This window comes from Salvelinus sp. IW2-2015, linkage group LG23, assembly GCF_002910315.2.
Source record: "Salvelinus sp. IW2-2015 linkage group LG23, ASM291031v2, whole genome shotgun sequence".
In the NCBI taxonomy this organism is placed as follows: Eukaryota; Metazoa; Chordata; class Actinopteri; order Salmoniformes; family Salmonidae; genus Salvelinus; species Salvelinus sp. IW2-2015.
The window spans coordinates 44,216,977-44,361,155 of NC_036863.1; the positions used below are offsets into that span (position 1 = coordinate 44,216,977).

At 42.5% G+C, this 144,179-nt stretch overlaps 3 protein-coding genes and 1 long non-coding RNA gene across 5 annotated transcripts in view; 2 read left to right on the forward strand and 2 right to left on the reverse strand.

Annotated features, from left to right (window-relative positions):
* Window positions 1-3,249, reverse strand: part of slc25a15b (solute carrier family 25 member 15b) — a 13,155-nt gene extending 9,906 nt beyond the window's left edge. For both annotated transcript variants that reach the window (XM_023968665.3, XM_023968666.3), the window contains exons 1-3: window positions 3,123-3,249; window positions 2,145-2,273; window positions 1-42 (exon numbers count right to left, since the gene is read on the reverse strand). The exon at window positions 1-42 is cut by the window's left edge and continues 70 nt beyond it. In XM_023968665.3, coding sequence (XP_023824433.1) covers window positions 1-42; window positions 2,145-2,199 — 97 coding nt within the window. In that variant the 5' untranslated portion in view covers window positions 2,200-2,273; window positions 3,123-3,249. The remainder of the gene's footprint in view (window positions 43-2,144; window positions 2,274-3,122) is intronic.
* A 5,224-nt stretch (window positions 3,250-8,473) lies between these two features.
* On the forward strand, window positions 8,474-15,278 carry mrps31 (mitochondrial ribosomal protein S31). The gene is made up of 6 exons (XM_023968143.2): window positions 8,474-8,665; window positions 11,716-12,651; window positions 12,788-12,940; window positions 13,193-13,342; window positions 13,957-14,171; window positions 14,508-15,278. Exons 1-6 carry the CDS (start codon window positions 8,547-8,549, stop codon window positions 14,741-14,743), a joined length of 1,809 nt encoding a protein of 602 aa, XP_023823911.1. The 5' UTR covers window positions 8,474-8,546; the 3' UTR covers window positions 14,744-15,278.
* Window positions 15,279-24,708: 9,430 nt separating this feature from the next.
* LOC111951028 (forkhead box protein O1-A) lies at window positions 24,709-100,704 on the forward strand. The gene is made up of 4 exons (XM_023968997.2): window positions 24,709-25,622; window positions 92,797-92,988; window positions 97,907-99,339; window positions 99,493-100,704. The coding sequence occupies exons 1-3, from the start codon at window positions 25,041-25,043 to the stop codon at window positions 99,317-99,319; spliced, it is 2,187 nt and encodes a 728-aa protein (XP_023824765.1). The 5' UTR covers window positions 24,709-25,040; the 3' UTR covers window positions 99,320-99,339; window positions 99,493-100,704.
* LOC111951029 (uncharacterized) lies at window positions 37,306-54,375 on the reverse strand. The gene is made up of 3 exons (XR_011473996.1): window positions 54,194-54,375; window positions 53,522-53,631; window positions 37,306-37,779 (listed from the first exon to the last, which is right to left on the reverse strand). It is a non-coding gene; the product is annotated as an uncharacterized lncRNA (long non-coding RNA).
* Window positions 100,705-144,179: the final 43,475 nt, after the last annotated feature.

Consider the following 144,179-nt stretch of genomic DNA (forward strand, 5'->3'; position numbering starts at 1 on the left):
CTGTGTCCAGGGGCTGACCGCTCAGCACACACGCTGTACCTCCTGGGTAGGGGATGGGTGTGGAGTGGGGACAGTTAAAAGGAGCCATCACACATTATGACCATGGGAGTTGACAAGACAGCACAATTAGATCTGGGACCAGGCTACTTAAGCCAGTGACACAAAACCTGAACCTTATGATTACAAAGAGAAGTGTGGGTCATCTTTCATCATGCAAAGTTACAAGGAAATCCTACTTCTTTAGTGGTGTATCTTACGAGTGTTGTAATTGCTGTAAAAAATACACCACTCATCCTGATTCAGCGCTTACCCTCCCCCACATTTTACACAGAGATAAGGATCTGTAGAGTGAGCTTTGTGATAGTGTCTGTGTGACAGTGATCACAGCCATTGGAAACACAAAGGACCAGGCTGGGGGAAGGCAATAGTCAGCACTCAGTGTCCTGCTAGATCAGGTGAGGACTGAACAATGGACACCTTTTAGCGTTGCTACTGCTATTACATTACAATAGTTAGTAGGTCAAAGCTCTGAAGAACATTTACTCAGATGTAGTTACACAAATAGTCAAAGGTCGAGATATTTAATCTCCATCTTGGCCATCCAGACCACTGGTGTGCAATAAGTGTAAGTAATAAGGGTTTGCAACAGTGTGTGATAAGTATTCAAAAACCATACACTTAGAAAGGATTGGATTTTTCCCGACAAAGCTGAGGGATGAGGCTGTATGTAACCACTATCAAATTCATAAACAGGGCTATGGATGCAAGGACGGACCATCCATGATATCAAAATTATATTTTTAATCCTGTTTTGAGGCTATATACGGTGTTTGTTTACATTTCAAAACTGTTTACAAATAGTGGAGTAAAACAAGTTTATTTCTGGGGTTCTGATGGGGTACAACAGTTGAACTAAGCTCGCGAGGCATTTATAAGTTACATTCTTCAAGAATCAATGGGTAAATATACATTTAAGGAAAAATGAATAGTAACTGCAGATTTTCCCTTTAAAAAGACAGGCGACAAATGTTGACTTTAGTTTATTTCTTATTTTGCATGTGTTTATCACTGCTGCACTGCAAAATAAAAACATTCATAAATAGAACAAAGGTCACGTCATCTGTCTTTTCTCATGTGTGGTTCTCTTACTTCCTTTTATAAACTAGGCTAGTTTTCCTACGAAAACTTTTTTATATCAAATAATGTTTGAATACTAGTTGTTTGTGCCAAACCAGCACCCCGAACTAGACACACTGCTGTGCACAGAGTTTTCCCTTTCTTTTTTTAAGTGTGTGATGCGTTTTATTCAAAGGGACCCCAACATTCTTCTTTATTGGCCATACAGCCCAAACAGACCTGGGACTAGGATATTCATATTGATGTTACAGTATAATGTTGTTACTTTACACTGGCGTAGCACACACCCCTGCAGCCCCCACAAGGCGGAGGCCCACGAGCTTTGAACATGTCATAAGCTATGACAAAAATGTTTTGGGATGATAGGAAATTAGCTCTAAACCTGCAACATTTTCTCTCAGCCTCATGTCAAAATGTTTACAATAGCAGGAAATTAGCTCAGCGATTCTTCAAACAGTCCTTCTCCAGCAGGGAAACTTTTATTTTTTAATAGTAGAATGTAATTTTTTTGCATTATTTGAGTTTAAAAAATGTATATTTAGGGGAATTTTATAAGAAATAAATTGTTTTTGGAATTTTCTATATACTTTCAATATTATGTTATTCCCATGTCAGCTCTATGCCTGGAAATGTCCTTGTCCATAGCAAAGGATCCCAATTTCAAAAACTCCAAAAAAGTGCTTAACATTCAAGAAAACGGGCAATAGTGGATATTAAGTTTGAATAATTTCATGTTAGAATTAAACAATCAAGGCCTTTAAACACTTGTTGGACAATAATTGTACAAATGAAATGCCTTTTATCGTGTCCGATGGCGTTCCAGCTAGTTGCAAGAATCCCAGAGCTCTAAAACAGCTACATTTTCTCTCAGCCTCATGGCAAAAATGTTAAAATAGCATGAGATTAGCTATGAAACTGCACGTTTTTCTCTCTGCCCCATTAGGGGCAAAAACACAAAATAATAATTTGGGCAGCCCCAAAACTGTGCTTTGCAACTGTTAATTTACCTATAGCTCCAGCTGAGAGGTCAATGATGGCCTGCACCACTGGGTGTGGGGCCATTGCGATGGAGATCTGGAACTACCTGTTGAAGGGTTCCTCCTTTATTATGGTACAGCTCCTACTGCAATGCCAATCTGTGAAACAACCATATACAGTAAATACTCGCTGTACAAAAAAAAACGACGAAGATACTATTACATGTTAAACCAGTTATCACTCACCATAAACATCAGGGAAATAAGATCAATGGGTACAGTAGAAAAACGATAAATAACTAGGCAAGTCAGTTTTAAGAACAAATTCTTATTTGAGCTACAGTATATATCACACCTTAATAAACATTGACAAAAATGTCACTCCATTTCACCTTGGTAGTTGTTTTTCCCACAAGTGAGGCAGTAAATCACAGTTCCTCTATTGTTCACATGTAACTCTAATACAGTGAATAAATTCTAAGTAGCTGTCCATTTACAATTCCAATGCAAGTCTCAATTTGCTAGTCTGTGATCACTTTTCATTCGAAGCAGAAACTGGTGCGAAAGTTCAAGGAGCCAGAGAAGGCGACTGTTACGCTCAGCACATACCACACCGCCCGGTGTGGAAACCATAGATTGTGTATATAAATGAATACGGTATTAACTGTGAAAACCGCTCTCGCGTGCGCCGAGTCTGACACCATAAGCCATATATTCACTCCTGTTGTACAGTGCATTATGGCTATCATGTTGGCATTTCAAAAGTTTGTTTGCGATCTGAACAAGAATGGTGAAAATGACTCGGGTGTCTGGCTAATCAAGCTACAACATTTAACAGCTGGCAATGCATCGAATGTAAGGACAAACGGTAGCTAGCTTAGCAGTAGCTACATATTTACGGCGATGATGTAAGCTAGCTAGCTAGCTATACTGCTAAAGGAAGGGTTCATTCAAGTTCTCTACATTTATTTAGCTTCATATAGAACACTACTCTCCATTCTGACTTACCTTTGATGCTACGTATAACAGGTTGCTAGAGACACAGCATCCAAGGCCATCTCATTCAAACGTGGGTTTCGCCAGAGAGGAAGAGGCGAAGCGAGATATAGCTTTACTCCGCCCAAAATCTGTCCACGAAAATAACGCCACGAAGTGAGTCATTTTTGTATGGAGGTCAATGTGTCAAGTTTGGTCAACAAAAATTGTAATTGATAATTTGCTACGTGAGGTTTATTTGATCGAATAGAAGTTTCGTAATGGTTGTTACCAATACACTGATATAAGTGGACGGATTTCGCATTTCGGCAACTTTGAAAAAAACTATTTATGGGAGTTGTGCCTGTAGTCATATAGATAGATATACATAGAGGACTCATGGCTATAACCCGTTTTAGCATGGCCATTGGGCTTGTTTGACATTGCAGCCACCGGAGAGCAACCTCTGTCAGGTAAAGTCCACAAAGCATATTGAATGTAACAAACAGTTACATGACCTACAGCATGGTCAATGTTTCTGACATTTTCTGACTACTAAATAACTATTGATTAGAACCAGGAGAGTTACCGCAAGTCACAAAGAAAACAGGAGCTGCATGCTCTATTCCAGCACTATTTCACCAGCCTAATACAATGACAACAAAAGATATCAAAAACAATTTAGTCCAAACAATGTAAGCTAAATATGATGTGGCTGTCCATGGTTCTGATTTCTGTGTGTGTGTGTGCGTGCAAGTAGAAAAAACATGTTGACTCACCCTATTGGGTAGAAACACCAATGCAATCCTCTTCTTTTTTATGTTGACGAAGCAGTCTATGACTCTGTCATACAGTACACACTTTAATTTTTTGTTGTTCTAGGCTACCTGGCTAAAATGCTTGCTCGCTAGCCTAACTTCCTGTCATGGGTAACATTAGCTAGTTAACATTAGCCTTCTACATCTAACTACATATTGAACGTTCCTCCTTTCAGGCCAGGGGCACAGTGTATGCATTTATGTTCGGATCAGAATCGCCATTATAACCATTAGCCAGTACAGAGAATTAAGTAAAACCATTAGTCCAAATCCCATCTCTTTCCATGGCTAATTTAGGAAAGGGACAATTTTGGCTAGGACAACAACACAACGAGATGCAACAATTCAAGTTGTTTCTATGCTCTCAATGTGATGTGATAGGAGTGAAGCCAAATCCAAACTGGCTTCCCTTGACACTTATTTTTGGTGCACCAGGACCATTCACAGTTGAGCTCACTCAGTTTAGCGCAACACTGATTGGCTATTATTTTAGACTTTTTTTTATCAAGGGAGGCCAAATGCTTGCTGACTTCCCCTGCATTCAAAGCTATGGGCGGCAACAATGTCATACTCTTTTTAACCAGACAGCATCAGATGGATAGACTACACTTACAGAGACAGAGGGGCGCTGTTTCGCTCGCTCTGAAACTTTCTCCGGTGAGATACATTCAGCCCCTTGAGAATTGAAGGAAAATGATGAAAACACGGAGAGATGAAAGATAAATATATATTTTTTTCTTCCTCAACTATTTGGGGAAGCCTGGCTTCCCTTGGCATTCGTGAATACACTCCACTGAAAAATAAGCAGGTTTCGACTCATACCCTGACCTTGAGAAGGGATTGCGTGATGCAGCATGCTGGGTGGGGCGTTGTACGTTCCTTCATTCATTGTCCAATGGAATTTCTTCTTATTATTATTGTGAATTTCCGCCAGACTAGACACTTTTTGGTGTATTACTGCCTTTCTCAGTTCGGAATGTGCATTCCACATTATGACAAAACCAAAAAATAAAGGGAAAAGGGAATGGGAAAAACTTAAATTACACTAACCCTGCACCTATACACTATCCCCAAAAACCCACCACCCCATCCCACTACTTGGCCCTAAATTATCCTACACCAGACCGTCGACCTGGAAGGATGGAACCCCTTCTCTCAAAACTTCCTGTAGATCTTCTAGACTAAAATCTCTCACACACAAATGTTTCTCTGCTGCAGCAACTACCACATCTATCTTCTGTGATTTCCACTCTATCAGTGCAGTGCAGTTGATTACCATGGCTGTAAACGCAATAAATCCAACCTTACAAAAACGCATCCTCTCTAGCTCTCTCTCTTCAGGCCTACTCGCTTGGGGGCTCCCAGTCGACTCACTCACCCATGGCTCTCCTCTACTCTCTTCACTGCCTCAAAATAGGAAACTTTCTGCCCCTCTCGAACTCTGGCAATCTCAACCTGTCTCTCTCACACAGGGCACTTTGGATACCCAGCTTGTATGGGCACCCCCATCGTTGACACACAGTGCTTTCTCTATCCCAACTGTACACTCCCTCTGACTATTCCCCCCTACACATTTCTCACATGGTGGGATCTCCCTTCTACACACTGCTGCAACATGTCCGAATCCTTGGCACCTAAAGCACTGAAGCGGGTTCAGAACATAGGCCCTCACAGAATAGCAATTATAACCCAAACTTACCTTATTAGGAAGAAACTCTGTGTCAAAGCTCAACAAGACAGACAGGGTATTCTGTCTCGCCATTGTCTCATCAAACGGCAGGCGTCACAAACACTAGGAATTTTCCTTTAATTTGATCCACCTCTACACTCAACGCTACCCCCCTGATCACCCCTTTTTGAGGCGCCCTGCTACAGAAAGTAAAGCACACCACAGGTTGAGCCCCAAGCTGCGTGATTCGAAGCGTCCGCTTCCTCTGGGAGGCGGATACACAAAAAAAAATCAAAACAATTCCACTCCTAGAAACTTTCACAGATGTAATCATTCCCAGTTTGTCCTTTACCCAGCCCAACACAATATATGGGTCGGCCACAATGCAGGAATCCACTCTTTCCATCTCTGGTAGGATTCTCAGGGCAAACGTTGGAAGTCTCCATTACACGGAACCCAAACCGGCTGTGCGCGTGCGCCATTGTGCATAAATGTATTTTGTCCCCCTACACCAAACGCGATCACGACACGCAGGTTAAAATATCAAAACAAACTCTGAACCAATGACATTCATTTGGGGACAGGTCGAAAAGCATTAAACATGTATGGCAATTTAGCTAGTTAACTTGCACTTGCTAGCTAATTTGTCCTATTTAGTTAGCTTGCTGTTGCTAGCTAATTTGTCCTGGGATATAAACATTGAGTTGTTATTTTACCTGAGCTGCACAAGAACCTCTACTCCGACAAATTAATCCACACATAAAACGGCCAACCGAATCGTTTCTAGTCATCTCTCCTCCTTCCAGGCCTTTTCATTGTTGAACTTATATGGTGATCGCATCTAAACTTTCATAGTATTACCCCGACTACTGGCAAAACAGTTCGTCTTTCAATCACCCACATGGGTATAACCAATGAGGAGATGGCACGTGGGTACCTGCTTCTATAAACCAATGAGGAGATGGGAGAGGCAGAACTTTCAGCGTGATCTGCGTCAGAAATAGGAATGACTTCTATTTTAGCCCTTGGTATCGCAGACGCTCATTGGCGGGCGCGAGCAGTGTGGGTGCAATAATTGAATAACATGGATTTCTAAATTTATTTTCGCACCTCCTCCATCCAAAAACTGCCAAGGTCAGAGTCATTGGGATTTTCTAAATTAGATTTTCTCAACTCCTGCATCATCTCTCCTCCACCCTCTCTTGCCTACTTTTGAAAAAGGGCAAAGGTAATGGAGAAGAGTTAACGTGGACGAAAATGGCTTGCATGAAATTAGAAGCTCCTCACGTGTCTTCCACTCACGCGGCATCAAGCAAATTACTTTTACAGGGGGTAGATCCCAAAATAAATGTATAAAGTGATCAAAACAAATTAAGTTAGTTGCGCAATACATTTTATAGATAAAATGATAAGTAAATGTGTGCATGCTTTTCTCCTCCGACATGGGGTGCGGCAGATATAAAAAATATTCAGGTAGGATACGCATGTGTTTCCTCGCCAAAGGGAGGCTATTGAGGATGACTACTAACAAATTTACACACTCCTCAACTGCAAAAGGCTATAAGGACACGCCTGACACCCAAACCGATATTTAATTTCAGCATTTATAAACAATGTAGTTTCCGTTAGGCTTTTGTCCGATAGTTTTTTTGTTGAAAAGCAGATAAATAAATTTGGCCGGGGGAAATTTGCCAGAAGAAAAAATCCCATTGCGAAATAATGCTTTTTAGCCTATTCATTGATGGAAATACATTTGACTGGTCATGCTTATCGGTTAAATTGCATAATTTAGTCGAATTAAATTGCTTTATGTGTACAGTATATTCATTATGCATCTTATTTATCATAAGCATACAGAGCCCGTGAGGGGGAAATCTGTCAGACAGAGAAAGTGTTGCTGCTACTACAGCTTCTTGTGGTGCTTTCAAGACAACTGGGAACGCGAAAATATATAGGTCAAATCATGACGTCAGTGATCTTCAGGTCGGAAAGTCGGAGCTCTAGAAAGAGGCTCGAGTTCCCGAGTTGTAATTCCGAGTTGGATGACCGTTCAAAACGGAGCCAGGCTGYTTCTTTCTCGACAAGTTGACCAATATAATAGGTAGCCTAAACTGTTATACTATAGGGTGCGGCAGGGTAGCCTAGTGGTTAGAGCGTTGGACAAATATGTTATACTATAGGGTGCGGCAGGGTAGCCTAGTGGTTAGAGCGTTGGACTAATAACCGAAAGGTTGCAAGTTCAAATCTGTTGTTCTTCCCCTGAACAGGCAGTTAACCCACTGTTCCTAGGCCGTCATTGAAAATAAGAATTTGTTCTTAATAACTGACTTGCCTAGTTAAATAAAGGTTACACACACTGACCAAAAAGTTATTGTGTTGGCATTTACGTATGTTCCCATTACCAGTAAAACATCTTCAAAACCTATTTCTTTCACTAACTTGCTGTGCTGTTTCGTTGTTCATTTGTTCAGTCATTTCATTCTCAACCAGGATGTCTATGGAACACCGTTTGGGTCTTTGCGTGTCAAATAAGCTTGTTGACCAATCAGGACCTGAATATGACTACATGTCACAATAATTTAACGCGTTCATACATTTTTTACATAATTATTACACATTGATTACACTATCACTCGTATTTCATATGTCACAACGATTCATCGATACGTATGCTATGATGCATAATAAATAGTAGATTAACATAGACTAGTGATTTTGCTGATTGTTACACGTCTTGTTGGCTGAGGAAAAGTAAAATTGCACATCAGAATTCGGTAAGAAAGACCGCACGTCTTTGCATTCTCTACTTCTTCATCACTGGAACCACTCATCAAAGAAGCTAACACAGCCCTTTGCAACCACTTCGAGCGGAAACATTATTTAAACATGTGTTTCACTACGGACAGTTTGATCGTCGCACAAGGAGGAAACGTGTATGGACGACATTGTAGACGTTTGTGAAGAGCAATCATGTATAGAATATTACTATTGTCAGTCTGTTCGGTTAGAAATCGTGCATTACATGTGTACGTCCGTGAAGCATGTTTAAGGTCGTCGAAATGTGATATAGTTTCACTCCCCATTTGCAGGTAAGTTCTCATATCAGCCTCTACAAGGTTGTCTGATGACAACTGCACAATCAAGTTACAGTAGCTAACGTTAGCTAACTAACCAACCTTAGAGAGCCATAAAGCTAACTAGGCTACAAACTAGTGATGGGAAACTGAGGCTTTCTGAAGGCTTTGGCGCTTTTTTCCCCGGCAAATTGTGCCGAAAAACTGTTATTCGGACCTTCATTATCTGTTGACAATGGACATTATTGACATCTGCTGGTCAACAAATAGTAAGGCGTGATGAGATGGAGTTCACCCCCCCACTGTTTTCGTCAAACGTTGATTTTGTTAACCTAACTATAATCCGTTGCAATACCAGGTTTGCATTTATTAACATCATGCTTCCCTTTTTTTGCCTTCAATTTGACTATTTTTCAAAAACGAAATCTATGGCATYATTTATGCTAAAGACAGAAGCTTATACTATACTAAATAAAACAAATTATTTGAAAAACAGTGCAGAAAGTGTGGTTTCACAAAATAATTATCAAAATGCTGCGTCTTAAACGGGATTTGACCTCGTAGCCTCACATCCCTAAATGTGCCTTAGACTACCTGCTAAGCGACAGGTCAGGTGGAACTTGATGTACAAAACCCGAAACTGTATGGGTGGTGTCCAGTAGAGGTCGGTGTTTGAAAGCAGCTTGGAATCGAAGAAAGCACCCAAACCATCGGTGCAATTTTACAAAATGCGAGATAAGTTTTGAAAAAGCTTGTGATCAAACAACGCTTCTGACATCATTGCTGACATTTCTGATAAAGTGAAACATGCTTCGTGCACACTGCTTTGAAGTTAGCTGCTTGGTGATGAATGAGCTCTGGTATCAAAGGTAACATCACTATAACAAACTATGCCTACTATGGCAATGACCAACACCGGCTGGTCCTGGTTGTTCTGCCGCCCTAGGCTAGACAAAAAATTGCCGTCCTACAAGATTAGGCCCAGTAAGCAAAATGATACCAAAAATATATATTTTCCACATGTTGAAGTTAGGTTCAATTTAGGTTCTGAATGAAAGTTAAAAGATGTAATTTATAGACGTCTATGTTTGGGCCAAATCAAGGCTGGTCCAGACCGGACAAAGTCTGAACCAAAAACCAACGTCCGTGGATGTAGAAATCAAGGCTGGTCTGTACTGAAACAAAGGCATCAGCGGCAGTCCGTGCTTACTGAGTTATACCCTACGGCAGGGATGAGCAAATTCAATTTCGGGCAACGCTGTAGGCCAGGGATGGGCAACTCCAGTCCTCAGGGACGGCGTGGTGTCACTTTCTCCCCATCCCTAGTCAACACAGCTGACGAAACTAATTGCATTCTAAACTGAAGTTTATGATTGGTTGATTATTGGAGTCAGATGTGTTAGCTGGGGGAAAAGTGTGACACCAATCAGGCCCCAGAGGACTGGAGTTGCCCATCCCTGGCCTACAGTGTCACCTGAAATGTAATTTTAGGAATGCCCATCTGTGGTACACCTACCGTTTTGTAACCCCCCCCCCCCTCCAAAAAAAAGACGGCTGATCCGGACAGGACCCAAAAAACGACGTCCTCAGTCTGTGTTTACTGGGATGTAGTCTGCCATGTCTGCTCGCAATGGAATTTTATGAATGACCATTGGCTTTATTAGTCCTGATTGCTGTGGCTATTTAAGCTCAGAATATCAGATACACAACTTTATCAGGAGGAGTTATCCTGAGCCTATTTGCTAAGTGTTTACACAGCGGGAAATGCAGAAGTGATCAGCATGTAAAAAATGTACTGATAGAAACTTGAAACCACTGATCATGACAATTTAGCCCACAGGATGGAACTCCTGGACATCAGTTGTGAGTAGCCTGATTGTCCATTCCATATTGTATATTTTACTTTGACCTGTCCTGTTTTTAGGATGTTTGTTAACATGTCAGCACATTTTGTATTTGATTGTGTGCCAATCAAATAAAAAATGCGCTAATCTGAGAAACCTGCATGATGTATAAAGTTTCTGTCTCGTTACAGTGTCATACATTTGATCTCCAGTCTGTAGGCTGCCGAAAAGGCTTTTCTATTTAAAAAATAAATAAAATAAAATAAATTTTCTCCCCTTTTCTCCCCAATTTTCGTGATATCCAATCGCTAGTAATTACTATCTTGTCTCATCGCTACAACTCCCGTAAGGGCTCGGGAGAGACGAAGGTCGAAAGCCACGTGTCCTCCGAAGCACAACCCAACCAAGCCGCACTGCTTCTTAACACAGCGCGCCTCCAACCCGGAAGCCAGCCTCACCAATGTGTCGGAGGAAACACTGTGCACCTGGCTCCCTTGGTTAGCGCGCACTGCGCTCGGCCCGCCACAGGAGTCGCTGGAGCGCGATGAGACAAGGATATCCCTACCGGCCAAACCCTCCCTAACCCGGACGACGCTAGCCCAATTATGCGTCGCCGCACGGACCTCCCGGTCGCGGCCGGCTGCGACAGAGCCTGGGCGCGAACCCAGAGACTCTGGTGGCGCAGCTAGCACTGCGATGCAATGCCCTAGACCACTGGCCATATACTTTTCTACCATTTGCTAGATCTGTTCCAGGACGTATGTAAAATGTTTTGACGGAATGTTGGAGCACAGCAGCGATGCGTCTTGCCAGCAGCACCCCGGAGAGGCGCTGGGAATGGACATGATCAATATTTTGCGTCCCTACCTTTGACAAAGTGGGCACTGCTATGGTTGCGAGAAATTGTAATTTGTTTTTGGGAAGAATTCTGTGAGATTTTATGGGTTGTTGGTGGCCTTGGCAAGTTTACCTCTGAAAATGACGCCGTAGCAAATCTGCCGCATAAGCCTGCCTAATGAGCCCTGGAACAACATCTCATCTTTATCTACAATAAAGATCTAATCTATTCTCACTTTGCAGCCATGTAGCAAACTATCGTAAGTCTACATGGTTTCAGTACTAGTGCAGCACAATGTCTTTGAGGGCCACTTTGTCTTGCAAGTTAGAGTATTTAGCTTTTAATGTTTCTTGTGCTGACCACGGTCTCTCTCCCTCACCCAGAGCTACGACTGGAGGGGTCTTCAATGCGTTTGGCACAAGCTCTGTCATCTACTGTGAAAAGAAAGAGGGGCCACTCCCTCCCAAGGAAGAAAATAGTGCATTGAAGGATGGTGAGCAGAAGGGAGCAGTAAAGATGGTTGGAGAGAAGGTCATAGAGCTACAGGATTATGTAAAAATGGTAGCAGAACAGAGTGAGCAGAGAGTAGGGGTGAAGATGGAGGGAGTAACAGAGCGGGTCAAAATTGAAGAAATTCTTACACAAACAGAAGAGGTTGAGAAAAAACTAGAATCAAAGGTGGAGGCAGCAAAGGCGAGTGAGAAAATGGACGAAATAATCCAGATTAAAACAGAGGTTGAGCCAATTCTCGAGGTAAGGATGGAGGCTGTAAAGGAGAGCAAAATAGAGGAAATTCCAGTTAAGATGGATAGCGAGAAAATGGAAGAAATCCAGACTAAAACCGAACTTTTTCCCATTCCAGAAGTAAAGATGGAGGATGTAAAGGAGAGTGAGGAAATGAAAGAAATCATGTTGGCCAGTAAAACAGAGGTTAAACAAAAGCTAGGAGTAACAATGGAGGTAGTGAAGGCGGGTGAAACAATTGTTGAGGTCCAGGTTAAAACAGAAGGGGTTGTAGACGTAAAGAAAGAGGGAGACAAAGTTGTAGAGGAGCAGATGTTAGAGGACAATAAGGAGGAACAACAGTCAGAAGCCCCCCCCAAGGAGGAAATTCAGCCTGTGAAGAGTGGGAAGGAGAGTCTGCTGGACCTCCTGGGGGCCATGAAGGTAGAGGTGACCAATAAAAGGAAGTTTAAGGCCTTAAAGGTGCAGAGGACCTCTCAGACTGCTGCCAGGCCCATGCCAGCATCTATGGAGAGCACCACCAGTATGTTCCAGGAGGCCACTGGCATGGCTGACGTACCAGCACCTGCCCCAAGGTGAGGAGACTTGTACTTTAGTTTTTTCTATCTTCTGCTGAGATCCAACTGCTTCTATTGATACGTCTGTTTTCACAATAGGTGGCCATATATCTAGTCTCACCCTTCTACCAAATTCACCCTTTTGTGCGTGCAGTAAGACACTGAGCCCTGAGCTGGTTGCTGCTGTCTCTGCTGCCGCAGCTACTTTACCTAACCAGAGCCAGGCTGAGTCAGAGCTGCTGAAGAAGCTGAGGCAACATGAAGCTATCGGAGAGGCACAGAAGAACGGGGACGTCAACAACATTGGGCAAGTGTCTTCTCATTTACTCTTACTAGCACTGATTTAGCACCTGGCAGCTATTTTTGAAGAAGGTTTTAACTTGCAGTGATTATGTGGTTGTTTTACTTGCTTTAGTTGAATGCACTGATTGCAGGTTGCTATAGAAGTAAAGTTTAAATGTAATTTGAGTCTTACTCCCTGGCTGTAGAGGTCAATAGTGTAATCTAACAGCCGTGAAACAAGTAGATATGCAATCTAATGAAGATGGCATTGTTTCAGGGTTATCATTGCTGACATGAAGGTGGGGAAGAAGCCCAACGGCAGACAGACCGCACGGCCGGCCAATCAGATCCGCTTTGATGAAGATGGGAGGGGCTACACCCATGATAGAGGCATCACTGCAGAGCTGGATGGTGGATTACGGAGGAGGTACGGATAATGCCCTGGACATAGCGAGGACTACAGTACTGAAGTAAAAATGTCCTGTCTTCATTCATAATTAAATGTCTCAAATTACGAACAAGGAGCACTCTGTTTCTGCATATAGATTACTATTTATTGATGAGACATTTTTTATTTTTTTTATTTCACCTTTATTTAACCAGGTAGGCTAGTTGAGAACAAGTTCTCATTTGCAACTGCGACCTGGCCAAGATAAAGCATAGCAGTGTGAACAGACAACACAGAGTTACACATGGAGTAAACAATAAACAAGTCAATAACATGGTAGAAAAAAAAGAGAATCTATATACAATGTGTGCAAAAGGCATGAGGTAGGCAATAAATCGAATTGATGAGGCAGGCTTACGTTTCGGCGTAATCGCCTTCATCAGAGCCTTGTGTAATGCTTGCATGTGTTGTCCTATGGCTTCTGCATTTTTAAAATTGTACAATAACCCCAAATAAATAAAAATCAGTCAAACTATTCCAATAATATTCTGGTACATCCAGGAAGTCTTTTAGTGTGGGTGGTCTTTGTCTAGACTTTATTTAATAGTGCTTGATTGAACTTGACCCTTGTCCTTTGACCCTGTGGTTGTCAGGAGAAGTCTATTTTCAGGGAAAAGGCTGAACATCTTCACCCCGAGCACTGAACCGGAGGCAGACACAGACATAGCTGCTCCGACCCTATGGGACATGGAGTTAGCCAATCAAGTGGCCCTGTCAACCAATCAAATGCCTCGTAATGGCTTTGAGGAGATGATCCAGTGGACCAAAGAGGGCAGGCTGTGGCAGTATCCAATTAACAATGAGGCTGGTGAGTTCCTGATGAGAGTTTTTCCTCGCCACTGTACTTTTGCTCGCTCTTTGTAGTCTAGGCCGGGTTACTGGCCGGTGAAGGTCGTCATTGTAAATAAGAATTTGTTCTTAAACTGACTTGCCTAGTTAAATAAAGGTTAAGTTTTTATAATATATATATATATTTTTTAAATACTGTAAAGCACAGATGACTGTTGATATAAAGAAAGGCTTTATGAATGTGATCGATTTGACTGAAGGAGAGACTGAGAAAAAGACAGTTGGGGCATGATTCGACAAGTGTTTTGTTTTTCTTCTCTGATCGCAAACCACTTTTCTCCCACCCGTGTCTCAGGTCTTGAGGCGGAGGCCCAGGTGCCCTTCCATGAGCACGTGTTCCTGGAGAAACACCTGGAGGAAGGCTTCCCACGCCAGGGACCTGTCAGACACTTCATGGAGCTGGTGGTCTCGGGCCTGGCTAAAAATCCCTACTACACAGTACAGCAGAAGAGAGAACACATAGCCTGGTTCAGGGACTACTTTCAGCAGAAAGAGGAGGTCCTCAAGGAGGCAGAGGTTTACCTCAACTGAACTGTGATGGCAAAATTTAAGAGAAACACAATCTTTTGTAAGTAATTTATGATCACACAAATGCTAACGTGGGATTTAAGGGTTGTAGACCTCTATGGCGTGACAGCCTCGTCTCAGGGCTAGGGTGATCAGTATACTAAAACAATAATGACAGACACACCCTCCACCTGAACTGTCACTCAGAGATTGGATGGTATTTTCCCATGAGAGAACCAATGGAGATGGTTAACAGAGAACCTAGTATAGCCCTTAATCGGATACACTATGTATTGCTTTGGTTGTTCAGAGACTCTTAACTATACACACCGTGCCGTTTCTCTACCTTGACAATTCCACTGTTGGTGTCTGATCAAGGAGAAGTGTATAGCAAACATGTTGTGTGCTTCATATGGACCTGTCCTCGTGCTGTGCACTTTGTGTGCAATTTACTATTACCTACATTTAATTGACACATTCAACTCGGCACTGCAAGATTTAGCTTCAAAATAGCTATCGTTATTGAGATGTTATTGAAATAAACACTGTTTTCAAAGTCTTGTTTGCTGCTAGGATTTCTTTAAGACAGGTGAGACTCATAAGTGTTTTTGTGATCCTGTGAAATTCTCAGAAAACATTATTGCCCGGTCAGTTCAATAAGAAATGATTAAAAAAGGGCTTGATCGGTTTTGGCCTTAGTAACCTCACTGTAAGCCAAACAGGATAGAGGGAGAGTGTTTTGTAGAATGTTTTTAATAGAAAGGTCTTAAGGTTAAGAGAATAAAAACATTCTCCTTACAATTGTTGTGAAATGTTCCTATAAACAATTTCACAGCGTTAGTTTCCTATCCTGGGATCATGATGGATGTTGTTTTTCCACAGGTCCCAGGTCAGCAGTGAAATCAGTGTTAGTGTGTCCCAAATGGCAACCTTTTCCCTATATAGTGCACTACATTTGACCAGGGCCTCTATGGGCTATGGTAAAAAATAGTACACTATATATGAAATATTTGAGACGCATCCTAAATTTACACAGGACTTCTAAGTTTCCCGATGCCAAATTGCTTTTAGTCGTATACATTTACTCAGTCATTGCGACATTACGTTCACCCGTGAAAAGTTTTTACAGGAAAGGGGGGTTAGGAGGGTGAAAAAACAATGAAAGCAAATACCTACTAATTACGGTCTTGTTCTGAAAACACTTAGCAGTTCCATTGTGTGACACGATTGGAAGAATGATAGCACTTGGCACATGATTCAATGAAAGGGAGTTGCTTTGCGTTCTAAAGTAAGTTGATCCCCCAATGGTATTCATACCACACTTGCTTGTTAAGGGTGAAACAACATATTATAATACCTTAGGAGGCTGAATAATTTGTAAGATGTCTATTTGACTTCTAAAAGACTGCAAACAAATGTTGCATCGCTTGTCTTAGGGAGTAATGTTATTTACCATGGTTGGGGTCAATTCCATGTCAATTCAGAATTTAAACTTACTTCAAATTGGGTAAATTCATTAGAATTGAATCACTTTTTGACAGCATCACTTTTGATTTAAATAAAACTTCACGTAGATGTTTTCCTATGGAAGAAGTGGTCAAAAAGTGGCTTTTTGGACCTGAATGCCAAAACATTCAGGACATAAAAGTGCTTGTCTTCATTACTGGAAAATATAAAAGGTTGAGTTTGATATAATTTATAAGCTTATCAAGTGTTGTCAAATGATTTTATTATTTATTGAAGACATTGTTTTATTTTTTATAAAATGTCTAAAATGTAAACTTTAATGTCAAATAACTAAAAATGCATACTCAAGATTTGTTTTCTTCTCATATTCGCATATGTTGTAGCTTAGAACCTATTTCACATCTGAAGTTTTTGCGTTGTGCCCACCATTGGTTGAGTCAACTTGTTCTTGAATACAGGGTGTCATTTAACTCATAGAAATATAATTAATAGAAGGGACCTATCCTTTCAGATCAGGTACACCAGCTAAATTCTTTGTGGTAGTAATTAGTAACTTCTAATTACTACCACAAAGATTATCACGCACTGTTGAATGTCAACTTAAATGGTCATGTTTATTCTGTTATCTATATTTCAATAGGTTTCCTAGGGAGGATTGTCAGTATAATTTTAAACAAATATTCCCATTCAAGTCAACAWTCTCTGTGTGAACCTACAACCAGCTTTGTGGTACCATTTGAAAGTTTACATTTGAATTGTATTCCCGTTTTAGTACATTCTATCAGCCAAAACATGACACCCACCCTGTATTCAAGAGCATGTTGTCTCAACACAATCTTAGATGTAAAATAGGGTCTAAGTAACAACCTACGTGAATATCATTTTWAAAAAAAGAAGTTCAATATGAATTGACTTGGCTCATCGCGCTCTAGTGACTCCTTGTGCCGTGCCGTGCCGGGCACCTGCAGGCTGACTTCAGTCGTTAGTTGAACGATGTTTCCTCCCACACACTGGTGCAGTTGGCTTCCGGGGTAAGCGAGCAGGTGTTAAGAAGCGTGGCTTGGCGGATCATGTTTTGGAGGACGCATATTTCAACCTTCGCCTCTCCCGAGCCTGTTGGGGAGTTGGGAGAAAAAGGGTTTAAAAATTACTCAGAGATAGAGGTAGAGACACCATATTTTATGACTAACAGCTTATATATGTCCTCTACCATTACCAACTGTAATTTCAGGGTTAAGGGAAATGAGTTGAAATTAAATAGACCAACAACATAACTACCGCAACATTACTTTTGTACCTGCCGGCAGGGTGGGAGTAACACAGCCTGGGGACAGAAGTAACAGCTGGTGAGAAGTGCACAATGTCTCATCTTAGTGTTTCCGGTTTGTATTGCTTGTTACTTTAAACAAATGCTGCACCATTAGCCATAATTTCATGTTTGTGTCCATTTGAATAATTCACGCTATAGGTTAAACATTTTAATAAAATGAGCTGTGTCAACATCACAATGTTGCGAAACCACAATATTTTGCCTACAATATTAACCGGACTAAAATGTATCACATAGCTATATTAAACCATTTTCTCCTCACTTTAATGGGAATGTAGTAGATGTTTTTCACTATTTTTAATTACTATTCATGCTTAGCCCTACCAATCAGGTGCGCTCTAGCGGTCCTTGTCATGTGCGCTCCTTGTGTCTTGATAGAATAAACGTCTTTATTCTCTTCACAAATGGCAAACCCATCATGCTTATCACATGTCCATGGCTTGACATAAGCTAACTGACCCTCAATCATGAAGATATTTTTTTTTAACCACTAACCTGTCGATTTAAAACGTATGTTGGAAGCTGATCCATTAAGTCAATTAAGGCATAATTCATGTCATTTTCAAACAGTCACTTGTTGATATTTTGCTAAGTAAAATTATAAAAGCCACATGAACTAGAGACACAATGGCCTCTGCTTAAACGTTTATTAAATTTCATTCCATTTTACATTGTTACTTTCGTACCACTCGTCTCTCCTGTAACTTCTCCCAGGCTAACACCCAATACTAGCTAGCATGATACTTGCAACCTGTGCTGTCATTTAGTCACTAGATGGGTTAAGAAAATAACATATGCTTGGAACCTTAAACTAAACACAACTCTACAACTGAAAAACACTTCTGGGGGTGTTTTTTTACGTACATTGATCAAAACCACTTTCTGTTTACTCGGTGAAACATGGTCAGACTTGGCAGTGTTTTTGCATTGAGGTCGTCTTCCACATTAGGAACGTGTTAACACAAGATAGAATGATGTAGTGAAGTTATGAGAAAATGGGCTTGTTTCTTTTGCCCCGTGTTACTTTTGTCCTGGCTCTGCGGAGAAACATTTCAAGTTTTGAAGTTAATTTCCTGTAATTCTACACATACTTCCATGAGGTGTATAATTTTTGTTTGCTGTTTTAAACAAATGTTTCTGTAATTCTACAAATTTTCCCATGGGGCGGAGAGAAAATGTTGCAATTTTAGAGCTAATTTCCTTAAATTCTCCACATTTTGCCATGATTTATGCCATGTTAATATAATATCTGAGTTAGTGACTAACAAATTCAATGGGGGCCACCTCGAGATCAGGGCACCTGGGCATGTGCCCTTCCTTTCCCGTCGGTAATTCGGCCATGATTACGACAAGTTTAAATAGCTGGCTAGACTAATTACCTATCTAAAACATGTTAGCTGATATGGGCTAAATGAGTGACTCTTAGTGACTGACATAAGTGAAAAACTTGCTGATGCACAACCAAATGTACTATTCTAACTCTCAAAAGTAACTGCAGGTTATGAGTCAACCATCACTACATAGTAGGTTCAAAAATGTAATCTGGGAATTTCCCACAAGGTGGCACTATTGTGACCTGAAGTGACTGGTCTGCCTTCTGTCACCTGCAGCGCAATCACTAGAGCACATGTTCCAGCTTATTCTTGTGCTTGATTTAAGATGACAAATACTGTGTGCACAAGTTTAAGAACCAGACACAAATACAGGTACAGATGTCAAGCACAGGGTTACTATTTTAGCCAATGGTGTAATTGCCTGTGTGAGGGCAGTAGAGGTGACGGGGATAGACAGGTACCACTTGAAGGTAGTCTGAGTCCCAAATGACTGATACGTGTACCCTACTTTTGACGAAAGCTCTATGGGCCCTGGTCAAAAGTAGTGCAGTAAATGGGGAATAGGGTGCCATTTGGGACGGACAAAGACTGAGTCTAGGCAGGGTTATGTGGTCAGACAGTGTGCTCAGGTAATTGCTCAGCAGTGGTAATGTCAGGCCCTAATGAAAGATTTTATACTTCTGAATTCTCTGAGTCAGTCACCTGCATTCTAGCCTGTGGCAGTCTGTTTATGCTATCATGCAAACTCATTGTTGTGCCAAACCATTGCGCTCTTGCCAACTCCATTGCTTAAAAACAGATCTGGGACCAGGCTACCTGTATTCCTATCATTTAGTGTTTTTACTCACCTGTCCTCCCTCTTGCTGTCTTGCAGAAGACACCTTGCCACCAGACTACTATGAAAGGAATAATCACTGACCTATGTTCTTTGGCGACAGGTGTGACTTACAGTAGGTGGGGGCTCATGCATGTGATGCGATGTGAATATGCAAAACCGCACCATTAACCTAAACACAACTATTTTAGAGATTTGCGTGCAGAGCAACTAACAAGGTGGTTTCGGTCATTAGTATAATAGTAATATCAGTGTCTAGTGCAATCATATCTAAGTGCAATATTTTGCAACAAACACAATCTCAACCAATGTTTTAACTGTTTATTACATCTAACATTTTAACATGTTTTTTTACATTTGTAAAGGATACACAATAAACAAAGTAACAATGAATAGTATTTAGGGTGGCTTGGGGTTACTTAAGTTTGAGGATCCCCATTACTTACTGCACATGCAGCAGCTACTTTTCCTGGGGTCCACATAAAATGTACAGAACAGTAATAGACAAGAACAACATAAGATATTACATTCAATTCAAAGGAAAGACACCAATAGACAATTAATATTTACACACTTCCTATATGTGACTAATTTCAGGAAACTAGGCGTATGTCGCGGTCAGGTCATCTGATGCAGCCCTCCATCACTCTTACACAGCCTGGAGGTGTGTTAGGTCATTGTCCTGTTGTAAAACAAATGATAGTCCCGCTAAGTGCAAACCAGATGGGATGGCGTATCGCTGCAGAATGCTGTGCTATGCTGGTTAAGTGTGCCTTGAAATCACAAGTGTCATCAGTAATGAACCCCCACATTATCACACCTCCTCCGTTCACCTACTCTGCGTCTCACAAAGACACGGCGGTTGGAACCAAAAATCTCAAATTCGGACTCATCAGACCAAAAGACAGATTTCTACCGGTCTAATGTCCATTGCTGGTGTTTCTTTGCCCAAGGAAGTCTCTTCTTATTGGTGTCCTTTAGTAGTGGTTTCTTTGCAGCAATTTGACCATGAAGGCCTGATTCATGCAGTCTCCTCTGAATAGTTGATATTGATGTGTCTGTCACTTTTATTTGGGCTGCAATTGCTGAGGCTGGTAGCTCTAAGGAACTTATCCTCTGCAGCAGAGGTAATTTTGTGACAGCACTTGAAGAAACTTTCAAAGTTCTTCATTTTCTGGATTGACTGCTGTTTCTCTTAACTTATTTGAGCTGTTCTTGCCAAAATATGGACTTGGTCTTTTACCAAATAGGGCTATCTTCTGAATACCACCACTACCTTGTAACAACGCAACTGATGGCTCAAATGCTTTAAGAAGGAAAGACATTCCACAAATGTACTTTAACAAGGCACACCTGTTAATTTAAACGCATTCCAGGTGACTACCTCATGAAGCTGGTTGAGAGAATGCCAAGAGTGTGCAAAGAGTGGCTACTTTGAAGAATCTCAAATATAAGATATTTTGATTTGTCTTACACTTTTGGTTACTACATGATTCCATATGTGTTATTTCATAGTTTTGTCATCTTCACTATTATTCTACAATGTAGAAAATACTAAAAATAAAGAAACCCTTGAATGAGTGGGTGAGTCCAAACTTTTGACTGGTACTGTATGTCTGTTTGAAGTGTATGCAATATATTATACAAGTGGTTAGGCATTTAAAAAGACGAGGAAAAATGTACTACTTCTCTTCTAAACCATGAAAGACTATCATGCATGCTGTTGATGTTAGTTCATTGTGTGCAGTTAAGAGCAAGGTGTGCTACTTTGTTTTGAGCCAGCTGCAGCTTTGCTAGGTATTTCTTTGCTGCACCTGACCATATTACCAGACAGTAATCAAGATGGGACAAGACCAGAGCCTGAACAACTAGTACAGTTGATCTTTGTGTCAAAAATGCACATTTTTTTATAACAGACATACCTCTCCCGATCTTCACTAACTTTTTCAATATGATTTGACTATGATAATTGACCATCTAGTATATAACTATGAGTTTAGCTTCCTCAACTTGTTCAATGGTCACACCTTATATGCACAACTCCAGTTGAGGTTTAAGGGAATGCTTTGAACCAAATACAGTGCTTTTGGTTTTAGATGTATTTAAGACCAGTTTATTTTTAATTACCCATTCTGACACTGACTTAATCATTTTTATGTCTTGGTGAGCTCACTGGCTGTAGGTGCTGATGTATAGAGTGTGCAATCATCAGCATACATCATCATTTGAGCTTCTTGTTAGACAAGTGGCAAATAATTTGTAAAGATAAAGAGTAATGTCCCAAGACAACTTCCCTGAGGGATACCGCACTGTACATATCTGTTATAAGCTTCCATTGAAGAATACGCTATTCTATTTGATAAGTAATTATCCAACCATGTGATGGCTAACAGTCACAGTAAAGCCATAACAAGTGAGTTTTTTCAAATAACAAATGATCAATAAAAGGTTGCACTGAAATCTAACAATACAGATCCAACTATCTTATCCATTTATTTGAGTCAATCATCAGTTATCTGTGTCTGTTTAGTACGAGTTAAGTGCCCTTCCCTATATGCATGCTGAAAGTCTAGTTAACTTGTTCCTTAAAAAACAGCATTGTATTTGTTCAAAGACAATTATCTCCTTCAGTTTACTAAGAACAGGCAGTAAACTGATTTGGTAGCTGTTAGAGCCAGCAAAGAGTGCTTTATTATTTTTAGGTAGTGGAATTGGTTTACCTTCAACACCTGTGGACACACATTCTTTTAGGTTTTGGTTAAAGACATTGCAAATAGGGGTGGCAATACAGTCTGCTACCATTCTCAATAGTTTCCCATATAGGTTGTCTATACCTGGTGGCTTACCATTATTGATGGATAACAACGTTTTCCACCCATTTCGCACAAACTTGACCAAATTCAAAATGGCGATCCTTCCTCTTTCATTATTAGATCTTCAATACACAAATATGATGGTTCACTGTTCAATGTTGTCATTTCACTTGTCAGTTTGTCCACTTTACCAGTGAAATGGTCATTGAAATGAAAAGCTATATCAAAAGGTTTTGTTATAAATGACCCATGAACTTCAATAAACAATGGAGATTAATAGTTTTTTTTGCCCATAATATAATTTACGGTGCTTAAGTCTTCTCCCATTGTTTTTTATGTAATTTATCTTGTTTTGGTAATAAAATACTTTTTTTGTTAGGTTATGTCACAACATTTCTCTATTAAAAGTATGTCAACCAATCAGCTGAGCAGCCTGACTTGTCTGACWTTTTTTTCTGTTGCATCATTTCTTTGAACAAAACACTTTTTTTATTCATCATCGATACAGGGGGCTCTAACAGTTTGCACAGTTAGTGAGGTGCATGTTTGTCAACAATGGGCAAGAATAATTTTACAAATACTCCCAAGTGTTGCATCTGTATTCTCCTCATACAAATCAGACCAACATACATTTTTTTACATCTTCAACAAAAGAGTCATGAGAGAACATTTTGTATGATCTCTTATAAATAGCTTTAGGCCCTGCCTTTGGGTTTCCTTGTTATGGTCACTACAGCCAATGGGAACTGATATTGCTATGGTGCAAAGTTCTGCAGTATTGGTGAATATATGATCCATACAAGTGGATGTCACCGGTCCAACACTATTGGTATACACTAGTTGGTTGAGTGATAACCTGGGTCATGTTACAGGCATTAGTCACAGTAAGAAGCTTCCTCTTGAGAGGACTAGATGATAACCAGTCATTGTTCAGGTCACCAAGAAAATGTCTCTGTTAGCATTAGAGACCTTATCTAACATCACACACACATTCTCCAGATACTGACAGTTTGCACTTGCTGGCCTATAGCAGCACCCTAAAAGAAGAGTGATTAAATGCCATCCTCCTGTAATTCTCACAAAGTTATTTCTGTCACTTTTTTAAAACTTTCCCTGGATACCAATAGTCTTGCTCAACTAAAAATGTCATCGGTCTCATCTCAACTTTATAAGTTACTCCAACAAACCATTTGAGGTACATTGATCTAATATTTTGTCATTTAGAAAAAGTTTTATAATCTAATGAAGTTAGATCCTTAAACTTGTTTTACATACCATCAGGGGAGCCTAAAGAGAAATAATCCACTTGGTTAGAGAGAGACATTTGAATCAGTTTTTAATGAAATAGTAACATTTTAAAGTGAGCATGTTTGGGGGAAAAATGTCTGGCCTTCAGTGGGGCAAAATACCCCCAAGGCAATCCAAAGCAAGTCAATGGTACCTATATTAGCATTTTCCAAAATCATATCTAAATCATCTATAAGTAACTTCATTGAATTACATAATCAATTTTGAGATACTTTGGGGTGATTTGGGTAGGGAGTGTGAAACTAAAAAGGGGATATTAATAGTGTGCAATAGTATATAGTGCAATACCATTTTGTTTTGATATTTTATTTATTTCATTAAAATAAGATACCTATACTTTAGGTTTTAAGAGTCAAGTACTCAAAATGTATCAAATGGTTTTTAACATGCTAATCTTCAGGGGGCACCCTTTATAAAGTTTCTGTTTTTATTGAATAACAACCAAAAAATATAAATTCTGCCCACTTATTTCCCTTCAAAAATGTGTTTGCTTAGCTTTTTTTCTGTCAGAAAATACTACACTTTCCCTTAGACTTTGTATATACTTTTATAAGTCCAAGACTTGTCCAACATTTTATAAAGTAGTCCAATACTTAATAACATTGACACCCCAGACAACGTTCCCTTAAGACATGGGCTAAAAAATAGACATAACTCAAAAACACATTGTTCTAACCACTTGCACTTCCTTCAATATTTTCCATGTTTAAACGTTTAAACTCACTGCCCTGGCCCCTGTTTTCAGGGTGGGAAATATTGTTCTCGATAGAATAAGATCAGAAACAAGCATTAGGCAATGTAAAAGCCATGTCCTGTTTACTTTATAGACACAGGCCTAAGGGTTATCATTGGTGGCCACTCACTGTCACTCAAGGACCTAGTGGGTGTTACCCAATGTCTGTTACCAGTTTACTTCGTAGGATTTACAAAGGTAATTTAGTATAACCGTGATTGACACTGACAGTAGACATCGACAAGCGTGATATACATGCTACGAACAGAACACGGATACACTTTAACTGTAACCGCGCAGTTTTAGATAAAGGAGCTAAAAAAAATTATAAATTGTATTACTTCATCGTAAACCACCGGCCGTTATCAACCAGTGCCTTCTATCAGGGAGTTCGTGAAGAAGTGACGACGGTTTCTACACTTTTACATTTGGTGCCTGGACTGGTCGAGTCATTGAGTGTCTTTATGTGACAGTTGCGCTATTTGCCCGTTTGCTTTCGAGATGGCAGAATTACCACCGCCGCAACAGTTGGTTGATATTGACCCGGATTTCGAGCCGCTCTCCCGCCCCCGGTCATGCACCTGGCCTCTGCCTCGACCGGAGTTCATCGAAGCCGCCAGCTCGAACACATCTTCACCGGCGCCTTCAGTCAAGCAGGAGCCTGTCGAATACATTAGTAACCTCAGTTTGTTAGAGGAGTCAGAGGACTACCAGGAGGATGAGAAACGGCTCGTTTTGTGCAATGATTTTCAATGCCAGGAGAAATGCATACACCAGCAACAACATCATCCACAGCAGTTACAGAAACACCCGGGTACTCTGCTGCCACACCAGCAACAGGTGCCCCCGCTCTCGTCCCCCGTCGGGTCGAATTCGGTGGCCGCTGCCGCTGCTGCGCAGAGGAAAAGCAGCTCGTCGCGTCGGAACGCGTGGGGGAATATGTCCTACGCGGACCTCATCACCAAGGCGATAGAGAGCTCACCCGAGAAGCGACTCACCTTGTCTCAGATCTATGACTGGATGGTGAAGAGCGTGCCATATTTTAAGGATAAAGGAGACAGTAATAGCTCTGCAGGTTGGAAGGTAAGCAAGCAATAAGCATCCATTCGCGCTTAATATCTAATATGACATTATGTAGGCCTAGTTTACAACCATCACGTTATGAATTATCCCCTGAATTATAGGCTACCCTGTGTCAAGTCAATTAAATTGTGGCCCACGTCATTAATTCACTATGTGCCACAATGTCCCGCAGTGCAGAATCACGGATAGATGGGGTTATTTGGAGATCACGGGGAAGTGATTTAAAAAATGTGTATCTTAGATCGATTGTCTGGGGCCAACTTTACTTTCCCCCATGTAACAAAGATGCTCGTTTTGTAGGCCTACTTGACCAATTCCAGTCCACTTGCTTAGTGGGTCCGTGGTCCTCCCTGTATTATCAGATTTGCTATTGGCAATAAGCATTATCATCTGTAGCCCAACTGATGCATTTACCCTATTGGACACAACATCCTGATTGTTATTACATCGTTATTTTTTATTATAAATGCATCATTATTAATTATTATTCACTCAAAATATATATGTTGGGTTTCTATTGCAAAGGACACTGAGTATACAAAACATAAAGAAAACCTTTTTCCAAGACATACACTGCCCAGGTGAAAGCTATGACCCCTTTTTGATGTCAATTGTTAAATCCACTTAAATCAGTGTAGATGGGGGGGGGGGAGACAGGTTAAGTATTTTTAAGCCTTGAGACAATTGAGACAGACATTGATTGTGTACGTGTCTCATTCAGGTGAATGGCCAAGACAAAAGATTTAAGTGCCTCTGAACGGGTTTGGCAGTAGGTGCCAGTGGCACCAGTTTGTGTCAAGAACTGCAACACTGCTGGGTTTTTCCACTCTCAACAGTTTCCCGTGTGTATCAAGAATGGTCCACCACCCAAAGGACATCCACCCAATTTGACACAACTGTGCGACGCATTGGAGTCAACATCCCTGTAGAATGCTATCGACACCATGTGAAGCCCATGCCCTAATGAAGTGAGGCTGTTCTGAGGGAAAAAGGGGGTCCCTGATTTGATTGACGCAAATCAGGGAGACAGATTATGCGATTTGGTTCCCGACGTTCACCAAAAAGTACACTATGCTTGAAACTCTGGTTTAAATGAAGTGGTAGCAATGGAAAACTTGGATCCCMCTCTTTTTTTTAACCAAAAGCCAAAACTGTTTTCAAAATACATTAGCCAAAACTGATTTGAAGCGTTTTCCCGGTGATTGCATTAAGAATTGCGCATTGACTGCTTGTCATAACACATGTTGCCCTACCTATGGCTCTCGCAACTTGAATGCACCTCGAGGAATGCTTCTCTCACATTGAACACACAACAAGCCGACTAGGTAAATAAGTAAACTACTCTACTATGGGGTTGTCTGATTTTGTTTTAATAACAACCTTACATGGCAAAAATATTAGCACTGGAAAGTTGCACCTGAGTGATATAGGCTTTGAATGACTTTGCCAGCAGCTACAGTAGGCTACACACCTCTGTCTGAGTTGAGCGCTGCTGTGGTGCGCATTATAGACTATTTCATTCCCTTTGTCTGAACATTGGAGTGTTAGCAACAATCATGCGAACTTGTTCTCAACTGGCCTACCTGGTAGATTTTAAATGCAGATCTACACTGACCTCAAAAACGACATCTCCATAATCCATATGATGGAAATCCGTTGCAGTGACGGAGGGCATTAATCCCTCTGACAACTTCAGAGAAGTTGACTTGTTTCTCAAAGCAGGAGTGTTAATTCTGTCTACACAGAGTGAAGACCTTTTCCAGTGAAGAGCACATCTCTCAATTAAAGGTGGACAATCTTGCTTATCATAAATGCTTTCTAGAGCATTCATAAACTATTCATAAGTACTACACAGATGCTTCACAAATCATCTAAAAAGACTTAGCTATGGTAATACAATTTAAAATAAGGCATTTATAAATGGTTTGTTTAATGTTGCATCTAAGGACACGAATAGGGGCCTTCTCACAGGCACAGATAACTGTGTAATTGTAACTGTGTCTTTATAACCGTGTAGCTTAGGGATGCACGATATATCGGTGAACATATTGGAATCGGACAATATTAGCTAAAAATGCCAACATCGGTATCGGACGATGTCTAGTTTAACGCCGATGTGCAAAACCAATGTCAAAGCTGACGTGCATACCTATATAACGTAGGTACATGACGTAATGACGGCACGTAAAATTTTGCCCTACACGTGCAACACAGCATTCCTAACCTAGCCCACAATGTCTGCTGTGTAGATTGAGCAGTCAACAAGTCCAGCAGTCATTTGAAAGAGTAAGAACATTTCAGCGAGACAACTCAAAGGTGAAAGCCATTAAAGCCAAGATAATGGAATTCATTGCCCTTGACAATCAACTGTTCTGTCTTGGGTGATGTTGGCTTTCGCCGACTGGTCGAGCACCGGTACACACTACCAAGTGCGCTATTTTTCAGATGTTGCCCTACCGAAGTTACACAGTGATACCGTCACTGCAATTAGCTTCACGACATACAGTGGGGCAAAAAAGTATTTAGTCAGCCACCAATTGTGCAAGTTCTCCCACTTAAAAAGAAGAGAGGCCTGTAATTTCCATCATAGGTACACTTCAACTATGACAGACAAAATGAGAAAACAAATCCAGAAAATCACATTGTAGGATTTTTATGAATCTATTGACAAATTATGGTGGAAAATAAGTATTTGGTCAATAACAAAGTTTATCTCAATACTTTGTTATATACCCTTGTTGGCAATGACAGAAGTCAAACGTTTCTGTAAGTCTCACAAGGTTTTCACACACTGTTGCTGGTATTTTGGCCATTCCTCCATGCAGATCTCCTCTAGAGCATGTGATGTTTTGGGCTGTTGCTGGGGCAACACGGACTTTCAACTCCCTCCAAAGATTTTTCTATGGGGTTGAGATCTGGAGACTGGCTAGGCCACTCCAGGACCTTGAAATGCTTCTACGAAGCCACGTCCTCGTGCGTCGTCTGCGACGTTGGCTCGGCGGTGTGTTTGGGATCATTGTCATGCTGAAAGACCCAGCCACGTTTCATCTTCAATGCCCTTGCTGATGGAAGGAGGTTTTCACTCAAAATCTCACAATACATGGCCCCATTCATTCTTTCCTTTACACGGATCAGTCGTCCTGGTCCCTTTGCAGAAAAACCAGCCCCAAAGCATGATGTTCCACCCCCATGCTTCACAGTAGGTATGGTGTTCTTTGGATGCAACTCACATTCTTTGTCCTCCAAACACGACGAGTTGAGTTTTTACCAAAAAGTTCTATTTTGGTTTCATCTGACCATATGACATTCTCCCAATCTTCTTCTGGATCATCCAAATCTCTCTAGCAAACATTCAGACGGGCCTGGACATGTACTGGCTTAAGCAGGGGGACACGTCTGGCACTGGCAGGATTTGAAGTCCCTGGCGGCGTAGTGTGTACTGATGGTAGGCTTTGTACTTTGGTCCCAGCTCTCTGCAGGTCATTCACTAGGTCCCCCCCGTGTGGTTCTGGGATTTTGCTCACCGTTCTTGTGATCATTTTGACCCCACGGGGTAAGATCTTGCGTGGAGCCCCAGATCGAGGGAGATTATCAGTGGTCATGTATGTCTTCCATTTCTCTAATAATTGCCCCCACAGTTGATTTCTTCAAACCAAGCTGCTACCTATTGCAGATTCAGTCTTCCCAGCCTGGTGCAGTTCTACAATTTTTTCTGGTGTCCTTTGACAGCTCTTTGGTCTTGGCCATAGTGGAGTTTGGAGTGTGACTTTTTGAGGTTGTGGACAGGTGTCTTTTATACTGATAACAAGTTCAAAACAGGTGCCATTATACAGGTAACGAGGAGACAGAGGAGCCTCTTAAAGAAGAAGTTACAGGTCTGTGAGAGCCAGAAATCTTGCTTGTTTGTAGGTGACCAAATACTTATTTCCACCATAATTTGCAAAATAATTCATAAAAAATCCTACAATGTGATATTCTGGATTTTTTCGCTCATTTTTGTCTGTCATAGTTGAAAGTGTACCTATGATGAAAATTACAGGCCTCTCTCATCTTTTTAAGTGGAGAACTTGCACAATTGGTGGCTGACTAAATACTTTTTTGCCACTGTAGATACTATGGAACACCATTTGGGTCTTTGCGTGTCAAAAAAAGATACCATGGCACTGTCAAAGCTGTACAAAAAAGTCTGCAAACAAAACACCGGCCACGAACGATGTTTTACAATACCCTGTGGTAAAAAGCAATTTGTTCGACTGGCAATTCTGGGGTGAGCTACTTTGCTTGGTACCTAGTACACCCAATACAACAACCTGAAAACATGACCAGTAGATAACTGCAGTCTTTTTCATATTCTGCAATTGATTTAGGAATCCTTGTAAGTATTAGCTAGGTTTTTTTTTGCACTTGTTGTTCGCTCTGAACTTCAGTTCATTGAAAAATAAATAACTAGCCAGCTACTTAACCCTGTGCCAATAGCTAACGCTTATAATCAGCCAGCTAGCTTCATCTTGGCTAGTGCAATGCTCGACGGAGCGGGTTTTTGTGTTGTGAAGCTAGCCACAATAAGGATTTAGGCACAATAGTGGAAATGCACTTTGGCGTTCAAATATAAAAGTTATGTTATTGAAGTGATGCATAAATGAATACAAATAGGTAGAGGGGGGTATTATCCGTACTTTTATTTTGAAGGCTAACCACAAAGTCCACTATTGTGGCTAATCCTTATTGTGGCTAGCGTCACATAGATGGGTCCGACCACCATTAATCAAATAAGAACTGTCTTATAAATTAGGGTTATTTTAGATGACACCTAGCTATATAGGTAGCTAGCTAACTATAGCTACTGAAACAGATTGGCGTTTTGCTATGTTTTTGGGGAACATTATTTGCATCCATGAGCTAGCTAGCTTTTTTTTATGACCAGAACTGTAGGTGAGCGAGACAACTTTACCAGCATCATAGCATACGTATCGATGAATCGTTGTGACATATGAAATACGAGTGATAGTGTAATCAATGTGTAATAACTACGTAAAAAATGTATGAACGCGTTAAATTATTACGTGACGTGTAGTCATATTCAGGACCTGATTGGTCAACAAGCTTATTTGACACGCAAAGACCCAAACGGTGTTCCATAGACATCCTGGTTGAGAATGAAATGACTGAACAAATGAACAACGAAACAGCACAGCAAGTTAGTGAAAGAAATAGGTTTTGATGATGTTTTACTGGTAATGGGAACATACGTAAATGCCAACACAATAACTTTTTGGTCAGTGTGTGTGTGTGTGTAACCTTTATTTAACTAGGCAAGTCAGTTAAGAACAAATTCTTATTTACAATGACGGCCTACCCCGGATGACGCCGGGTTTGTGCGCCGCCCTATGGGACTCCCAATCAGGGCCGGATGTGATACAGTCTGGATTCGAACCAGGGACTGTAGTGACGCCTCTTGCACTGAGATGCAGTGCCTTAGACCGCTGCGTCTGTGTGTGTGTTAACCTACTTAACTGTACTAGAATGCTTAAAAGGCCGCTAAATTGTTAAATATCGGTTATCGGTATCATTTTTTTTGGCAAGGAAAATATTGGGTATCCGCCAAAAATGTCATATCGGTGCATCACTAGTGTCGCTTATTCAACCCACTACATAGCTGAAGTTTTAGCATAGCAGTCTTGCGATTGTTATGTTACTCTAATGGACGTCAGGGGCCCCTCCATTCTTCAGGATAAAAATAGATGTGGAGAGTTACCTGTATTTAGGTACTCCAGAGGTGTGTTCCAAGACGTAACAGTCATGGTCTGCCTATGCGTGCCGCAACAAAACGTCTGCCCTCATTCCCCTTGAGACAGCGCCTTGTCAACATTCCATGAGGATGTTTCTGTGGATCCACTTTTAAGCTGTAGCTGTGGGCATATGTATCAGAGATCAAATTTGATTTGTCACATGCGCTCGAATACACTCTACTRCGAAATGCTTGCTCACGAGCCCTTCCCAATGAAGCAGCAAGACAAAGAGAGAAAGCGAGAGAGAGAAGGAATAAAGAGCAAGACAGACAGACAGACAGACAGAAAGAGAAGGAATAGAGAGAGACAGAGAGAGTAGAATTGTTATTGATTCAGGAAAGCTAACCTGCTGCTCACACAGTTCGTGCTACTGCTGTTGTGGTTCACTTTGAAGCTCCCCTCTAGTATAGGAAGACCATCGTATTATAGTCTTCTTTTCAGTCCAGCGTACAGTTATGATGGGCTCAGCCCAGCAAAGCTTTGGCGGTCTGTCTCCACTCCCGGGTGTAAATCATTGACTGTGAAACAGTTAAGTGTCTCTCAGCAGGCCTCTGGGAAAGAAAGAAAGGAGGAGAGAAAGGGAAAAAGGAGAGCAGCAGGTTCCAGAGATCAGGTACAAAAAACCACCTAGGGGCAGTGTGATTTAAATCTCTGTATCAAAGTCATGTCATCATTTATTTGATTTAACCTTTATTTAACTAGGCAAGTCAGTTAAGAACAAATTCTTATTTTACAATGACGGCCTACACCGGCCAAACCCTCCCCTAACCCGGACGACGCTGGGCTAATTGTGTGCCGTCCTATGGGACATTTGATCACGGCCGGTTGTGATACAGCCCGGGATTGAACCAGGGTCTGTAGTGACACCTCTATGACTGAGATGCAGTGCTTTAGACCACCGCGCCACTCAGGAGCCCCATGCTGTGCTGGTTCATTGGTTTTAGATTACGTTTTAGATTTATATATTGACAAATAACTGAATGTGTAACAACTTCCGTTCCACCTGAATTGTGTGTCTGTCTGTGTGTGTGTCTGTCACTGTAGTTTAAGGAATGCGACTGGCAAACCCCCTGTCCATATCATCTTATCCATTGTGATCTTAAAGGTAAACCTATCCTAAATCAGCACTCTGAGACGCTTGATAGGCTACATACAGCCCCTGACTAGGGTGAGTGACGGCTCTAAGTGCGAGGTTGGTAGAGGAGAGGGGGAGAGAGAGAGTCTGTCACTGGAGTGTAAGGAATGTGACTGGCAAACCCGCTCGGTGACTTTATAGGCACCGTGCCCATTTGGGGTGGCACCGCACTCCTATTGGCCGTACCCCACCCCATTAGAATTAATGCTGGTGGTGTTTAGTTTCTGTACAAGACGTGTTGGCAAAGAACGAAAGCTAGGAGTGGGCAGACAGGCCTGTAAGGAGAACAGTGAGGGAGCAATATATCTGTTATATCAGAGTATCTGTAGCTACACTATACCAGTATTAAAGGACTGAAGAATGGTTTGTCTTCATCATATAGACTTGCTAAAGAAATGTCCCAAAAATAATTTACACTGCCTATAATGATCATTTCAGCACATTGTATTTACTGTCCTTCTAAACCAGGTTAAATGCAATGTTTTCTTACAGATTCCTTTTTGACCCAGTTTAACTAGGCCTATAGGCAGTGTCCATGATGCTATGGTCTGTTTGTGTGTCAATCTTGAACATTTTGTTCCTTTGAAACTCTTAACACACACACCCTTGTTTATATAAGTAGCGGAGTACTCTGTGTCCTTGTCCATATTCTTCAACAGCACTGTGTATGTAGCAAAGGACCCTGCTGCTGGTGGCTGTGCAAATGTTTATCAGTCAGCCTTGATATGGCTGGTCGCTGGATGAACCTAGGTACCCCAGTAACCTTTGAAGTCCAGAGGAGTGAGGGGAGAGATTCTCCCCTCTCCAGTGATGCACCACGTGCTTTGTCCTCCCTTCTGTCACTCATTTGACTGACTTCTTCTCTCGAAAACAAACAAGTTATAGGACATCTGTTGGAATACTAGAGAGAGAGAGCCCCGTTGCAGGCTTATCTAAAACAAAACAAAAACACACTATCAGTCGGTGCGCATTATGATATTCTAGGACAAGAGCACAACAAACAGTGAGTGTGTTCAGAGTTGGTCATGGAAAGATTTGGCATACAGGTTATTGGCACCCAAACGCACTGTTGTCAATTCTACCAGGCTTTTGAGTTTGTTGTGGTGCCTTACAGACAGACAGTCAATCAGAGAAATCTTTACTCAGCTCTATTCCTCCACCGGCTGATTTGGTGAGCAGCAGACGCTGCACTAGACGAGACGGTTGTAGAAATACCTTAAGAAACATAAGCCTCTGTGGAGGTGGTCTGGCACTAGGCCAGTTCAATAAGAGCTATCATAACGCTGGCACGGGAAGTTCTCTCGTTTACTACAGCACTGTGAGCTTCGAGCAGGCTGGGGTGTATCACAAGCATTTCAGGGTAGGACTTGGAGTGCTGATCTATAATCCTTAACAGCTTGTTTGTGCTTGTTAAATAAAAAGGCCCACATACTGTATTTTGTCACTCAAAACATTCCTCAGTGCGAAAGGAATGAAACAAAAATATATACATATACGGTTTCTGTCGAAACACTTATTCCCCCCCCCGACGCTATCTTTTGCAGCACCGACCGAGGCACCACCGTGGGTAGGCTAAGTGTGAGTTCAGATGGGGTGACTCGTCTTATAAGAGACATTACGCAAACAAAAACATTTACTGGAATTGGAATGCCCCGGGCCAAAGTCTGCTGCCGTGCGTAGGTAGTTAGTCAGCTCAGTGGTGATGATAGGATAGGGAGAGCCGGGGAGAACCGTCTGGTGAGGTGAAGAGGATCACGTGAGAGTGAGCCACACTACTACTTAGACCAGATACAGATGGAATTACAAACAGAAGAGGAGATGCAGACACATTTAGACAGACAGAATGACAGTTTGCTCCAGACAGACACACACAACTAGACAGACAGCCTTAATTTCTGAGTCCATGTTTTATGTCTAACTCATCTCCCACAGCATTTTGTGCTTTACTATTCTGTGTTCAATCTACTTTTTGCAGTATATGCCTAGCAGCCTAAGTGTTTAGGAGTTTAATAGTGAGTCAGGAAATGCCTGCAGAGCTATGTGTGACTGACGGGGCTGAACAAAATCAGTTTCCATTGTGTGAAACAAAACAACTTGGTCACTGCATGGCCGCTTTATGAATTACTGCCCTAACTACAAGACAGCCTTTTCCTCCTTTTCATTCTAAACCTGTCTGAAATTATTCATCTATAGCCTTTCTTCTTTTTGAACATGGGGGTGAGTCGTGGGTTAGGGGCGCGCTTGGCGCTGCTAGTAGCAACAGAGCTTATTTTTACTCAATTAAATGTTCTTCTTTTTCTTAGTCCTCAGTCTTAACAATAACAGGAGGCAACACAAACACCTCAATCAATGTAGGGGGGAGGGGGCATCAAACATCCTTGAATTCCAGAGTTGTGTGCTCATATCCCTGCGTCGTCCATGTCCTCTAGTTTCCTGTGCGGACTCAACAGCTTGGCCTTTCAGGTCTGTGTCCCAAATGGCTAGTGCTGAGCGATTTAACTGACATCGGTTCAATTATTTGAATTCCATTTGGTTCAGGGGGTTTTCTGTGAGGGCAATGCGCAGTTTCTCTAAAGATAAATCAGATCAAGCCCGAGCTGTGCGATTTGTAGTAGGGAGTTGTATTTTCCAACAGGCCAATATTCTATATAGTTTAGCGCAGAAAACGTGTTCATTAACTATAATGTCCATAATCCATTGCGCGCCTACTTGTCTGGTCTGAGACGGAGAGAATAGAAGAGACAGAAGAACGTGCGATCGAGAGGTATAGAGAGCGGTTGCTTCGTGAGGTATCGATACTCGATCTAAGATTGATAGTTGGTTTCCAGCAGTCATAAAAGTATGCCTTATTTACTTTGAAGAACTACTAAAATTGTGATTTTTGTCAGGCAGCAGCTCTATATAGATGATATGTTGACTTGGAATGAATTAATAAAGTCATCAAATAGGCCTAAAACAAATGTAATATGCTGTGCCTTCAGAAAGTATTCACACCCCTTGGCTAATGTGAAAGTGGAATGATGTTTACAAATGAATTAAAATTGAAAAGCTGAAATGAGTAAGTATTCAACCCCTTTTGTTATGGCAAGCCTAAATATATTCAGGAGTAAAAATGTGCTTAACAAGTCACATAAGTGGCATGGACTCACTCTGTGTGCAATAATAGTGTTTAGCGTGATTTTTTAATGACTACCTCATCTCTGTACCCCACACATACAATTATCTGTAAGGTCCCTCAGTCGAGCAGTGAATTTCAAACAGAGATTCAACCACAAAGACCAGGGAGGTTTTCCAAATGACTCGCAAAGAAGGGTTTCTATTGGCAGAAGGGATGAAGGACAAAAAAAATGAAGAAAAAAAAGACACTGAATATCCCTTTCAGCATGTTGAAGTTATTCATTACACTTTGTAGTGATTGTATGGTGTATCAATACACCCAAAGATACGGGCGTCCTTCTTCACTCAGTTGAGGAGAGGAAGGAAATCACAGGGGTTTCACCATGAGGGCAATGGCGGATTTAAAACAGTTACCGAGTTCAATGCCTTTGATAGGGGAAAGCTAAGGATGGATAAACAACATTGTAGTTACTCCACAATTCTAACCTAATTGAGAGAGTGAAAAGAAGGAAGCCTGTACAGAATGAAAATATTACAAAACATGCATCCTGTTTGCAACAAGGCACTACAGTAATACTGCAAAAAATGTGGCGAAGCAATTAACCTTTTTCCCCCGAATACAAAGTGTTCTGTTTGGGGCAAATCCAATACACACATTACTGAGTACCACTATCAATATTTTCAAGCATAGTGGTGACTGCATCATGTTATGGGTAAAAACAAAACATAAAGTGAATGAAGCTAAGCACATGGTTGTCTGATTTCCAACAGACACTGGGAGATAAATTCACTTTTCAGCAGGACAATAACCTAAAACACAAGGCCAAATCTACACTGGAGTTGCTTACCAAGGAGACAGTGAATGTTCCTGAGTGGCCGAGTTACAGTTTTGACTTAAATCTACTTGAAAATCTATGGCAAGGCATGAAAATGGTTGTCTAGCCATGATCAACAACCAATTTGACAGAGCTCGAAGAATAAAAACGAATAAGTTGCACAATCCAGGTGTGCAAAGATGTTAGTGACTTACCAGAAAAGATTCTAACATATTGACTCGGTTGTGAATACTGTATTTCGGTTTWAAAAAAACGTGCTATAATTTCTAAAAACCTGTTTTCACTTTGTCATTATGGGTTATTGTGTGTAGATGGTTAAGATTTATTTTATTTTAACATTTAATCTATTTTGAATTCAGGCTGTAACACAATAAGTAAAGGGTCGGAATACATTCTGAAGGCACTGTATATAAGCACATCATGCCTGTATGTCTATGAATGCGTCCACCTGTCTGTGTAGTGTGTAAGCTGCTATTGACCAAAAGTCAGTACAAGCCATTGCATCATGTGACTCAGTTTAGCCGTGGAACATTCGTGGGTGGCGGGGTGAGGTAGTGTTTGTGCGTGCGTGTTGTTGGCCATGGCGTGACGGAGTTGGAGTGTGAAGGGTCGGGTTGTGCGACATTGCATGTAGTCACCATGAACTCTAAGGATTGGAATCAAGCGCCTTAATAACCATTCATGACCACAGTCTCCTGTTTGAGCCCTGTCCTGCAGTAAAGGCCCACTCATTGGAGACACAGGGAGAGCTGCAGCCTGGACGTTTGTGTGGGTAAGGCAGTCTGCTGAGAAGTCCTTGGCATGAACTGAGGTCATGTCTTTGGTACTACAATGTTGTCAACCAACAATAAAACACAAGAATACTGTTATGACAAATACCGCATAGGCATGGCATAGTGGTTGAAAATTATATTTCAGGTGATTATAACCTGTTAATAACAAAATAACTACAGTACTTTGACAAAAGATCCGGGAACACAACCTCAAAGAGCATCCTTGCTTGTTGTGTGCAAATTGCTGTTTTCCTTTTATCTAAAAACAAACAAACATAACAGGAGTTTTTCATGTCATGTTATGCCGGCCCAACCCCCGGCCCCAGCCCCGGCCCTAGGTCCCGGATGGTGGAACCTTTGTCGATTGGTTATTTTTACCCCTTCCTGTAAAAACAGCAGCAGCTTGGTCGGTGCCTTGGTTCGTCCCCCACAATGAACTATGATGCACATCCTGCTGACTGGCTGGAAAATAGCACCGGCCTGCCGTGTGTTCGTATCTCCTCCGCCCTGAAAAACATAAGGGCCAGGCAGGGTGGGAGGGAAGAGGGAAGGGTAGGGAGGTAGGGGTAGCAAGAGGAGGGAGGGAGATAGTGAGAAGGTAGGGAGGCAGAAGGGAAGGAAGAGTTAAGGAGAGAGGGTTAAGTCACTAACAGACAGTGTGGGGTGGCCCATTTATTTTCAATGAAGCCTAGGTGAAGGGGCAAAATTCTATCCAGGCGGCGCTGTCAGCGGTGCTCATGCCTGTGATATAGAAATCTATTATATTTCTGAAGCGGTGCTGCCGTTGTTGACCAATAACAGAAAACGTACATCCAACAGAAGGACCAGCTAACATGCCCGCTCTAGCTAGCTGGCTAAAACCTTTCAGTTTACAGAGTCATGTTTAGAAATAAAAATCATTGTTTTCTAATCATTTTTTGGGGGGTTAATAATTTCTGTTGCATGTAAATACATTTTTATGCATGCTTATGGTGTTATAGAAATTCACTTTTGGCATGTCAATAATGTGTGCTTATTTCGTGCTATGGTCGCCCAGTGTGTGAAGGCACTAGCCGCTATTTTTCAGTGAGAATCGCTATTGGCTCCTTGATTTGTTCTAGAAGTTGCTAGATAACATCTTGCCATTGCCACGACGACGTCACAGCACCAATTTGCCTTGCTGCGGCACAGCTGCGGTCCCCAATGTAGCATTTTCGCCCCCTCTCCCACCACAGCTTTCGCCCCCTCTCCCGGAGCACCAGACAGGATAGTTCTTGGCTCAGGGTAATTGTGTGTGTGTGTGTGTGTGTGTGTGTGTAAAGTGAGGTGTTTTCTCTATTCTCCACAACTGTCCCTCCCTGTGCTCTCCCTATGCTGTCTGTCACCTTATCAAGTTTTTCTCACTGCACTAGGAGTGATCATATAAAAAGGTCATAGATCAGATCTATATATCTGGTATGTACAGTATTCACACTACCATAATACGGAAACAATATAGGGTGGGGTAAATGATTCCCAAATGCCACCCCCAGTGATGCTGATAGTAATAATAATGATGATAATGGTGATAGTAGATCACCAGGGAGGAGGGTGTTATTTTACTCTTTGTGATAACACCACTCCCCACCACTCTAATGGGTAGGGGGTATTTTCTGAACTCCACCCTATCGGAGGTGGAAGGTGTTAGAGGTGGATGCTGCTCTCCACTCTGTGTGTGTGTGTGTGTGTGTGTGTGTGTGTGTGGTTGGGGGGAGGGCGGAGGTTACTAGAGGTGGGTGGAGCTTCCTGTGTTCCCCACGCTATGCTTATTTATTGCACATCAGTGTTTGTGTGTCTGTGTGTGCCAGCTGGGCGTTCCAGCCGTTTGCCCTGCCAGAGCAGCCAGCCCTGTCTCGCCGCTTGCCTACCCGCCAGCCTGCCCGCCGGGGCCTCTCTCTCTCCCCTGGGGTAGCCTGGAGGCTGGGGCTAGGCGCCAAAGGGAGGAAGGGAGGAAGGGGGAGGGAGAGAGAGAGAGTGCACCACGCCATGAACGGCATCTTCCTGGAACTCAGTGTTTTTCTCAATGAGCTGTGATCTGAGCCGTCGCCAGCCACACGTGTAGCAGCTCTGTAACTGTGTGTGTGTGAGACTAACTTCCTGTTAATGTTTATTTTGTATTTTTGGGGGGCGGGGTTTGGGTTCCTTAGAGATCCCCGAAGACCATGTCTGAAATTTGTTTTTGATACATGTACGAAAATGTATGCACTCACTACTGTAAGTCACTAAATTACTCAAATGTAAACATTACAACGCCACAGGGGTATACTACAAAGCAGGATCAATGAGTTAGCCAGCTAACTTCAAGTTTTAATGTCACGTGCACAAGTACAGTGAAATGCCATAATTGCAAGCTCTAAACCCAACAAGGTAGTAAACAATATCAATGTAGTACTAAAAACAATGTAAGGTAGAATAAAAACAATAAAATAAGAACATGAGAAAGTAAGAAGCTATATACAGGGTTGGCTTGGGTGGTATACCGTATACCGGAGTATTTGGAAATAGCCACGGAATGGTTTTTCAATACCGTCAATACTGTTAACTACTTCTTTGAAGTTTTCCAATAMATTTTTATATTTGTGGCAATTTTTTAATTAAGTAAACACCTGCAGTCGACTGGTGCAATACGTTAGGACAGTGGTTCTCAAACCTGGTCCTGGGGACCCAAAGGGGTGCACGTTTTTGTTTTTGCCCTAGCACTACACACCTGATTCAAATCATCAAAGCCATTTTGATCAGCTGTGTAGCGCTAGGGCAAAAACAAAAATGTGCACCCCTTTTGGGTCCCCAGGACCAGGATTGAGAACCAGTGCATTAGGAGATAAAGCAGATCACGTTCTTATTTCACCGGTCACATTATTTTACATTGTGAAGCTTACTTAGTTCCCCAGAACAGTGTGGCCAGTCATGTGTTTGTTTGTAAATAGCACAACAGGAGAAAGTGGGAGCAGGTGGTCCCASCTGTGTATTGACAGGGGTCGCAAGTCAACAGTGTTTTTTTTGCTTCAATAGAGTGATCAGGGACGTGCAACTATAGTTTTCCTTCACAGAAAATACATTAGTGCAACACATTCAACATAAAATAGCTTAAATTTTCATCAGATAACAATTTGGCTGGCAGCCACAGAAGTAAATGAGATTACAATATAAAAGCAAGGTCTTTTTTTTTGCAAAAACGATGCACGGCCATCATATGTATAAGGTTTAGGCCTGTCATAGAAATAATGTAGCCAGCTACATGTCCTAATGTTTCACTTAAAGTTAATCTTGCATTTTACCTGAGAAAAATAGGTCAACTGAGAAAGTATCTGAGAAAAGAAGCTACATATCAGTCGGAGCGCTGTCTGCTGACAGAATGCCCATTCGTGAATTCTCTTCYGAGTTTAGAAGTGCAACTGAAGCACAACATTGGTCTGATGCCGAGCAGAAATGACAATAAGAAGCATTTTAGATCTCGGTTTACAAAACACARAGCGTTGATCTTTTTTCCTGCGTGAAAAACATGCATTTTTTGTTAGCAAGTTATTCTAGGGGTCGTGTTATCTAAGTAAGTGGCTGAATTAATAAGGTGAYGGGGGCATCATATTGTGTTGGCTTACTGCCGTGTTTGAGAAGGCAAAGCCCTTTGGATGAGTTATTTGTACAGCTGCCACTGTTATCACGATTTCCTTGCGTTTTTTCTCCTCTCCGTTCTCACCCCCTCTGCTCCTCCCCCCTCTTCTCTGAGCAGAGCAGGCAGGCCTGTTGCCCTAGCGACTCCACACAGACACAGCATGTAGACATGCTGCTGGAGAGACAGTACTGCATGCGTCAAAACTTTGTTAATTTGCACGTCTCTCATTCACATTCGCTTGTAAATGTCCAAACTCATCAAAAATGACATTCGGTAGCTCCTACTTATATATGTATAACTTTATGAGCTGGATTGCCTGTCTTTGCAATTTGTTTATTTTCATTTGCGCTCATTAGCATATTTAGCTAGCAGCCTACATGCAAATTCGCTATTACTTGTGCAAATTTTGTTATCATTCTGGTAATAAATGCCCAATGTGCTTTTTTAGCGTTTTTTTTGGCACCCACTTGTGTACTAAACCGGTATTAACATAAATCCTGGGGTAAGAGAAGGATGGGATGATGATATGAAAATCTGGATACCACCCAACCCTAATACAGGGTCAGTTCCAATACCATATTTACAATGTGCAGGGATACAGGAGTGATTGCGGTATAGGGGTAAGGTGAATAGCTATCAGGATGTATGATATACAGCATCAATTAAAATTGTACTGTATGTGTGTGTGTGTGTGTGTGTGTGTGTGTGCGTAGAGTCAGTGCCTCTGGAAACTATTCAGACCCTTTAACTTTTTCCACATTTTGTTAGGCTGTTTCCCTCATCAATACACACACAATACCCCATAATGACAAAGCAAAAACAGGTTTTTAGAAATAACTGAAATATTACATTTAGATAAGTATTCAGACCCTATTTTGTACATTGTAGAATAATAGTGAAGACATCAACACTATGAAATAACACATATGGAATCATGTAGTAAAAAAAGTGTTAAACAAATCAAACTATATATTATATTTGAGATTCTTCAAAGTAGCCACCCTTTGCCTTGATGACAGCTTTGCACAGTCTTGGCATTCTCTCAACCAGCTAAATGAGGTAGTCATCTGGAATACATTTCAATTAACAGGTGTGCCTTGTTAAAAGTTAATTTGTGGAATTTCTGTCCTCCCTTATGCGTTTGAGCCAATCAGTTGTTGTGACAAGGTAGGCGTGGTTTACAGAAGATAGCCCTATTTGGTAAAAAAACAAGTCCATATTATGGCAAGAACAGATCAAATAAGCAAAGAAAAACCAAAGTCCATCATTACTTTTATAAGGCATGAAGGTCAGTCAATCCGGAAAATGTCAAGAACTTTGAAAGTTTCTTCAAGTGCAGTTGCAAAAACCATCAAGCGCTATGATGAAACTAGCTGTCACGAGGACCGCCACAGGAAAGGAAGACCCAGAGTTACCTCTGCTGCAAAGGGTAAGTTCATTAGAGTTACCAGCCTCAGAAATCGGCAATTAACTGCACCTCAAATTGCACCTCAGAGAGTTCAAGTAACAGACACATCTCAACATCAACTGTTCAGAGGAGACTGTGAATCAGGCCTTCATGGTCGAATTGAAGAAAACCACTATTAGAAACCACTACTAAAGGCCAATAAGATACTTGCTTGGGCCAAGAAACACGAGCAATGGACATTAGACCAGTGGAAATCTGTGGTCTGTGGAGTCCAAATTTGAGATTGCTGGTTCCAACCGCCGTGTTTTTGTGAGACTCAGAGTAGGTGATCGTACAATCTCGGCATGTGTGGTTCCCACCGTGAAGCATTGAGGAGGAGGTGTGATGGTGCTTTGCTGGTGACACTGTCAGTGATTTATTTAGAATACAAGGCACACTTAACCAGCATGGCTACCACAGCATTCTGCAGCGATACACCATCTCATCTGGTTTGTGCTTAGTGGGACTATCATTTGTTTTTCAAAAGGACAATGACCCAACACACCTCCAGGCTGTTTAAGGGCTATTTGACCAAGAAGGAGAGTGATGGAGGGCTGCATCAGGTGACCTGGCCTCCACAATCACCCGACCTCAACCCAATTGAGATGGTTTGGGATGAGTTGGACCGCAGAGTGAAGGAAAAGCAGCCAACAAGTGCTCAGCATATTGAGAACTCCTTCAAGACTGTTGGAAAATAATTCCAACTGAAGCTGGTTGAGAGAATGCCAAGAGTGTGCAAAGCTTTCATCAAGGCAAAGGATGGCTACTTTGAAGAATCTAAAATCTAAAATATATTTTGATTTGTTAAACACTTTTTTGGTTACTACATGATTCCATATGGTGTTATTTAATAGTTTTGATGTCTTCACTATTATTCTACAATGTAGAATTTTTATTTTTATTTTTTTAAACTGGAATTGGTAGGTGTGTCCAAACTTTTGACTGGTACTGTAGATATAGAGAAACAACAAAAACAATAGTTGTATCCAACTAGTTCATCCGTCCTACTACTCAGTCAAGACCCCCATCATAATGTCTGCTATAGAAACCACCCCATGTTGCTCCAGTCTGTCTGCCCTCTCACAGCCCACTGAAACACAGAAACCCCAGCCAGATTAATGGACTGAGCTGTGGGCCCCCAGCCAGCCCGATGAATCCCTGTTCCTCATAATTACTTGCAGTGCTGCGATGTGTGTTGTATTGTTAGTGGTGGCCTAGAGGCCCCCTAGGGCCCCGAATATATGGGGTTGATAGGGAGGTGATTATCCTGTCGCTTGCTGGCTGGAACTGGAGGACAATGCAGCGGCCCCGCGTTCCACACATTCCACAGCCTCACACAGCCTGCCTCATAGACCATAGACCCTGCACTGTATTACTGCTGTACAGCCTCTTTCAGACATCAGCCTCACACACATAGATACAGGCAGGAATGCAAGCAGGCAGACTAATTCACTCACTCACTCACTCACTCACTCACTCACTCACTCACTCAAAGGCGTTTACATGCCTTTACCCTCCACTACATCACTGCTGTCCATATAGAAAGTAGTGTTGCACGGTATACCAAAACTTCTGTACTTTTTCGATACAAACAAAATTACGTTTCAGTACTCAAATTTTCGTTACGTTCGGTACTTCTGTCAAATGTGTCTCATTTGATTGAGAGGATCAAGTCTGTCTATCGGCGCAGCCCCTTTGTAGCACGAAGAGCAAAGTGCCTGCTGCACTTCCTCATTCATTGCTAGAGCTTTCTGGGCTGCATTGTTAGCTACCCACTCAGGCTGCATTGAAATTAACACACTTGAATAATGGAACACGGCATGTAGACATTTTTTAACTGTTCATTACTGTTCGCAAAACAATGTCTAGCTTACAGCTGAAGCAACATCAATTCACTAACCTAGCATATAACAAAATATGCTGATTTCAAAGCTGATTGTCACCAAAAACTTTATTTCACTTCTTTGTCTCCCTCATYCACCTGTCTCGTGAATCAATGTAGGCTACATTTTGATTTACCCAGTTTATCACAGCTCAATGTTATATATAGATGTCAACACCGTTGACCACAACAGTCCTAGATAGAAACCACCTAGTACACAAGGTCATTATTATCTCTGTACTATATTTTCTGGACCCTATTCTCAGGGTTTCCAGGAGATTAAAACATCCCTATTTGTTGCTCTAGTCTAGAAGGAAGCACGTTTGGATTCATGTGCTCAACAAACCAATTCACGAGTGTATATATGTATACTCAAAGTGCATGTTGAATGGTGTTTTGGTCTGAAATTGTCTTAGTGGAATATACAGAGGACTATACTACAAAGCAGGATCAATGATTTAGCTAGCTAATTATTGATAAGCAACCAGAAATAAACTAGAGATTTTCCGGTTCATTAAAAATAGCTAAACTTTGATATGTTTTTTCGTTTGTTGAATCAATTAGAACATGCCCAGAAAAACAGGGCTGCAGTGGAGCAGGTCGAGAGCTTTAAGTTCCTCAAGATCCAAATCACTAAGGACTTCAAATGGTCCACACACACACTTATAAAGAAGGCGCAACAGTGACTCTTCCCCCTCAGGAGGTTGAAAAAGTTCAGCATGGGCACTCAAATCTTCAAAAAGTTCTACAGCTGCACCATTGAGAGCATCTTGACTGGCGGCATCACTGCTTCGTATGGCAACCGCAACACCTTCGATCACATGGCGCTACAAAGGGTGGTGCGGACAGCATAGTATATCACTGGGGCCGAGCTACCAGGACCTCTATATCAGGTGGTGTGAAAGGAAAAAGGGCCAGAAAATCTTTAAAGACTCCAGCCACCCAAGCCATTGACTATTCTCTCTGCTTCCGCATGGTAAGCGGTCCCGGTGCATCAAGTCTGACACCAACCACTGCATCGGCTTGCTAGAGACGTCACTACAGACCCGGGTTCGATCCCAGGCTGTGTCGTATCCGGCAGCGACCGGGAGACCCATGAGGCGGCGCACAATTGGCCCAGTGTCGTTTCGGTTAGGGTAGGGTTTAGCCGGCCGGGATGTCCATGTCCCATTGCGCTCTAGCGACTCCTTGTGGCAGGCCGGGCGCATGCATGCTGACATCAGTCGCCAGCTGTATGGTGTTTCCTCTGACACATTGGTGTGGCTGGCTTCCGGGTTAAGCAAGCAGTGTCTCAAGAAGCAGTGTGGTTTGGCGGGGTCGTGTTTCGGGGGAGGACGAATGGCTCTCGACCGTCGCCTCTCCCGAGTCCGTATGGGAGTTGCAGAGATGGGACAAGACTAACTACCACTTGGATATCACAAAATTAGGGAGAAAAAGAGGTAAAAAAATATAAAAACTAAAATGCTGGCACCAACAGGCTCCTGAACAGCTTATATCCCCAATAAACAAGCCTGCTAAATAACTAACAAAATGGCAACACAGACCATCTGAGTTGACCCTTGTATTTACTTTTATTTTTGCACTGTCTGTATGCACAATCACAGAGTTGTACACACACACACACACTGACACTCCAAAACACACACAACATGCACATACAGTAACAGTCACAAGTTTAAAGAGTTGTGGGAATTTGAACTGAGAACATTGAAGATTGCCAATCCTTCTCACCCAGAGGGAGAGGTTGGAAGCAGGAAAACTGAGAACTTCCCTGCATTTTTATTTCCGCTTGCCTTTGTTTCACCTCAAATGCACCCGGGCAGACAGGCACACTGACTGAGTTCAATGTGAGTTTCTAAAGTGTGTTTTTGCCTTGTCTAGAACAATGTCTAACTCCAACATACTGCTACCAACACATACAGTACCAGTCAAAAGTTTGGACACACCTACTCATTCAAGGGTTTTTCTTAATTTGAACTATTTTCTACATTGTAGAATAATAGTGAAGACATCAAAACGATGAAGTAACACATATGGAGTCATGTAGTCACCAAAAAAGTGTTAAACAAATCAAAATGTATTTTGTATTTGAGTATCTTCAAAGTAGCCACCCTTAGCCTTGATGACAGCTCTGCATTCTCTCAACCAGCTTCACCTGAAATGCTTTTCCAACAGTCTTGAAGGCGTTCCCATATATGCTGAGCACTTGTTGGCTGCTTGTGCTTCACTCTGCGGTCCAACTCATCCCAAACCATCTCAATTGGGTTAACCTCACTAGGGTATGTGGAACGGTAGCGTCCCACCTCGTCAACAGCCAGTGAAACTACAGGGCGCCAAATTCAAAACAACAGAAATCCCATAATTAAAATTCCTCAAACATACAAGTATTTTACACCATCTTAAAGATACACTTCTTGTTAATCCCACCACAGTGTCCAATTTCAAAAAGGATTTACAGCGAAAGCAAACCAAACGATTATGTTAGGTCAGAGCCAAGTCACAGAAAAAACACAGCCATTTTTCCAGCCAAAGAGAGGAGTCACAAAAAGCAGAAATATAGATAAAATGAATCACTAACCTTTGATGATCTTCATCAGATGACACTCATAGGACTTCATGTTACACAATACATGTATGTTTTGTTCGATAAAGTTCATATTTATGTAAAAAAATCTCAGTTTACATATGCGCGTTACGTTCAGTAGTTCCAAAACATCCAGTGATTTTGCAGAGAGCCACATCAATTTACAGAAATACTCATAATAAACAATGCTAAAAGATACAACTTATGCATGGAATTTTTGATCCACTTCTCCTTAATGCAACCGCTGTGTCAGATTTCAAACAAAAATTACGGAAAAAGAAAACCATGCAATAATCTGAGTACGGCGCTCAGATGACAAATCAAGCCAAACAGATATCCGCCATGTTGGAGTCAACAGAAATCAGAAATAGCATTATAAATATTCACTTACCTTTGATGATCTTCATCAGAATGCACTCCCAGGAATCCCAGTTCCACAATAAATGTTTGTTTTGTTCGATAATGTCCATCATTTATGTCCAAATACCTCCTTGTTGTTCGCGTGTTCAGTACACAATCCAAACTCACGACGCKCGTGCAAGTCCAGCGGAAAGTACGGATGGAAAGTCCAAAAAGTTATATTACAGTCCGTAGAAACATGTCAAACGAAGTATAGAATCAATCTTTAGGATGTTTTTAACATAAATCTTCAATAATGTTCCAACCGGAGAATTCCTTTGTCTGTAGAATTGCAATGGAACAGAGCTCGCTCTCACGTGAATGCACGAGACTGAGCTCGTGGCTCTCTGGCAGACCTCTGACTTATTCCCCTCTCATTCGCCCCCACTTCACAGTAGAAGCATCAAACAAGGTTCTAAAGACTGTTGACATCTAGTGGAAGCCTTAGGAAGTGCAATATGACCCCATAGACACTGTGTATTTGATAGGCCAAGAGTTGAAAAACTACAAACCTCAGATTTCCCACTTCCTGGTTGGATTTTTTTATCAGGTTTTCGCCTGCCATATGAGTTCTGTTATACTCACAGACATCATTCAAACAGTCTTAGAAACTTCAGAGTGTTTTCTATCCAAATCTACCAATTATATAYATCATTCTAATTTATGGCTGAGTAGCAGGCAGTTTAATTTGGGCACGCTTTTCATCCAAAATTCCCAATGCTGCTCCCTACCCTAGTGAAGTTAAGGTCAGGTGATTGTGTAGGCCAGGTCATCTGATGCAGCACTCAATCCCTCTCCTTCTTGATCAAATAGCCCTTACACAGGCTGGAGGTGAGTTTTGGGTTATTGTCCTGTTGAAAAACAAATAGTATTCCCACGAAGCGCAATGCTGTGGTGTCCATGCTGGTTAAGTGTGCCTTGAATTCTAAATAAATCACTGACAGTGTCACCAGCAAAGCACCCCCACACCATCACACCTCCTCCTCCATGCTTCACGGTGGGAACCACACAAGCGTAGATCGTCCGTTCAGCTACTCTGCGTCTCACAAACACACGGCGGTTGGAACCAAAAATATCAAATTTGGACTCATCAGACCGAGTTCCACCGGTCTAATGTCCATTGCTCATGTTTCTTGGCCCAAGCAAGTCTCTTCTTCTTATTGGTGTCCTTTAGTAGTGGTTTCTTTGCAGCAATTTGACCATGAAGGCCTGATTCACGCAGGCTCATCTGAACAGTTGATGTTGAGATGTGTCTGTTACTTGAACTCTGTAAAGCATTTATTTATGCTGCAATTTCTGAGGCTGGTAACTCTAATGAACTTATCCTCTGCAGAAGAGGTAACTCTGGATCTTCCTTTCCTGTGGTGATCCTCATGAGAGCCAGTTTTATCATAGTGCTTGATGGGTTTTGCAAATGCACTTGAAGAAACTTTCAAAGTTCTTGAAGTGCTCTGCATTGACTGACCTTCATGTCTTAAAGTAATGATGGAATGTGGTTTCTCTTATCTTAGTTGATCTGTTCTTGCCATAATATTGACTTGTTCATTTACCAAATAGGGCTATCTTCTGTATACCACCCCTTCCTTGTCACAACACAACTGATTGGCTCAAACACATTAAGAAGGAAAGAAATTCCACAAATTAACAAGGCAAAGATGTCGTCAAGGCTAAGAGTGGCTACTTTGAAGAAACTCAAATACAAAATACATTTTGATTTGTTTAACACTTTTTGGTGACTACATGATTCCAAATGTGTTATTTCATAGTTTTGACGTCTTCACTATTATTCTACAATGTAGAAAATAGTTAAAATGAAGAAAAACCCTTGAATGAATAGGTGTGTCCAAACTTTTGACTGGTACTGCATGTGTTGGTACTTGGTAGCAATATGTTGAAGTTAGACATTGTTTTAGACAAGGCAAAAACACACTATAGAAACTCACATTGAACTCAGTCAGTGTGCCTGTCTGCCCGGGTGCATTTGAGGTGAAACGAAGGCAAGCGGAAATAAAAATGCAGGGAAGTTCTGAGTTTTCCTGCTTCCTACCTCTCCCTCTGCCAACCCTCCTCACACATTCTTCACTGTTCTCAGTTCAAATTCCCACACCTCTTCAAACTTGAAGTGGGCATCAGCACTGCCAACTGAGATGTGTCATAATAATAAGATGTTGGACATCATATAGACATCTGCAGATGTTGAGATGGCCATTTGCACGTTTCTCTCTGGAGAGGTTTGGTTTTAAGAGCCTGTGTTGGATGTAGACCCAGGCATTCTCTAAGACCATTAAATATGGCTGCCATCTTCAAAGGGCAGTAGAGGTCCCTTCTTCCTGACTCAGACTTTTAGACATTTCCCTCCAACTTCACTGGTACACACAACGCACACACGCGAGCGCGCAAGTGTGTGCCGCCCAGTCTGTCCATTGTGCCCTTTAGGGGGCCACTGTCTCCTGTGTTTGGCAGTCAGAAGGGCCATATCAGCACCTACCAGCACTTCCTGAGCGGATATGATGGAGAAGGGAGTGCAGTGCACTGACTGACCTGCCCACTAACAAGCCCAATGGGAAGCTAAAGTCTCTCGCTCTCTCTCTTTGGCTCTCTCTCTCTCTCTTTTTTTCTTTGTCTGGCATAACACTGCTCTGGCACACAGAGTATTGCAGGCTATCACAGCACACACACACTTAGTCATGTACCCATGTCCAACACACGCACACACAAAATCTGGTCTTCTAAAGTCTATTATATAAACCACAAAGAAAGAGGGAGAGAGAAAAAGAAAGAAATGGTGAGAGAGTGAAAGAGAGAGAGAGAAAGGGAGGGAGAACGATAGACAGAAAAAGAGAAAGAGAGGCAGGGAATGGTGACAAAGAGTATGACGTGGTGTGAAGAAAAAAAACAAATAATCAAAAGTGACTGAGATTAGAGCTCAATCCTGTTAAAACTATTTGGCCTTTTTACTCTGGAAGTAGACACACGAATGTGAGTCATTCATTTTCTAAATTAGGCCCAGTCAGAGATTACAGATCGGAATATCTCTGCCTAGAAGTTATGCCTTAGCTTCAGAATAGAACTTTTACAAGTCTGACTATCTCTGTCTAGGCCTTAGCTTCCGCCTGTGGAGCTAAGGCTGAAGCCTTATTATCGTGCAAATAGCCCTAATAATAATATAATAAGATATGCCATTTAGCAGTCGCTTTTATCCAAAGTGATTTTCAGTCATGCGTGCATACATTTTACGTACGGGTGGTCCCGGAAATTTAACCCACTACGGGGGGTTGCTGAGGATTATTTCTGTCTGTAATAAAGAACTTTTGTGGGGGGAAACTAATTCTGATTGGATGGGCCTGGCTCCCCAGTGTGTGGGCCTATGCCCCCCCAGGCCCACCYATGGCTGTGCCTCTGCCCAGTCATGTGAAATCTATAGATTCGGGCCTAATTTATTTATTTCAAATGACTGATTTCCTTTTATGATCTGTAACTCAGTAAAATATTTGAAATTGTTGCATGTTGCGTTTTATATTTTTGTTCAGTATCGATATGAGCAGCAGCATTTACTCTTAAAGGGTATTTATACCCTAAGGAGATGGAAGATTCGGAGCGTAGTGCAGTGTTGCAATGTCGTTTCTTGTACTACGCTCCAACATTCGACGTACTCCTATGCCACATAAAAATTGGCATGCGCCGTATCATCCCTTGCGCAGCCGTGGGGGCAGTGTTGTGTAGGCAATGAAGCTGTATTTCACTACCAACTCGCTTGGTTCCTTTTATCTGATCTATATAGGCTATTCATCAAAGTAGCCTATTTTGCATCGATAACCAAATATAATTTCAGCGACTGTTCAAACAGGGCCCTATAAAATCTGTGATGTGGAGAACGGCGCCGGAATCACGGAAACCAGACATTAAAACGGAATTCGACAATATTCAGAAATGTATTGACATTTCCCGGGTCTTGTCAATGAATTTTTCGGGAAATGTGAATAAAGTTCCCGGGAAGTCCCGGAATCCTGGTTATCCATGTTAATCTCTAGTCTACACTTTGTGTAGCCGTTAACAATGATGCTAATGATAACTTTCTTCTGTTAGAGATGAAGGCTTATTTGTATAATTTCAGTGTCCATTTGTTTTGCAAACTCTGAAATCACATGAGCGCCACAGAAACGGCTTTAACCAAACAATTGACTTGCATTAAAAGGTAACTACACCCAAAAATCCAGATTTCTTACATTTTTCCCCAGAYGTCAAAAGTGGTCACCTGATGTGGTTTAAGCATTGTTGTGGACTTAGAACATCCAATTTTGTTGTTTTTCCATTTAAAAAGTGTGCATTTGAGAGCAAAAAACAAAATAATGGGAAAAACATAGACTTGAAAAAAGTAAATGGAGAAAACTGAATTTGGAGAATGAAAACTAAATGGAATCTGGTCCAAAAAATTTAAAAACAGCTGTAGCCATGTTTAAAAAAAACTCTGTGACAAAAAATTATGATATTCTATTTTTAGCTGATGGGAGCGAATACGTTGAAGCAGCATATGAAATTGGGATAATGTAGGTTACAATGGCAAGTATAAGAATATTAGCCAGGGCATTTATATTTAACTATAAATTTGATTATTTCACATGGATATGTGGGAAGCTAAAAAGGCTAGCTAACTTGCTATGCTTTTAGCCACGCTAAAGCCAGCTAGCTACTACTAGCAAGGGAAGCTGACTCTTCCTTACTTTCACCACACAAAAAAAACAAAAAAACTATTGTATCGCCCCCTTGTGAATGGGAGTCAATGAAACACGGATTGGTGAGGGTATCATGTTAATAAAAGGTGTCTGCTGCTCAAAAGAAAATAAAAAAAATTCGGACTCCACCCCATGCTCACGCCCGTGCATAGATCAACGGAGTAAAGCTTGTATCAGCCTTTAGACTCTCTAGGCTTGTAAAACGAGACTTTAGGTTCATTATGGGAAGTGACCGTACTAATGGTGCCCGATAAAGCCTTGCTGTTTTCAATCTGACTATGCTCTCTCTATGAGACTATGATTCTCCTCCCTGGCTGTTTTCACCAAGCCAATTTGCAGGCCTTGCAGAAATAGGTCACTCATCATGTTGCTTAGTGTTCACTGAGGAGAGGAGGCATCCCAAATGGCACTGACCCTATTCACTACTCAGTGCACTAGTTGTGCACTGTATAGGGAATAGGGTGCCATGTGGGACACGACCATCATGTTGCTTAGTGTTCACAGAGGAGAGGAGCAGGCTCCATTATACTAGGACCATTAGAGCTTACGTCCCAAATGGCACCCTATTCCCTTTGTAGTGCACTACTTTTCACCAGGGCCGGTAGGGCTCTGTTTAAAAGTAGTGCACTATATAGGGAATAGGGTGCCATTTGGGACTATTCGAGGTGACATTCAGCTCTTTCTCTCTCCAGATTGTGCAAGAGTGCTTTTCATCAGCACCCACCGTGCACACGCCTCACTGCTGGCCTCTTTGCAGCCCCTTAACACAAACCAAGCCCGCCCTCTCTTTCTCTGTTTCTCTTTCTCTCTGTTTTTCTGCTCAACTCTCTGTTTCAGTCATTTTCAGCTTGCTCCTGGGTTATCTAATGTGTGCATAGAGAGAGAAAAAAGAGGGGGGAGAAACAGAGAGCAAGACAAAGCGAGATAGAGAAAAGAGAGGTACGTACAGTAATAGCACATCAGGATGTGGTTAGCCCATTCAGCCTGTCATTGTGAACTTATCTATGTAAGCTCTGACTGCGTCCTCTCTTTCTCTCTATTTGTTCTCTTATCTCCACAAGACTCCAGTCCTCTAACCTCTTAACCCAAATCTCAGCCATGTGAACCCCATTCCATTCCCCCGGGTAGAGAGGGATATCATCAGGGACTCAGAAATTTCAGCAAAGATTGTGGAGACAGATAAGAAAACTAGAGTCCACCATTAGACTGCATCCCTATCTGAACCTGTTGTTTCCACAAAGCATACAGTACACACATCTTTGCAAACCCCGTTTTCAGAAGTCAATTAGTGATTTATTACATTTTAGCATTTTTTACTTGTATTTATTTAATCTTTATTTAATCAGGAAAGTCCCATTGGGGGAGGCATTAGTTGGCATGGCATCAAGCATGCTGTTTCTATAATCTCCCTAAACCAACCTGATCTTGCAAGCTCACAAACTGTTTCACTGCAAGTGAAGTGAAGTGAAACCAGTGTGAGCACAGTGGTCAATCTGGTTTCACAAGTCTATTCTATTCAACATTAATGTGGAGTATAATCTTTCATATTTGCATCAGGTTTGGACATACTGACCCATCTGCTTGTGGGATGCCTTCCTCAGGATCTCAGTCTGTCTGACAGCCAGACCTCTCACACGACCCAGCTCCTCTGTCAGCTCAATGTAGGCCAACGCCAGGTTCATCCTTCACAGGAGGAACAATCGTTTATCATCACTTAATTCTGCCTTCCAAATAGTACCCTATTCCCTAGACGGTTGTCAGTGTAGACATATTTGATAGTTACCTTTACTGGTGGCTATGTCCGCAATGGTTCACACTACCTGGACTGCCACAACCTAAAACAATGTCGGTCCCCTACGATGCATAACCGCTTGCCCTCACGTTCAGGTGCTACACAAACAAACTATGTCCTATTGTCCTTTCTATCATTCCTGTAACAAAGCCAACAATTTCTAGAGTAGACCTCCAGTACGTTGAAGCTTCACTCTTTCTGCTCTATTAGCCAAATGTTAGCTCCTATGTATATCCAACTCCTATGTAAATCCAACTCCTATGTAAATCCAACTCCTATGTATATCCAACTCCTATGTATATCCAACTCCTATGTAAATCCAACTCCTATGGTAACATGGCATGACAACAATCATAGAATAGCATAAACAGATTCTCTACCAGTCAATGTTCACCTGCCTGTCCTGTGTGTTAGTGTGTGTCCTGTTACCCTGGCTTATCGTATTGTGCTCACCTAGGCTGGGAGGGTGTGATTGTCCATCAGCCCTTTCTGCATGTTGTCCAGTCTCTCCAGTCCCTGCCTTTCCTGCTCTCAGACCTCACGAGGGTCTGAGAGCCGACCACACTGTCCTACAGAGAGAGAGAGGGAGAATATTTTAGAAAATAAAGACCTAATATATATATTTATATATAGGCCTAATAGTGCATAGTAATAATAATAATAAAATGCTTTGGAAAATCAGCCAATGCCTTCATGGTCCTCTTCCTCAACATCCTAATCTGCTATGAGCCTGACCTCATCAGAGCTGTCAGCGGCCTCCTCTTCTGTAGGGACTGCAGTAGGCAATAGTTACCTGCCTTTTACTCCTTCCATCTCTACCTATACAAAATGTATCACGTGCCTTGTTTCATAAATCCATAACACATACTATTAAAACTTTGAGTCACTAAAGGGCTGTAGACTAACCAGAATGACGTTATCTGACATTCACACTTTGCTTGTGTCTCGATAGAATCATCCATCATATGGATGTGTGGTGGATGATCATGATCTGAATAAGGCATCAGCTGATCAGGGACAGTGATAGTAGACCAAACACAAAATATGACATCCTATCTAGCTAAATGAAAATTKAGCCATTTTTGGAATCTAGCCAGCTAACTACCTTGGGGTACAGTAACAGTACAATAGTAGAAATAGATATGACAGGCATGAAAACCATGTCAGAAAACCTAATACATGGTAGCTATATTCCGAGATAATTTTTCTACAATATTCACAATACATTAACACAACTACAATCTTTACAGAATAAAAATCTAATTTCATCAATTATGTGGGAAAACTAAGGTTACTATATAACCACAGTTATGTGAGCTATTGGATCGCTCCAATATGGTATCCTTCCGCGCGACAGGATACATTCTGAGTAATTTACATTCTGACTAATTTTCAGATTAGTCCCGTGTATCGGGTAGTGCTTCGGCTGCGGCTGACCCCCTTAAATAGCTGCCACCGCACTACTTCCACCGCGTGTCACACCGTGTGTCACACACATTCAATAGCTCACATAACGGTTGTTACATACGTAACCTTCATTATGAATCACTATTGGATCACTCCAATATGCTATCACAATACCAGATAAAATCAGTGAACTCGGTCTGGCCCAGACAGAGAGTAAAGTCCCGTAGGATTGAGTTTAAGGCCGTCACAGTTGCTGTGTCCCTCCGTCCCAACTCAGGGAAGTGGCGGCAACACCCAGCAAAGCTATACCGACTTCATTGGCGGGGTCAACATTGACTCGATAGTACCTAGATCATGCTCAATTGGCCGAGGCGCAAATGTCATTGAGGGGAACTCCTCGGAGCAGGGCCCACGATTTAGCTACTCCCCTAGTAGAATGCGCCATTACAGCAGATGGCAGAGGCCGTCTGGCCAGCTGATTTCCTGTCGTAATAGTGTCCACAATCCAATGTGAGAGTCTTTGTATCGATAGGCTCTGGCCCAGAACTCTCTCACCATAGCAAACACAATTTCCGATCAGACGGTCGTATTGCCTGTGTCTGCTTAGCGTAAGTGTACAAGGCTCTGACTGGTCACAGCACACTTGAAGAAAAACAACCAGTTCACCGGCAGCCGTGGGAGGGGCGTATGAGGGCAAATTTAAGGGCCCGTTCACGTCTGTCAGACAGGACCGTCGGCAAGAATGAGGGTTTAACACAGAGGGTGACACTCCTCTTGTATGGACCCATTCGGAAACATTCACTGCTCACTGAAAGAACCATGAAGTTCACTCACATTCTTAGTGGAGGTACAGTAATAGCCAACTCTAGGGGCTCGAGGGTGGCTTTTCAAGCGCTGACAGCACTACGTCAAGGTTCCAGCTTGGCACCGATCGGGCCATTGCCTCCATAAACCTGTAGAGCAATGGGTTGCCACCCATGGGTCCTTCCTGGCCTTCCTCATTGCATGCAGAGATAGCAGCTAGATACACTCTCAATGTGGATGCCACTCGGCCCGCATCGTGCAGTGACAGTGAAAACCGCCAAACTGTTTCCAAATATGATTGTCAGAATTTGCCCCACCGCATTTGCTATGACGCGTTGGTGAAGGAAGCCCTGGCACACCGCAACGTGTTCACCACATTGTCTTGAAGGCCTAGACTGGTCCACTAATGCCTCTCAGAKGCCAAGCCCAAAGCTGGAGGCGGTGCGGATCTGGATGACATAGTGTCGAGCCTGAGAGAGCAGGTCAGGCCTCAGTGGCAGCAGCCATGGGGTTCCCAAGAGGAGAGACAACAGGAGGCCATGGTGGTCTTGGTCAGTGTGGAGCTATCAAGAGCAGCTGGTGGCCCATCAAGCTGACCCTGTCTAAAGTAGCTGTGATGAGGGAAGGAAAATGGTGGGAACGCAGAAAGCGTCGTTGCCGGTCAATCGTGAGCGAGAGCATCGAGAGCCAGCTTGGACAATGAGTGTTTTCCTGAGACGCAAACAGGTCCACCTATGCTCTCCCAAAGCTGAGGGTGTAGACTCTTGTCCCCCTCCGGCGGGCTGTCTCTCAAGAGCATGTCCGCTGCATTGTTCAGGACCCCGGGGATATGTGCTGGTCGCAGCGATGCCAAGCGGGTCTGAGCCCACGGAAAGCGCTTCCGCGCTGCGATCGCAGTCCTCCCTGGTGATTGACCTACGTCACCACTGTGGTGCTTTCCGATCGGGCCAGGACATGCTGTCCAACCAGGTAGGGCTGGGACTGTTGGGAGTGCTAGGCGAACCCCCTTGAGCTCTAGCACATTGATGTGTTGACCACTCCATGGGGGGCTCTAGCAGTCACTGGCCTCCATGCCTCTGAACACTTCACCCCAACCTGTCAGAGAGGAGTCGGTGCACACCAGCTCTCTGCATTGGACTCTGCTTACGCTCACTCCCTTTAACAGGAAGGAGTGCCATAGCCACTTCGATATGGTCCAAACATGCACTCGTCACCAACAGCTGACAGTGTCTGTGTTGTTTTGGCTGCTGTCCGTGGGAGTTGAACCATGGCCTTAGGCGGAGAATGCCCAGCGGAATCAGCAGCGAAGCCACCGTCAGTAGGCCAAGTAGCTGTTGGCACTCTAACACTGACACGGCTCGTCTGAGACGGATTATGTTGAGGTAGGATAGAATTTGTATTACTCTCACCTGAGGGAGATGTGCCATCATGAGAGTCGAGTCTATTGACATCCAAGATAAATCACTCACTGTGAAGGGGTCAGGTGACTCTTCTCCTTTTTCAGGGTGAGGCCCAGACTTTAAATGTGGTTTGAGAGGGTCCTGCTCCCAGGATGAGGCGCAGACTAGCCAATCGTCCAGGTAAGGAAGTTACTCCTCCAGTAGAATGTGTCACCACAGCAAAAAGGCAAAGGTCGGCCGTCCAGCCGAAATGCTGCAGTTAGTGTCCACCTTGCAATGTGAGAGTCTGTTCGGATAGGTCCTGGTCCAGAACTCTCTCACCATAGTAAATTAAAAACTGATAAAGCTTTCATATTGCCTGTGTCTGTGAAAAGTAAGTGTCCATTGCCCTAGCTGGGCACACTGGGGGAAGCCCCTAGTTCACCTGTAACAATGGGAGTGGTGTATGTGGACTGTAATGGCTGGTTAACATGTCTGTCAGACAGAACCGTTGGCCAGAATGAGGGGTTAGGATGGAGGACAACACTCCTTTCATCTGAACTCATTAGGAAACATTCAGTCAACCAGGACACACCCTGAGACATTAGAGGCGCCAGAACTATAGTGGTGGCCGGCATCAGAATTGGAGTTCGGAGCCTTCCATCACTGTATTTAGTACCCATGGGGACCACACTTGCCTCTGAGTTTGGCTTTTGGGCCTGTGAGAAGCTGCCAATGCCAGCGCCAAGCAAATCAGGATGACTGCAGCGACCCTTCTTAAAACGCAGTCCGCTGCCTGTGGGCAGGGACACCTTGCATTTCTCAATGCCTTGCATTTCTCAATGCAATACTGGATATGGTAGTTTCTTTCTGTGGAAAGAAGAGAAGGGTAGTGTATATCCTGCAGTGTAACAGAAAAAAAACAGCAAACCCCAGCTACACTGTGTAAGACCAGCAGTGTAATCGAGCTGTTATGGGAGTTTCGGGAGGGAAACTAGGATAGTTAGTGTCTGTACTGTAAAGGAGTATAACAGAAAACTATCACAACCCAGCTACCCACTGTGTGAAAAAGTGTAATTTCACTATGGTGGGGCTAGCATATACCCAGCCTAATACTGGAAAATGTAGCCTACAGTGTAATATGACTGTGTCTATAGTATACACTGCACAATACTGTATGATAAAGATCACTACGGACTTACAGTATTAGCCTTTGTGTCATACACTATCTGAAGGAGAGGAGATGTGAAAGGCTGTATCTTTTCCTTGTGGAAAAAAAATATTTCTTGCTTTATACTTGTGGGTCGGCTGTAACTCACGCCAGGTTTATAGCTTATTTTCTTGCTTTATACGTTGGGGTTCAGGTTGGCTGGACTTAAGGGAAAGTGTGCTTATAACTTTGTGTTTAGTCCTGCAATGGTCACCTCTCGTTGAACTAGGTTAAACCAGGAGGGTTACGGTGGACAGACAAGTTACACAGACAACTAGGATAACCCCTCAGCGCCGCAATACTGGTCGACCAAACCGAGTACCGCCCAGGTTGGTGAACTGTCACAAGTAATTAAAACAAAGACAAACACCAAACGAGATGGCACAAGCCAAGCTATTGAATAGCAGCGGGTATAATTCTGCGTTCATACACGCTAACATAGAGCTCTTACCAAGCGAATCTTTATTGGAATGAGCCGAGAAAAGGAAGAGGTAGAAGTCGTGCATCGGCAGCTATTTAAGGAGGTCGGCCGCAGCACTACCCGGTACAAGGTACACGGAACTAATCTGAAAATCCTTACTCAGAATGTATCCTGCCGCACAGAAGGATACCATATTGGAGTGATCCAATAAAGGCCTACATAACGTATTTGAGTGAACATTAGCAAGCCAGCAGCAAATTAAAAAGGAAGGGAATTTTCTCCTCTCCCTTGTTTTTGCTTGCAACTATCACTGTATATAGCTGGCTAGGTTTAGGATATTTACTACGACAAACGTTGTTATGTTATCGACATATGGCAGGACACAAAGAAAATGTAGCACGCTTATTTTGCTAGCTAGAAAGAAATAGGCACAAATTAATTCAGAAACGGGGGGAGAGGATAGCCTACGTTAGCTAGAGAAATAGCTAACGCAGGCTTCTTCCTCTTTAAGTAGCGTTGCAAGCAATATTATTCAGCGCTGCAAATAAAGACTTTAACAAAATAATTTTGTCTTTCAAGTGACATTATTGATACATTGCCAATGTCAATTTAACAACTTTCTTACCTCAACTGATCCACCTGGTTTCCATTTTGAATCTCTTTACAGTCATCTAGGACAGGGGTGTCACTCAATCAGCGCAAGTGCCACATTGAAAAAACAACGAATTTGTGGGCCAGACATAGCCTATTATGTTTGTTTGTACCAAAAGTCGTGCTTACAACTGCGACCCAAACTGGCCATTGTTTTTTTCGAAAAAATATGGCCCTTTATAATGTCCACTTATGTACATAGGATGCTGTATATAGCGTTTTAACATACTAAAACAAAAGAGGTAACGTTAAATAATATTTGTCTAGCCTTTGCTGCTATGCATGTAAATGTGCGTAATATGATACGATCCTAATCCAAAAATATTGAATAACTCCAAATATCAAAAACGCAGCTAGGTTGTTGTAACATTTAAACTTAAAACACGTTTTTCATTTTTTGCACTGCATGGATCACCGGTACGGTTGAATACAGCATTGCTGTATGGTGCACTCAAAGACATAGACATTTAGCCTACAACACCTTTAAACTTTCGGCCCGGTAGAAGATTCAGTCAGTGCCATTAGTGACACTGGCTGGCTCGAGTATGGGTGTGTGTGGCAATGCACTGCTGTTTTGCATGCAGCACATTGGCAGTGCTTTGGCAGTGCTTGCTGTGACTTGTAGTGCAGCACATGGCGGGCTGTATGGAAGCGGGCCAAAAGGAACTGACAACCCAAATCACTGAGCGGGCCGGATAGAAATGTGTCACAGGCCTGATTCGTCCCGCGGGCCCGCGGGCCTTGTGTTTGACACGAGATCTAGGAGGATTTGTTTCGTTACTGTTCATTGAAGTAAAAAAGTCATTCCAGGGTTTTTCTTTATTTTTACTATTTTCTGCATTGTAGAATAATAGTGAAGACATCCAAAACTATGAAATAACACATATGGAATCATGTAGTAACCAAAAAAGTGTTACACAAATCAAAATATATTTTATATTTGAGATTCTTCAAAGTAGCCACCGTTTTCTTTGATGACAGTTTTGCACACTCTTGGCATTCTCTCAACCAGGTTTATGGAATGCATTTCAATTAATAGGTGTGACTTGTTAAACGTTCATTTGTGGATTTATTATCTTAATGTGTTTGAGCCAATCTGTTGTGACAAGGTAGGGGTGGTATATATGCTTGCTGTTTGGGGTTTTAGGCTGGGTTTCTGTATAGCACTTTGTGACATCAGCTGATGTAAAAAGTGATTTATAAATACATTTGACCAATAATGAGAGTGATGGTCAAATAACTATTTGACCAAGAAGGAGAGTGATGGAGTGCTACATCAGATGACCTGGCCTCCACAATCACCCGACCCAACCCAATTTTTTATTTTATTTAACCTTTGTTTAAGTAGGAAAGTCAATTATTAAGAACACATTTTTATTTACAATGACTGCCTACCCCTGGCCAAACCTAATGGACTCCCAATCACAGCCGGATGTGATGCAGCCTGGATTCGAACCAGCGACTGTAGTGACACCTCTTGCACTGAGATGCCGTGCCTTAGACCGCTGCACCACTCTGGAGCCCAATTGAGATGGTTTGGGATGAGTTGGACTGCAGAGTGGAGGAAAAGCAGCCAACAAGTGCTCAGCGTATGTGGGAACTCCTTCAAGACTGTTGGAAAAACTTTCCAGGTGAAGCTGGTTGAGAGAATGCCAAGGGTGTGCAAAGCTGTCATCAAGGCAAAGGGTGGCTACTTTGAAGAATCTCAAATTGAAATATATTTTGATTTGTTTAACACTTGTTTTGGTTACTAGATGATTCCATATGTGTTATTTCATAGTTTTGATGTCATCACTATTATTGTTTGATGTAGAAAATAGTTCAAATTAACAAAAACCCTGAATGAGTAGATGTGTCCAAACCTTTGACTGGTACTGTATTTTTAGCTCATATTGTCATGTGTAAATAGCAATTTCCAGAAATGAAATTGGTGATTGGACGGCAGTGTTATTAAGGCTTTTAACCATCGTAACTATTATTTGAAATTAGAATGCTCCTGCTGGAAAGGGTTAAATAGCAGAAATGGTCCCAGATTTATTTGTTCTGTTTTGCCAACACTCTTATGGTTATTGGGCCATGCTAAATCTTATAGTCAATGTGACAATATATTGTGATGTTTGTTGATGTGTTGGTTTGTCTCCTTGAATGACTGAATCTCCTGGGGATGCTTTGGCAGTTGCAGTTAGTGTGGTTGTGATGGATCTTTCAGTTGTCAGTCAATTCAGTCTCTGTGGATTGGTTGTTCTCTCATCCAGGGTGCACCTGGCAGTCTCTGGGTCTTGTTTTTTGTTGACTTGACCTGTGACCGTTACTGTGATCCTCCTCACGCCTCACTAATCTTACTGCAGCCAGCCTCAACAGCTGGGACCATCAACTTGTTTTTCAGTTTAGTAAGATATCCCCAGTGAGCAAAATTGGTTGAAAGCCGAACTTTCAACATCTTTTTAACGTCTTTGCAACCAGGAAGATGTATTTTCAATGTCTTGTGCTCATAGATATGATGCTGTTGTTGTTGGAGAACAGTTCAGTTCATGACGACTTCAATCTGTTGGACCACCTTTGGAGCATGATTTTTTTTGTCCCCCCCCCAAAAAAAATGGCCTGTAACACCATGTGCCTAAAAGGTGACTGAAAATGATGTTGTATGATGCAAGGAACCACCTCACAAAATAACATTCATTATTATCACTGGTATTGACAATGGAAGGCTGCTGGTCCCTGGTACCATGTATTATATCTCCTGTCGTTGTGGCCTTGAGCAAGGCACTTAACCCCCTACAAAGTAAAACAATGCACTGATAGGCTACTGTATAAAACACATGTCCGTCAACCCTCTATCTGGAGAGCTTCTGGGTGTGCAGGCTTTTGGTCCAACCCTGCTCAAACACATCAGAGTCAGCTTATTAAGGTCCTGTTTAGCAGCTGATTTTTTACAATGTGGTGTGTTTGAGCAGGGCTGAAGCAAAAGTCTGCACACCCAGTAGCTCTCCTGGAGGATGGTTGGCTAACCCGCAACATTACAATTAACCCCCCCCCCCAAAAAAAACCTCTTTCAATGAACCAGGGATCAAATGGTTAAGGTGGGCTGGGGTAGCTAACTAAGGCTAAAATATTCAGTGTACAGGGGAGATCTTGACAACAGAGGAGTTACTTGTCAATTAGGTTATTCTAAGAATATATTTTTACTTTGTCAGAATTGCATGACCAGTATTGAATAGAGGAGAATCCTAGCCAATTTTGAGTGCTTGAGAGACAGTTTTACAACCAGAGTATGCAGACAGTAGCGGTGTGTGTTGTGATGGCGACCTATGGTTAGGGCTGCCGTCTTATTGGCCCTCAACCAATCATGCTATTTTGTTTGTTTTTTCGCGTTGTTCGTAACATGTTTTGTACATAATGTTGCTGCTACCGTCTCCTATGACCGAAAATAGCTTCTAAACATCAGAACTGGGATTGCTCACCTCAAACTGGACGAAGCGTTCTTCTTCAATGAGTCGGACGCAAGGGATATACTGTTGACACCCGACCAGGTCCAGATGCCCGTGATTCGCTGGAGAAGGAAACAGACATTTTAAGGCAAATGATCAGGGTGCCTTGTGAGGACCAGGCGACGAGTTGCTAATCTGCCCTTGCCCTCCGTTCTGCTAGCTAACGTTCAATCGCTAGAAAATAAATGGGACAAACTGAAAGCACATATATCCTACCAACGGGACATTTAAAAACTGTAATATTTTATGCTTCACCGAGTCGTGGCTGAACGACGACATTAAGAACATACAGCTGGCGGGTTATACACTCTATCGGCAAGACAGAACAGCAGCCTCTGGTAAGACACGGGGCGGTGGCCTATGCATTTATGTAAACAACAGCTGGTGCACAATATCTAAGGACGTCTCAAAGTTTTGCTCGCCTGAGGTTGAGTATCTTATGATAAGCTGTAGTCCACACTATTTACCCAGAGAGTTTTCATCTGTATTGTTCGTAGCTGTCTACATACCACCACAGAGCAGGGTTGGAACTAAAACCGCACTAAATGAGCTCTATTCCGCCATAAGCAAACAGGAAAACGCTCATCCAGAGGCGTGTACTGTATAATACACTGCTAGTTCACTCATACTCCCTGCTATTCTCCTACTCTCTGCTCAATAAAATCACAGAAAGTACTTACTTGAAAGACAGAAATCATGGCAATGATATCAACTATATTAGTACATGTAAAATGATTAAGGGAATTTTTAACTTGAGGTTAACACTTATGCTCAGGCAGTATTTAAAATACATTTTAAAAAGACAATAAAAAGCATATTCAGATTCAGGTTTAAAAAAATATATATATATTTAAACTTTATTTAACTAGGTTCTATGTAGAACCCTTCTTGACTTTCAAAGAATACTTCTTGCCTTCCAAAGAATCATCAAAGAACCCTTTCTTCCAAAAACGGTTCTTAGGATGTTAAAGGTTTGCCTTACAAAGAACCCTCATCTTCTAAAAAGAGTTCCTCAGATGAAAATGTTTTTATATTTTGATTTTTTTTATTCGCCTCTTTGGAAGGACAAATATGTCATTTTTTTTTTTACAGCTCTTTTGCTACATATACATACATTTTACATATACATTTTAAATACATGGTCCTTTTATATAAAGCAGTCACATAACAATAATACATTACCAAACATAAACTCTTTAATCCCAACCCTCAGTAAATTTGGATTGAGCAGATATTCCCATATATTTTCGATAACTGCAAATGTGACATAACTCCTCCGTTTCTATTCATAATATCATTAATAAATATATATATTTTAAAAATTCTCCAATAAATAATAGTTTTTTATTGATCAGTATATTTAAGTTTAACCATAACATTTGTTGTAATATTTGCTCTATCTTTTCTGGAGGATAAAACACAATTTTAACCAGCTTTGTATGGCTTGTTTAAGAAAGGGCGATACTTTAAACAACATTTCATAATCAATTAGTCGAAAATGAGAAATTGTAATCTGTATGAAGGCAAAAAAGCTTTTTTTTTGTTTCCCATGCTTGTTCAATGAACCATAAACAATTAATGAACATGCACCTGTGGAATGGTTGTTAAGACACTAACAGCTTACAGACGGTAGGCAATTAAGGTCACAGTTATGAAAACTTAGGACACTAAAGAGGCCTTTCTACTGACTCTGATAAACACAAAAAGAAAGATGCCCTGCTCACCTGCGTGAACATGCCTTAGGCATGCTGTAAGGAGGCATGAGGACTGCAGATGTGGCCAGGGCAATAAATTGCAATGTCCATACTGTGAGACGCCTAAGACATCGCTACAGGGAGACAGGACGGACAGCTGATCGTCCTCGCAGTGGCAGACCACGTGTAACAAAACCTGCACAGGATCAGTACATCCGAACATTACACCTGTGGGACAGGTACAGGATGGCAACAACAACTGCACAAGTTATACCAGGAACGCACAATCCCTCCATCAGTGCTCAGACTGTCCACCATAGGCAGTCTGCCTTACAACAGGCTTGTAGGCCTGTTGTAAGGCAGGTCCTCACCAGACATCACCGGCAACAACGTCGCCTAAGGGCACAAACCCACTACCGGTCAAAGGTTTTAGAACACCTACTCATTCAAGGGTTTTTCTTTATTTTTACTGCTTTGTACATTGTAGAATAATAGTGAAGACATCAAAACTATGAAAGAACACATATGGAATCATGAAGTAACAGAAAAATTGTTAAACAGATTCTTCAAATAGCCACCTTTTGCCTTGATGACAGCTTTGCACAGTCTTGGCATTCTCTCAACCAGCTTCACCTGGAATGCTTTTCCAACAGTCTTGAAGTATTTCCCACATATGCTGAGCACTTGTTGGCTGCTTTTCCTTAACTCTGCGATCCGACTCATCCCAAACCATCTCAATTGGATTGAGGTTGGGGGATTGTGGAGGCCAGGTCATCTGATGCAGTACTCCATCACTCTCCTTCTTGGTAAAATAGCCCTTACACAGCCTGGAGGTGTGTTGGGTTATTGCCCTGTTGAAAAACAAATGATAGTCCCACAAAGCCCAAACCAGATGAGATGGCGTATCGCTGCAGAATGCTGTGGTAGCCATGCTGGTTAAGTGTGTAAATAAATCACAGACAGTGTCACCAGCAAAGCACCCCCACACCATAACACCACCTCCTTCATGCTTTACGGTGGGAAATACACATGTGGAGATCATCCCTTCACCCACACTGTATCACATAGACACGGCGGTTTGAACCAAAAATCTCCAGTTTGGACTCCAGACCAAAGGACAAATTTCCACCAGTCTAATGTCCATTTCTCATGTTTCTTGGCCCAAGCAAGTCTCTTCTTATTATTGGTGTCCTTTAGGAGTGGTTTCTTTGCAGCAATTTGACCATGAAGGCCTGATTCACACAATCTCCTCTGAACAGTTGATGTTGAGATGTGTCTGTTACTTGAACTCTGTGAAGCATTCATTTGGGCTGCAATTTCTAAGGCTGGTAACTCTAATGAACGTATCCTCTGCAGCAGAGGTAACTCTGGGTCTTCCATTCCTGTGGCGGTCCTCATGAAAGCCAGTTTCATCATAGCGCTTGATGGTTTTTGCGACTGCACTTGAAGAAACTTTGAAAGTTCTTTTAATGTTCCATATTGACTGACTTTCATGTCTTAAAGTAATGATGGACTGTCATTTCTCTTTGCTTATTTGAGTTGTTCTTGCCATAATATGGTCTTTGTCTTTTACCAAATAGGGCTATCTTCTGTATACCCCCTACCTTGTCACAACACAACTGATTGGCTCAAACGCATTAAGAAGGAAAGAAATTCCACAAATGAATTTAAACAAGGCACACCTGTTAATTGAAATGCATTCCAGGTGACTACCTCATGAAGCTGGTTGAGTGTTTGCAAAGAGTGTGCAAAGCTGTCATCAATGCAAACGGTGGCTATTTGAAGAATCTCAAATATAGCATTTATTTAGATTTTTTTACACTTTTTTTGCTTACTACATGATTCTATACGTGTTATTTCATAGTTTTGATGTCTTGACTATTATTCTACAATGTAGAAAATAATAAAAATAAAGAAAATCCTTGAATAAGTAGGTGTTTTAAAACTTTTGACCGGTAGTGTATGTTGTACCAAAAAAAGTACATGATTAATTATTTGTCTTAGTTAAGAACAAATTGTCATCCAATAGGCTTTGATTACATTTCCAATATCCCCGTCCATGTGGAAATTCTGTAAGAGTTATATGGAGGCCAATTAGATGGTGGTCCGATCGCATTCAGTCTCCTATTAATACTTTTTAAACCTTTTGATGCCGGCAAGAATGAGACTAGGAAATAATCAAGACGGCTAGCATGATTAAGCCTCCTCCATGTATATCTCACTAGGTCAGGGTTTTTCAACCTCCATATATCCACTTGTTCTAATATATCCATGATCTGTGCGATCTCCTTAAGTGCTTGAGGGGGATAGTTTGTAGAAGTTTTTCCTTTACGATCCATTGAGGTACTTAAAACGGTATTATAATCTCCCACCATAATAATAGATTATTTTGTTGCTTGTGAGCTCAATAGATTATTATATATATTTTCGAAAAAGTGTGGATCATCTTTATTTGGCCCATATAGATTAATTAGCCAGATCTGTTTTTGGTCCAATAGCTTATTTAAAATAATTCAACTTCCTTGTGAATCTGTTTGCACAATCGGATCAGATTTTTTATTCATTAGTAGAATCACCCCTTTTGAATTTCTTTGCCCATGACAAAAATATATTTCTCCCACCCAGTCCTTTTCCCACCCAACCTCATCTATATTTGTAGACTGAGTTTCCTGTAAACAATAGATATTATATTCTTTTGCTTTTAGCCATGTAAAAATGTATCTTCTTTTTAATGATCTACTAAGCCATTACAATTATAACTTGCTATACTTATTTCCCCACTTATCATAATGATACCTATGTTTTAATTATACTTACCACAACCAATGTAAACTTACCATTAAAAAGCACCATGATGATTAAGTGTCCATACAGCTGTACCATAATAATTTGCACTGTTAAGCAAAATGTAGCTGCAACTTTGTAAACCTCCAATTGTCATAATATTCCACCCACTAAAACCTGCCCCCATATTTAGGTCTGTTGTCACTAAGACCAAGGTTCTTTGAAGAACCCTATCCCTCCACAAAGAACCCTTTTGGAACCATTATTTCTAAGAGTGCATAGATACAGATACAGTGCCTTCAGAATGTATTCACACCTGTTGAAATTTTTCCAATTTTGTTGTGTTACAAAGTAGGATAAAAATGGATTTAATTGACTTTTTTTTGTCTACGCTAATGTATCTTCATTAGATAAGTATTCAACCCCCTGAATCACTGACAAAGGCATATTAATTACAGCTATGAGTCTTTCTGGGTTAGTCTTTAAGAGCTTTCCACATCTGGATTGTGCAACATTTGCCCATTATTCTTTTCAAAGTTCTTCAAGGTCTGTCAAATTGGTTGTTGATTATTGCTAGACAACCATTTTCAGGTCTTGACATAGATTTTGAAGCAGATTTAAATAAAAATGGTAACTCTGCCACTCAGGAACATTCACTGTCCTCATGGTAAGCAACTCCAGTGTAGATTTGGCCTTGTCTTTTTAGGTTATTTTCCTGCTGAAAGGTGAATTCATCTTCCACTGTCTGGTGGAAAGCAGAATGAACCAGGTTTTTCTCTAGGATTTTGCCTGATTTTGCCTGTCTTCATCCGGGCTTAACTCCCCACTTCCCCAGTCCAATTACATACACATAACATGATACAGCCACCACTATGCTTGAACATATGGATAGTGGTACTCAGTAATGTGTTGTATTGGATTTGCCCCGAACATAATGCTTTTGTATTCAGGACAAAAAGTGCATTGCTTTGCCACATTTTTTGCAGTATTACTGTAGTGCCTTGTTGCAAACAGGATGCATGTTTTGTAATATTTTCATTCTGTACAGGCTTCCTTCTTTTCACTCTCTCAATTAGGTTAGAATTGTGGAGTAACTACAATGTTGTTTATCCATCCTTAGTTTTCTCCTATCACAGCCATTAAACTCTGTAACTGTTTTAAAGACACCATTGGCCTCATGGTGAAATCCCTGAGCAGTTTCCTTCTTTTCAGTGTTAGGAAGAACGCCTGTATCGTTGTACCAATAGCGAGGCATTGGAAAACATCCCTGGTCTTTGTGGTTGAATCTGTGTTTGAAATTCACTGTTCGACTCCTGAACTTATTTAGGCTTGCCATAACAAAGGGGTTGAATACTTATTAACTCAAGAAATTTCAGCTTTACATGTTTTAGTAATTTTTTAACAATTTGAAAAACATAATTCCACTTTGACACTATGGGGTATTGTGTGTAGGCCAGTGACAAAAGAAATCTCATTTGAATCATTTTTAAATTCATGCTCTAACACAACAAAATGTGGAAAAAGTAAAGAGTGTGAATACTTGTTGAAGGCACTGTAGATACAGAAGAACAGATCCTCTCATACCCAGAAAACACCAGAAGGTTCTGTCCGTAGGTGAAAACAGATCTAAAGGATTGGAGTTCACGCTATCATATATCTAATCTCCCATATCTACCTCTCAGCCCTGTGACGTTGGCTCTAGTTTTGTTTTGAACATGGGTTGCCTCAAATGACTCACAGGGTATTTTTTGGGGGAGGGTTGACATTTCAGGGTATTGTGTCTGAAGAGGACGGGACAACCCCAGCCCAGAGTCAATGATGTTGTGAAGGCCTCCTCTGCTATGTCCTGTGGAGTGAGGCGAGACCTGTCTCAGTTTAGGGATTAGCCCCCAAGAGGAATGGCCATCACTCCTTGGATCCCCCATGGCTGCCACATTCACCATGGACCCTTTAATGCTAAGGGCATTCATACTTAGTCATGCACACACACACACACACACACACACACACACACACACACACACACACACACACACACACACACACACACACACACACACACACACACACACACACACACACACACACACACACACACACACACACACACACACACACACACACACACACACACACACACACACACACACACACACACACACACACAATAAGTAACACACGCATGCACGCACGCACCTGCACAATGTAACACACATGCATTCATGCACGCAGGCAAAGACCGGATAACATTGTGTTTGGGTTTTTCTCTGTGATTTGGATGATTAGAAGATATAACTGCCAACTCTCTCTCTCAATTCTCAGGCCTTTTCAAATGACTCACGTCCTGTGTTTCATGCTTTACTGTGTGTATGAGTGAAAGAGGGAGAGAAAGAGAGAGATAGAGAGAGAGAGAGGAAAAGAGAGAGAGGAAGGAAGAGAGAGTGGAAGAGATACAGTACTCACTTGGTAGGCACCAGGCCAGGGTGTTGAAGGAAGTTCTAGCACAAGTAAACACAGACACAGTCGGTGTGACAAGACCCTCATCTATACAGTATAATGTAGTAACAATAATACACTAGTATTACACTAGTCGTAGTGTTTCTTGTTGTGCAGTTTCATCCTGTTTGTTTACTACAAACCCTACTCCTGTGGTCCTCTCTCATTCTTTCTCTTATCTTACTTTCTCCCTCTCTTTCTCTCCCCCCCCCCCCCCCCTCTCTCTCTCACTCTCTCACTCTCTCTTTTTCTCTCATGTTGTGGTGCTGACTGGGCCGGGCAGGCTGCCCAGCACTACAGTAGGCCTGCTTGGACGTGCTTCAGCTCTGGGAGTCTTTTCTTAATGGAGCCCCAGCCCACAGCTAGCCGTGGAGCAGAGCAGAGCACACGCACACACACACACAAGTAGGAATCAGGCTCAGAAAGGGGGTTAAGTTTTAGTGTTTCAGTGAGTCACGCAGACGCCAGACGGCCCGAGCCAGTCGAACTAGCAAGTCATGTCTGAGGCCTCCCCTCACCGCTCCTCCCATCCCCCCTCTCCTCCTTCTCCTGTTCAAGCCTGTTTGTTGTCTGTCAGCGCCCGCCGAGGAGCTCTGCTCTGCTCTGTTCTCAGCTCACTCTGAACTCATGGACCCCGGCCCTCTCACCGGCAAACCATTCCCCTCTCCCTCCCTCCCTCCGCCTCTCTCCCTCCCTGTCCGTGCCTCGAACCCTGCAACATCCCTCTCCCTCTCCCTTACACACTGTCTCTCTAACACACACACGCCCCCAGCCCCCTGTCTTCATCCACGCTTTTCTACCTACGGTGCCTCTCGAAAGTATTCATACCCCTTGAATTATTCCAAATGTTGTTGTGACAACCTGAATTCAAAATCAATTCAATAGTTTTTCTCACCCATCTACAAACAATACCTCATAATGACGAAGTGAAAACATTTTAGGAGGTATTTTTGCAAATTTATTGAAAATGAAATACAGAAATATCTAAGTTACTTAGGTGTTCATACCCCTGAGTCAATACTTTGTATTAGCACCTTTGGGGGCGATTACAGCTTTGAGTATGGTTATGTGTGTATGAATCAGTCAATCAAATGTATTTATTAAGCCTTTTTTACATCAGCCGATGTCACAAAGTGCTATATAGAAACCCAGACTAAAACCCCAAACAGCAAGCAATGCAGGTGCACTGTAGAAGCACGGTGGCTAGGAAAAAATAACTAGAAAGGAAGGAACCTAGGAAGAAACCTAGATCGGAACCGGGCTCTGAGGGGTGGCCAGTCCTTTTCTGGCTGTGCCGGGTTGAGATTACAGACAGTACATGGCCAAGATGTTCAAACGTTCATAGATAACCAGCAGGGTCAAATAATAATAATAATCCCAGTGGTTGTAGAGGGTGCAACAGGTCAGCAGCTCAGGAGTAAATGTCAGTTTTCATAGCCGAGCATTCAGAGGTAGAGACAGCAGGTGCGGTAGAGAGAGAGCGAGTCGAAAACAGCAGATCCGGGACAAGGTAGCACGTCCGGTGAACATGTTAGGGTTCCATAGCCGCAGGCAGAACAGTTGAAACTGGAGCAGCAGCACGACCAGGTGGACTGGGGACAGCAAGGAGTCATCAGGCCAGGTAGTCCTGAGGCAAGGTCCCAGGGCTCAGGTCCTCCGGGAGGGGAGTGGAGGGAGAGGGAGAGAGAGAGAGAGAGAGAGAATTAGAGGGAGCATACTTAAATTCACACAGGACAGCGGATAAGACAGGAGAAATACAGCAGAGATAACAGACTGACCCTAGCCCTCCAACACATAAACTATTTCAGCATCTGGATTTGGGGATGTTCTTCTATTACTCCTTTCAGATTTCTCAAGCTATGTTAAGTTAGATGGGGAGCGGCAATGAACAGCAATCTTCAAGTCTTTCCGAAGATTTTCAATGGGATTCTATTTTGGGTATTGGCTGGGCTACTCAAGGACTTTCACATTCTTGTTCTGAAGCCATTCCAGCATTGTTTTGTCTATGTTTGGGGTCATTGTCCTGTTGGACTGTAAATCTTCGCCCCAGTCTAAGGTAATTTGCACTCTGAAGCAGGTTCTCATCAAGGATTTGTTTGTATTTGGCTCCATTCATTGTTCCCTCTATCCTTACCAGTCTCCCAGTCCCTGCCGCTGAAAAGCATCCCCATAGCATGATACTGCCACCCCCATGCTTCACGATAGGGATGGTGTTATACGGGTGATGAGCTGTCCCTGGTTTTCTTTGCATTCAGGCCAAATAGTTACATTTTTGCTTCATCAGACCACGTTTGTGAAACGTTTGTCTTATGCGCTCAAAGTCTTTCACATGCCTTTTTGCAAACTCCAGGGGTGCTGTCATGTGTCTTTTTCTCAGGAGTGGCTTCCATCTTGCCACTCTCCCATAAAGCCCAGATTGGTGAAATGCTGTAAAGACTGTTATCCTTCTGGCAGGTTCTCCCATCTCAGCCAAGGAACTCTGTAGTTCTGTCAGAGTGGTCATTGGATTCTTGGTCACCTCCCTGACCAAGGTCCTTTTTGTCTGGTTGCTATGTTTGGTCGGACGGACAGCTCTAGGTAGTTTTTTCCATTTCCAAATGATGGAGACTGTGCTCTTGGAAACTTTCAACACTCTAGAAATTGTTTTATACCTTTCCCCAGATATATGCCTCATCACAATGCTATCTCAGAGACCTATTGACAGTTCCTTGGACGTCATGGTATAGTTTCTGCTCTGACATGCACTGTCAACTGTTGGACCTTATCTCCCGCTCATAGGGGGGCAGGTAGCCTAGTGGTTAGCGCGTTGGACCAGTAACCGAGAAGTTGCTAGATCGAATCCCCGAGCAGACAAGGTAAAAATCTGTTGTTCTGCCCCTGAACAAGGCAGTTAACCCACTGTTCCGAGGCCTTCATTGTAAATAAGAATTTGTTCTTAACTGACTTGCCTAGTTAAATATAAAATCTATACATTTGAAGTCGGAAGTTTACATACACTTAGGTTGGAGTCATTAAAACTCATTTTTCAACCACTCCACAAATTTCTTGTTAACAAACTATAGTTTTGGCAAGTCGGTTAGGACATCTACTTTGTGCATGACAGAAGTAATTTTTCCAACAATTGTTTACAGACAGATTATATCACTGTATCACAATTCCAGTGGGTCAGAAGTTTACATACACTAAGATGACTGTGCCTTTAAACAGCTTGGAAATTCCAGAAAATTATGTCATGGCTTTAGAAGCTTCTGATAGGCTAATTGACATCATTTGAGGAAATTGGAGGGGTCCCTGTGGATGTATTTCAAGGCCTACCTTCAAAATCAGTGCCTCTTTGCTTGACATCATGGGAAAATCAAAAGAAATCAGCCCAAAAATTGTAGACCTCCACAAGTCTGGTTCATCCTTGGGAGCAATTTCCAAACGCCTGAAGGTACCACGTTCATCTGTACAAACAATAGTACGCAAGTATAAACACCATGGGACAACGCAGCTGTCATACCGCTCAGGAAGGAGGCGCATTCTGTCTCCTAGAGATGAACGTACTTTGGTGCGAATGTGCAAATCAATCCCAGAACAACAGCAAAGGACCTTGTGAAGATGCTGGAGGAAACAGGTACAAAAGTATCTATATCCACAGTAACCTGATAGGCCGCTCAGCAGGAAGAAGCCACTGCTCCAAAACCGCCATAAAAAGCCAGACTACGGTTTGCTACTGCACATGGGGACAAAGATCGTACTTTTTGGAAAAATGTCCGCTGGTCTGATGAAACAAAAATATAACTTTTTGGCATAATGACCATTGTCATCTTTGGAGGAAAAAGAGGGAGGCTTGCAAGCCGAAGAACACCATCCCAACCGTGAAGCACGGGTTTAGCAGCATCATGTTGTGGGGGTGGTGCACTTCACAAAATAGATGGCTTCACGAGGAAGGAAAATTATGTGGATGTATTGAAGCAACATCTCAAGACATCAGTCAGGAAGTTAAAGCTTGGTTGCAAATGGGTCTTCCAAATGGACAATGACCCCAAGCATACTTCCAAAGTTGTGGCAAAATGGCTTAAGGACAACAAAGTCAAGGTATTGGAGTGGCCATCACAAAGCCCTGACCTCAATCCTATCAAATTTGTGGGTAGAACTGAAAAAGCGTGTGCGAGCAAGGAGGCCTACAAACCTGACTCAGTTACACCAGCTCTGTCAGGAGGAATGGGCCAAAATTCACCCAACTGCTTGTGGAATGCTACCCGAAACGTTTGACACAAGTTAAACAATTTAAAGGCAATGCTACCAAACACTAATTGAGTGTATGTACACTTCTGACCCACTGGGAATGTGATGAAAGATATAAAAGCTGAAATAAATCATTCTCTCTACTATTATTCTGACATTTCACATTCTTAAAATAAAGTGATGATCCTAACTGACCTAAAACAGGGAATTTTTACTTGGATTAAATGTCAGGAATTGTGGAAAAACTGAGTTTAAATGTATTTGGCTAAGGTGTATGTAAACTTCCGACTTCAACTGTATATATTGACAGGTGTGTTTCTTTCTAAATCATGCCCGAACAATTGGCCATAGGTGGACTGCAATCAACATGTAGTGGCATCTCAAGGATGATCAAAATAATTTGGATGCTCCTGGGGGGGTGCAACTCAATATTAGGAAGGTGTTCCTAATTATTTGTCCTTTCAGTGAATAGTGTAGAGAATTATTGTACCATCCTAAACCGCTGTGAAATATATTTTCCATAACCAAAAATATTGTTTTTCCAGCTGTTTGAAGCTGGTGTACCTTAAGTAAAAGACGCAAAAACTTAAGATCGGGAAGCATAGATATAGCTCAAAAAGAACATATCCCCAGTTTTTTAGACTTGCTTTCATTGAGAATTACAGATCTATAACTTACATTTCTATGTGCATTTGGTATGGTTGCCTGAAAAGTTGCATATTACAGCTTTAAAGGAAAGAATTCAACAACCATGTTTTTGTCACTAACAAATACAGTCATGGGTGTTAACTCTACAATTTACTCAAAAAGAAAAGGAACACCGAGAAATATGCAAGTTATACTTTACACCAAACAACACCCAAAAATGATTTACTGTAAAACTACAGGTTTTAATTTATTAGGCTGAAAAGTGTAACAGAGTCAGAACGAAGCAAAGTGAGTCCAGTTTACTCTAAATCAAGTGTTATGTTTTAGACTGTAGGTGTTGTGTATTACTTTACAGTAGAGCTTTGCAAACACCACGATCGAGGTTCTTTGAACACTGTAAGATTACAATGGGGAACACTGCAACAGAGTTAAATATTGAACAATTTCGAAAGTATTATTTTAACACCAGTACAGTGGGACTCATATGTTCACAGACAATAGTATACATTTTACTTTCAGAGTTAAATATACACTATTGATTTAGCTGTGTGTGAATACCTCCTTTGCTGTGTGAATGTGTCTTAGGGGGCAGCAGTCTTTACAGTTATGACCCTGCTGGCTTCTCTCCTTGTTCCTCTTCTTTCCCTTTCTCCTCCCTTATCCCTTTGCTTTCCCCTCCTCCACCCTCAACCCTTTGACAAGTCTTCCTGCCTGAAGTGACACACATGAAAGTTAGGGGCTAACTTCCTGTCTGACTGGATGGGATGTTACAGGGACAATCACAGAGGAGCTTCTTTGGTTGGTTAAAACTTCTCTAGGATAGGGTGCAGCATTTTCACTTTTGGATAAATAGCGTGCCCAATTTCAACTTCCTTCTACTCATCCCCAGAATATAAGATATGCATATTATTAGTAGATTTGGATAGAACACACTCTGAAGTTTCTAAAACTGTTTGAATCATGTCTGTGAGTATAACAGAACTTATGTAGCAGGCAAAACCCTGAGGACTAACCATTCAGATTTTTCTTTTTTGAGGTCACTGTCTGTTCAATGAGGTTTCATTGGGATACTAGATTTCTAAGGGACTTGTTTGCAGTTCCTACCACTTCCACTGGATGTCACCAGTCTTTGGATATTGGTTGAGGTTATTCCTTTGTGCAATGAAGAAGTACGGCCATCTTGAATCAGTGTAACGTTATGTGTACTGTTTGAGAGTTGCGCAAGACTAGAAAAGTAGCGTTAGTTTGTTGTCCTCCTGTATTGAAAACAGATAGACCCGTCTTCAATTTGATCGATTATTAACGTTTAAAAATACCTAAAGCTGTATTACAAAAGTAGTTTGAAATGTTTTGGCAAAGTTTACACGTAACTTTTGAGATATTTTGTAGTGACGTTGCGCAAATTGGAAGCTGTTTTTTTCTGGATCAAACGCGCCAAATAAATGGACATTTTTGATATATATGGACGGAATTAATTGAACAAAAGGACCATTTGTGATGTTTATGGGACATATTGGAGTGCCAACAAAAGAAGCTCGTCAAAGGTAAGGCATGATTTATATTTTATTTCTGCGTTTTGTGTTGCGCCTGCAGGGTTGAAATATGCTATACTCTTTGTTTACTGTTGTGCTATCATCAGATAATAGCATCTTATGCTTTCGCCGAAAAGCCTTTTTGAAATCTGACATTTTGGCTGGATTCACAACGAGTGTAGCTTTAATTTGGTATCTTACATGTGTGATTTAAGGAAAGTTTGATTTTTATATCATTTTATTTTGAATTTGGCGCTCTGCATTTTCCCTGGCTTTTGGCCAAGTGGGACGCAAGCGTCCCCCCTATCCCAGAGAGGTTTTAAGGAGTAATATCTCTTCTTTGTTCAACTTGATTGTTGCTAATATTAGATGTAGTTCAGATGCTGTGATTTCATTTTCAAGCACGGCGTGCAATGATGTTGTTGCAAAGATGTTTTGAGAATATAAAGCTTGCAAACAAGTTATGTTAAGTTTATGCATTCATTTTTTATTGTTATTTTTTTATTTTATTATTTCAATTCAGAGGATGTATACAATACGTTTATAGATATATATTTTTTAAATAAATAATATGATAAAAGCAAATAAATGTATATTACATAGTAAATCTACTGAACAATACATCATAAATGCTCAGAAATAGTTACAAATTATTAATACACATTCATGGATGTAAAGGCCCGCTGCTTAAGAGTTCAGAAATGTCCGCTGCTGCTTTTTTCCATGTGTCCAGAGTGAACACCTTGGCCCTGTGGATCCTGGCTGTGGAGAGTTAAATGTGAGCAGCCATTATTGCAATGGTAACTGATGAGGTGGAATCCACCTTTACACAATCATTTTCTTAGCAGCTGTGGATCCTGCCAACCACACTCTCTGTTGGCGCTCTGACAAGTGCAAATCAGAGTCGTCACAAAGCAACCTCACTATTGGATCTAATGACATTATTTTATCTATAAGTACAGTACAACTCCTTTTGAGGGGTGTCTGTCTGTTAGAAGTTTGACCAATGGGTGTACTGCTAATTCTGCTCCTCAGGGGACTCCAAAGGCTCGCGTGGATAGGCAGAGGTGAAGGTAAAGACAAAATGATGAACCTGGGACATTAAAACAGTGGCAGATTTCCTGGAAACTGAGGAGTCCATTCACATTGAATATGTCTTTGAAAGTATAGATACCCTTCTTAGACAACGAATCTGATATAAATGGTTTTCTTACACGCTAAGAAACACTTCTTTATTACGCCATATTGGAGAGTACGAATGCCATTTAAGATTAGATCTCATATACTTCTCTGTAGCTTTCCACACATGTTTTAACTAGTTGACATGACCACCATTGTCATTTAATACTTGTTACCATGGATGTAGCTCCGAATATAAACATACACTCTATCTGCAAAAGTATGTGTACAGTGGACACCCCTTCATATTAGTGGATTCGGATATTTCAGCCACACCTGTTGCTGAATCGAGCACACAGCCATGTAATCTCCATAGACAAACATTGGCAGTAGAATAGCCTTACTGAAGAGCTCAGTGACTTTCAACGTGGCACCGTCATAGGATGCCACCTTTCCAACAAGTCAGTTCGTAGAATTTCTGCCCTGCTAGAGCTGCCCTGATCAACTATATAAGGGCTGTAAGTGGAAATGTATAGGAGCAACAACGGCTCAGCCGCGAAGTGGTAGGCCACACAAGCTCACAAAACGGGACTGCCGAGTGCTGAAGCGCATAGTGCGTAACAATTGTCTGTCCTTGGTTGCAACACTCACTACCAAGTTCCAAACTGCCTCTGGGAGCAACATCAGCACAAGAAGTGTTCTTCGGGAGCTTCATGAAATTGGTTTCCATGGCCAAGCAGCCGCACACAAGCCTAAGATCACCATGTGTAATGCCAAGCGCCAGCTGGAGTGGTGTACCGCCATTGGACTCTGGAGAAGTGGAAATGCGTTCTTTGGCGTGATCACGCTTCCCCATCTGGCAGTCCGCCGGACGAATCTGGGTTTGGCAGATGCCAGGAGAACTCTACCTGCCCCAATGCATAGGGGCAACTGTAAAGTTTTGTGGAGGAGGAATAATGGTCAGGGGCTGTTTTTCATGGTTCGGGCTAGGCCCTTTAGTTCCAGTGAAGGGAAACGCTTAAGCATACAATGGCATTCTAGATAATTCGTATTTGTAGTCAACTCCCCCCACTCTTGAGCACATCTTCATGCGTGTGACACTATTGAACATGGGTCAAAAGGCAAACAAAAGTATTATCTTAGTTTTTTCGCTGGTAGACAGTGTCCTTTGCCGGTAAACAGTGTCCTGAACACCTTTAATAGAACTGCAGGAAAACAGTGCCCGACAGGCGGAGGTGAAGGACACTGTGTACCGGTGTACGGCTAGCTAGCTAGCTGATCATTTAAAGAGCTGATCATATCTGGCTCTGTGCCCTCTCTGAATCGTGGCATTGAACGCTTTAGCAGGATTCCTTCTCTTCACAACTGGCTACATGATTATTGCAGCTCAATGGGTGTAACTTTTGTTGACAATTTCGATATCTTTTGGAAACAAAACCCATTTTATAAGGAGGATGGGATCCACCCAAATCATTTGTGTTCCTGGATCCTTACACAGCATTATAAGGCTGCGTTGAGACAATGACTTATCAATGACCCAAGCCCAGCTCAGTTAGTCCCTACCATTGTGTCGCTGAGTTGTCATAATGCTTTAGCAAATGTACATTATACCAGGAGCGTTGGTAGACACAATGTAAGTAACCTAATTTATGTCCCTCTAACTGCCATGAATGCCTCTGCTGATCGTACAGCTATTGTATGCAGCAGTCATGTGCCTATTGACCAGATTTATGCTGTTCGCACTGAGGCGGTGTGCCCTAGTAGGAAATCCCCTGCTTGCAGCTCACCCTGCACTAACATAAATAACATGAGAATATCTACTTGAAAACAAGAAATCATCCCAGAAAAGTGCTCAAAATAGCCCATGTTAACATGTAGCTTAAGAAACAAGGTTCATGAAATGAATACCTTGCTAGTAACAGATGACTTTCATATTTTGACTATCTGCTGCTATTCACCACCAAGTGCTAACAGTCAGTATCTGGATAACATGTGAAATGCTTGATAATGTATGTGATATCAACAGAGAGGTATATTTTCAGGGTGACTTAAATATTGACTGGCTATCATCAAGCTGCCCACTCAAAAAACAGCTTCAGGTTCTGGTTATCAGTCACTCTACCAAGTTAGTTACAAACTGCACAGGAATGAAGTCATCAACATGTATTGATCGCATTTTTATGAATGCTGCAGAAATGTGCTTGAAGACAGTATCCAGATCCATCGGATCATACAATAAGTTTTGTAGTAAATCCTATGTTACTAATTTGTAAATGAAGCCAGTTTGTTATTTAGAATGATTTATTTCTGATTTTAGAGGGAGAGAAACCAAAAACCTACAGTCATCTCATGGGTCTCCCAGTCTACGCCGGCACGGGTATTGAACCGGCATCTGTAGCAACACAGCTTGACTGCTATGCAGTGTCTTAGACCGTTGCTAGTGGCCCTGTACAATGTGACCGGTCAGGAGTGGGCTACAGTACTACAGTAAGAACAAAAATAATCCTAACAAAATAAAATAATAAAAACCTTAGTGTAACAACAGTTTTAGTTTTTGAAGTCGTACACAATTATCAGTTTCTATTTAGGTTTACGTCGCCCATTCATTGTCAGTTAGAGACACAGTAGGACCCAAAGCATAATTAGTGCTCTAACTCCCCCTTGTGCTGGTCTGGAGCAATGAAGTAGTGACGCAGGGTACCGTACTAAACCACAAATTACCTCTTAAGTCCCGCAGCATAATCACAAAACTTTTAGTGGAGCAACCACTGTAGGCACTTTCAATGTAACATACTGAAACAAAATGAACTATGCAAAGCTAAGAGATTTTCTTGCAGGCAGAGCGCATTGGAGTACGATTCTATTGCATTGACATGCACGACTCAAAGCCAATTTATGCTTGATCCGAAAATGTGGTCGGAGGCGCCGTATGAATGGTGTGACACAATTGCGATGCCTCCAGATGCCAGGCCTCCAGAGGCCCGCTGCTCGGCGAAGCGCAAGAAGTATGAATGCCCTGACTTCCCTGATATCACCGTAAATGCTGTACGGCCAATGCAGACGTCAGATTGACCATGCAGCGCCTGTCAGACCCGTACTCTACACAGACCGGTGCACCCTAACCAATCAGAGCTGCAGTAGGCCTAAATGCAAATATCCATTGCCATATATGGATCTGTGCCATTCACTTTGAACTGGACAGCATGAGCTGTCGTGAGTAGATGCGCTTGTTTTGAGATCAAAGCGAGAGCTGCATGTAGCCACCTTTTAGTTTAGTTTAGTTTATTAATTCGACCATTTTTAAAAACAAGCACACATAAAACTTAAAAGCCATACATGCACATGAATAAAATCATTGAGGATAACATACAATAAAGTCTGGGACTTATTTCCATTGTGGTCCTCTTGAGACAAGATGGCTATACAAGATCGAACACAGTATGGCAGTGAAATAATAAAACAAAAACATAAAAGAAAAACATCTATCTCATCATTCCAGTTACATCATAGGGGTTATTCATATGGGCACAGAGGACATCAAACATATTTTTACTTTATTTTTTAAAGCTGTCCAGAGAGGACGTTGTTTTTATAGGCAGAGGCAACTCATTCCATTCTGAGGCTCCAGTATAAAAGAAGGTACCTTTCCCAGCATTACTCCTGAACCTGTATAARCACACATCAGCAACACCTGATCTGGTGCTGTGATTGTGTGCATCCCTAACAMGAGGAAAGTAATCACTTAAATATCTGGGCGCAGGACCATAAATACTCCTGTAAACCAAACYTAGTCTAATCTGGGACACCCTAGCCTCAACAGGCAGCCAGTTTAGTTCCTGAAAGCAGCTCCTGCCTATGTGAGTACGTGGACTCACCTTCAAWACTACCCTGATCAACTTATTCTGGGCTATCTGGAGCTTCCCCTTCATAAGTTTAGATAAGCCCCCAAACCAGGAAGTACTAGCATAGTCAAAATGGCATTGAATGAGGGCAGTAGCTAGCACTTTCATGGAGTCCTTATCAAGCAGCTTGGACTTTCTAGACAAAAACTTAATCCTGGCATTAACCTTCCCTAGCACCTTATTGGCCATGCTCACACCTCCCAAGCTTCCATCAAGGATACATCCCAAGTAGCTAACAGAGGTTTTAGTAGTCAGCACCTCACCCCCTAACTCCACTCTGATTTCAGACAACCTACACAATTTAGGTCTGGATCCCTCACAAAAATAATTGCTTTATTTTTCCCTAAGTGCAGAGATAGCTTATTATCTCCAAGCCATTTGCTAATGTTAGTAAGCTCTGTGCTAAGTATGCTCTCCAACATAGTTTTACTTTTGTGAGACACCAGAAGTGTAGAGTCATCCGCATAAAGAAAAAGACGGCAAGAACAAGCATCTTTCATATCATTAATATACAATAAAAACAGCAGAGGCCCAAGCACGCTCCCCTGCGGAACGCCACAACTCATTAGTTTTGCCTGAGACAGTGAACCATTAACCTCTACTACTTGCTCCCTTCCTGATAAATAGGACTTTACCCAGCCTAGAGGGGTACTGCTTAACCCCAGTGCCTCCAGTTTGGAGATTAGGAGACAGTGGTTAACTGTATCAAAGGCCTTCTGTAGGTCAGGCAGTACCATTCCACACAGATTTCCCTCATCAATCTCTTTCCTGATGAAGTCAGTCAAGTAAAGTAGACATGAATCAGTGGAGTATGTTTTTCTAAAACCCGACTGAAAATTATACATTAGACCCTGTTTGTTAACATATTCATAAATTTGCTCATGTACAATTCTCTCCAGGATCTTTGATGTTACACAGAGGATAGATACAGGCCTATAATTCCCAGGGTCAGACTTTCTCCCCTTCTTATACAGAGGTATAACTTTAACCTATAACCTGTGCACATTTGATCATATTCTTTGCCAGTTAGTGAGTTATTAGCCCAGTTATAGCTAATTTCTAGTCAACAATGGGGAAGGGGTTGCTTCCTACAAGTGCACAGAATGTGTGCATTTCTAGTATTTTTGAAAAGCAAGTCCGGTAAAGAGCTTAAAGGGGCAGTGTTGTATTTTGCAACAAGTCTTGAATAAGCTAAGTAGCCAATAGGCAGAGGGTAGCATCATTTTTCTTATTCTCTGTAATAATGGTATGGGAATAAAAAATAATTATACATAATGTTTTTTTTGCATCAAACAACACAACATTTTCAATCACCTCCTTGTTTGAAGGCCAAGTGGATAAACAGGTTAATGTCAAGCCCTGCATGTTTTTTTTTTCAAAAGTCTCATGGAATGTAGGCCTACATTGAACACCACACATTTGCTGCTAATGTAGGCTGAATGAGAGAACAGCTATTTCCATGTTAAAATGTCATGGGATGCATTTTTCTCAGTTGTTTTTGATGTTAGGCCAATCTGGTAGGCCTACATTATAATCAAATAGCCACAGTAGCCTCAGTGTTCATAGTAAACGCGCGCCGGAAGTTTCACAGAATTTTCACAATGTTCAAATTAGCACTCAGCAGACATGAAATTTGCTATGCCCAAAAAAAAGTCTGGGAGTATTAGTGCCAGCTGCATGAGGCATGCTCTCTGTTTTACAGTTGATGCGTTTTCTTGAAAAAGTGGTATGACTAAACAGATCGTTCCTCTGTTTTCCAGGGTGCTATGCTCCTGAAAATGTCAGGTCCTCTAGCCTCTTTCTCGGGCCTGCCAAGGCCCCGACAGTAATACAGTTTATCCCAAACTAATATGTCACTTCTAGGGGAGGCACATCGCTTACACCCAGTCTCTAAGCCTTTAGCTCATCCTGCGATGTGTCTATTGTGCTTAAGATCCTTTCACAGCAGCTACTAGCCGCTACTAGCCGCTGAGAAGCGTGGAGATGTAATATTCCTCAGTCTTTTTCTTTACCACTACCCTTGGCATCCCTAAAGGTCTTGACTGCGTCTTGATTGTGTCTTGACTACCTACCACTGTTCATGCTCACAATCTGCCCCAAGGTTTTTCAGGTTAATGTACCTAGCCCCACCCTTGGCCGACTTCTCGTTGTCGCACCTTGGAGCCTATTTCTTTTCGCCCGTCGCCTTCCCCAGAAAGATGTTCCTGTCGTTGTCCAGTACGCACGTTGCACATGTACTTGGATTGAACGAGAGCACGGGCAAGGGTGTCATGCTCTTTGCTCATTGGGCAACCACCCTCAACGCTATCCTGGCAGATCATTGGGACTATTATGTTTATTTATAATGGTGAGGGTGACAGCCTTCGGATGGGCCTGAAACAGCCCTCTCTTACAGAGGAGTTTACCTCTTGGGCACTGTTTTTGGGATATACAGTACTTATAGAAAGTCTACACCCCCTTTTACCTTTTTTTGTATTTTTTTATTTTCCTGCCATAAAATGTAATGTAAAAGGTATTGAATTGGATTTTTTGTAATAATTATTTTGCGGTGGCAGCATCATGTTATGGGTATGCTTGTCACCAGCAGGGACGGGGGAGTTTGTTAGGATCAAAATAAATATAAGAGGAGCAAACCCTAGATACAAAGTTAGAGGAAAGCCCACATCAGTCTTCTGAAAACCCTGGGATAAGTTTTTTTTTCTGCGGGATAATTACACAAATGTTTATGCAAAAGACACACCAGAATGGCTTGAATGGAGAATGGAGTTGTTGAGTGTTCCTGAGTGGTCTAGTCTCAGTCTTGACTTAAATCTGCTAACAAAATCTGAGACAAGGTTTAAATATCATTGTCCATCAATGACATTTTCCACATTTTGTTACGTTACAGCCTTATTCTAAAATTGATTCAATATTTTTTCCCCTCATCAATCTACATACAATACGCCAAAATGACAAAGCAAAAAAAGGTTTTTAGACATTTTTGTAAAAAGAAAATACAAAAAATAAACTGAAATACCTAATTTACATAAGTATTCAGCCCCTTTGCTATGAGACTCGAAATTGAGCTCAGGTTCATCCTGTTTCCATTGAGCATCCTTGAGATGTTTCTACACCTTGAATGGAGTCCACCTGTTGTAAATCCAATTGATTGGAATGATTTGGAAAGGCACATACCTGTCTATATAAGGGGGCTCCCGAGTGGCGCAGTGGTCTAAGGAACTGCATCTCAGTGCTAGAGGCGTCACTACAGACCCTGATTCGATTCCAGGCTGTATCACAACCAGCCGTGATTGGGAGTCCCATAGGGAGGTGCACAATTGGCCCAGCGTTGTCCGTGTTAGGGTTTGGCCTGAGTAGGCCGTCATTGTAAATATGAATTTGTTCTTAGCTGACTTGCCTAGTTAAATAAAGGATAAATAAAAAATAAGGTCCCACAGTTCACATTGCATGTCAGAGCAAAATCCAAGCCATGAGGTTGAAGGAATTGTCCGTAGAGCTCCGAGACAGGATTGGGTTGAGGCACAGGTCTGCGGAAGGGTACCAAAAAATGTATGCAGCATTGAAGGTCCCCAAGAACACAGTGGCCTCAATCATTCTTTAATGGAAGATGTTTGGAACCACCAAGGCTCTTCCTAGAGCTGGCCGCCTGGCCAAACTGAGCAATCTGGGCAGAAGGGCCTTGGTCAAGACGGTGACTAAGAACCTGATGGTCACTCTGACAAAACTCCCGAGTTCCTCTGTGGAGATGGGAGAACCTTCTATAAGGACAACCATCTCTGCAGCAATCCACCAATCAGGCCTTTATGGTAGAGTGGCCAGAAGGAAGCCACTCCTCAGTAAAAGGCACATGACAGCCCGCTTGGATGTTGCCAAACGGCACCTAAAGACTCTCAGACCATGACAAACAAGATTCTCTGGTCTGATGAAACCACGATTGAACTCTTTGGCCTGAATACCAAGCGTCACATCACACGTGATGAAGCATGGTGAAGCATGGTGGTGGCGGCATCATTCTGTGGGGATGTTTTTCATCGGCAGGGACTGGGAGACTAGTCAGGATCGAGGCAAAGATGAACGGAGAAAAGTACAGAGAGATCCTTGATGAAAACCTGCCCCAGAGCGCTCAGGACCTCAGACCGGAGCGAAGGTTTACCTTCCAACAGGACAACGACCCTAAGCACACAGCCAAGACTGCGCAGGAGTGGCTTCGGGACAAGTCTCTGAATGTCCTTGAGTGGCCCAGCCAGAGCCCGGACTTGAACCCGATCAAACATCTCTGGAGAGACCTGAAAATAGCTGTGCAGCAAYGCTCCCCATCCAACCTGAGAGCTTGAGAAGATCTGCAGAGAAGAATGGGAGAAACTCCCCAAATACAGGTGTCAAGCTTGTAGCATCATACCCAAGAAGACTCGATGCTGTAATCACTGCCATTAGTGCTTTATCAAAGTACTGAGTAAAGGGTCTGAATAGTTATGTAAATGTGATATTTCAGTTTTTATTTGTAATAAATGATAAAAAATTCGAAATAGCTGTTTTTGCTTTGTGATTATGGGGTATTGTGTGTAGATTGACGAGGGGAAAAAACTATTTAATACATTTTCGAATAAGGCTGTAACGTAACAAAATGTGGAAAATGTCAACGGGTCTGAATACTTTCCGAAGGTACTGTAGGTCGCTGAAAAACTGTCCATAATGAAAAAACAGCACACGGTAGGAATTTCAGGTTTTGCTCATCATTCAACAGACATGAAATTATAAAATGAGACAATACATTTTTAGGACCTCAATAAATACGTTATAACTACCCAAATGTTAATTTTGGTGAACTTACCCTTTAAGGTTTATTTTAAGGTTTAAAACAAAAAAACAAAAAAAATGTGTGCCTAGCACTGGGATTTGAGCCGTAGTTCCATACATCTATGGAAAGTTGCAATAAGAAGGGGGAGAATGGAGAAGAAAGGTTGTGTAGTATAGATTGAACTGAATGTGAGCAATTCAGGAGACACCCAGGTCATTGTTGTATTATGAATCATGTTGTGAGTGAGTAAACATGGAAAAATGTCACTGTTGTAAATCCTAAACCAAAATGGATATTCTTGTGCCTCATTTGGATAATCATTCTATTGTTGTTCATTCCAAGAGTCAGTATCTGTGTGTGTGTATCCATGCAGAATCCTGTGGTCTGGTACATCTGGGTTGATGTACAGAGGGGTGTCTCAGCCTAGCTCAGCCTCAGTCCACATGGTTGTTTTGGGAAATTCCCTGGTTGGTTGTTGGGTGGGTGTTTTGTTTTCTGTCGCCTGTCTTGTTTGGGTCTTTCTCTCTGTTCCCTGTGTCCTGCTGCATCACAACAGTAAGTTGATACTATAGCGTGCTGGGAAGATTTTGGCTAGACAGTATCAGCGCCGCGCGTTCAGTGTGTGTGTGTGTGGTTGTGATGTGTGTTGGACTTGTGTTGTGTGTGGTGGTGTGTTGTGTGTGGTGTGTGTGTGTGTGTGTGTAATGTTGTGTGTGTGTGTGTGTGTGTGTGTGTGTGTGTGTGTGTGCGTGTGTGTGTCAGAGACAGACAGACTGTGTGTCTAATCTGTCTGTCTGTCAGTCCTTGTAATTTGACCTTGTTGTCTTCTGTAATGGTACAGGCTGTGTGTTTAGGTAGGAGAGGGACAGACTGACTACAGAGGGACAGAAAGAGTAGCCTGGTTCCTATAGGAGTCGGCAAGACAAGACGAGCACAAACAGATCTGGTTTCAGGCTACAAAGCGAGGGGTTGTGTCAATCTGCCCATGTCTTTCCCACTGGGCACAAACTGATTGAATCAACGTTGTTTCCATGTCATTTCAACAACAAAAACGTCATCAACGTAAAGGAATTTCGGGAATGTTTGTCTTTTTGTCACCCAACTTTTAAACTAATCCAATGAGTTTTTATTGATTACACGTTAGTTGACAACTCAATCGAATGCAAATCAAAATTAGACGTTTGTGTCCAGTGGGTTGCCAAAATAGAGCTAATTGATCAGGGACTTTATTTTCTTTTATTTCGCTGTTATATTCCTTAGCTTCTGTCCTCTTTATACCCATATGTCTCTCTATGTTGTCTGTTTTTACCTTTATTTAACTAGGCACGTTTGTTTACAATGACGGCCTACCGGGGAACAGTCAGTTACCTGCCTTGTTCAGGGGTAGAACAACAGATTTTTACCTTCTCAGCTCGGGGATTCGATTCAGCAACTTTTCGCTTACTGGCCCAACGCTCTAACCACTAGGCTACCTGCCGCCCCGTGGTCTCCTCCTCTCTTCTGTGGGTAGCTAGGAGAATCGTGTTCATTTCCTAAAGACTTCTATTTTTCTCCATTACATAAATGATAATAGGTAATAGCTTTCTTTTATTCTTCTCCCTCCTGTCTTTCTTCCTGGTATGTGCTGTTGTTGCCCCTTACCCTAAAACGAAACGCTACGTTGTTTGATGACTGAACTGCTGGATTGTAAGCGTTAGGTCACTTAGTTGGGTTGTTTTCTTTTAAAAGAACAAGGTTGGGTTGTTGATGCTGGGTTATTGACGCTGGGTTATTGAGATATGACCCAGCAGGACAGAGCAGTATATTGGAGGCGTGGCTTAGTAGTGGCGTGGCTTTAAGATTATTGGATGGCCGTGAGAGTAAAGTCATTCCGGTTCATCTGTTCTGTTGTATGGTTATCACATGTTATGGTTGAAAACTGCCCGTTTTTGTAGCTTTAATGAGGCTTACACAACTGTAGGAGTTTCTTAAAGCCTATGAAAATGCCAAAGTTGGGATAGTTACCACTTTTATACAATATGTAAATACTAATGTTATTAATATTATTTTAGAATATGTCATGTAAAAAAATATTTCATGACATTGGCAATGTACCAACTTATTAACATGATGAACACGAATGACATTTACCCTCACGGGTGGGGAAAAATAACCTATGGATTACATTAAAAAAGACCCAGCTGCTGGGTCAACCTAGCATGAAAGTGTATATAACCCAATTAATGGTTAAATTAACCCATGTTTGGGTAATCTCAACAGCCAAACATGTTGGGTTATTCACCCAACCCAACTGGCTGGGTCAAAATAACCCAGCATGTGTTCTGTCTAATATTTAGCCAGCACTGGTTTACTAAATAAGACAAATTGCGTTGATTTTAAGCCAGCATTTTTTTCTGCTGTTTACTAAAACAAAACAAAAAGTAAGGTGGTCACATAGTGTGTATTTGGTTTTACTCTCCTTGTGGGGACCAGAAGTCCTCACAAGGATAGTAAAAAGGAATATTCAAACAAGTGGGGACGGTCTTTTTACCGTCCCCATTTTACCGGTCCCCACAAGAAAAAAAGACTATTTTAGGCGTAGGGGTTAGGTTTAGGGTTACAATCAGGGTTACAGTTAGGGTTAGGAGTTAGGGTCAGTGATTTGGGGTTAAGGTTAGCGTTAAGGTTCGTTTTAGTTTTTTTAAAGGATTTTGAATGGGAATCAATTGTTTGGTCCCCACAAGGATAGTAAAACAAATGTGTGTGTGTGTGTGTACATTTAAGCCTCCTGGTAAACGCCTCCCCCCATAAGACACATAGGTTTCAACAGGTGAGGATCTTCAGTCTTCATGGCTTAGTTACCATGGTTCCCATTCTCTACAACCACTGTATTGATCATGATTCAAGCTCTTACTCCAATACTTACTTTCATCAACTCAACCCATTCACACACACACACACACACACACACACACACACACACACACACACACACACACACTAAACCTGACCCCTGAGCTTAAAATAGCCTTTGTACTCACTAGGGAGAATTTTCCTTGTAGAAGAACAATAGAAGAACAAGTACACACACGACAGTACACGGACAAAGTGGAGTCACAATTCAATGGCTCAGACACATTTACATTACATTTACATTTAAGTCATTTAGCAGACGCTCTTATCCAGAGCGACTTACAAATTGGGCACATATGTGGCAGGGAAAATCACAGATTATAAAGGAAAAACCAGCCACTTTGCGAACACCGACGCCTCACTCCTGGACGAGCTTAACATCTTCTTTGCCTGCTTCGAGGAAAACAACATTGAGCTGCCAATTAACTCCTCCCTGTGCAACTGGGTCCTGGACTTCCTTACGGGCTGACCACACGTGGTGAAGGTAGGCAACAACACCTCCGCCACGCTGATCCTCAACACGGGGGCCCCACAGGGGTGCGTGCTCAGCCCCCTCCTGTACTCCCTGTTCACCCATGACTGCTTGGCCATGCACGTCTCCAACTCAATCATCAAGTTTGCTGATGACACAACAGTGGTAGTAGGCCTGATTACCGACAATGATGAGACAGCCTACAGGGAGGAGGTGAAAACCCTGGCGGAGTGGTGCCAGGAAAAGAACCTCTCCCTCAACATTAACAAAACGAAGGAGTTGATTGTGGACTACAGGAGACAGCAGAGAGATCACACCCCTATCCACATCGATGGGGCCGCAGTGGAGATGGTCAGAAACTCTTCGGCGTGCACATCACTGACAACATGAAATGGTCCCTTCACACAGACAGCATGGTGAAGAAGGCGCAACAGCGCCTCTTCAACCTCAGGAGGCTGAAGAAATGTGGCTTTGCCCCTAAGACCCTCACAAACGTCAACAGATGCACCATTTAGAGCATCCTGTCAGGCTGTATCACCGCCAGGCCATCAGACAGTTAAACAGCTAACTGGCCTCCACCAAGTACCCTGCCCTGAACTTTAGCCACTGTTACTAGCCGGCTACCACCTGATACTCAACCCTGCACTCAACCCTGCACAGAGACTGCTGCCCTATGTACATAGTCATTGAACACTGGCCACTTTAATAATGTTTACATACTGTTTCACCCACTTACACTGTATGTATATACTGTATTATAGTAATGGCTCAACCTATATATATTTTTTGTGGGGGGGATTGTGTGTGTATTGTTTATTTTTATTTTTTATTGCTAGGTATTACTGCGCTTTTGGAGCTAGACATATAAGCATTATAGCAATAACATCTGCAAATCTGTGTACGTGACCAATACACTTTGATTTGATTTGACCCACACACTCACACACACACACACAAAGTGGAAGTGAGTCATGAAGAGAAAGTGTTACTCAAACCCCCTTCGAGTAGATCCAGGCTAATCAGATCTTGCCTCACAAAACCCACTGGTCTAGCCAAGTTGGGTCTCTTGTGACTGGAAAACATGCACCGCGAGATTTGGTTCTGGGTGGTGAGATTATACAGTACATATAGCTATGTGGTTGTGAATTATAACTTATCTGACTGTCAAATAATCAAATCAAATTGTGTTTGTCACATGCGCCAAATACAACATTTGTAGACCTTACAGTGAAATGCCTACTTACAAGAGCAGCAGTAAATAACAATAGCGGGGCTATATACAGGGGGTACCGGTACAGAGTCATTGTGCAGGGGCACCGGTGTCGAGGTAATTGAGGTAATATGCAGCTACAGTAGTTCAATTATTTGTCAGTTATATTCTTTATAGCTGTTTTCTTGAAAGAGGAATGGTTTGGGTGGGGAACTATTTCAATTTACTGAGCTCTTGAAACTATTTCCCTGGGTGTCTTTTGTAACACAGCCCGGCCCTCCTTTAAAAACGAAAGAAAATCTTTTAAAAACATTTTTTCCCTACCTTTGTACTTTATCTCTCGCTTATATTTTCTCTCTGTTTGATGGTGTATGTGGTTAGGGTGTGTGTGTGTGTTTGTAGGTGTGTGTGTGTTTATGTGTGTGTGTGTGTGTGTGTGTGTGTGTGTGTGTGTGTGTGTGTGTGTGAGGGGGAGTTGATAGATGGACGGTGAAGGATTGTCCAGGTGAAACAGGGTGGAGTCCTACAGGAAACGTGTTATTAAGAGCTATTGTGAAGAGGATTACAACCATTGGTTGCGCTGTGTGTTTGCGCTGTGTGTTGCGACTGAAATGTTGAAGAAAACACTCTTCTCTATTTAGTTTCTTTTAAATCTCACTGCAACGCTAGCACTAGCACCTTCATCTCTGGCTCAGAGTGCACACCTCAAAGACCTGCACATCTTTGTAGATTGTAAACAAGGTTATAGTCAGGGTGGAGGGCTACGGGATCCTTTACTTTTGGTATCAAAACATATCAGGTCCCAAACCATACTTAAAGTGTATTAAAGGCCACTGCGCAGAGCCCTGTCCTGTAACCCCAGAGCTAGATGGACATATGTTTTAAGGTTTAAGGCTTGGTATTTGACATGGTAGACCCCCCCCCCCCCCACAGGGGTCCCGAGGACCAAGTTTGGGAAACGCTGTAGTAGACCCTGAATACTAGGAGTAATGGTGCGGGGCATTCATAAAGTACAGTAAAGCTAAGTGGAGCTTTAGTGACAAAAACGTACGTCTCGGAAATTATGATCTGTGCTTTTATTGTGTTTAGGTGTAAGGGAAGGTTTAAGGCATGGTATTTGACTTGTTAGACCCTGAATCGCCATACTGTCCACTTGTTAGTTTTGATTTAACACTCAGTGTTAATTATTATTATTTTTGAACACTGGAGAATTTGTTGTGTTAACAGTATGTTTGTGTGCAGGAGGCCAAATATTTACAGAAATGTTTGAATGATACCACCACATACTGATCCTTCTGCCCACATGCCCCTCGCTCCCCTCTTTCTCTCTCTCCTTCCCTCCCCCACCAGAGAGGGGGCCCTGCCAACAGAGGTCTTGTCTGGGTGTGAGTGGAAAAAGCTGGCTAGTCAAAATATCATTAGGGAGGATGTGTGTGTGTGTGTGTGTGTGTGTGTACATACAGTGCAGAGCAGGGTACTGTTCGTCTATCTTTCTGGTCTGTTTATTCTGATTTCACTCTGTACCTCCTCCTCCTCGTATGAAAAAATGACAAATGAGTTTCCCCCTTTCAAGCCCAGTAGGTAATGTCTCCTCTTTGTAGCTCCTATTGAGCAGCTGGGACTGTGGTGTCTCTGGTTGAAGTGCGTCCTCAAACACACTGACACATCACACCGTCAACTGTCTTATGGGGAGATTTTGTCAGGTAGATGTGGATTCTGTAATGGAAGAATACTGTGGAGGAAAACAAATTTGCACCATCGTTGGAAATCAAAGGTCAGACATTATTTGAGCGATTCCTTGAAGCAATTTACAGCATATCCTAAAACGTTTAAAGACACAGAAAAGCCTGAATGGCGTTCTTGCAAATGTCTATTATGATGTTCAATCAAAACTCTCTCCTTCCCCCTCTCTCCTCCAGAACTCCATCCGCCACAACCTGTCCCTCCACAGTCGTTTTGTTCGTGTGCAGAACGAGGGGACGGGGAAGAGCTCCTGGTGGATGCTGAACCCCGAGGGAGGGAAGAGCGGGAAGTCCCCCCGACGTAGGGCTGCCTCCATGGACAACAACAGCAAATTCACCAAGAGCAGAGGACGGGCTGCAAAGAAGAAGGTAGGAAGGAGTAGAATGGAGACGGTCTATTATTAGCTTAATTTTAGAACCTCTACAGGGTTTGTTTGTCAATATGGAAGAGTGAATAAACATAGACCTCACACCAAAAAATGCTGGGTTGTATGGATAACCCAACTGCTGGGTTGCAGGCATTAGATGGGTTGTTTTCCTTAAAAAGAGCAAGGTTGGGTTATTGATGCTGGGTTATTGAGATATGACCCAGCGGGTCAGATCAGTAGATTGGAGGCGTGGCTAAGTAAGGGCGTGGCTTTCAGATAGTTATTTTTGGCCACATGTGAGAGTTAATGTCATTCCGGTACATCTCCACTGTTGTATTGTTATCACATGTTAAGCTTGAACACTGACAGTTTTGTAGCTTTAATGAGGCGTACACAACTGTATGAGTTCCTTGAAGCCTATGCATATTCAAATGTTGGGATGTTTAGAACTTTTATTTAATTTAACCGTTATTTTTATTGATTTCATTTCACCTTTATTTAACCAGGTAAGTCAATAATAAATTGTTATTTACAGTGATGGCCTGGCAAGAGACAAAAGGCCTCCTGAGGGGATGTGGGCTGGGACAAAAAAAACAAAAAGAACAAACAAATATAAGACAAAACGGACAACACAGACAGAAGACACTGGCAACAGCACAAATACAGCAGTTAACAAACAGTGTGTGTGTGCGTGCACGTGCGCGTGCACGCGCAGGCATGTGTGCGGTGTGTGTGAAGTAAAACAACACGCTTCTTTACATAAGGCAATGCAAACTACTGACATCAGGTGACAACTAGAAAAAAACGACATTTCTCAACAACCTGTTAATCCATTTATCCGTTGAAGTCCTCCCGCGACACTAGGTCCTGGAGTTTTAGGTTGGCTTGGATGGAATTCCAAGACTGAGGGCTGAGTAATGAAAGGACCTTATTCCATGCTCTGCTCTAAATTTCCGCGACTCTTAGCATGAAACAAGGTTGAGAGCTGAGGCTGTATGTGTTTTCATTTTGAGCTAGAAGAGAGGATATCTGTAGATAAAATGGCAGTTTTCCTAAAATGGCCTTATAAATAAGAATGTACCAGAGTTTGAGCCTGCATGTTGCTAGTGATGTCCACCTGACAGCACTGTAGCGATCACAATGGTGAGTTAGACACCTCTGACTGGTGACAAAACAAAGTACTGCATGATACACAGAGTGAAGAGCCTTCAGTGTCGAGCGTGAGGCTTGCACATAAATAGTATCACCATAGTCCAACACACAGAGAGAGAAGTGCAACGAATCAACCATTTTCTAGCGGAGAAGAAAAACAAGCTTTGTGCCAGTAATAAAAACCAATACAGCTTGAGTTTCCTAACAAGGTTCTCTACATGGGTGGTGAAGCTCAATTTCTCATCCACCCAAACTCCCAGATATTTGTGAGTTTTGACTTGCAATATAGAATGTCCTTCCAAGGTAGTAATTACATGGTTTTCAGAGTGTTTAGTGTTGGAAAATACCATGTATTTTATATACACAGTACCAGTCAAAAGTTTGGGCACACCTACTCATTCAAGGGGTTTTCTTTATTTTTACTATGTTCTACATTGTAGAATAATAGTGAAGACATCTAAACTATGAAATAACACATATGGAATCATGTAGTAACCAAAAAAGTGTTAAACAAATCAAAATGTATTTTATATTTGAGATTCTTCAAAGTAGCCACCCTTTGTGCAAAGTTGTCATCAATGCAATCTTGGAATTCTCTCAACCAGCTTCATGAGGTAGTCACCTGGAATGCATTTCACTTAACAGGTGTGCCTTGTTAAAAGTTAATTTGTGGAATTTCTTTCCTTCTTAATGCATTTGAGCCAATCAGTTGTGTTGTGACAAGGTAGGGGTGGTATACAGAAGATAGCCCTATTTGGTGAAAGACCAAGTCCCATATTATGGCAAGAACAGCTCAAATAAGCAAAGAGAAACGACAGTCCATCTTTACTTTAAGACATGAAGGTCAATCATTTTGCAAAATTTCAAGAACTTTCAAGGTTTCTTCAAGTGCAGTCGCAAAAACCATCAAGCGCTATGATGAAACTGGCTCTCATGAGGACCGCCACAGGAAAGGAAGACCCAGAGTTACTTGTTCTGCAGAGCATAAGTTCATTAGAGTTACCAGCCTCAGAAATTGCAGCCCAAATAAGTGATTCACGGAGTTAAAGTAACAGACACATCTCAACATCAACTGTTCAGAGGAGACTCCGTGAATCAGGCCTTCGTGGTCAAATTGCTGCAAAGAAACCAATAATAAGAAGAGACTTGCTTAGGCAAGGAAACACAAGCAAGGGACATTAGACTGGTGGAAATCTGTCCTTTAGTCTTAAATTTCAGATTTTTGTTTCCAATCGCTGTGTCTTTGTGAGACGCAGAGTAGGTGAACGGATGATCTCGGCATGTGTGGTTCCCATGTGAAGCATGGAGGAGGAGGTGTAATGGTGTGGGGGTGCTTTGCTGGTGACACTGTGATTTATTTAGAATTCAAGACATACTTAACCAGCATGGACATCACAGCATTCTGCAGCGATACGCCATCCCATCTGGTTTGCGCTTAGTGGGACTATCATTTGTTTTTCAACAGGACAATGACCCAACACACCTCCAGGCTGTGTAAGGGCTATTTGACCAAGGAGAGTGTTGGGCCAGGTGACCTGGCACACACAATCACCCGACCTCAACCCAGTTGAGATGGTTTGGGATGAGTTAGACTGCCAAGTGAAGGAAAAGCAGCCAACAAGTGCTCAGCATATGTGGGAACTCCTTCAAGACTGTTGGAAAAGCATTCCAGGTGAAGCTGGTTGAGAGAATGCCAAGAGTGTACAAAGCTGTCATCGAGTCAAAGGGTGGCTACTTTGAATAATCTCAAATGTATGTATTTGTTACTACATGATTCCATATGTTATTTCATAGTTTTGATGTCTTTACTATTCTACAATATAGAAAATATTAAAAATAAAGAAAAACCCTTGAATGAGTAGGTTTGTCCAAACTTTTGACTGGTACTGTATATATTTTTTTAGAATATTTTTTTATAATTATTATTGTTATATATTTTTTTTTGTAGTACTTTTACCGCTTTTTCTCACCAATTGGTAGTTATAATCTTGTCCCATCGCTGCAACTCCCCTACGGACTCTGGAGAGGCGAAGGTCGAGAGCCATGCATCCTCCAAAACAGGACCCTGCCAACCCGCACTGCTTCTTGATACACTGCTCGCATAACCCGGAATCCAGCAGCACCAATGTGTCAGAGGAAACACCGTCCTGCTGGCAACCAAAGTCAGCTTGCAGGCACCCGGCCCTCCACAACGAGTCGCTAGAGCTCGATGGGACAAGGATATCCCGGCCGGCCAAACCCTCCTCTAACCCGGACGACATTGAGCCAATTGTGCGCCACCTCATGGGTCTCTCTCGAGGCTGTAGACCACTGCGCCACTTGGGACATGCATTTTGCTTTAGAGGAATTCAGAACTAGCTTCAAATCGTACAGATTCTGTTGAATGATGTTAAAAGCTGTTTGAGCTTTTTCAAAAGTCAAACTGCTGCCAATTGAATAGAGCACAGTGTCATCCACATACAAAATGTGCATCAGCTGTCTCAATATGTCTCCCAATGTTGTTGATCTATATTATAAACAACATCGGACCTAAAGTTGATCCTTGAGGCACATCCGATCACAACTCTATGGTGTCCGACTTACAATCATCTGCCTTAACACACTGGGTTCGGTTTGACAGGTAGTTCACAAACCACTCCAGAGCATGACCAGTAATCCCAATACACTTCCATTTCTGCACCAGGACAGTATGATCCACAGTTTCAAATGTCTTTAACAGGTCTATGAATACAGACACACGATGCTGCTTCCTATCCGTGGCACAGTGAACATCATTCAAAACCTTCAAAGTTTCCGTGACAGTGCTGTGGCTAGACCTGAAATCTGATTGCATACCAATCAAAATATTGTTTTCCTGGAGGTAGGCCTTAAGCATGGTCACCAAGAGCTTGTCTTTTATGTATATAGAGACACCAGCACCCTTAGATTTACAATATGTAAATACTTATGCTATTAATATTATATTCGAATATGCCATGTGCAAACATATTTCATGAAAATAAAAATTTGCAGTGTACCAACTTAAAATGATGAACACAAATTACATTAACTCAGGTGGCGAAAATAACTATCTGAAAGCCACTACCTTAATAAGCCACGCCTCCTGAAAATAACCTATGGATTACATTACAAAATACCCATCTGCTGGATCAACCCAGCATCAAAGTGAATATAACCCAATTGATGGTTAAATGAACCCATGTTTTGGTCATCTCAACAACCCAACATGTTGGGTTATTCACCCAACCCAACTTTCTGGGACAAAATAACCCAGCGTGTGTTCTATCCAATATTTACCCAGCACTGAGTTACCAAATAACCAAAATTGGGTTGGTTCTAACCCAGCATTTTTTTGGTGCATTATGCACTGAGTATACAAAGCAATAAGAACACCTGCGCTTTCCATGACAGGCTGACCAGGTGAATCCAGGTGAAAGCTATGATCCCTTATTGATGTCACGTGTTAAATCAATTTCAATCAGTGTAGATGAAGGGAAGGAGACAGGTTAAAGAAGGATTTTTAAGCCTTGAGACAATTGAGACATGGATGGAGGGGGGGGGGGGGGGGTGCAACTTAATATTAGGAAGGTGTTCCTAATGTTCGTTATACTCAGTGTAGGTTAATCTGTTTAATCTGAGGGTGCTGGAACTAAACCATTCTCTACCTAATGTGCAGAGTTTTTCTTTTAGCCTTGTGTCAGGGGCCTGTCCACCTGTGTACCTTTGTCTACCTGAGCTCACCTCTGTGCTTCTTCTCCTCTCGCCAGGTTGCTCTCCAGGATGGGGGTGCAGACAGCCCGGGAGGCTTCCAGTACTCCAAGTGGCTCGGAAGCCCCAACTCCCATAGCCACAGCAACGACGACTTCGAGGCCTGGACCACCTTCCGGACGCGCACCAGCTCCGACGCCTCCACCCTCTCTGGCCGTCGCTCTCCCTTCCTGGAACAGGAGGTCGACCTATCAGAGGCTGACGTCCACATGGGCTACCCCGGAGGGGTGGGGCCTAAAATGACATCCATGGCCACCCTGCCTAGCCTATCAGAGGTGGGCCTGGCCGACTCCATGGGTGGTCATCACCACGGTCACCACGGAACAGAGAACGTGATGGATAGCCTCCTTGACAACCTCAACCTGCTGTCCCCCAAGAATCAAACCCAGCTGGGGGTAGGCGGTGGTCCTGGGTCTGGGCCTGACTCCTCCCGGTCCTCTCCCTCCTCCAAGCTGCAGAACAGCCCTTATAGCTCCCCCTCCATGACCCCTCACCCCCAGCCCCAACAGCAGGACTATAGGAAGTGCCACTACGGCCAGGCCGGGCCAGGGATGAATAGCCCACATCTCTCTCCCATCCCCATGCAGACGCTGCAAGAGAGCAAGTCGCCAGGGTCCTTCGCACCCTTCCTGAGCCATTACAACTGCCCTGCTGGGCTACTCAAGGAGCTGCTGACCTCTGACGTAGCCGACCCTCGTTGTGGTGGGGAGGCCATGCCCTCCATGGAGACTGTAGTGTCCCAGTCTGGGAGAGGAGGAGGAGGGCGGATGCTTCCCAACTACAGCAGCCAGGTGCAGGTAGGACAGGTAGGGGGGCACGGGGGCGTGAAGATAATGAGTCCCCCACCTCAGCAACACCCACAGCACCCTCAGTCACATCCTCACCCTCACCCGCGGCCCCTCCACAGCCAGGGCCCTCCCCCCTCTGGGCCCTCCATGAACAGCTGTGGCCTGATTCCCCTGACCAGCCTGAACCACGCCGGGGGCCCAGCCCGTCTTGCCAGCCTCAGGACACACATCCACCAGCTACAGCAGCAGCCACGCGGTGGTGGCGGTGGTCACCCAGCCTCAGGCCACCAAAACCACAGTCCCCACCACAGCGGAGCTCCTCCACCCAGCTACGGCAGCAGTGCTAATGGTTATGTGAGGCCAGGTCTAGGCCACGGCCACAGCTCTGCTCATCCCCAGGCTCACCATCACCACCAATATCACAACCATCATCAGGAGAGGCTGCCTAGTGATCTAGATGACATGTCCATCGAGAGGTTTGAGTGTGACATGGAGTCTGTTCTTCATGACACGCTGATGGACGGAGACTCGCTGGACTTCAACTTTGACCCCATGGTAACCTCTCAGGGGTTCAGTCAGGGGGTTGGGGTGAAGACCACCACACACAGCTGGGTGTCTGGCTAGGACACACCGCTCTCAGACAGGTGAGTGTAAAGAGATACAACATCATTTGACAGTGTAAATATAATATAGTATTCTGTGGGTGAGTGTCTCAAACCATGTGTGGTAAATGTTTTGAAATCCTAAAACCCATGTATAATGCAGTTATTAATGGTTTTACATGCGTGGTTTTTCAGATTTTTCACCATTCACCACTGGCCTTTCACCCTTCGCCACTGGCTTTCATTGAGAGAATGGAAAGGTCTAAAGAAACCATTGCCCCTCTCCACAGGACTATCATCAGCCCGTCCCAATTCTCTCACTATCCATTGCAGATCTGTAAGGTGGAAGAAATAATCAATTTTGCGAAGATCGAAGGGTAAGGGCCAAGGGGAAGGGCTAGAGAGTGAACCGGGGCTGGCTGAGACTGTGCTTGTTTGGAGGGAACGTCTCGTCTGAAGTTGGCTTTGTAAATACAGCAGCGATCGACTCGGCCCAATATCATTCACTTCAACAGAACCTGGAAGAAGCTGGAGCCTGATTTACAAAAAGCTATGTTTTGTTGTGAAATATATTTTCGTTTTTATTATGTTATTTTCGTTTTTGGGATCTCACATGATGTTTTTGCAAGTGTGTTTCTTTTTTATGTTCAGTGTCAAAATCACACAAGATCAGGGCTAGTTTTAGCTCTTCAAAAACAACTGGAATGGAGTCTGTTCTACTCTACATTCAAGTGGGGTCAGTCCCACCCTATCAGGGTGCTTTTCAACAAGGTTGTCAAAAAAGCATTTGGCATATTATGTATGAATAAAATAGTAGGGATGTAAAATATGCTACAATACTTCAAACATATGTAATGTATACTGTGTGTATATTTGTGATGAGGAATATTCTTACATTTTGATCATATTTCCTTTCTCTGTGTGCATTTAAAATTCATTTTTCATTGCCTCTCATTGCCTTTCAAATGACCAATATGCTATGTTGAACCATCTACCCAGGAACCAGTCCAGCATAGGGATAGCCAAAGTCACAGTGATTCAGTGATAGGACAAATCAGACTAGTTCAGTGATAATAGATATATGTATTTTAGTGATAGGACAAATCAGAGAAGTGCAGCAAGTGGTTACTAACATCTCAGGCTATTCTTACCTCAGCTGTTCATCACTCTTCCCTTCTCTTGCCCTTCAAGTCGCTTTCGAGTTACGATTCCTAATTCCATCTACTTTTCTCTAATCATCATCTATCTAATTGTGACAATCACACTCTCCCAGGCCTTCATTCACCTCGCGTCCCTGACTCCTTTTTCTCACTCCCACCATTTCCCTCCCACTCTCCTACCCTTTTCTAACTCACCTCTCTTTGTGCCTTATTACGCTCTCTCTCTCTCTCTCTCTCTCTCTCTCTCTCTCTCCTCTCTCTCTCTCTCGCTCCTCTCTCTCTCTCTCTCTCTCTCTCTCTCTCTCTCTCTCTCTCTCTCTCTCTCTCTCTCTCTCTCTCTCTCTCTCTCTCTCCTCTCTCTCTCTCTCTCTTCTCTCTCTCTCTCTCTCTCTCTCTCTCTCCTCTCTTCCTCTTCTTCTCTCTGTCTGTGGGTGCGAGGGCGCTGTATGCATTAGGAGGGCAGTGATAATTTGAGAGGCTGATAATGGACTTTAGTTTCTCACATAACAGTGCTCAACAGCAGAACACCGGATTTGAGCTTTTCCCCTCCCTAGCAACCCTCCCTCTCTCCCTCCTTTTTTTTTGTTGTCACACACCAAAACGTGTAACCTAAATCACCTGATGTGTTAGAGTCGGTGTGCTGATTCACTGCACCTTTTATAGTCTCGGATTTGTGTGAGTAAGTTTGGTTAAAGTCGAGGCTTTATTTGTTACTAGGACTTTGCATTGTAGTTTATAATAATTCCCTGCGTGACCTGTGAGAATCTGTGTAGTGCTGGAGTAGCCTGGTCGAGTCTGCACTTATAGGTTGCCATTTGGGACTTGACCTAAATCAGCCGTCTCAAACTCCAGGCACGGGAGCTTACTGTATATCAGCCCCACAAGATGCTTTCTTGTGTTCCCCAGATTAAAATCGAATTTGAGTTTGAGGTCTAAATGGATTCCCCTCTTTTACCAGCCTCTCCCCCACGTGGCTGTTTACTAAACATGTTTAATGAATGCAATTTAAGGTGAATTTAACGCACACTCACACACTCATACCTCAACTTATTTGTACCTCTCACCGTTCTGTCACAGTACGTGGGGATTGGGTATGTAAAATGTGATCCGTAACTTTTTGCTTGATATACAGTATGTATGGACATGTTATTGGTGTTACAATGGACCGTTCACAAAGCTTACCAGTTATATGTGTACTGGGTGATGTAATATCTTTCTTCTTTCACTTTTTGTTGATTCCATTTTTTTCTTTCAAAACAATATCCCTATCCTACTTTCAGCATGTGACCTCACTGTAAATAATAAGAAATTAATATGTAGATTATTTGAAATGAATGAAACATTTAAGATAGGGTATGCAGCACCAAAAGAGACCCTATTGTGAGAGACTGTCTGCATCCAAAATGGTACCCTATTCCCTATATAGTGCACATGGGGTTCTGTTCAAAAGTAGTACACTACATAGGGAATATGGTGCCATTTGAGACCGACACACTATGTTAGTTCCGGTTTTCAGATCATCATTCTTGAGAAAATGATATCGTATAAAATCTTCTTCTTATTATCTGAACTTTTTGTCACTATTTTATTTGATCATAGATACTCAACAAAAAATGAAGTATTCAGCTAATATATTATGCAATGATTTAAGTGCTCTTTTTGTTTTTGGAAACTGACATTGTTACTTAGCTGCTGTTTATATAAAAAAAAAAAAACGAATAACTGAAAGTAGACATTTTGAAATTGACTTCGTAAACAACATATACACAAAAGATAACGTGAATAAAAGTCGGACCAATTTACGTTTACAATGTTGCACTTCTAAAGTTTTGTAGTTGCTCAAGTGTTTTGTATAATTCGTTTTGACTGTAAAGATTTGACAGAAAACTGCTTATCCTCAAACATAAACAAGTGTTTGGGCCTGTTACATTTCTTAATTTATGTACAGAAAGTAAAATGTATTTTGATATTTGTCTGAGATTTGCCATAAAAGTACAATGAGATTTGTTTATGAATTACAAATGATCTACAGTGGGGTCCGGAATTATTGGATCTCTTAATAAAGATACGTTTCTTTGAATAAAGTATGCTCAATAAAGTATGCTCCAATTTTGTTTTTATGGATGAGGTATTTTCTGCATATGCATTGTTCTTTTGAAGGCCAAACACAATGCTCGTGTGGGTGGCCAAAGATCTCTATTTTCGTGTCATATGACCATAGCACCGGTTCCAATCCAAGTACCAATGCCGTTTAGCAAACCCCAGGCGGTGCTATGGTCAGATGACATGAAAATAGGGCTCTTTGGCCACACACACCAATGGTGGGTTTGGCCTTCGAAAGAACAATACATATGCAGAAAATACCTTGACTCAACTGTAAAATATAGTGATGGATCTTTGATGTTATCAGACTATTTTCCTTCCACTGGTCCTGTGGCCCTTGTTAAGGTCAACGGCATCAGAACTTTACCAAGTACCAGGACAAAAACCTTGTTGCCTGTCCTAGGAAGCTGAAATTTCTTTGCAAGTGGATCATCTAGCAAGACAATAACACCAAGCACACATCAAAATCCACAAAGAAATGGTTAATTGGCCACAAAATTAACATTTTGCAATGGCCATCTCAGTCTCTGGACTTGAGAACCCAATTGAAAACCTGTAGTTTGAATTGAAGAGGGCAGTCCATAAGCGCAGACAAAGGATATCTAAGATCTGGAACGATTTTGTATGGCGGAATGGTCTTAGGTCCTTCCTATCCTTCCTTAGGTTCTCCAATCTCATTATATAACTCTTTTTTTAAAGGCTCAGTGTCATTATCCTTGCAAGGGGACGGTGCTGGAGTATTGAAAGCATGGGATCCAATCATTTTGACCTCTTTCTTTTACATAACATTTTTTATTATACACTATAGGTCCGTATTTGTGCTATTTATTTCATACAGTCTTTTTTGTGCATCTTTATCAAGGGATCCAATAATTCCGGACCCCAGAATATATATTGTAAAATAGCTCTTGTTTGTTTGAAGTATAGAGACTTGACCTTCTGAGTTCTGATTAGAAACTATATCTATAATTGTTAACTGTTTATATGATTATACGGTGCATTCGGAAAGTATTCAGACCACTTGACTTTTTCCACATTTTGTTACGTTACAGCCTTATTCTAAAATGGATTAAATTACTTTTTTTCCCTCATCAATCTACACCCCGCAATGACAAAGCGAAAACGGGTTTTTAGAAATTGTTGCAAATGTATTACAAATAAAAAACAGAAATACCTTATTTACATCTGTATTCAGACCATTTGCTATGAAACTCGAAATTGAGCTCAGGTGCATCCTGTTTCCATTGGCCATCCTTGAGATGTTTCTACAACTTAATTGGTGTCCACCTGTGGTAAATTCAATTGATTGGACATGATTTGGCACACACCTGTCTATATAAGGTCCCACAGTTGACAGTGCATGTCAGAGCAAAAACCAAGCCATGATGTCGAAGGAATTGTCCGTAGGGCTCCGAGACAGGATTGTGTCGAGGCACAGATCTGGGGAAGGGTACCAAAACATTTCTGCAGCATTGAAGGACCCCAAGAACACAGTGGCCTCCATCATTCTTAAATGGAAGAAGTTTGGAACCACCAAGACTCTTACTAGATCTGGCCGCCCATCCAAACTGAGCAATCAGGGGAGAAGGGCCTTGGTCAGGGAGGTGACCAAGAACTCGATGGTCACTCTGACAGAGCTCCAAAGTTCCTCTGTGGAGATGGGACAACCTTCCAGAAGGACAACCGTCTCTGCAGCACTCCACCAATCTACCGTCGTGGTAGAATGGCCAGACGGAAGCCACTTCTCAGTAAAAGGCACATGACAGCCCACTTGGAGTTTGTTAAAAGGCACCTAAAGGACTCTCAGACCATGAGAAACAAGATTCTCTGGTCTGAAGAAACCTGGATTGAACTCTTTGGCCTGAATGCCAAGTGTCACGTCTGGAGGAAACCTAGCACCATCCCTAAGGTGAAGCATGGTGGTGACAGCATCGTGCTGTGGGGATGTTTTTCAGAGGCAGGGACTGGGAGACTAGTCAGGATCGAGGGAAAGATGAACGGAGCAAAGCTTGTAGCGTCCTACCCAAGAAGACTCTAGGCTGTAATTGCTGCCAAATGTGCTTCAACCAAATACTGAGTAAAGGGTCTGAATACTTGTGTAAATATGATATTTCCATATTTATAAAAAATAAAAAAAAGTTTTTGCTATGTAGTTATGGGGTATTGTGTATAGATTGATGAGGGGGGGAAAAAACTTTTTAATCCATTTTAGAATAAGGCTGTAACGTAACAAAATGTGGAAAAAGTGTAGGGGTCTGAATACTTTCCGAATGCCCTGTATTTTGACACAGGCAAATCTTAAAGTCAATGGTTATTGTGCAATGTTGATGCTGACCTTAAAATCAATGTTGATGAGTTGGTGTTGACTGTAGTTGTTTCTGGTGAGTGTTCATTACATTTTAATTGTTATTGGTTCATGTTTATCCTGACATGTATGTAAATGTTGCCTGCTATTCTTTTGCCTTGGTGTTAAAAAAACATCCAACCACCCTCCCCTTTAATAAGTAGTCATATCTTAAAGGGGAGAAGTGACAACTCAGACCAGCCAGCTACACCATGGTGCTTTCTTGGAACCTCGAGGAGCAAGTGCCTGACACTATTCTATTTGCGCCATATTTACAAAAAAAGTAAGATTTTGTGAAAAAAATCTTTTTGCAGATGTTGGTTGAAGCCGTATGTATATATAAATGATCTCACTGAAAATATTTGTGGCTGTCTATTCATTGTATAATTAATTGGTGGACACTCTCTTTGTAACCCCTATAGCAAGCTGCTTTTTCCTACTCACTGTACTTTGGACCTTTTCACCAGACACCCCTTCACCTCCCTAATCTACAGTACACTACATTCTTCTCCAGTTATTGGCACAATGTTATACACACATAATGTAGTTATAATGGTGCTAGATCCATTTAGATTCTACAAGCTCTTGTTGTAAATCCATGGAGAATGTGTTCTTAGAACTAAACCTCAGCGGACCTGGGTTCAAATACAATTTGAAATCTTTCGATCTTTCAAATACTTTGAGCGTTTTCTTTAGCCTGCCTGGAATGCAGACTAAAGATGGTTTTACACTTTTGGGACACTATAATTCTTTTGATTCCATTTAGTCAGGCAAGCTCAATCAAACACAGCTAAAGTATTTGAAATGATTTCCAATAGTATTTGAAACCAGGTCTGCACTGCAGTGACCTTCTCATGACTCTCTTCAGTCTTGGGTTAATCATCAGATCAGGATGTGGAGAGAAGATATTTAATTCCTCAGCCAAACTCAAACCCAAAGCCAAAGTAACACCCCAAATTGGACTACATGAAACGTTGTTGATAAGCCCATATAAATCTCTGACCGTCTTCAACCTTTATAAGACTATTTAATATATCTTTAATATTACAGGAATCACCTGTGTGGGGTCCTCCTAGTGCCATTCACTCAGTAGGAAGAGCCTGCAAGTATAATGCTCTATCATTTGTTATAAACATATGAGCCTTTATAATGTCTTATAAGGTTTATAATATGTCATGTACACTACCGTTCAGAAGTTTGGGGTCACTTAGAAATTGACTTGTTTTTGAAAGAAAAGCAAAAATCTTTGTCCATTAAAATAACATCAAATTGATCCGAAATACAGTGTAGACATTGCTAATGTTGTAAATGACTATTGTAGCTGGAAACGGCAGATTTTTTTATGGAATATCTACATAGGCGAACATAGGCCCATTATCAGCAACCATCAGGTTAATTGATCATTAGAAAACCCTTTTGCAATTATGTTAGCACAGCTGAAAACTGTCGTCCTGATTAAAGAAGCAATACAACTGGCCTTCTTTAGACTAGTTGAGTATCTGGAGCATCAGCATTTGTGGGTTCGATTACAGGCTCAAAATGGCCAGAAACAAAGAACTTTCTTCTGAAACTCGTCAGTCTATTCTTGTTCTGAGAAATTAAGGCTATTCCATTCGAGAAATTGCCAAGAAACTGAAGATCTCGTACAACGCTGTGTACTACTCCCGTCACAGAACAGCGCAAACTGGCTCTAACCAGAATAGAAAGAGGAGTGGGAGGCCACGGTGCACAACTGAGCAAGAGGACAAGTACATTAGAGTGTCTAGTTTGAGAAACAGAATTCTCATAAGTCCTCAACTGGCAGCTTCATTAAATGGTACCCGTAAAACACCAGTCTCAACGTCAACAGTGAAGAGGCGACTCCGGGATGCTGGCCTTCTAGGCAGAGTTACTCTGTCCAGTGTCTGTGTTCTTTTGCCCATCTTAATCTTTTCTTTTTATTGGCCAGTCTGAGATATGGCTTTTTTCCCCCCAACTGCCTAGAAGGCCAGCATCCCGGAGTCGCCTCTTCACTGTTGACGTTGAGACTGGTGTTTTGTGGGTACTATTTAATGAGCTGCCAGTTGAGGACTTGTGATGCGTCTGTTTCTCAAATCAAATCAAATTTTATTTGTCACATAGGCTGAATACAACAGGTGTAGTAGACCTTAATGTGAAATGCTTACTTACAAGCCCTTAACCAAAAATGCAGCTCAAGAAAGAGTTAATAAAATATTTACTAAATAAACTAAAGTAAAAAAATCGAATGAATCAAAAACTGACAATACATTTACATAACAACAACGAGGCTATATACAGGGGGTACCGGTACCGTGTGAATGTGCGGGGGTATAGGATAGTAAAGGTCATTTGTAAAGTGACTATGCATAGATAATAAACAGAGTAGCAGCTGTCTCTTATACACATCTAGATGTGTATAAGAGACAGGGATAGTAAAGGTCATTTGTAAAGTGACTATGCATAGATAATAAACAGAGTAGCAGCGGTGTAAATACAAGGGGGGGGGGGGGGGGGTCAATGTAAATAGTCCAGGTGGCCATTTGATTATTTTAGTTGTTCAGCAGTCTTATTGCTTGGGGGTAGAAGCTGTTAAGGAGACTTTTGGTCCTAGACATGGCACTCAGCCTTCCTCTGACACCGCCTAGTATATCGGTCCTGGATGTCAGGAAGCTTGGCCCCAGTGATGTACTGGGCCATAAGAGACGGTAGTAGCAACATTATGTACAAAATGAGTTACAAACAGTGCGAAAAAACAAACAAAATAGCACAGTTGGTTATGAGCCTGTAAAACGGCAGGCATCCTCTCCGGCGCCATTATAAATATTATATATTTTGCTGTAGGTACTATATGTGGAGGGCTCTTAGGCCCCAGCCCCTGCCGCACCCCAGTCTCAGACAGACAAATTGACAGGGGCGTCAGAAGAGAATTGGCTCTAGAGGAATGTGACCTGCTCGTGCAGGATAGACACGCATCACTAACAAGCACACATGCCGCCCATATGTTCTCCCCAGCGGGAGAGAAGAGGACGGGGCCAGAGAGCTAGCTCCAAAGAGCACGTGAGGACACAGCACAGGGGAGATGGGTTCACTAGCTGGGGCAGTGTATCTGGAGAACAACCCCACCACCCCTCCTTTTCTCTATACCTTATTTTTCTTTCTTTTTTACTTTCTTTTTTTCTTTGCCTTTCTTCAAGTTCATTTTGAGGGCGTGGGTTAGGGCTGTTACGGGGAAAGTGTTTCAGTTTACACATTCCAGACCTGCATTGTGTGTTGAATTTACGGAATTATCACAATAAGGCACCAACGGTAATGTTGTTCTAATAGAATGCTGTATTTGAATTGATCAGTTCTTGCCAGGGGTGTTTCTAGGATTTGAAGACATTGGTAGCTTAGCCCAAAGGGGGGTTCACAAAAAAAGAGGGAATTTCAACAGCTAAATGCATGAATTTGGTGTACTTTGAGGTAACGTGCACCTTCCCACCTGCCACAGCAGACACTTCCAGTACTCAATTACAGTAACTACTGTATGTCTCTCTACTCTGGAACACATACATCTACAGCCAGGAGCGCCACATAGCCTGATGGGGGGTCTTGTGCTCCTCCCCCCAAAATGTATTGGGCATCTAAAGCGAATTTCCTGCATTTTCACACAATCCAATATGCCGTCTCTATTTAGAACAAAATGTAAGCAAAAATGCCTGTGAGGGTCATCAAGTTAGGTAAGAGATCAATATTAAATATGTTTAAGTGATTAACAAGACTGAACTCGAACAAAGGTATTTCAATAATAAGTGTTGTGTTGCAGATTTAACCAATATCCTTTAACCTTTATCTTGGCCAGGTCGCAGTTGCAAATGAGAACTTGTTCTCAACTAGCCTACCTGGTTAAATAAAGGTGAAATAAAAAAATAAAAAAAATAGCCTAACAAACAACTTGAAAAAATACAGTCTTTTGATTATCTTTATTATTAAGATATCCTCTATATCAAATTTCAGCCAGACCGACCAGCCAGGCGGCGCCGCCTGCACGCCCGACCCCCACCATTCCAGTCAATAACTCAACTCTCTCCCAACACAATTTCCTTCCCAGTTCCCACCTGTCATACACCTCAAAGAGTGTGCAAAGCTGTCATCAAAGCAAAAACTTTGAAGAATCTCAAATAGAAATATATTTTGATATGTTTGACACTTTTTTGGTGACTACATGATTCCATATGTGTTATTTCATAGTTTTGATGTCTTCACTATTATTCTACAATGTAGAAAATAGTCAAAATAAAAACAGAAGACAGGAGACAAAGAGCTGTGAGACATGAAAGTGGGATGAATACGGAGCAACAGAAGATGAACAGCAGAGGGGCTAATGATCTTGGAGATGGAGAAAGGGCCGATAAAGCGGGGGGAAAGTTTGCGGGACTCCACCCGGAGGGGAAGCCATACCCTCTGCACGAGACGATACCGGGGAACCCGGGGTCCGGTGGCGGTCCACTTGTCATCGATACCTGGAGGTGGTCTTGAGAAGAGCCGATCGGGCTCTCTTCCAGGTACGGCGACAGCGGCGGACAAACATCTGGGCCGAGGGTATGCCAACCTCTTCCTCTTGCTCTGGGAAGAGCGGGGGCTGATACCCCAGGGAACACTCGAAAGGTGAGAGCCCAGTGGCAGAGCAGGGGAGGGTGTTACAGGCGTATTCAACCACACAAGTTGCTGGCTCCAGGTGGTGGGGTTGGTGGAGACAAGGCAGCGAAGAGATGTCTCCAGGTCTTGGTTGGCTCGCTCCGACTGGCCGTTGGTGGAACCCAGAGGACAGGCTGGCTGACGGTCCAATGAACGTGCAAAACGCGGAGAGGCAACTTCTGAGCCCCCAGGAAGACATCCCGGGGCAAGCTGCGCTGACTTTACACAATGGGCGTGGCAGAACGGGCTCCAGCCCATAATGGCACCAGCAGTCCAGTCTATGATGGGATTTTATCGATGGAGCCAAGAGAATACCAATACCAGGGGAACCTGAAGAGACTTAATCAGCATAAATTGGGTTGCCTCGCTGTGGTTCCCTGACACTCGTAGGTTGATGGGAGTGGTATTGTGAGTGACCCGGCCTATAGAGCGCCCGTCCAGCGCTCTAACATCCAAGGGAATGGAAAGGGGCTGAGTGGGGATGCCCAGCTTGGACGTCAGGGTAGCGTCCAAAAAACTCTCATCTGCCCCAGAGTCGATTTCGACTGGTTCCCCCACAGCAGGATGGCATGGAAAGGGATGCGAATAAGGGGAGAGGAAAAGTTGTCCATATGGCCCACCAGAGTACTCGACCATTCTTGGTTTTGAATGGGCAGGTAGCTATGAAATGTCCCGTAACTCCACAATATAGATGGCTCTGCGTGTGGAGTCGGCGTAAGCGCTCAGTCAGAGTCAATCTAGCCCTGCCCAGGTGTATGGACTTCGAAGAAGGCGAGTCGGCAGCCCTCAGTGATTCCCGAGAGAACTCGGATGACGTCGGACATGTGGACTTCGGGGGTCTCCGTGATTCTTTGGAGGCGAGGTGGGAATCGAGGGCGAACGAGAACGGCAGGGTACAGATTCCCTCTCCCTCCCATGTTCTTGAAGCCACCCATCGATCCGGATGGTCAGGGCAATGAGGGAGTCAAGGTACATGGGCAGCTCCCGGGCTGTGAGCTCATCTTTGATCACCTTCCATAATCCGTGAAGGAACATGACGAACAATGCTTCTGGGTTCCAGGCACTCTCATCCACCAACGTGCGAAAATCCACCATGTAGTCTGCCACACTATGGGAGTCTTGACGTAGCTGGAGCAGCTTACGAGCAGCCTCTCTCCCGGACAACGGAGAATCAAACACCTTCCGAACTTCCTCCACAAATTCCTCCAGACTGAGGCAGAGGGCGGACTGTTGCTCTCACACCGGCGTGGCCCAGGCGAGTGCCCTCCCGGACATCAGCGTTATGATGTACGCTTTCCTCGAACGGTCCGAGGGGAACGAAGAAGGCTGCAGCTCGAAAATGAGGGAGCAATGGGAGAGAAAAGCTCGGCAGGTTCTGGAATCTCCAGCGTAGTGTTCTGGAGGAGGTAAGTGGGGTTCTCGGGATACTGGGGTAGGCTGGGAGATTACAGGGGTAACCCGCTGCGCAGTGGGGAATCCGCAGAATTGCTCCAGCAATGTACTGAATGCCTGGTCATGGCGTTCTGCCAGGGTGTGGAGTCCCTCCATAAGACATTGCAGTAACTCCTTGTGTCTTCCAATGGTGCCTCTTTGCAGGGAGACAGCATTGTGGTGCTGGTCTGAGTCTGCTGCATCAGTCATGGCCAGTTCATACTATCAGAACTCAAGATAAGACCCAGATGCAGACAGCTAGAGTCACAGATGTTTATTGATCCAAACAGGGGGCAGGCAAAAGACAGGTCAAAGGCAGGCAGAGGTCTGCAATCCAGGGCAGAGTCAATAAGGTACAGAACAGCAGGCAGGCTCAGGGTCAGGACAGGCAGAGGTTCGTAAACGGGTCAGAGTCAGGTAGGTACAGAATGGCAGGCAGGCTCGGGGTCAGGGCAGGCAGAATGGTCAGAACAGGGGAAACTAGGGAACAGAACTTGAGAAAGCAGGGAGATGGTAAAACACGCTGGTAAGACCTGACAAGACAAGACAAATTGGCAACAGACAAACAGAGAACACAGGTATAAATGCACTGGGAATAATGAGGAAGATGGGCGACACCTGGAGGGGTGGAGACAAGCACAAAGACAGGTGAAACAAATCAGGGTGTGACACATTGGCCTAAGAGTACTGTAGAGCTATTTTTACTTGCACACAATATAGCTGGGTCGTCCTGTCCTTAGGGTTCCACCACCCTGCAACGCCCCAACCCAACACACCCCACTCAGCTTTAGGATCTTAGTGAAACATTCATTAATGGTTTCAGGTGTGTTAGGCCAAGGCCAGAGTGACAACCCACAGTACGTCAGACCCCCGGGACCAGGACTGAGCAACCCAGCAGCTAGGGATTGTCTAAAAGGTTATCTCCCCTGACTTGGGAAGGTTTTCAATACAGACACCTTTAGTCGTACTGTATTCCCTATAAGGCATCCAGACCATATGAAAGTTGCCCAGTATACCCTTAATCTTGTAATAAATCAAATCTAGTGATACATAACTTGACATTGTGGGAGGATAACCAACCTTCCAATTAAGAGCAATGCATTTCTTAGCTGCTATAAATGATTGGTTACACAGTTTCTTCAGATAACTGTCTCCAGTATCAACATTTCAAAGCAAACAAAAACGGAGAATCTGTAGACATGCTGAGATAAAAGTACATACTCTTTCAGCCAGCCTTCACCAAGCCTTCACAAGACCATAACTTCTGCAAATATGTCCCCTTTTGTGTTTTACACCTCCTGCAGAGGAATTACATTTCTACATTCTGTTATTCAGTTTCACTGGCATATAGTACATTCTATGGATGGTCTTAAACTGCAGTAATTTATGTCTGAGATTATATGAACATGACTGGTCATTCAAACATACCTGTATCCATTCATCATCATCAAGAGCTTCTACCAGATCTTCCTCACATTTTTGTTTTACATGTTTTGTGTCATTGGGAAAAGCCTATCAACCCTTGATACAGTTTGGAAATCAAATTTGGAGGTTTGTCAGACAACCTTAAAATAGCATCTGGCTTGTCCAGTGTTTGCTGCACTGTCCAGTGTTTGCTGCACAACTCCATCACAGACTGGCCTTCCCTGACTGCCTGACCCTGCCGAGACCCCTGTCACCATGTGATGCTCCTAAAATGAGGCATGACAAAGAATTATCTTTGTGTACATTTATACATTATATTATCCAAGAATAGAATCAATGGTTCAATAATTGAAATGACCATTATTCCCAGATCCCAGACTGTTGCCTACCCATCAACTCAAGATGGATCTTTGTATCCATTCACTGATTGTTATGATATACTACAAAATTCACCTGATCTCTGTAGACTGGTCTTCCCTGGCGGTCTGACCCTGCTGGGACACCCGTCACCATCTGATCCTGCTACAACATGATGAGCGTAGTGTTGTGTACTGACTGCACTGTTGCATTCCCTGCTGTATTTTCATTCAGCGGGCCGTAGCGGGCGGTGAGACAGACGACCTGAAAATATTGATGAAAATATTTTTGTTGTTCCACAGATGATTTGGAAACGGTCCTCTTTCTGCTCTGTATGCGTTAGTCTACCTATTGTATTAAAAGCACTTTTTTTTCTCGCATTATATTCACACACTCAGAATTCGCTGCTTCAACTTCAGTAGCCTACCTCGTCAGAGTTCAAGTGCGCCTAGTATGTGTGCTCTCATTGAAACAGAGTAGGCTGCCCACGTGGGCGGATAAACACATGGCAGTTAACTTAAATATGAAATGAACTTAAATATGATTAGACTGTAGTTTACTAGTGTCTGTAAATAAATATTGGTAATAGAAGGAAGTGGAGGGCGCTCATCCAACGTGAGTCGAAGTGCAATTAAAAAATAGAATCATCATTGAAAAGGCACAACTATGCACATAGGTTAGGCTACTATGGTATGCGAGTGTTTGCCCCTTTTCATTTTCAATAAGTATTGATTACCCTTTTATTTGTCTCTGCCTACATATCGTCCTCCTAAAAGGTAGGCTACATCCTATAGGCCTATGCAAAACGTTGCAAGTGTCACTGTCATAATTATTTCTGCTCAGTAGCCATACTTGCTAATTAACATACACCTAAAATAACACTGCGGTTTAGTTTGGGACCAGTTCTTGCCGTAGTGGGTGGGAGTCTGACAGAAAGCCAGTGGGTGCTGGCGGGGTGTGGTATGAAAAGCTGCAGGTGTGGGCAGGAGAGGTATGAAGAAATCAGTCCCGCGCAGACCTCTACTGTGCACCATAATAGTGAAGCTTGTAACGTTAGAGCTGTTTATTAACGTGTCCGTGTAAAAATGTGCGATTTAGCTCGGACAACTGACAGTTCAGTAACTTTACATGCCATACTGACTAATAAAAACGTCTGAATATTGGTCTTTAATCTTTTGTCCAATGGTTTAATTTTTTGATTCAGGTCTAGTGTGGTTGAGGCAAAAAGAATAGCTAACGTTAGCCAACTTTTGTCCAGCTCTCTCTCAAATGGTACATCAACTGGCAAAAGCTAACAAAGTTAATTTACTTCTGTTGAAACGGGACAGAACAAAGGACACAAAACATTTCCATATAAACAACAGCTGTTAGATAGTAATAATAGCCACCTCATATCTGAAAGTTAGCTAGCTAGAGGCTAGATCTGACCTGGCTGTGGTAATAGCTAGCATAGCTAATTCATTCACCTCAGTGGAGAGGGGAGGACACATTAGCTAATGTTACTGTACATGTCAGTTACAATACTAGCTCAGGACTGTGAATAAACAACAGTTTCGTTTTTTCCCCTGTTAAGTTAAACAGCAGTTACCTTGCCATATACATCAGTAAACGAAGAGTAGCCAGTTTCTGCTCTGCTTGCTTTTACAACTCAGTGAAAGAGCGAAACACATACAGACTGAACTATTCACAACTCTCCTGTGCTGGTCCAGCCAACCTTTCAGAAGCTTTTCCTTCACACAGCCTGCTCTGTGGTGTCCATGCAGTCCTAAAGCACACCGTTGACGCATTTTGTATCACATTGCAATGATAAAACTGGGGGGACAAAAATGCAAATTCACAATGTGGGGTGGATATGACCCACCCATCCCCAGTGAAAGCTGTGCCCGTCTACAGTGTATTGCCAAAAACCTCCAAACCACTCAAAACCTCCAAACCACCTACATACCACAACTTCAAAAATTGACTCTGACCTGTCCATGAGCCAAACTGATTTAAAAAAACAGAGTACCCAAACATTCTCTCTCTCTCTATCACATACATGCACACACACACACACACTGTGCGTAATTAGAATCCATAGAGCAGCTTTAAGTGATACAGTCTACTGTGTGCTCAACCCTGCTCTGCCTCTCTCCATCGTTTTCTCTGTGTGGTCTATTGCTGTCTCTCTTGTCTGCCCTCATCTGTTGCTGTCTTAGTCTTTTCTGTTGCTGTCTCTTGTCTACCCTTCTCTCTCATCCTGTCCTGGTTGTAAAAATTGTAATGGTAAACATTTGTTTAAATAGTGATTTCACATGAATATCACTTCACCTGCAAATTCTTTGTAAACCATGTTTACTTTTTCACTGTCTGTATTTCACCTAATTTATGTAAATAAATTTAACAAATTCTAATTTCTAGAGCAGTTTAATGTGATACAGTCTATTGTGTGCTGAACTCACCTCTGTTCTCTCTCCATCTGTCCTCTTCTCTCACTTTCTCTGTCTGTTGCTGTCTTTTTTTTGTCTGTTGCTTGGTTAGGTTCTTGTTTGTTACTGTCTCCTCTGTTTATCCTCTTCTGTTATGGCCTGTTCTGTTCTTCAACAGCTGGACAATTTTCTCAAGGCTTCTGGAAAGAAATGCTGTCGGCATGCTCAACTGGTGTCGCTCATTCAGCCGAAAGAAACTTTCAACCGGTTCTCCCCATTAACTTCTCTGGGATATGTGGGACGCTAACGTCCCACTTGGCCAAAAGCCAGTAAAAATGCAGATCGCCAAATTCAAATAAATTATTATAAAAATCAAACTTTCATTAAATCACACATGAAAGATACCAAATTAAAGCGACACTTGTTGTGAATCCAGCCAACATGTCAGAATTCAAATAGGCTTTTCGGCAAAAGCAAACGATGCTATTATGAGGATAGCAACAGAGTAAACAAAGAGAGAGAAGCATATTTCAACCCTGCAGGCGCGACACAAAACACAGAAATAAAAATATAATTCATGCCTTACCTTTGATGAGCTTCTGTTGTTGGCACTCCAATATGTCCCATAAACATCACAAATGGTCCTTTTGTTCGATTAATTCCGTCGATATATATCCAAAATGTCCATTTATTTGGTGTGTTTGATCCAGAAAAACACCGGTTCCAACTTGTGCAACTTTAAGACAAAATATCTCAAAAGTTACCTGTAAACTTTGCCAAAACATTTCAAACTACTTTTGTAATACAACTTTAGGTATTTTTTTACGTAAATAATCGATAAATTGAAGACGGGATGATCTGTGTTCAATACAGGATTAAAACAAACTGTAGCTAGCTTTCTGGTCACGCGCCTCTAACAAACAGTACACTTTAAGTGACCCTCGTTCTGGATGGCCGTACTTCTTCATTACACAAAGGAAAAAACCTCAACCAATTTCTAAAGACTGTTGACATCCAGTGGAAGCGGTAGGAACTGCAAGAAGGTCAATTAGAAATCTGTATTCCCAGTGAAAGCTCATTGAAAAGAGAGTGAAGTCAAAAAAAAGAAATCTGATTGGTTTTTCCTCGGGGTTTCGCCTGCTAAATAGGTTCTGTTATACTCACAGACATGATTCAAACAGTTTTAGAAACTTCAGAGTGTTTTATATCCAAATCTACTAATAATATGCATATCTTATCTTCTGGGGATGAGTAGCTGGCAGTTGAATTTGGGTATTCTTTTCATCCAAACGTGAAAATGCTGCCCCCTATCCTAGAGAAGTTTTAAGCAACAAGTCAGAGTCAGAGGCCAAACCTTCTCAGGTCTCTCCTTCACCCATTACGGGATCTGAGCTGCCGAAGCCTCCCACTCCCTCTGACAAATTGAAAACCCTAGTCATTGCTGACTCCATTACCCGCAATATTAGACTTAAAAATAATCATCCAGCACTGTTTACCAGCCAGCAGGGCTACCGACGTAAAGGCTAATATGAAGACGGTGCTTTCTAAGACTAAAACTGGCTAGTGTAGAGAGTATAGGGATATTGTTATGTTAGGACGAAACAGTCAGAGATCACCAAGCTCAACATAGCTTCAGTGTGTAAATCAGCTAGAAAGATGTGTCGGCATTGAGTAATTGTCTCTGGCCCCCTCCAAGTTAGGGGGAGTGATGAGCTATACAGCAGAGTCCTATGAACATAATAAATCGCTCCTTATCCAACAGATGTGTTTACCAAACTCACTAAAAGTGGCAGTAATAACGCCTCTCTTGAAAAGCCAAACCTTGACCCAGAAAATGTGAAAAACTATCGGCCAATATCGAATGACCCATTCCTTTCAAAAATGTTAGAAAAAGCTATTGTGCAGCAACTCACTGCCTTCCTGGAGACAAATAATGTATACAAAATGCTTCAGTCTGGTTTTAGACCCCATCACAGCAACGAGACTGCACTCGTGAAGGTGGTAAAGGACCTTTTAATGGCGTCAGACCAAGGCTCTGCATCTGTCCTCATGCTAGACCTTAGTGCTGCTGTTGACACAATCGATCACCACATTATTTTGGAGAGATTAGATCTTATCTGTCGGAAAGATATCAGTTTGTCTCTGTGGATGGTTTGTTATATATCCCTATACTTTGTCCTGGTTTGTCCTGTTGATGGTTTCAGCGTTCCTCAAGGTTGCGTTTTAGGACCCCTATTGTTTTCACTATATATTCTACCTCTTGGTGATGTCATTTGGAAACACAATGTCTGTACGGATCTGGGTGTAGCTGGTGCAGAGGAGTCAGGCGCAGGACAGCAGAGATGAGAAACACAAGGAACTTTACTCCAAACTTCAAAATACATGAAGTAACACCAAGCCCACAAACATCAGACCAAACTTACAATAAACAAACACGCACAAAAACCATGGGGAAAACAGAGGGTTAAATAATGAACATATAATTGGGGAATTGAAACCAGGTGTGTAAAACAAAGACAAAACAAATGGAAAATGAAAAGGGGATCGGTGATGGCTAGAAGGCCGGTGACGTCGACCGCCGAACGCCGCCCGAACAAGGAGAGGGACCGACTTCGGCGGAAGTCGTGACAATGTCTACTTTCACTGCTATGCGGAAAACACACAGCTGTACATTTCGATGAAACATGAACAATTAATAATATCGCCACCAGACAATTTACATTGACCCCCCTCCCCCTCCCTTTTGTACACTGCTGCTACTCACTGTTTATTATCTATGCATAATCACTTCACCCCCACCTACATGTACAAATTACCTCAACTAACCTGTACCCCCGCACACTGACTCGGTACCGGTGCCCCCTGTATATAGCCTCCTTATTGTTATTCGTATTGTGTTACTTTTTATTATTACTTTTTATTTTAGTCTAGTTGGTAAATATTTTCTTAACTCTTCTTGAACTGCACTGTTGGTTTAGGGCTTGTAAGTAAGCATTTCACGGTAAAGTCTGCACTTGTTGTATTCGACGCATGTGACAAATAAAGTTTTATTTTATTTTATTTGAATATGTACATATAGATATATGGATGAGTGATGGCCGTGCGGCATAGGCAAGATGCAGTAGATGCTATAGAGTACAGTATATACATATGAGATGAGTAATGTGGGGTATGTAAACATTATATAAAGTGACATTGTTTAAAGTGACCAGTGATACATTTATTACATCCAATTTTTAATTATTAAAGTGGCTAGAGATTGAGTCAGTATATTGGCAGCAGCCACTCAATGTTAGTGATGGCTGTTTAACAGTCTGATGGCCTTTAGATAGAAGCTGTTTTTCAGTCTCTCGTTCCCAGCTTTAATGCACCTGTACTGACCTCGCCTTCTGGATGATAACGGGGTGAACAAGCAGTGGCTTGGATGGTTGTTGTCCTTGATGATCTTTCTGGCCTTCCTGTGACATCGGGTGGTGTAGGTGTCCTCTGGAGGGCAGGTAGTTTGCTCCCGGTGATACGTTGTGCAGACCTCACTACCCTCTGGAGAGCCTTACGCTTGTGGGCGGAGCAGTTGCCGTACCAGGCGGTGATACAGCCCGACAACATGCTCTCGATTGTGCATCTGTAAAAGTTTGTGAGTGTTTTCGGTGCAAAGCCAAATTTCTTCAGCCTCCTGAGGTTGAAGAGGCACTGTTGCGCCTTCTTCACCACTCTGTCTGTGTGGGTGGACCATTTCAGTTTGTCCGTGATGTGTAAGCTGAGGAACTTAAAACTTTCCACCTGCTCCACTACTGTCCTGTCGATGTTGATAGGGTGGTGCTCCCTCTGCTGTTTCCTGAAGTCCACGATCATCTCCTTTGTTTTGTTGACGTTGAGTGTATATCGACATAACCTGAAATGCTGCTCAGCAAGGAAGAAGCCACTGCTCCAAAACCGACATAAAAAAGCCAGACTACGGTTTGAAACTGCACATGGGGACAAAGATCGTACTTTTTGGAGAAATGTCCTCTGGTGTGATGAAACAAAAATAGAACTGTTGTGTTTGGAGGAAAAAGGGGGAGGCTTGCAAGCCAAAGAACACCATCCCAACCGTAAAGCACGGGGGTGGCAGCATCATGCTGTGGGGGTGCTTTGCTGCAGGAGGTACTGGTGCACTTCACAAAATAGATGGCATCATGAGGCAGAACAATTATGTGGATATATTGAAGAAACATCTCAAGACATAAGTCAGGAAGTTAAAACTTGGTCGCAAATGGGTCTTCCAAATGGACAATGACCTCAAGCATACTTCCAAAGTTGTGGCAAAATGGCTTAAGGACAACAAAGTCAAGGTATTGGAGTGGCCATCACAAAGCCCTGACCTCAACCCTATAGAAAATATGTGGGCAGAACTGAAAAAGCATGTGCGAGCAAGGAAACCTGACTCAGTTACACCAGCTCTGTCAGGAGGAATGGGCCAAAATTCACCCAACTTATTGTGGGAAGCTTGTGGAAGGCTACCCGAAACGTTTGACCCAAGTTAAACAATTTAAAGGCAATGTTACCAAATATGAATTGAGTGTATGTAAACTTCTGACCCACTGGGAATGTGACGAAAGAAATAAAAGCTGAAATGAATCATTCTCTCTACTATTATTCTGACATTTCACATACTTCAAATAAAGTGGTGATCCTAACTGACCTAAGACAGGGAATTTTTACTAGGTTTAAATGTCAGGAATTGTGAGAAATTGAGTTTAAATGTATTTGGCTGAGGTGTGTGTAAACTTCCAACTGTATCTCCAGCGATCGTAAGGTAAAATAGATGTAAAACAGTTGTCATTTATATTTACAATCCCTTTACCCAAATGGCTTACTAATTTACCTAGCTCGTATTAGTAGCTCTTATAAATTCGGTAATGAATGTGCATGGAGAACTGTGTTATTCCTATGAGAAAAATAAAGTACTGCTTTCAGAAAGTACTCACACCCACTTGACGTTTTCCACATTTTGTTGTGTTACAGTCTGAATTTAAAATGGATTCAATGTAGATTTGTTTGGCAGTGGCCTACACACAATACCCGATAATGTCAAAGTGGAATTATGTATTTTGATTAATTTAAAATTGAAAGCTGTAATGTCTTGCGTCAATATGTATTCAACCCCTTTGTTATGGCAAGCCTAAATAAGTTCAGGAGTAAAAATGGTTGCATGGACTGACTCTGTGTGCAATAATAGTGTTTAACAGGATTTTTGAATGACTACCTCATCTCTGTACCCCACACATACAATTATCTGTAAGGTCCCTCAGTCAAGCAGTGATTTTCAAACACAGATTCAACCACAAAGACCAGGGAAGTTTTCAGAATTTGGGATATATCTTGCCCATAAAAAAGTAGCTTTATTTCAAACTATTTTGATGACTTATAATTACTTATTTCAAGCGCAGCATTGAAAGGACAGTATAGGGTGCTTTTATTTATACACACGCTGTGCTATGTAAAGAGACACACTGTATCTCACACTATTAATTTGGCTAAACTGAACGAAGATAACATAAGATTTCTATCACACAAAGTTTGGAAAAGCACAAAGATCTTGAAGGTAGGATGCCTTCTACCATCCAATTACATACATCATTTAATAAGCCCTCTGTGCAATTTACTTTAAAACACTAATGGACTCAAGAGGTGAGCAAATAACAAGAAACATTGATCTATCCATCTCCAACAATGAAAGAAAAAGAAATGATCAAACAATAGATCATTTCTGTGTTTTTAAAGAGTAAAAATGAGAAAGCCTTGGTATTAAAGCTACACTCTACTCTCCATTACTTACCATCCTATCACCTCCTTTCCTCCACTCTATCTCTCATCTCCCCATCAGCCCCTTCCCTCCCCTTCCTTCACTCTCTATTTCTCTCTCTCCCTCTTTCTCTCTACCTCCCTCTCTCACTTCCCCACTCTCTTTCTCTCCCTCCCTCTCTGATCGTCAGATTACCAGATGCTGCCCGTTTCACACTCAATTAATTCCGGTGAGATTGGTCAGTCAAGTGTACTGAGAGCCATTTAGCAGCGGGGAGGCGGATGACAATAAAACACCTTAATTGGTTGTTGTTCACAGAGACGGGTGTGCCGCAGAGTGGATCCAGACCTTTGATTGGTTGATGGGGGAGAGGTGGCCACCTGCGGTAGGGGAGAGTGTGGCATGGGAGTAGAGGTTGGTCACGCATGGATTCTCTCTCTCTCTCTCTCTCTCTCTCTCTCTCTCTCTCTCTCTCTCTCTCTCTCTCTCTCTCTCTCTCTCTCTCTACTGTGCACCACCACCACTTCAATTTGTTGTGGAGATGGTCACATTTACCATTCATGCAACCTAACCATAACCTTGTGAGTAAGTGGAGAGTCCGGTTGGCCATAGTTTTAATGTTTTATGTACATCCAGTCAGTCACTCTGGTTACAGACCTTTTCCCTCCGCATAGTGGGAAGAGGGAGTCCTGACTATATTCTAGCTAAACTCTTCTATTAGTCTGGATTTGTGAAAGGCAGTGACAAAAGCAGTCACAGCAGGAGACAGATCAGACGAGCGTCGCTGCTTGCTGCTCAGCCATTATCTCTGATGAAGGTTAAATATGTTATTGACAGACAGACAGACTAGACCCCCCTGCTGTACTCCTCTCTCCCTTCCTCCTCCTCTCTTCCATGTTATTTCTATACCCCCTCCTGCTTCTACCACCCTCTTCCTGCATCCTCTTCCCCCTGTGCCTCCTTATCTCCTCCTCTCTTCTCTTCTCTCCCTGTTCCTCCTACCCCCTCCTGTGCCTCCTCCCCCCCTTGTGTCTCCTCTCTGTCCTCCTCTCTCCCCTGCTCCTCCTAATTGAGTGAAAGGGGTCATAACAAACCCTCTCTTTACATTTCCAGCCAGCTGACCGACCGTCACCATCCAGGGCTCTGGTTAAAGCTACAATCTAGGATCTGGTCATCTGTGTAATGGTCAAGTGGCGACGCCGGGCTGCCGTTTTGTTGTATTTTGAATCCCAGATTTGAGCTTTAATGCACCCCAGAGTTGATTGTTGACGGAGATAAGGCTCCAGACATCAGGTTTAGATCGTAAGGACAGACAACTAACTGTCTCTCCTCCCCAGGAGGAGGTGCCCCATGGGGCCTGGCAGCGGGCTACAGGGGGCTGGGGAGGGAGTCTCACAGCGGGATGGGAGCCACGGCTAATATCCTTGTGTGGCCCCAGCACAGGGCCAGGGAATTAGGCCATGGCTGCTGGAGCTAGACTTTAATGGGGAGAGCAGTGTGCACAGGCATGGCCACAGCCCAGACCCATCCTCAACCCACCACCGGCCTCCAGCTTCAGCTATGCTCTTAGGATGACCAGGATAAGGTGGTTGATACACAGTACACAGACGATTGATAGATATTTTTTTTATTTTTTTTCCGTTATTTTACCAGGTAAGTTGACTGAGAACACGTTCTCATTTGCAGCAACGACCTGGGGACAGTTACAGGGGAGAGGAGGGGGATGAATGAGCCAATTGTAAACTGGGGATTATTAGGTGACCGTGATGGTTGAGGGCCAGATTGGGAATTTAGCCAGGACACCGGGGTTAACACCCCTACTCTTACGACAAGTGCCATGGGATCTTTAATGACCTCAGAGAGTCAGGACACCCGTTTAACATCCCATCCGAAAGACGGCACCCTACACAGAGCAGTGTCCCCAATCACTGCCCTGGGGCATTGGGATCTTTGTTCAGACCAGAGGAAAGAGTGCCTCCTACTGGCCCTCCAACACCACTTCCAGCAGCATCTGGTCTCCCATCCAGGGACTGACCAGGACCAACCCTGCTTAGCTTCAGAAGCAAGCCAGCAGTGGTATGCAGGGTGGTATGCTGCTGGCGAAAGTCTATGAAGAAGAACACAAAATGTAAATAGTCTTTTGTACAATAATATATAACATTATATTACAGTGTGTGGAGTCAGAATGATAATGCTGCAAGGGAGGTGTGGTCTTTGTTTTGTTTGGATTGTATATGAACTGTCATGATATGGTTGTTTGAGTCAGGTTGTAAACATTTGGACTCCACCCCACCTTAAGACGTCACTTGACTTGTGAATCAGCCAAAATAGACTTCGTAAATCGTCTCGCGGAATCACATTCCAAAGGGGAGCCAACCAATTATTCAATGACAACAGAAAGAACGCTGTACATGTTTTAGGAATGTCTGTTCCATTGTCACGGTAACCCGGCGCTGACAAAGGGAAGTTGACTTAAGGATGGGCTTGAGGAAACTCAATCAGTCAAGCAGACAGGATCCTTTTAAAGGAAGTTACACACTTAAAAGACTTGAGAGACTGTATTGTTGCTCATGTGAGGATAAAGAGTACATAACCTGGTTACAGTGTTGTATTGTTGTATGTCAATCAAACATTTTTATTTATTCTATATTTATTTAACCTTTATTTAACTAGGCAAGTCAGTTCTCGGTAGAACCCTTCATAGAGTGTCCAGTAGGGATGGGCTTCGGCTCTTTGATCAAATTGTTCAGAAAAAAATTTACTCTGAGCTTCAATATGTTTTCACAATGCACATACGTGACATCTGCTGGTCAGCAATAAATAAAAGTGTGATTATAGATAATAACAGAGTAGCAGCAGCATGGGGGTGGGGGGCAATGCAAATAGTCTGGGTAGCCATTTGATTAGCAGTTCAGGAGTCTTATGGCTTGGGGGTAGAAGCTGTTTAGAAGCCTTTTGGACCTAGACTTGGCGCTCTGGTACCGCTTGCCATGCGGTAGCAGAGAGAACAATCTATGACTAGGTTGGCTGGAGTCTTTGACAATTTTTAGGGCCTTCCTCTGACACCAGCAAACTTAATGATGGTGTTGGAGTCGTGCCTGGCCGTGCAGTCATGACTGAACAGGGAGTACAAGAGGGGACTGAGCACGCACCCCTGAGGGGCCCCCGTGTTGAGGATCAGCGTCGCRGATGTGTTGTTACCTACCCTTTCCACCTGGGGGCGGCCCGTCAGGAAGTCCAAGATCCAGTTGCAGAGCGAGGTGTTAAGTCCCAGGGTCCTTAGCTTAGTAATGAGCTTTGAGGGCACTATGGTGTTGAATGCTGAGCTGTAATCAATGAATAGCATTCTCACATAGGTGTTCCTTTTGTCCAGGTGGGAAAGGGCAGTGTGGAGTTCAATAGAAATCATCTGTGGATCTGTTGGTGCGGTAATCAAATTGGAGTGGGCCATGACCAGCCTTTCAAAGCATTTCATGGCTACAAACGTGAGTGCTATGGGTCGGTAGTCATTTAGGCAGGTTACCTTAGTGTTCTTGGGCACAGGGACTATGGTGGTCTGCTTGAAACATGTTGGTATTACAGTCTCAGACAGGGAGAGGTTAAAAATGTAAGTGAAGACACTTGCCAGTTGGTCAGCGCATGCTCGGAGTACACGTCCTGGTAATCTGTCTGAATGTTGACCTATTTAAAGGTCTTACTCACATCGGCTCACATCGAGAGCGTGATCACACAGTTGTCCGGAACAGCTGATGCTCTCATGCATGCTTCAGTGTTACTTGCCTCGAAGCGAGCATAGAAGTTACTTAGCTCGTCTGGTAGGCTTGTGTCACTGGGCAGCTCTCGGCTGTGCTTCCCTTTGTAGTCTGTAATAGTTTACAAGCCCTGCCACATCCGATAATGTAGTACGATTCGATCTTAGTCCTATTTTTATGCTTTGCCTGTTTGATGGTTCGTCGGAGGGCACAGGGGGATTTCTTATAAGCTTCCGGGTTAGAGTCCCGCTCCTTGAAAGCGGCAGCTCTACCCTTTATCTCAGTGCGAATGTTGCCTGTAATCCATGGCTTCTGGTTGGGGTATGTACGTATAGTCACTGTGGGGACGACGTCCTCAATGCACTTATTGATTGTTTAGGTGTCAAAGTAAACAAATATAAGCATAAGCATTTGAAGATGTAACTTCTACTTGGATAGTTCCATTTGTACCACTGACTTAGTAGGCTTTAATTCCAGTTTGTCTACAAATTAATAATTGATATGTCGGATTCACGTCTCCATTTCAACCCAAAATGTAATTTAAAGAATAGGAAGGACTAAATAAAATCAAACATTATTTAAAGTGATTTTAATGTTTGATTTGATTCTTTAACTTGTTATAGCTGCAATCCCGCTACCGGGATCGATATGACAACAGCCAGTGAAAGTGCAGGGCGCCAAATTCAAAAAGCAGAAATCTCATAATTAAAATTCCTCAAACATACATGTGTCTTATATCATTTTAAAGTTAATCTTGTTGTTAATCCCACCAAAGTGTCCGATTTCAAATATGCTTTTCAGCGAAAGCACTACAAACGATTATGTTAGGTCACCACAAAACCACAATAAGCACAGCCATTTTTCAAGCGAAAGATAGCTTTCACAAAAAGCAGAAATAGAGATAAAATGAATCACTAACCTTTGATGATCTTCATCAGATTACACTCATAGGACTTCATGTTACACAATACATGCATGTTTTGTTTGATACAGTTCATATTTATATAAAAAAATCTGAGTTTGGCACGTTACATTCACTAGTTCCAAAAACATCAAGTGATTTTGCATAGCCACATCGTTTCAACAGAAATACTCATCATAAATGTAGATGATAATACAAGTTATACACATGGAATTATAGATATACCTCTCCTTAATGCAACCGCTGTGTCAGATTTCAAAAAAACTTTACGGAAAAAACACACCATGCAATAATCTGAGACGGCGCTCAGAACAATAGCCAAATTAGCCGCCATGTTKGAGTCMACAGAAACCAGAAAATACATGATAMATKTTTCCTTACCTTTGATGATATTCATCAGAATGYATTCCCAGGAATCCCAGGTCCACAATAAATGCTTGATTTGTTCGATAATGTCCGTTATTTATGTCCAATTAGCTACTTTGGTTAGCGCGTTTGGTAAACAATTCCAAAGTCACAAAGCGCGTCCACTATAACATGACGAAATGTCCAAAAGTTCCATAACAGTCAGTAGAAACATGTCAAACGATGTACTGAATCAATCTTTAGAATGTTGTTAACATACATCTTGAATAACGTTCCAACCGGAGAATTACAGCTTCAGTTGAGCATGGAACAGAGCTGCCTATCACGTGAACGAGCTTGGAAAAAGCATGGTCAGCTCGTGGCAGTGGTGACTAATTCCTGTCTCCTTCGGCCCCCCTTCACATTAGAGTCATCAGACAAGGTTCTATTGACTGTTGACATCTAGTGGAAGCCGTAGGAAGTGAAAACTCATCCATATCTCGCTGTAATTTCAATGAGAGCTTGGTTGAAAATCTGCCACCCTCAGAAAAATTTCAAACAGGAAGTGGAACTTCTCAAGTTTTTGCCTGCCATATGAGTTCTGTTATACTCACAGACACAATTCAAACAGTTTTAGAAACTTCAGAGTGTTTTCTATCCAATACTAAAACTAATAGGCATATATTAGCAACTATGACTGAGGAGCAGGTCGTTTACTCTGGGCACCTCTGTGCACCTTTCATCCAAGCTACTCAATACTGCCCCTGCAGCTAAGGCTTTCAGAGATACTTTTGTAACCCTTTCCAGCTTATGCAAGTCAACAATTCTTAATCGTAGGTCTTCTGAGATCTCTTTTGTCTGAGACATGGTTCACATCAGGCAATGCTTCTTGTGAATAGCAAACTCAAATTTTGTGAGTATTTTTTATAGGGCAAGGCAGCTCCAACCAACATCTCCAATCTCGTCTCATTGATTGGACTCCAGGTTAGCTGACTCCTGACTCCAATTAGCTTTAGGAAAAGTCATTAGCCTAGGGGTTCACATACTTTTTCTAACCTACACAGTGAATGTTTAAATTATGTATTCAATATAGACAAGAAAAATACAATAATTTGTGGATTATTAGTTTAAGCACACTGTGTTTGTCTATTGTTGTGACTTGGATGAAGATCAGATCAAATTGTATGACTAATTTATGCAGAAATTCAGGTATTTCCAAATGGTTCACATACTTTTTCTTGCCACAGTAAGTCAGTGGCACAGATTGAACTTCATCTAGGATGAAGATACATCTCCTTCAAATTATGATATTTGATTGAGTTGGCAACCAAACACAACTCAATATAACTTTTTAAATACAACAAATAGCCTATGAACTTTTTCGACAAGTTAAAATGCCTATTTACTGCGTTCCATCTGACTGCACAATCCACTGTCTCATCAGTTTATGGATGTGTCACTGCAACCTTAAAGGTCCTAAAAGATGTCACCATTACCCTTGATTCAAAGTAATGATGTTCTGTTATTTTTATTGATTGGCAAAGCTTTTGATACGGTAGACCATTCCATTCTTGTGGGCCGGCTACGGAGTATTGGTGTCTCTGAGGGGTCTTTGGCCTAGTTTGCTAACTACCTCTCTCAAAGAGTGCAGTGTATAAAGAACATCTGCTGTCTCAGCCACTGCCTGTCACCAAGATAATACCCCAAGGCTCGATCCTAGGCCCCATGCTCTTCTCAATTTACATCAACAACATAGCTCAGGCAGTAGGAAGCTCTCTCATCTATTTATATGCAGATGTTATAGTCTTATACTCAGATAGCCTCTCCAAGGATTTTGTGTTAAACGATCTACACAAAGCTTTCTTAGTATCCAACAAGCTTTCTCTGCCCTTAACCTTGTTCTTAACACCTCCAAAACAAAGGTAATATGGTTTCACCGGTGTGATTACTACCTCTGAGGGTCTGGAGTCACCTCATACAAGTACTTTGGAGTATGGCTAGATGGTACACTATCCTTCTCTCAGCACATATCAAAGCTGCAGGCTAAGGTTAAATCTAGACTTGGTTTCCTTTATCGTAATCGCTCCTCTTTCACCCCAGCTGCCAAACTAACCCTAATTCAGATGACCATTCTGCCCGTGCTAGATTACGGAGATGTAATTTATAGATTGGCAGGTAAGGGTACTCTCGACGGCTAGATGTTTTTTACCATTCAGCCATCAGATTTGCCACCAATGCTCCTTGTAGGACACATCACTGCACGTAATACTCCTCTGTAAACTGGTCATCTCTGTATACCCATCGCAAGACCCACTGGTTGATGCTTATTTATAAAACCCTCTTTGGCCTCAGTCCCCCCTATCTGAGATACCTACTTCATCCTCCACACACAACACCCGTTCTGCCAGTCACATTCTGTTAAAGGTCCACAAAGCACACACATCCCTGGTCACTCCTCTTTTAAGTTCGCTGCAGCTAGCGACTGGAACGAGCTGCAAAAAACAATCAAACTGGACAGTTATTATCTCTTCATTCAAAGACTCAATCATGGACACTCTTACTGACAGTTGTGGCTGCTTTGCATGATATATTGTTGTCTCTACCTTCTTGCCCTTGTGCTGTTGTCTGTGCCCAATAATGTTTGTACACGGTTTTGTGAGGCTACCATGTTGTGCTGCTGCCATGTTGTGTTTCTACCATGTTGTTGTCATGTTGTGTTGCTACCATGCTGTGTCCCATAGTAATGCACGTGTTAGAAGTTAGGACAAGATAGACAGGCAGGCATAATTTCTCAGCCAGTCAAAATCATGAATCAGCTGGCATAATTTTTATGGATATATACAAAGAAATGTCAATTGAAAAAAGGTCAAACGAAACGAAGTGCAGCAAGTTTGCAGTCTTTCCAGCTTCAGTTTGAAGTGATTGTGTTAGCTGTGTTGATGGCTAGCTCCTCTGAACAACAGTGTCCTGACGAGTGAGCACAGTTTCTATGCGAAATTGCACCTCATTGTTATGGATGTAAATGCCACTAGAAAACAATTAAACAAATGCAAAAGCAGCTACTTTGCTGTTATTCTGGCTGCACTTTTTGACGTGACTGTAAATAAGCCGTAGTTGGCTAGCTAGCAAGCAAGGGATAAGAACGTTGCCAGGCAGTAGAACGAACGACTGGGTCGCGTCCGTAGATACAGAACAAAAAGACTGAACAACTGGGTCGCGTCTCTGGCAACCGAACCAATAGAACGAACTACCAGCCAGCTTGGTTAGCAACCCTAGATTTTTGACGGGACTATATCTTGTGGAAGGATGAAATGGTAGGAATAAATAAAATTATCTTTTGAATGAAATGTCAATCATTATTTGAATATGTTGGTAACCCGTTGTATAAAAGTGAAAATGCCCTCGAAGCTGATATTTGGAGGATATATTGGCATGGTTTCGGTTCTAACAACACCTGTGCCAATATATCCTCGAAACAGCGGCTTCTCTGTCACTTACAGTGGCTTGAGAAAGTATTCATCCCCTTGGCATTTTTCCTATTTTGTTGCCTTACAACCTGGAACTAAAATGGATTTTTGGGGAGTTTGTATCATTTGATTTACACAACATGCCTACCACTTTGTAGATGCAAAATATATATTTTTTGAAACAAACAAGAAATAAGACAAAAAAACGGAAAACTTGAGCGTGCATAACTATTCATCCCCCCAAAGTGAATATTTTATAGAGCCACTTTTTGCAGCAATTACAGCTGCAAGTCTCTTGGCGTATGTCTCTATAAGCTTGGCACATCTAGCCACTGGGATTTTTACCCATTCTTCAAGGCAAAACTGCTCCAGCTCCTTCAAGTTGGATGGATTCCGCTGGTGTACAGCAATCTTTAAGTCATACCACAGATTCTCAATTGGATTGAAGTCTGGGCTTTGTCTAGTCCATTCCAAGACATTTAAATGTTTCCCATTAAACCACTTGAGTGTTGCTTTAGCAGTATGCTTAGGGTCATTGTCCTGCTGGAAGGTGAACCTCCATCCCAGTCTCAAATCTCTGGAAGACTGAAACAGGTTTCCCTCAAGAATTACCCTGTATTTAGCGCCATCCATCATTCCTTCAATTCTGACCAGTTTCCCAGTCCCTGCCGATGAAAAACATCCCCACAGCATGATGTTGCACATGCTTCACTGTGGGGATGTGGTTCTCGGGGTGATGAGAGGTGTTGGGTTTGCGCCAGACATTTTTCCTTGATGGCCAAAAAGCTCAATTTTAGTCTCATCTGACCAGAGTACCTTCTTCCATATGTTTTTGGAGTCTCCCACCTTTTGGCAAACACCAAACGTGTTTGCTTATTTTTTTTTTAAAGCAATGGCTTTGTTCTGGCCACTCTTCTGTAAAGCCCAACTCTATGGAGTGTACGGTTTAAAGTGGTCCTATGGACAGATACTCCAATCTCTGCTGTGGAGCTTTGCAGCTCCTTCAGGGTTATCTTTGGGCTCCCTTTTGCCTCTCTGATTAATGCCCTCCTTGCCTGGTCCGTGAGTTTTGGTGGGCAGTCCTCTATTGACAGGTTTGTTGTGGTGCCATATTATTAAAAACATTTAATAATGGATTTATGTTCAAAGTTTTGGATATTTTTTTATAACCCAACCCTGATCTGTACTTCTCCACAACTTTGTCCCTGACCTGTTTGGAGAGCTCCTTGGTCTTCATAGTCCCGCTTGCTTGGTGGTGCCCCTTGCTTAGTGGTGCTGCAGACTCTGGAGCATTTCAGAACAGGTGTATATATACTGAGATCATGTGACAGATCATGTGACACTTAGATTGCACACAGGTGGACTTTATTTAACTAATTATGTGACTTATGGAGGTAATTGGTTGCACCAGATCTTATTTTGGGGCTTCATGGCAAAACGGGTGAATACATATGCATGCACCACTTTTAAGTTTTTTATTTTTTAGAATTTTTTTAAACAAGTTATTTTTTTTATTTCACTTCACCAATTTGGACTATTTTGTGTATGTCCATTACATGAAATCCAAATAAAAATCTATTTAAATTACAGGTTGTAATGCAACAAAATGGAAAAACGCCAATCATTTTGCAAGGCACATCCATGGTCATATTTTGGTCATATTTTGAGTTTACTGTAACTATACATTTATTCCTATGTAATCATATAGGTCGTCACAGGTCTGTGGAGATCTTCACAATTTCTGTAATAATCTGCACAGAATCTTAAACAGTATTAATCACTTGCATCATGTACTTTTAATGTAATCTTAACTGCAATCCAGGTTCTTTGGTTCTGATATTCGATGAAGCACAACGATAACAACTTATTCTGTTGTATAAATAAACCAAAAATCGGACATTGTTTTTCCGTTGGTATTTGGTTGTGCTTTTAGATGGTTAAAACCATAGTAATACCGCAATGGAAATTCAATTAACTTTTGGCTGTCTTTTTGAGAGGAAAATATGGGTTGAATCATATCATTGTCTCAACCAAAACTTACACAAGTATCCATGTTGAAATAGTGTGGTGTACCCAGTGGACATGATACAATGATATATAGTGTCTTTCAATTTTGTCACTCCAGTCTCCGATTGGCTCATGAAGAATTAATCAAAGGGACATAAATGTCATACTCTTGATCATCATGGGGTGTAACCATGGAAATGGTCGACATAAACAGTCAAAATTGGGTATATCATAAACATTTATGAAATATTTATTTGGCATTTTGGTCTTAAGTTAAGGTTATGGTTAGGCATAAGGTTAGAAGTGTGGTTAAGGTTAGGGTTATGGTTAGGTTTAAAATCCGATTTTAAGAAGATAATTGTAGAAATAGGCGGGGTTTATGAATTTGATGTGCCAGCTAGTGACGACCATCGCCCAGGGCTTCATCTGGTAGAGAACACCAGAGCCCTGAGGATGTGGCCTCAACAACAGAAGTAAAAATGTAAAAATGTATACTGAACATAAATATAAACTCAACATGTAAAGTATCAACAGTGTACTAATGAAACAAATACCAAAGGATAGCTTGAGTGGGTTATTCCTTTAGGACATTGAATAGTGTGCAAACTCAGAAAAATGACCCATGTAGTGACCACATAAGATCTACAGTATTGTTTTGTATAAGAAACATAATATTTCCGATACTTTACGGATATAAATATTGTCATGTATACTATGGATAATATTTTATGTTGCTTAAAGCCCTGAATGAGCATAAATTACAGTTTTTCTCAATTGCGTACAATAACTTTAAATGTATCTATAGTAGAACAACAATTGTAATGGGTGCGAGGCGCAGGGCGATCCGGATGGAGACGGTGGAAATCTCGCAGCATAGAAGGATCCAACACATCCTCCACCGGAACCCAGCATCTCTCCTCCGGAACATACCCCTCCCATTCCATGAGGTACTGAAGGCCCCTCGCCCGACGTCTCGAATCCAGTATGGAACGAACGGAGTACGCCGGGGTCTCCTCGATGTCCAGAGGGGGTGGAGGAACCTCCCGTACCTCAGACTCCTGGAGCGGGCCTGCCACCACCGGCCTGAGGAGAGACACATGGAACGAGGGGTTAATGCGGTAATCGGGGGGAAGCTGTAACCTGTAACATACCTCGTTCACTCTCCTCAGGACTTTAAATCGCCCCACAAACCGCGGACCCAGCTTCCGACAGGGCAGGCGGAGTGGCAGGTTTTGGGTCGAGAGCCAGACCCGGTCCCCCAGTACGAACACCGGGGCCACACTGCGGTGACGGTCTGCGCCCACTTTCTGGCGCAGTACGGCGCGCTGAAGTTGGACATGGGCGGCCTCCCATGTTTCCTCCACGCGCCGGAACCACTCGACCACCGCAGGAGTCTCGGTCTGACTCGGATGCCAAGGAGCCAGAACCGGCAGATACCACAATACACACTGGAAGGGAGAAAGGTTAGTGGAGGAGTGGCGGAGCGAGTTCTGGGCCATCTCTGCCCAGGGCACGAACGCTGCCCACTCCCCCGGCCGGTCCTGGCAATAAGACCTCAGAAACCTACCCACATCCTGATTAACTCTTTCCACCTGCCCGTTACTCTCGGGGTGAAAACCTGAGGTAAGGCTGACCGAGACCCCCAGACGTTCCATGAACGCCTTCCAGACCCTCGACATGAACTGGGGACCCCGATCAGATACTATATCCTCAGGCACCCCGTAGTTCCGGAAGACGTGTGTAAATAGAGCCTCCGCAGTCTATAGGGCCGTAGGGAGACCGGGCAACGGGAGGAGACGACAGGACTTAGAAAAACGATCCACAACGACCAGGATCATGGTGTTACCCTGTGAAGGAGGAAGATCAGTCAGGAAATCCACCGACAGGTGCGCCAAAGAGGGATCCGGATGGGTCAACACGGGAGCCGAGGTAAACAGAGCGCTCAGGTGACTAAAATCACTTTCCGCCTCAGCCTACCACTGCAAGCATACCGGGCCCCCCTTCAGCAGTGAGGTAATGGGAGCAGCCACCTGACCAAAACTCAGGATAAACCTCCGGTAGTAGTTGGCAAACCCTAAGAATCGCTGCACCTCCTTTACCGTGGTGGGAGTCGTCCAATTACGCACGGCTGCAATGCGGTCACTCTCCATCTCCACCCCTGAAGTGGACATGCGATACCCTAGAAAGGAGACGGACTGTTGGAAGAACAGGCATTTCTCAGCCTTGACGTACAGGTCATGCTCCAACAGGCGACCAAGCACTCTGTGCACCAGGGACACATGCTCAGCGCGTGTAGCGGAGTATATCAAAATGTCATCAATATACACCACTACACCCTGCCCGTGCAGGTCCCTGAAAATCTCATCTACAAAGGCTTGGAAGACTGATGGCGCATTCATCAACCCGTATGGCATGACGAGGTACTCATAGTGCCCAGAGGTGGTACTGAAAGCCGTCTTCCACTCGTCTCCCTCTCGGATACGCACCAGGTTGTAAGCGCTCCTGAGATCTAGTTTAGTGAAGAAGCGCGCCCCGTGCATTGACTCTATTGCTGTGGCTATGAGAGGTAGCGGGTAGCTATACCTCACAGTGATCTGATTCAGACCCCGATAGTCAATACACGGGCGTAGACCTCCCTCCTTCTTCTTTACAAAAAAGAAACTCGAGGAGGCGGGTGAAGTGGAGGACCGAATGTACCCCTGATGCAGGGATTCGGAGACATATGTTTCCATAGCCTCCGTCTCGGCCTGTGAGAGGGGATACACATGACTCCTGGGAATTGCAGCGTCTACCAGGAGATTTATCGCACAGGTGATAATTGAGGTGATAATTGAGTCGCCTTCTTTTTGGAGAAGGCGAGAGCCAAATCGGCATATTCAGGGACAGTGCGCACAGTGGAGACCTGGTCTGGACTTTCCACCGTAGTAGCACCAACGGAAACCCCTAAACACCTCCCTGAGCACTCTCGCGACCACCCCGTGAGAGCCTTCTGTGGCCAAGAAACAGTGAGGTTATGACAAGCTAACCAGGGTAGGCCCAGCACCACGGGAAATGCAGGATAGTCAATAAGGAAGAGACTAATTCTCTCCGTATGACCCCCCCCTGCGTCACCATGACCAACGGCACGGTGACCTCCCTAATTAACCCTGACCCTAATGGTCGACTATCTAATGCGTGAATGGGGAAGGGCACATCCACGGGAACAATAGGGATCCCTAAACTATAGGCTAAAGCACTATCAATAAAATTCCCAGCCGCGCCTGAATCAACGAGCTCCTTATGTTGGGAATGAGGGGAAAATTCAGGGAACGTAACAGACAGAAACATATGTACAACTGAGGGTTCTGGGTGAGAATGGGGTGGGGTGACGCCAGAGCGCCCTGCCTGCTGCCTCGATTCCCAGAGGAACCAACCTGGCACCGACCGGCAGTGTGACCTCTGCGGCCACAGATGGTGCACGAGCGGGGACCCCCTACGGTCTCCCTGCGCACTGCCCCTCCCAGGAGGATGGAACCACCAGACCCCGATTTGAACATCCGCGAGTAGCCAGCAGGTTGTCCAGCCGGATGGACAGGTCCACCAGCTGGTCAAATGTGAGGGTGGTGTCTCTGCAGGCCAGCTCCCGACGGACGTCCTCGCGCAGACTGCAATGATAATGGTCGATCAGGGCCCTGTTGTTCCATCCCGCGCTGGCAGCCAGGGTCCTAAACTCCAGGGCGAACTCCTGGGCGCTCCTCGTCTCCTGCCTCAGATGGTAGAGGCGCTCACCCTTGGGCGGATGGTCGAAGACTGCCCGGAAACGGCGGGTGAACTCCTCAAACTGGTCCAACGCCGCATCTCCCTCTCTCCACACGGCGTTGGCCCACTCCAGGGATCCCCGGTGAGGCATGAGACGAGGGTAGACACCCTCTCACGGTCCGATGGATGCGAATGGACGGTGACCAGATAAAGGTTTAATTGTAACAAGAACCCCTGGCAGTTCGCAGCCCTCCCGTCGTACTCCTGGGGCAAGGAGAGACGGATCCCACTGGGTTCAGGCGGGAAATGGGCGCTCAAGAGAGACCCCAGTTGTGCGGGTGGAGGCGCTGGRAGAGMYAGSGRKYTCTTCCAGCGGTCCGTTGTCTGGACAACGCGATCCATGGCGACGCCAAGATGGTGAAGCATAGCTGCATGCTCCTGGACACGCTCCTCCACCTCAATGGCCGGGGTACCTTCTCCTGCTGACTCCATAGTTGTGGTCTGAGATTCTGTATTGGGTGCGTGTTGGTAGCAGGGAAGTCATGCGCAGGAGAACGAACTTGGTATAAACGGAGTCGTTTAATAAGTGCTGACCAAACTCCAAAAAACAAAATATACAAAAATAACAAAGTGGGTACAAAACCCGTCGCACACCAACACATACTAGCACAATCACATACAATAAAACAATCTCCGACAAGGACATGAGGGGAAACAGAGGGTTAAATACACAACATGTAATTGATGGGATTGGAACCAGGTGTGAAGGAAGACAAGACAAAACCAATGGAAAATGAAAAATGGATCAGTGATGGCTAGAAGGTCGGTGATGTCGACCGCCGAACACCGCCCAAACAAGGAGAGGGACCGACTTCGGCGGAAGTCGTGACAGCAATGATCAAATGCTCAAATACATTTAGAGAACTTCTGATCATTTTCTTGCCTTAGTACCTGACTTACATATCTTTTACAAAACGTTAAATACAAATGGCATCAGTGTAAACAAAATTCACTGTTAAGTGTTGTGTTCACAGAATATTAACACATTGTTTTCATCAGAAGAGAAATTGTGTTCTCTGTTTCCGGAAATCCATTCCAGGCAATGGGGACTGTCTAATTGTTATCATGAGTTGGGTTGCTTCTAAGTCATCATCTTTGACATTGTGACCTTCCATTATAGAGCTTTGCTTTGGTGTAGTTTGAGGCCTATACATTCATATCAGTTGTGCACCTTCATTGTATTCACCTTATTTCGATTGTGTTTTTTTGTACCAATGGAAAGTCTACCAAACTATGAGCAAACCAGCCTTTGTATTGAATACATGGAATTAAATTGTGATGATACCATTGTATGAATCCGACACAAAATGTAATAAAAAATTATTGTATTTTTTATCAGGAATAATATTTGATTTGATGTGTATGAAATTGTTTGCTGAAATATGCATAAAAGGAGAGTAATTGTCAATAATTCTGCACCTTTGGATAGTAGTATTTACATTTTGATAATCATGATTTAGTGACTGCAAAGAACATGTATTGATCTACTTGTACTCAAGAGATATGGCTGCGTTAATCTTTTTGCAGGCAGTCGTGTTCTTTTGATTAATGCATTTGCTATTTTGACAGTATAGTTTTGATGAATGTATTTGTTTCGTGAAAGCAAATTCATTTTGAAAACACATGTACTGTTTTGCAAAAGGCCACCGAGTTCTGTCTTAAATGTTTACATGTACATTTTAGTCGTAGCAGATGCTCTTATCCAGAGCGACTTACAGTAAGTGCATTCATCCTAAGAGAGCTAGGAGGGACAAGCATATATCTCAGCTATAGTAAGTATATTCTTCCTCAGTGAAGTAGCTATCAGCAAAGTCAGTGCTAGTAGATGCTGAAAAAGTCAAGTGTTAACTTAATACATTTACTTTGGGGGAGGTGAGGATGGGGGGGGGGGGGGTTGCTGTGGGATTATTTAAGACACTCGTTGAAGAGGTAGGGTTTCAGATGTTTTTGGAAGATGGGCAGGGACTCTGCTGTCCTAGCTTCAGGGGGAAGCTGGTTCAACCATTGGGGTTCCAGGAGAGACAAGAGCTTTGACTGGGCTTAGTGGGAGCTGCCCTCTCATAGGGGTGGGAGGGCCAAGGGACCAGAAGTGGCAGAACACAGTACTCAGGTTGGGGTGTAGGGTCTGAGCATATCCTGAAGGTAGGGAAGAGCAGTTTTTCTTGTTGCTCTGTAGGCAAGTACCATCTTGTGGATTCTGTTTTGAAAATCGACAACACTGTTTCAAAAAAATGTTTTTACACAATTGAGAGAAACTGTAACGGAGCATGTATTAGTAGTCTGCTGATGTAAAGAAAAGCTAGAGGAAGGAGAGCAGAGCAGAGCAGACAAAGACCTTGGTTAAATTATCCATCGTCAAGCTGTGAGCATCAGTGGCGACTCCCATGCTATCTAGCAAAGTGGGCTGGGAGTGTCAGAGCACCTGTGGGGTTCTTAAAAGGTAAGTCAATAAGAATAACAACATAATGATAATATTGATAACAATTATAATTGGGGGGAGGGTCAGTCAGTCAGTTAGTATGGCACTGGGGAAGTTGGCTACAGTACCGACATAGACACAGTACAGTAACTATGCAAGGCACACACAAGTTGAGTCCCAAATGGCACCCTATTCCCTATATAGTGCTCTACTTTTGACCAGGACCATATGGGCCCTGGTCCACAGAAGTGCACTACAAAGGGAATAGTGTGCCATTTGGGATGCACACCCAGACTGGGGAGTTGGGGCTCTGGCACCAGCTGTGAGTCTTCAGTAAAGGTGTTTAAAGATGCTGTTCAAGTGTGGGTTGAAAAGCCCAGAGGAAGGTCTTTCATCACTGCTAAGGGGATCCATCCTCATCCAGACAAGCCCAGACAGGCTTGGTGCTGCTACTGCTAAGGCCATGGGACAGGGAGCTGACAGCCTCACACACCCATATATCCCATGAGGGTGCTTGCGGTTGGCAGGGAAGGGGAGAGACTGGTTCGGCAGGCTGGTTCGGCAGGTCCCTGCATACCATGCACAGTATGATTAGAAGAGATCACTGATCCATGGATAAAGTGTAAAGTATAATGAACAAACTATAATCGCAACATGTAAAGTGTTGTTCCCATTTTTCATGAGCTGAAATAAAAGATCCCAGAAATTTGACAAATGCAAAAAAAAGCTCCTTTCTCTCAATTTTTGGGGCACAAATTTGCTTACATCCCTGTTAGTGAGCATTTCTCCTTTGCCAAGATAATCCATCCACCTGACAGGTGTGGCATATCAAGAAACTAATTAAACAGCCATATCATTACACAAGTGCATGTTGTGCTGGAGACAATAAAAGGCCTCTCTAAAATGTGCAGTTTTGTCACACAATACAATGCCACAGACGTCTCAAGTTTTGAGGGAGCGTGCAATTGGCATGTTGATGACTGCAGGAATGTCCAACAGAGCCGTTGCCAGATAATTAAATGTTAATTTCTCTACCATGAATCTTTCTGCGTAGCCCTGTCTCGCTCTGGCTGTAATTTAATAATTTCTGATTGTTTCCGAGAGGGGGAACAAAAGTCCCTTATCTGTTACTTGAAAAAAACAATGTTAATGTATTTTAAGTTAGTTCATGGAAAATGTTTTTTTTATTTTCGTTTTAGAGAATTTGGCAGTACAAATTTGGCAGTACATCCAACCGGCCTCACAACCGCAGACCACGTGTAACCACGTCAGCCCAAGACCACTTCATCCGGCCTCTCAGCCTGTGGGATCGTCTTAGGGGGGGTGCTGAGTATTTCTGTCTTTAATAAATCCCTTTTGTGGGGAAAAACTCATTCTGTGAAATCCATAGATTAGGGCCTAATGGATTTATTTTAATTGACTGATTTTCATCTATGAACTGTAACTCAATAAAACCATTGAAATTGTTGCATGTTGCATTTATATTTTTGTTCAGTATAGTTTATGATGTGTGAGATTCTTAGAATGGCCTTATTATTCATGCTTGGAAGAAGGGTTAACATGATTTGTAACATATGTTCAGGACTGTGTCACAAGATCTTATCAGACCCCTCCTGAACATGTGACAGGAGAGCTGATGGAGTGTCTGGTAATTGGTGCTGGCTATTAAAGGCTCCAGGATGAGAAATGGAGGGGGAACGTAGAGGCCATTGTTGAGAGCAGGGAGGAGAAGAAAGGGAGTAATCACTGCTATTTTATGCAACAAAAGAGCTCTCATAGGTCTCAATTAGCTACCATTTTGGCAGACTAGCGGACTGGACTGTACTGCAGGTGTGTGTTCCAAATGTTACCCTATTCCCTATGTAGTGACCAGAACCCCATAGGGCTCTGGTCAAAAGTAGTGCACTATGTAGGAAATACATGTGTGCCATATGGGATGTAGCCAAGGCATAATTATTTTCTTTAAAGCTCAGAATGTGATTGTGTCTTTTCATATACAGTCAGGTCAATAGTTATTGGCACCCTTGATAAAGAAGAGCAAAAAAGACTGTATAAAATGAATAATACAAAAACGGAGCTATGTTGTATGCTCCCCAAAAAATCTGGAAATTATATTATTTTATACTAATACAAAGACAAAGATATTTTGTTTAACAAGTACTTTTTTAAATCTCAGAAAGATAGTGATCAATATTATTGGCACCCCATGTTTCAATACTCTAGTACCCCCCCCCCCACCCTTGCGAGGATAATGACACTGAGAATGACATTTCTTTTTTTAAATGAGACTGGAGAACACTTTGGGATGGATCTTAGACCATTCTTCCATATATAATCTTTCCAGATCCTTGATATCCTTTGTCTGCTCTTGTGGACTGCCCTCTTCAGTTCAAACCACAGGTTTTCATTGGGGTTCAAGTCGGGAGACTGAGATGACTATTGCAAAACGTTGATGTTGTGGTCAATTAACCATTTCTTTGTGGATTTTGATTAGTGCTTGGGGTTATTGTCTTGCTGGAAGATCCACTTGTGGCCAAGTTTCAGCCTCCTGGCAGAGGCAACCAGGTTTTTTGGCTATAATGTCCTGGTACTTGGTGAAGTTCACATTGTTGAATTAACAAGGGGTCCAGGAACAGTGGAAGCAAAATAGCCCCATCACATCAAAGATCCACCACCATATTTGACCAAAGGTATGAGGTACTTTTCTGCCTACTGTACGCTTCTGTTTTTCAACGCCAAACCCACCAGTGGTGTGCGTTACCAAAGAGCTCTATTTTCATGTCATCTGACCATAGCACCGGTTCCAATCCAAGTTGATCAAACTCCAGGTGGTGCTATAGTCAGATGACATGAAAATAGAGCTCTTTGGAAACGCACACCACTGCTGGGTTTGGAATCGGAAAACGGATTTGACTACAAAGCTTGTGTGTTAGGACATTTCATGGTACGTCTTTGGATATTTCAGGGTGTGCCTTGAAACACTAACGTAAACAACGCTATGCCCTGATCGGAAGACAAGGGAGCATTTGTAGTGGCTTGAACAAAACACATCAGTAAGTTAAGTGAACGTCAAATGTTCTCCTTGAACTGTGTATTTAACTCACCATTTGAAAATAATAATTCCATGCCTAATTCAATTCCAATTCAACATCAAGAGTTATTAAGGCCTGTCTGTGGACATCTTCCTTTTGATACCTCAAGATAGTTGGTAGAGCATCGTGCTTGCAATGTCAGGATTGTGGGTTCGATTCACGGCGCCACTCATATGAAAACAATTATGCACGCATGACAAGCGTCTGCTTATTTACATATATTATTATTATGTTATGACTTTGTTTAGGATGAGATCTTCACAGTGATGGCTAGGTATGTATAGAATGCCTGGTTCTGTATCCTGTCCTGTACATATTAATAATATTCTACTTCTTATAGAGAGGAAGTTATCATTTCTAGGTACATTAGTAATCAGTCTTTACTCTAAGGCTCATCAGGCTACTCTCTATGCTTGTACTCGCAAGATATGCTGATGGGTTCTTGCTAGGTCTTACCAGGACATGGCGCCAAGTCCATGACGCACCGGCAAATCCTTACACAATCCTCTTTATTTAATTACTGACCCGCCTAATCACATTGGGTCCAATGATTCTCCCTATCAAATCTCACTTATCAGATAATTTCTCTCTCTCTACAGTCAGCTCTGTCTCCGAGGGGTCATTGTGTGAGCAAAAAAACCATCCAAATAGATTTACCCTTTCTAGCCACAAATCACATGCCAAATATAGCACACACACAACAACAAAGTGCATAGATGTGATATACACAGCTTAGAATTAATTAATGAGAGCAAATCAGTTCTAGTTAAGCTTTTAACAAGGATGAAATATGATAACTGATTTACAACACCTGTTATAAATATGCATTAACTATTAACCTATTTTTATGTTTTCTATTGAACCAAACATACACAGTACCAGTCAAAAGTTTGAACAAACCTACTCATTCAAGGGTTTTTCTTGATTTTGACTATTTTCTACATTCTAGAATAATAGTGAAGACATCACAACAATGAAATAACACATGGAATCAGGTAGTAAACAAAAAAGTGTTAAACAAATCAAAATATATTTTAGATTTTAGATTCTTCACACTCTTGGCATTCTCTCAACCAGCTTCACCTGGAATGCTTTTCCAACAGTCTTGGAGTTTCCACATATGCTGAGCACTTGTTGGTTGCTTTTCCTTCACTCTGCGGTCCAACTCATCTCAAACCATCTCAATTGGGTTGAGGTCGGGGGATTGTGGAGGCCAGGTCATCTGATGCAGCACTCCATCACTCTCCTTCTTGGTCAAATAGCCCTTACACAGCCTGGAGGTGTGTTGGGTTATTATCCTATTGAAAAACAAATGATAGTATCACTAAGCACAAACCAAATGGGATGGTGTATTGCTGCGGAATGCTGTGGTAGCCATGCTGGTTAAGTGTGCCTTGAATTCTAAATAAATCCCTGACAGTGTCAGACGTCCTCCATGCTTCACGGTGGGAACCACACATGCGGAGATCATCCGTTCACCTACTCTCACAAAGACACAGCGGTTGGAACCAAAAATCTCAAATTTCAAATCATCAGACCAAAGGACTGATTTCCCCCAGTGTAATATTCATTGCACGTGTTTCTTGGCCCAAGCAAATGTCTTCTTCTTATTGGTGTCCTTTAGTATTGGTTTCTTTGCAGCAATTCGACCATGAATGTCACGATCGTCGTTAGGTGAAAGAGAGGACCAAGGCGCAGCGTGATATAAATACATCTTCCTTTTGATAGAAGAAGAAACGAACACGAACACTAATACAAACTAGACAAAACAACAAACGACCGTGAAGCTATCAAACGAAAGTGCAGACACAAGCAACTAACGTCAAGACATAGACAATTACCCACAACCTACCTAATGCCTATGGCTGCCTAAATATGGCTCTCAATCAGAGACAACGATAGACAGCTGTCTCTAATTGAGAACCAATCCAGGCAACCATAGACTTACATAAACACCTACACTGAACACAACTCCATGAACTCTACAAAACCCCCTAGACAATACACACACCCTAGACTAGACAAAAAACACACAAACATCCCCCATGTCACACCCTGACCTAACTAAAATAATAAAGAAAACAAAGATAACTAAGGCCAGGGTGTGACAATGAAGGCCTGATTCAAGCAGTCTCCTCTGAACAGTTGATGTTGAAATTTGTCTGTTACTTGAACACTGTGAAGCATTTATTTGGGCTACAATCTGAGGTGCAATTAACTCTAATGAACTTATGTTCTGCAGCAGGGTCTTCCTTTCCTGTGGCGGTCCTCATGAGAGCCAGTTTCATCATAGCGCTTGATGGTTTTTGCGATTGCACTTGAAGAAACTTTAAAAGTTCTAAATATTTTCTGGAATGACTGACATTCATGTCTTAAAGTAATGATGGACTGTCGTTTTTGCTTATAAGAGCTGTTCTTGCCATAATATGGACTTGGTCTTTTACCAAATAGAGCTATCTTCTGTATACCACCACTACCTTGTCACAACACAACTGATTGGCTCAAACTTATTAAGAAGGAAAGAAATTCCACTAATACATTTTTATCAAGGCACACCTGTTAATTGAAATTAATTCCAGGTGACTACCTCATGAAACTGGTTGAGAGAATGCCAAGACTGTGCAAAGTTGTCATCAAGGCAAACGGTGGCTACTTTGAAGACTCTAAAATTTAAAATATATTTTGATTTGTTTAACACTGTTTTGGTTAATACATGATTCCATATGTGTTATTTTATAGTTTTGATGTCTTCACTATTATTCTACAATGTAGAAAATAGTAAAAATGAAGAAAAACCCTGGATTGATTAGGTGTTCCAAACTTTTGACTGGTCCTGTAAATCGAACTGATACTACAGCACAACAGGATTGGAGAAAGATACTGTAAATAGGTTTACGACATACTACATTCATACCTGTACATTTTCCTCTTACTTTCGCCCACTTTTTTGTTTATCTGCTTTCGAAGGTGATCAGATTATCAAGTGGCACTCTGGCACAATTAACTGACATGATCTGGCTGCAATATCTTCTGAATATCAACACCACTGGAGTTGAAAATTAGGAAACAGCCCAGAGGGGAAAAATAGAGACACAGTACATACTGACATAGAACAGCATAACTCAAACACAGGCCCTGTCATTCTCCAACTGTTACTGTTGTTAATGAATTACCACGAAACCAATGACAACACTTCATGACTTCATCTTCTCCCTCTAAGAGTAAAAGCATAGCGCTTTCTGTGATATGATCTACAGGCAGACACCGTGCTCTGATTCTTGTCATGTTGAAATAACAATAATAATATACCATTTAGCAGACACTTTTATCCAAAGCGATTTATAGGCATGCGTGCATAAAGCCACAGTGGGAATCAAATTAACCCTTGGC

What these genes read in the sequence shown, in the direction of transcription:
- mrps31 (XM_023968143.2), top strand. Translation starts at nt 8,547, where the DNA reads ATGTATAGAATATTACTATTGTCAGTCTGTTCGGTTAGAAATCGTGCA. An exon ending in GTACCAGCACCTGCCCCAAG is followed by an intron (nt 12,652 to 12,787) that starts GTGAGGAGACTT and finishes TTGTGCGTGCAG; the next exon opens with TAAGACACTGAGCCCTGAGC. An exon ending in TCCAATTAACAATGAGGCTG is followed by an intron (nt 14,172 to 14,507) that starts GTGAGTTCCTGA and finishes CCCGTGTCTCAG; the next exon opens with GTCTTGAGGCGGAGGCCCAG.
- LOC111951028 (XM_023968997.2), top strand. Translation starts at nt 25,041, where the DNA reads ATGGCAGAATTACCACCGCCGCAACAGTTGGTTGATATTGACCCGGAT. An exon ending in ATAGCTCTGCAGGTTGGAAG is followed by an intron (nt 25,623 to 92,796) that starts GTAAGCAAGCAA and finishes TCTCTCCTCCAG; the next exon opens with AACTCCATCCGCCACAACCT. An exon ending in GACGGGCTGCAAAGAAGAAG is followed by an intron (nt 92,989 to 97,906) that starts GTAGGAAGGAGT and finishes TCCTCTCGCCAG; the next exon opens with GTTGCTCTCCAGGATGGGGG.